Here is a 140,635-nt window from a genome sequence, read left to right on the forward strand (position 1 = left end):
CTAGTAAGTAACGCTTCGCCGCGGCGAGCCGTGCAGCGAGCGGTATATGCCCGACATCTGTAGCGCGAATGGTCAAAATACTGTAATACTCACTCTATGCGAGTGCGTAAAATTTGTGTCGGTTCTCTATACCTATTTGAGTTTCTAAATGGATGGCGAAAGGTGTATTATATACGATCGATTAGCGTGTTCAAGTCGAAGCGTTGAAGCGCGCTCTTGTGGTTGACGGTTGGCATTCATTCGGCAGGTGTGCGGACCTCAAGCAAACCCTCGATAACTACGAAACTCTTTCTTTTCGCCGATTTACAGCTATCTGTTACTGATACGACCTTCATGAATAAATCCATTCTTTGTCTTTTTACAAGCCTATTGAGCGAGATCTGCAGCGGATAGCGAGTACCGTGAGACTTGATGTAGACAACAGACCAAGGGTCTCTTATTAAATTTATATTAAATTGATAAAAATGCCTATACAATTTAATGGCATGAGTACCTTGACTATATACAGCATTTAAAGTCATTTAATAACTTTAGATAGAGTGGAAAAGACGGTATATGACGGCATGAACTTAATTTTAATTCCTCAATCAAGTAGTTTTACCGTTGTCCTTTTAAGAGAGTACAGTAGGGTAAGTCTTTCTCGTTTTATAAAGACGATTTTTCTTACGACGCTTTAAAAAATATGTGGATCCTGTTTTCCTTAAAGCATAACACGCCATATTCATTTGAGGCAGAACCAGCTTGATTAGAAAAAACGTAGCTTAGGTTCTCAATGCAAAGACCGAAAACGAAGCGTACTCTGAGGGCCATAAGAATCTTTTTTATTTACAATAAAGAGATTATATGGTTTGTTGAGCATTGCGACAAGCAGGCTTACTATTTTAATGATTTAATGCGCTTTTATTGTACTTAACACTGTACACACGCCATAATTAGCGCATTTCGCGAAAGACAACACAAGAATATTAAGAATCGAAAAAAGGGCACTTAACGTTTATGGAACTTTTAAATAATGGTAGCCTTGATTAAACAGAAAAATCACATTGGAGCTCCCAACATGTGTTTATATTTCCACTGGCGAATAGTCACAATTTAGTCTAAACCACAGGTCTGGAGCCAGGGTATTTTGCATTCAAAACTTGTTCGTAAAATGAGTTTGCGGAAGGAGGACTACAAAGTGCGTTTTGCTTCAGACTTGAGTTGGCGCTATGATTTGGATATCTTATCCCGGTAATAAAATGGCTAATGGAAAGACATCTGACGCTCCTAACGGACAACACATAACCAACGGTGCACGGCGACCAAGATAACATCGGTTTGGGTTAACTCAAATTAACACAAAGGAAACTGCTAAATGGACCATTGTGTAGCTGCTTCCATGCTTTATCTTTGACACTCCAAAAACAAGTCCAGCTTTTAGAGGTACTTTGATATGCACTTTTCTACGAAAAAATATGACTTTATGACGTTGATAGCGTGCAGAATTTAGTAATTTTTAGACATAAGCGGAATGATCCCATCAATTTTGAGCTTTCAGTACACATTATGCACACTGAGTATATTTTAGACGTAGTAAAACAAAGTGTCATTTTCTGGGGTACTAGTCGATGTATAATATTGATTGATCGTGTTGTCTTATTCGTCACGACAACAAACACTTTACCACCATCGCTTTTTTTCTCACAGAAGCCTTTACATCGGAAGCAACAGACCATTTAAAGGTATGAGAAAGCTTGCAAAGAATTATACTTCTAATATTGCGGAAACTCCTCTTTCTTTACAGTAACATATCAAGGCTAGGCGCAGACTTACAGGAATACTTCCCCTATGTTGTGTTAAACATGACGCAACTCTATAAGGTATTGGTTAAAATCAGTTTGTTCTCGGTTGAGATTCGCGCGTTGCACACTTCTTAGTGCGCAATAAAACCTTGACAATCATGTCACTAAGCATCAATGTGAGTGACTGTCGTGTTTTCAAACCTCTTCAATAAGTCACTAGTCTGAAGAGCGATACAACTCAATCTAACCCTCCAGACGCTCGTTAACACAGCCATCATAATACAATACTAAGCAGAAAGAGTCAAGCGACTTGTTTCCTACCTTCGTCTGACGGGTAAGCTTCGTTAAAGAAGCCATCACAGGCGGTTGGCGCGGGAGCACAAGGTTGCTGAATCGGTAGTGCGTCTGTTAGGTCTTGCGTAGGGTAGAATGCCTGCTCTCCGTAAGGTCCGCTCGGCTGCACAGGGCTGTAGAAGCCACGTGTCGGATCATTGGGATGCGAGAGCGGTGGAGGATACGTGTTGTACTCGGTGCCATTGTACTGCGAGGCTGCAGTAGTTGTTGGAGGGTTGTGATGAAGTGGAGGAACCGTGGAATATAAGCCCGCCGGTTGATATCCATACGGGTTCACTACGGGATGTACGGGGTAAGAACAGGAGTTGTTGTCGAATCCGTACTGTACGGGAGCGGAATACATAGCGTCAGTATTCGCAGTGGTTATTTGCGATTTTGCGCGCTGCTTTCAATATAAACACATTGGTCCCTGATATTCGCCGACTCACACACTGGGGATCGGGGCTGGTTTGGCAAATTTGATCCGAAATCGATACATACCACAAACGCACCGCACTGTCAATCGCGCGACGGAAACAGCGCTGTCACAAGCCGGTCACTACTGTGTGAATATGGCCCGGGCTGGTCTCTCAATCGTATCGATTTATCAGTATTATATGTACTTTTGAGTAAAAGTTTTAGAAAGCCCTTGCCAATGTAGCTAGGATAAGGTGGTTTTATGTCCAGGCGGGTTTATACTGTTGATTGCTTGATGTGCAATTTTGCTCGCGTTATCACACCGTCATGACGGTCGTTACCTTTGTGCTCTCGCCGCCGCTAGCTCTTGCGGCCGCCCTACTGATCCCATCACAGATTATTCTCTATCTTAGGAATAATAGAGCCCTCAACTGTACCAAAAAACTCCCCTTACTTTTCTCGCTCTTTCCAGTGTCTTAAAACGCAGCGAGTGTCTAGGAAATCCTCTCTTCGAATTTCAAAGACAAAGCGAGTGTTAATTTTCACGCTGTACACTTCCTAGTGGGTGTGAACGAGTAGGAAAGGGTGTTGGTTAACAAAGGCAATGCACCGACAGTCTCTTCGCTCGGGGATTTTCTGCCTTTGAATAATTCCTTGTGAAAATCTAGAACAGATGTGAATTTTTGGGTAATCCATCAAGTTTTGACCACTAGTGTATAAAGGTGCTATTGCAGCTTATTGTTAAACGTTTTCTCACGTAAATCAAGTTAAGGTCCTACACTGATGTTGAACCATAATTGCTCGAGATAATATAAATATACCCTAATCGTTTGACTTGTTATAATGCACTGGTAGATGATCTAAGATAGAGCAAGTTCTAGGTTTATCACCCTCGAGTTCTATCGGGTTATTCATTTGACTCTCACCATTACGTCGCTGGTTGGAAGATGTTCGAGGTTCTTGCGAGTCACAGGAAGCTTAGAAAAAGCAAGGAAGTGCAGTTCCTTAAGATATACAGTCCACCTGTTTATGGCAGGTAGATAACATTACTATTCAATAAGTATTTACCTCGTGCCGCAAGAGTCCGTTGGTGTAGGGGATAAGCTTGGATCAAGCCCTATGATACCCTAAGTAACGATCGAGGCACGAGCGCGTTCATCACAACTCATCGCCGCAGAATGCGAGTCCGTTCTCACGCAAAGAGAATCTGCTGTGATTATCCCTGGAAACGCGTCTCCTATGACACAAAGCCATTTATGAAGCTCCCTAAGGGCCGGAACGCTCTTGTCATGTTGCATATCAGCATTTAGTCCTCGACTTTTTTAGCATTCGCCACTTCTAGCCTGCGCTCGTGGTCTGTGCAATTTGGAGTGAACTGAGGCTTCGTGGAAATCTGTAGTTATACCCATAGCTGACCCCAAGTGATTTGATAGCGCGGGGGTTTCGTTTTCACTTGTTTGTCAGTAAGCCTATGAAGTCAAGAAGCCGACATTTAAACAGTTTGACCTCTGCTCCGTTGATGATGCATAGACCAGCGGAGACTGAACTTCGCCTGGTGCGACAATCGGAGATGAGTACAGCTCCTCGCTGCGCTGCTGAAAAAATTACTAAAAAGTGAACATAGCGATCACGCCGTGCTATATACCCCTGTGTTTACCTCATTTAGCGTAATATTTACCCCCTTGGTTCGGCGAGATGTCGTTAGGAGAGTACCGACACAGGCGCACCGATGGACCACTTGCCGTATTCTCCTGCGGTGTTGCTATTTACGTGATTCAAACGTTGCAAATAGTTAGGCGCTATCGTTTCTAACGCGGTGGAATTCGGCACCTCACTAGCATACTAACTTGAAGACTCTGTTGTGAAATAGTAACTAGAAACTACTCGGACCAACTGACGAGCGTGGGATAGGCAAGACAGGAATAGGAGTACGTCATATTGCGCGAAAACAAGGCCAGATTTCTCATGTAACATGAGTACGTCAATGGCGAAATAACCTCAGCAGCTTTGTCGTTTTAACCTGTTAACCAAGAAGACGAATAGCGTTATCCATGCACCCTGTATGACGAAGTCAAAGGTGCAACTTATTTCCAGATAATCAGGCTCTAAATATTTTTATGTACTTAATATTCATACTACATTGGACGTACCCGTATTCAGTATACGGTTAGGAAAGAAAAGGAAAGGAAATTGGGCCGACTTTATCCAGAATTGCGGCCATAAGCTGAATTACTCTTTGTGATGATTTCCATTTCGCGGGGTCTTATTCAGACTGTTATATAGTTCTACTTCTCAAGCAAAGCGAGAAAATCCATCAATATTACAGGATTAATAAAGCCGCAAATTAGCCTCAAAGCTTTAATACAACAAACAATAATCGGCCTCGTGGTTGCGTTTACAGGGGGGGGGGGGGGGTCAGGGATGTATAATCCTTGTTAATTAATAGGGTTTAATTTGAATTTCCCTTCTTATCGAAGGGATCCCGCGTTTTCTTTTCAGGCATGCGCCAATGCCTTTCACCGCTTGCCACCTAGATCAAGACAAATGGCTCAAAGACATAAGTGCGATTCCCGCGATAACTTGCATATCATATGGGTCACGTGACATGGCGTGCAGATGACAAACCCTCTTTTTATTGTTTACATTGAAAAGGTTTATCCTTTTGCAAGAAAATAGCCACATTCAGTTAAATTCTGATACTGACCGATAAATACTGACCGAGGCCGAAGGAAGATTTTCCAACTTTGTTTACCTTACGGGCGTATGGTTGCACGAGGCGAGGTTTCGCACTGACGTCGATGTTCGTGAAGATTTTGTTCGCTCATGATCATTCAATAAAACCCATTTTGTATTTCCGCACAACGCTTTTAATCCTCCAGAAATACAGAACCTCCAAAGAAGGTTTGAGTTTTGACCAACTCAACTCTAATTGATCGTTAAAATGTCTTTTTTTATCCTTAAATCCTCCACAGAAGATAAGATATATTCAATAAAGAACTTCTCTTGAATGTGGATACGTTAAGCTGGTTATGCAGGTAAATTCCTAGAGTGATTTGTTGTTTTTCTTTGTATGAACAGACGATTTGCTGCCGTTTTTATCCCAAATAAACTTTCAGCAAACTTTGTCGTTTATCTTCGTATGAATACGATTTGCTGCCTTTCTTATCCCAAATTTCAGCAAACTCACTATCTCGTCTTTGGAGGTGAGCGGTCCGGTATCGCGGTGTCCGGATCTTAGGATACCGGACCTTACGAGAGCCAATCAGAGCGCGCGATTTGACGGATACCGGACCCCGAAAAAAAAATTAAAAAAGGTAATATAAAGGAAATAAAAATGACATAAGATATTTTTCTCGTAAAGGGCTTAAGGGTCTAATAATGACTCGACGACCCGTACTCGCGTACGGGTTGGAACTGTGGTTGGCTCTACTCGCGTACCTTGGGACTGTGGTTGGTTCCTCGCATAGTGGGACTGTGGTTAGGATCTGGATGGGGTTAACCAACTTAAGCGTCAAACGGCTTAAAAAGTGACTGACTAACGACAAAACATGAAAAAAAAATCTAGTGACTAGCGACAAAAAAATATTTGCCGACTACAGACATCTTATTATTTCCGGTATTTTTTCTCTTTACTTCCATCGTCAATCTACTTAAATTCGGCCATTTCAGAATCTGCACTATGTATTTCCTGTTGCATCAACTTTTCAGTCAATTATTAATCCATAATTAATTAATTATCGATAAGTTATTAATTACTTATCGATCCTAAATAATGTTTAATCTTGTTTATACATGAAATCTGGTACAATAGCGAATACTAGCTTAGACCGATAATTCTTACCGACTACCGACATGTTATGGAAATTTTAACTGACTACCGACATGCAGACCCCCCCATCCAGACCCTGGTGGTTGGCTCAACTCAAGTACCTTGGGACTGTGGTTGGCTCTACTCGCGTACCTCACGAACGCGTCGCTTGTCTCTTACACGCGCATGCGTGATTGTGATTGATGCAAATAGTTTTAAAGCGTTAAACTGGTGAAATTCATTGTAAGAAATAAAAACCAAGGCCATAACTGCTTTTGAAGCGGACATATTATCATTGTTACTATGGGACGGGTCAACAATAACTAAAAACATCTTACAGCGTGTTATAGAAGTAGTAATCACCCTCACTAGAGTTCACATTAACCTAGACGTGCCATCATTTTCAACCAAGACACTAGCCGTTGATTGCATTGCTCGTGTTAGCGTCGATGATGTGTTCTAGAAGCAATAATCGTGCATCGGCCACACATGACCAATAACAAGACACTACATAGTTTGCGGGTATCTAGAGCCACTTGACCTAGTCAACAGTGCTAGTAATAAGGCTCAACAGTTCTAATACGTACTAATGTCTTCAGGAAGCTTTTTGATACTGTGCGAAAAGACATTGAACATACCAGACAGCGCAACCGAAAACTACCTTCAAAAGCGATGACGAATCGCCGTGCAATGGCTTCCCATTCAATGAGACACGCATTTCGCCCGCCCGAGGGACCCGCGGGATCGGGATTGACGGCATATTACTATTCGAGACAAATAGACCAAAATAATATTTATATCTATAGTAGCAGTACGTAGTAGTTAATCCAATAATCAATTTGTAGTAAACTATATCTAACTAATGACTTCAAATCAATTTATGTATTTATTAATTATGATATATTCGTAATATCTTTTTTTAATTGATCTTATTGTAATATTCCTTTTGATTTCTCACATTTGACGGCGTGTGAATGATCATATTTTTTCTTTATAAATTATTGTTCTCTAGGTGGTATAATATTGATAACCCTTTCGCTTGCTAAAATTTCCCATTGTCACCAAATTTTCTTTACCGTTTTCGCGGTAATTTCTATGTCAAGGTTGCGAATTCGCGGCGAGAATACCTCGCCTCTTCCTGTTTACAACTCGAGCTTCCAATACGTGCCTGATGGTTTCTTTTTCTAGAAAGTTATTTTTAAATATGAAGCAAGACGGTTGGCGACGCATTTCCTCCGTCTCTCGCCACAAAAACGTCTGTCTCTCACAATAGTAGACTTGCTTCAAGTCCACCTCGGTGTCAGTAATCGAGCGAAGCGTCCGAGCGAGCGACTTCGAAGTCACTAGGGGTAAAAAAATTCTTCTAAACTTCACTTTTTTTAAACGACTTTGAGAAAGTATTTCACAACTGCAAAGTCTCTTCCTTTAATAATGGTCATTTAGATTTTTTTAGAATTGCAATGTATTATAGTAAAGGGGAACGTTTTATAAAAGAATAACAAGTCAATTTTATCACAAACGTTCTAGCTGCCTTTACATGTTCTCATACTTCTTAGCGGTTTCGCTACTTTTCGGCGAGCTATGTGTAATTTGAGATAATGCAATAACAATTATGATTTCGTTATATGTGCCGTGTGATTGGGAAAGAGTGACGATTGAGGGGGCAAATGTCTTGAAAATAAAAAAAAATATTGGCTCAGACCTTGTGAATTATCTAAACATTGTTCAGATATAGGATTACTAAAGCAGACTCTCTGGCATAAAACGAGGCCTACGAAAAAAGTTCAATCGGCGGTGGATAGGGATGATTCATTTGTGAAAATGCGGCACATCTTAAAACACATCTACAAATCAAAATTTATTTTTAATCAAACTTGGTATCTTCACAGTCATATTTGAAATTTTGAATTTGAAATGTCTTTTTGATAGATTCTCCTATAAAAAGCAATTGCGTTACAATGCATAAAAATAATATCCAAAATATAATATCATCAATAAATAAATAAATATATACAGTGTTAATCTATATATCCCTTGTTTTGGAAAAAACTTAGTGCTTAATAAATCTGATCAGGCAAAAACTTAACGTGTACGTATTTTTTTTTCTTTTTTCTCTCTTAACAAACTGCGCTAGCTTTTGCATATTTCAGTCTTCCGCGCGCTGTTATTAAATCTTGTCCGTACTATTTACATCGTTCGCAAAGTTCACTAGGCCTGCAAAGCAGCAGATTTCTTGACCGGAACACCTCCCCGTCCTCGCTTCCACTTCATTCTCCTGTTTTGAAACCAGACCTTTACTTGTCTTTCTCCCAAATCCAAGCTGACGGCAATCTCATAGCGCCGTAGTCGTGTAAGGTAATTGTTTCGGCAGAATTCGCGTTCTAATTCAGTAAGCTGGTATTTTGAGAACACGGTTCTCTCTTTTCGTTTTCGAGATTTTGCATCCTCATTCCTTTCCATCTCGTTATCTGTTGGGGAAATTTAATGTTAATATGGTCAATATTTGTTCTGAGTCACAAAATATTTAAGTAGATCTTACTCCATCTATTTATCTATAGCGTTCAGTGTTACATTTCACCTTCGAAAATAACTAATTGCTAAGTTATTCTAGACGAAGATAGGTTTGTGGAGTTCTAACATGTAGACTAAAAAGACCTCAAAGTGACAAGCAAATAAACAGATATAGACAGCTGAGGAGTAAACAGTCATTTCGGCGCGCAATTCGGCCAGGTGAGTGGAATCAAACCACAAACGCATTAATTTGTCGAAAGTAATATGTCACTCTGTGGTCTGACTACAAAAAGATATGTATTGCGACTAGGAGAAGCTGGTTATTAGATGCAAGGAAGGTAGCGATTTCTTACCAATTTCTCTTCTATTAGTCTATTGCTAATCTAGATACTGCTTAAAACTGTTTTAAGTTTGTTTCTGTTGTTTTTCAATGGCAGCTTAAACAACGCCATCATACAGCCCTGCCGTGAGGCAATTAAAAATCAATCTTATAGCCGAGTTTGGTTACAAGAATCTTAGGACAATTTTCACCCATATTCTGTCAGACGCAATTTGGTTTTTCGTAAGTCAGGGATGTTCTATCGTGTTTACAAAAAAGCAAAGAATTTTCCTGCCTCGATCGTTCTTCAACATGCTGTATATATACGTACTTTCAGTCCAAAACGTCTTTAAGACATCTTTTAAACTTATCCACCCAGTGACAGAAAACTATAAAGTTTGATAGCCATTCAGTATGAGACTAGGTGTGCGAGCATCTTGACACGGACTTGCGAGGAACAAAGTATAACTACTCAGTTTGTGTATAAGGTCTTACCCCCATTGTCGGACAGTTTGTCACTGCACTCTTCATCGGAGGCTGGGAAAGGCAATGGGGAAATACTATTGGGTGCCCCGTACATGCTCGGCTGTGCGTTCAAGTGTTGTAACGTGCTGTAGCTCTCTTGCATCTGCTGGTACTGCGTCAGGATCGGAGGATGTGAGAGAGGAGGAACACTGTTCATTCCGTACGAAGTCCCGTTCATTCCTGGTCCGTAGGAAGATAGCTGGTTCGCCATGGCGCACGATTGGTAGTTGCTGTTGGAAGGGTAGGAGCCGAAGTTGCTGTACTGTGGTGTTGTATAATTCATCGTATTTGAGTACAAGTCGTACATGTTTGAGCGCTCTAGCTCCTTGCGTTAGCTCGCTTGCTGTAGAGTATGAGATTTCGCTTGGCGGTGCTTCTATAAAATGGCTCCCCCGTGTGCGCTTGTCAAGATATGAAATCGATACCCTAGCTTCGCCGCTCACCGCCTTTTGATGTTCTGTCCCGCCCGCCTTATCCGAGTCGGCGAGGGAAGGGCTTCTCTCCATATCCCATGCACACAGACCTACAAACAATATCGTGCCCCGGTTTTACTGTTCAAAACACGTACCTCATCATTAGACGTTTATAGCTAGCGCCTAGTCCGCCTCGCCACGGGGGTCTTAAGAGCCTCTGAGCAGCCTGGGCGAAGTCCTTGGTTTGCGGTGCTTTCCGATCAGTCACGTACTAAAGTACAGACTCGTACATTTCGAGTGCCTTTTTTTAAACGACGATGCGGACCAGTAAGGATTTTGTTTAGTTTAAGATATTATGTTTTTAATTTGTAGCATTTATATTTAACCAGGCTCTTAACGCTGTGTCGGCAGTTGCAAAGAGATAGTGAACAGGCCACAATCTGTCACAAGCCGAGCTCAAAAGAGCCGCTAGTCTTGTGTGACAGCAACTGGCGCGGACCGGCCCACAGAACGCTCAGCTAGCCTCGGTACGACCACTGATAGATCATCCAGCCAAATGCCATGCACTCCCGAGATGCTAGGGAGCGACGCGACAGGAATTCGTACCATGAAATCAGCGAGTCATGCTGTGAAAATTGGACATTAAATGCAGCCGATTGCGGCAAAAGACGTCGAACAACGTCGGGCCTTGGGAGACAAGCATTGTCTCGACTCGTAGCTTTCCTACAGGGGCGATTAGAATCTAAATGATAAATAAGACCATTAGGACTCCGTAAACAAAATAACAACTACGCGTAGAGCATTGCACAAACATTATAAACAGCAAAGAAAACACGGGCTACGGACGGAAACTGTCCAAGCGAGTGACAAGCACTTGAGTCGAGGTGAACCGGATGTGGGGAACACTCCACATCAAGAGCACGAACTAATAGCGATGAAAAGGGTCCACTAGTAAATACTTTTACAAAGGTTTTACGGGGCTTTTTATTATGCACCATGACCTTTGTTGTTGTTGTAACTGTACAAAACACCCATTTAGAAAAGCTGCTAACACGTCAAATGTGCGTGCGGCTCGGTTCGATTTATTTAGGATACCGTATGAAGTAACAATCAGACAGCGGTGGGGTTTACATTTTAACTACAGGGTTCAACAGTATTCACGGGAATAATCTTACGAGAAGAGTTGAAAAGGAATGGTAAACTTCGTGCGCCCTTGAGCAATTCGTGCGTCCATCAACGCAACACCCGATAAAGTACATTTTAATTTCCTCAAATCATATCTAGCAGTCCAGATAAGCGAGGAATTAGATAGAAACGGAAACGTAAGCAGCATGCGCGAAAAGATGGATTGATGACGTGAACGCTCTCACGTCTATCGTTCACAAACCGGAAGCAACTTCGAATGACATGTAGCTTCCGCTTTATGTTCACGACAGAAATACTGAAGACGCCATGTTTGACCTACAGACCAGTTCATGTCGTTTATTATAAACAATATGGGGTGGCTTTCATAAACTTATTAAAAAAACTATGAGTATAAGAATAATGTGTTTAAGAGTAATGTTAAAAAAACGATAAAAAATAGTGTAATACTTTTTTATCGGCTTAACGGGTTTAATTCTGCGGGCATTTAGGACTTTTTAGTGCAGCTTTTTCGGACCCCGCCTTTGTTTTCCTCTATGAAATAGGAACGGCCTTGACCTTCATTCTTTAAAAATCAAGAAACATAAGCGTTACCTGACACACGGGACATATTTCTTATGTGATGTGACACATTATTGAGTCAGTTGCATCATGCATCGATGACTAGACTTTAATGATATAGATGAAAATGCAGCTAATATATTTGCTTTAATCGACCCCCGATTCGATCAAGGCGTTGTACAATTGTTTTTACTTTTTTTTCAAGGATACTAAAGTTAAAAAGTCCAGAGGTTCTTTAGCTGGTTCTCACCGGTTTGTTACATCGCTTCCCTTACGATAACATTTGAACGGAGCTACCAGCCTGTTTTTGTTTGGTCTCTTGTTCAGGAAACCGATGTCATTCGACCTCTGCATGCGTGAATCCTCCCCGGCAAGTCACGGCTACCTGTGGTTTCATGTCACGCGCGCAATCACTTCCTGTTTTCCCGCCAAAAAATTGAGGCTCTCGAGTGCGCATGTTCTTCATGATCAGGGTGTTCTTGTTAGAATAGTAAATGTGGGAAACACACTTTTAGATATTAGTAAAACAGCATTTCTGCCTTTTGTCTTAAATAGTATTTTAGTTTATCACTGTAAAGATACTTTCCGTTTTGAGAAATAATTCAGGATGACTAGTCTAGGAGTTTTATGCCTGAAATTGTTGGTTAAGAAGAGTGTATTTGTACTTCATCAATTCAAGTTTTGACTAGCTCGAGGAATCACAAGCGAAAATTCGGAATCAGAACGAAAAAATATTATTCAACAAAAGCTGGTAACCAGGAGACACAGTGAATTCCACAATTTCCATTCCACAATTTCCACAAAATGTAATTAGGGAGTTTTCATGATATAATTTATTTACAAAAGCTTTTTATGAAAAACATTCAGGAATTCCAGTTGGAGTAAAAACCCTTACAAGTATAAACTCTCTCACATTATGCAGAAAATAAATGTGTCGACATTCTAGTAATGCTGATTGTATCTGTGTACTGTATACTATAACGTATATCATATATTCATTGTCAAATTTACGAAATAATATCTTCACTATCACTTTTTTCATCTTGATTCGAGTCTTCAGGCGCAGGTTTCTTTTCTGGTCGCTTTCCTTTGACTCGCTTCCACTTCATTCTTCTGTTCTGGAACCACACTTTGACTTGTCTTTCGGTCAGATCCAGGGACACGGCAATCTCGTACCGCCGCAGTCTCGTCAAGTAGTTATTTCTTTGGAATTCATTCTCGAGTTCTTGTATTTGATGTTTTGTGAATGCCGTGCGCTCTTTTCTCTTTTTCCCCAGATTTTTAGTCGATTTTGGATCTGAAACGTAAAGCATCAGGAGTGTAAGGATAGCTAACGTGAACGACATTATATTTTATCGCAAAGGAATGTAGGTGTGAAAAACGTCTATGTATACACTAAATTAGGCTCTTTTTCCAGTCGAGGTGGAAATAGAGCCTAATACTTAAGCGACTTAACTTAGTAGTTGTTTTAATTCTAACTGGAACAAAACAGCAATCCGAACACACGACTGCTTGAATTTTTGCGCTTGTTTTTCATAGATCCTCATTTGTGTTGTGTTTGCGCTTGCGTCCGTGAGAACCAAGAACAAAACAACTAGACATACTCGAAAAGGAAGTACTTTTTATGTTATGACAGATCCCAACTTATTTTAATGTGGAGACGAATTTTAGGGGTTTCTCTAGTCAACAACGACTGCCGAATGGCGGGCAAACAGGCAAGGTCGTATGCTAAGCCTAATCTTACGAAGACATCCGGTTTTTCCTATTTTTAGGCTTAAAATAAACCGCAGATTTTAATATAATGCTGTAAAATCTCGCACGATTAGGTAACCTGAAGGGAGGGAAACATTTGAAACAAAAAAAGTTATAATACACACGACGTTGACTCCTTGTCAAAAAACTAGAGAACACGATGCAGTTTCTTGGGGAAATAAGCTTACTTTAGATAAGTAAAGTTGATTTAGGAATGTGGAAATGCTTTTTTGTCACAAATTTTTCACGTCTCTTGTGCTTTTCGATGTCCACAATGTTGGACCCGATGATTTCTTTTTGAAAGCTCTGATGTGAAAAAAACTCTTGAGAAAGTTTGAAAATATTTCATACCTTGGGAAAAATCGGTAAGTAGAAGGGAATGGTGTGAACAGATAGATTCCCAAATCGACGCCTTCAAAGCCAACCGCCCTCAAAATTGTTTTTCCTTTTGTAAGTGATTTCAAAGCTATTTATTATTAATCTCTAAGTAAAAGTAATACATTGGTGAGTTCCCATTCATTGATGAGAAGGGACGTAGAATTGGCCTAAATATGGGAAATGCCTAAATATAGTTTGTATTGTTGAGCTAGGCGGTTTCCACAAACAAAGTAAGCGTGTTCCTTTGAAGTGAGTCTTTCCTCAGAACCTCTTTTCTACAAATGCTTCCCTCCCTTTATGCGATGAATCAATTAGTGTTATATTTAGAAAACGTAGGGTACAAACAGTTCTAGTTATGCGACCACTTAATGAATTCAGTAGCGGTTAATAAAAATGTGTGGCACAGTATATCATAATATAACTAAAAAAAACTAGAGTGCTAACGAAGTCTCTGCCCTGCGTATGGGACACGGCATGTTTTCCCTTCGATTTTCTGTAAAGCACACATAGAAACATTGTCTCAACTTCTCTTGTAACATTTTTCACCACCATTCAGTGGATATTACTCCAGGTCAGCAAATTCTGCGTATAGTTTTATGTCTAATGCAACTCTAATCCCCCCCCCCCCCCCCAGCTTTTGAGGTTAAGGCTGCTCGCGATCCGCTACTTTGATCGGCAAACTGCGAAAAATTTCTCATGAAACTTTCTCAAAGGATATTTCCAGATTCCCCAAACAAAACAAACCCTCTGACCGCGCAAAATGTCTCATGCAACTTTCTCAAAAGGAATTTCTATAGGCCTCTGACCAAACAAACTATGAAGGATGCTCATGCAACTCTGTCAAAGGGTATTTCTAATCATCCCACTTATTTACCTAACCAGACTGCCATTTCTATAAGAAATTCGTAGGAGCCCCCGTAATAGCACAAGCAGCTCGATCCAGCTTCTAATATCTTTGTACCATAAATCTGTTGGAACGCTAGGCCCCAAATAGTCCCAAATGCCATTCGTGGGGCTTGGCTAGTGTGGTTCCTTCCCGCGGGTTCGTCTATTGACGCCTCAGATAAAAACAAAGGCTTTGTATAACATTGTAGCTCACAAACTATCTATCAGCTCCAATGACTAGACTCCCTCTATTATACTCAGTGTAACCATTATCGCCCTTCTTTTGTTCATTCATCACAGCCAATTTTAAGTAAAGGACGTTAAATAGTCTTGCACAGCTTGTAAGCTTCTCCATTAACTAGTTACTTTTGTTAAAACTAGGATCATAATACTGGATAAGTATAGTAAGTTTCCTCGGTAAAAACCAAAAAAGGAACTTACATGTGCCTAATATCGACATAGTACATAGAGATAGAGAGGTAGACTATTAGATACATAAATACATAGAGAGATATTAGAAATATTAGTAAATAGAGATTGGACCTGGCTAGATCTAGGTGCGCCGCTTGGGTGGTTCTGCCTAGTAATCCATGTTTGATTAGCTAAACGATGGATACTAGACATGCCCTGGCCAGAACACGAAGAGACCGTACCTTTGTAATCATACCCCGCCATGGATGGTCACGAAACCCTTCATTGACCATTTATACAACAACAGCTAGACCTGACAAGGAGAACAGCTTGCCTACTCCAGGAAAGCCAGGCTTTAGCGGCGCATTCCGTATACTATACTTTGTCTATTGGGTCTCCAAGCTTTACGATTGGAGCATGTCTTTATGCCTGAACCACGCGAATACAAATTGTCGGCATATAAGGCATATGAGATGTGTCCTTCCTTTCGTCATTTATTACTAAAATGAGCAACTGCTTTACTAATATGCCGTACATTGGTGAGGAAAAAAATGTTTTAGGCTTTCCCGCAACAACTAAATCTCGAGCTGTTACCATCAATTGTCATTTCGCCACGGTGTTTAAATGCCAATAAGTCGAAATCGTCGACGACACTAGTTTCTGCTGTACCTGTGCAAGATTCGATAGAGTAATACTTGTACCATTGTTGCTATACGTCTTCGCAAAGGACAGGAAAGTATCGATAAAATATAGCCACAATAGCTATGCCATAATTACTCTAGACAGGCTCTTGTGGTCGCGCTTTGGCTTGCGCTAAACCTGAATAAAGCTCAACTTATTAGTGGCCTGTTCAAGAGTACAATTCTAGCGCAATTTGTGATATGATTGCGATTGTGAGGTGCGATGTTATTGCTTTCGCTCAACCGACCAACCGGGCCATCTCCCAGCAAATCAGACAACATTAACACTACATGAGCCCCGTTAAATGTAAATACCGCAAGGCTGGTTAGCGCCCTGATTGCTGAAACTAAGTCATAGGCAAACATGGAAGCGATGGTACTTAAGAAGGTGCGATACATTATAAACAGCAATAAAAGCATTAGCTACCCCATCAAGCGGGTGATAGAGTACCTTGCTCACCAGGCTGGACGAGGGGTAGACACGAGTGATGATCCAAACACTCCTCGAACATGGACTGCGGCGGGAGATGGTGCAGTGCGGGAACCTCGTCCCGCATGCCCGGGTCCATCCCGCGCGAATCCATAGCGTACTGCGACCCATGGGCGTATGGCGGAGCGCCGGGTGGAGGGTAAGGCGATGAAGAAGCACCACCAGGGGTGTACGCAGTGTACGGGTACCTACTTGGAGTCTGATACGTCATGTAGGGCTGGTGGGATAACGGTGGTGGTGTCTGGGGCTCGGGAGGTGCAGAAATGGTATAAGAAGGCAGACCATAGTTGTACCCGCGGTTATACATGCTTGTAGCCCTGTTTACTTCTCTTTCTCGTATCACGCTTGCCAGGCCCACTGTTTAAAACCTACTGTAAGCGTTTTACGGTTGTAAGTGATACTCTAGCGCTTCTATTGTATCGTGATTGATGCAAATCACATTCTGTCGGCGGCACGGTCTCGTTTCAATCGCGTTTTGCGCAGGAGCTGTCCAGTGTGGATACAGCAACGTCAGCTACGCGTGTACGCCTCCACGCCACGCTTGTGGATACGAGTAGATACGACCCTTACTCAAGTTGTTCCTTGTACAGAAATTCTCTCCCACTAAGCGTCGGTGCTCCTATGAGACTTTCCATACAACCAAAGTAAACACGTCTATAATTAGATAATGTCGAGCGCCCAAAGTTGGCGCTTTTTATGTGCCGCGCACATCAGCTGTTTTAAGCATTAAGAGGAGACAGTGCTGCTGTGCTACAATGTTTCTCATTGTGGGTTCTTAAAAACGACGTTTTTAGACTGAAAATACAATTTTTTCTGCCATTTTAAAATAAAAAAGGAATTGCGCCAGTAAGTACCATACATAGATTTATTTTAGGTAAAAGGTAAAAAAAAGGGTAAAAGAAACGTGCGCCAATGTCTCCGCAAAATCAGAATGTTGGAGTCCATATTCACCAATACCAAAAAAAGGAAACTATGATGCTTCGCCGAACTCGAGCTTTTTCTAAATTTTCCAAATTCAGAAGCCATTAGAAAAAAAAGCGCACAGTTTTTCTTTGATGTCAAATTGTAAGGTCTTAAAAGATAGTTCTTCACAGCTGTATATCATTAAATCCCATTTATAGCTGTAGATGAAGCCGATACTTGCTTTAATTGAACCGCAATAAGACAAACCCTTCCAGCTTATAGTCCGTGCTAAAAACATTACATTTCATATACTTTTCTGAAATATATTGGCTTCATTAACATCTATTAACCGTGTACTAAATTAGTCTAGTTCTGGATCGATGAGGGAGGGTAGGGAAAGGCTTAAGTCTCAACAAATGAACGTCTTTTAGATGCTAGGCCTATAGGCCTTTTTGTTGATTTTGGGTCGAATAAACAACACTTCGTTCGTACCTTTCAAGATGGTAGATAAATCTCTACGGGTCTTTTACAAACATAAACCTAGAGTACTTAAAATCTCATGATAAGCGATATACAGAGATTGAGCTGATTGGCGATGGTTGCGCGATGATGTTGAAACCTTCGGGTTTCGCTGCTGATGAAGTTAGGGACGAGTACATGGTGGTCTGTAAGCACGCGTATCCAAGCCAACACTAGCGTGTTTGTTGAGATATCGATCTGGGTTGGCTGCATATCAGCGCACGCCGCACGGAGCGTAGGGTGCGATACCATGTTTAATTGCATGGTAGGCATGGTAATTGCACGGAAAGCCGGCTTGGTAGACCGCGCGGACCATTGATATCTTTACGATGCGCTGCGTAAGAAACGCGGGCGTTAGAGTTAAGTGTTTTGATGATCTAGACCAAAGAGCTCATGTTCAAGGTGTGTGCACTTGTTTAGCACAAAGAACAGAGCGTACCTCAGCTTTCAATTATTCAAATACTTGATTCGATAGGAACTGTGTTTGTCTATTTTACAGAAAACATTTTAAAAAATACTATCAATCATAGATTAGCTAGATCCCTTTAAGATTTCAGGATTCGAAACTTTGTACACTAATTGTGTTACCATTTCACGTTAAGCCAACCTTTTCATAGTCTTCTTCGCAGCCCCCAGCGGTCGGAGTCACACCGAGCGTTGTGTGACTCCGACCGCTTGGGGCTGCGAAGGAGACTAACCTTTTCAAACCATTTCTGTTAAATGAATACCTTGTTGTTCGTATGTCTTCACGTGTAGTGTGCATTGGATTGAGATCTTGAGATTGTTTGTTAAAGGTTGTCCAAAAAAAGAAATCTTAAAAAATGCGAGTAGAATATCAAGTGCTTACAGACTTTTACACGAGACTGCTTGCAAAGTAAATCCAGATATGCAGCAACTTCTTCGCAGAAAGTCAATAAGTGAGGCATGTGACATTTTTACAATTGAAAATGTCTTTTTAGGTGTACAAACTTTTTAAAGTTCAGCCGTTCATGATAGGGGGATCTAAAGATAGCCAGCTCCCTTATAGCAGCAGAAAATACATTACGTGTATAAGACATTATCTAAATACAGAAGAAAATGTCTTGAAAGGGCCTTGTGGGCCCCCTCCTGTTACAAATCCTGACTACGCCGCTGGGTTTCTGTGGAGCTTCAGGCACGTTATGGATGCCCTCGTTAAAAAGGGTCTTTTCGTACTCGAGAATCAACTTCACAACTTTTTACGCAAAAACATATCAAAGGCTAATCCCTGACTATGCTAGCCATGCACTTGGTAAAACGGTGCTAGTATATGCACATTATTAAACTGATTTAATCCTTCTGATAACACAAAAATACCCCGTCCAAATCTAGAAATATTCTGTCTTTGACCTGTAATGAAATTGCTCGTTATTCCATGTTGTTCGGACACGCACTTCATATATTTTGAAGCAACACGTTGAGTGTTTTGGTAAACAAAATAAAAGCTCCCGCGCCTTCTGCCGAGGCATGAGCAATTGGCGGGAAATGAGCAATTGGCGGGAAATGAGCAATTTTCCTGGTTGCTTGAAGAGTATCATATTTACGTTAACACACATTTTATACTTTTGCCTAAGGATCAGAAAAAGAGTTTTGCTTTAAAAATACTAATAATGGTCTGTGCTGAAATGCTCCATCTAACCCATCTAATAATAGAAAGTCCAGCAAAAAGAGTCTCCAAATGCCGATGCAGTTTTTTTTCCAAAATTTTTATTTCCGTTTCCGGTTCACGTTTTCCCATGATGACACTTTTGGGATTATTTTTTTCTCTTTTTTGTCTTTCCGTTTTCTAAAGACGGTCGCAGACCGAAAGCTGTGCTAAATGCTTCCTCGGAAAACCAAGAGAGTGAGAACGAGTTTGGTTAACGCTATGAAGTGCGACTTCCGGTCGTTCTTATTTCCGTCAAATCCGGCCGACTGGGACCACACACATGTCCTTGCGGCAGAAAGAAAGTAATTGTGTTAATTCCATATCTGAGGTGACGGCTTTGCTATCTTTGTGCTGGTTGTTCGGTTCCATGGCCGCACACTCTCTTCGCGATTAATATACACCGATGTAATTGCAGATAATATATTTTCTCACTCCCCTATTGCACGTGTAGGGCCTTGTCCATAGTCTTTTGTTGATCGTATGAAGAGCAATGAACCAAAATCTTGTTGTTCTTTTATATAAATAAAAATATATATGACCCGTACGCGTTGTTAGCTGCGCGCTCGTCTACCTCTTTTCGCGCCCTTCAATGCTTTTATTTTCCATTTACGCAAATTCGATTCTAAAAGCGCGTATATGCTATTATTGTCAGCCTTTCATCTCACTTTAGCCCCCGCTTACATTTTCGAGAATAACAGCCACTGTGTAACCGGTTTGGGTTTCCTGTGTATGTGGCCGCTGACGGCAGAGATCGTGGTCTCCCTTCTCCATGACGACGAGTGAAGGAACAAACATGGCGGCCGAAGATGAGACGTACTACTTAGAACGTATCCTTTTCTTGGGACTAACAAGCCATATTTACAAGAAATTTAATTTGTAGATGAGTATTTTAAAAAGAGTTTGTTATTATAAATCGTGGGTATTTGTAGTTAGAAACAAGCATAAACACACAATTCTCCAAGAAATCTGGGCGATTTGTTATTGTTTTCTTCAATGCTTTCTCATAGGATAATAAGCAACTAGTCCTTTGCTGATGTATAAATGTAACCATAGTTACATGAAATATAGTTCAGGTTCTAACTCTTATCTTTCGCTTTTTTTCTCTTGCTATGTTAATGGAATTCCTTGACTTTGTCCCAGAGCTCACAGTCGCTGATGACAGCGATGATGAATTTCCTTACGAGGAGGTAACCATTTATAATATTATTATTGTTGTTATTAAATTGACAATGGTGCATTTATCCAGTTTTACTTCATAGCCGTAGTTTTCTGAGTCATCATATTGTCGAATTGTAATTGTTCTTGCTTAATTAGGTTCCCATTGAGGATGACTACTCCGTAACCGGTGAGTGGAGTCTTTGTAGATTTTTCTATCAGAAAAGAGCCCTGATCTTTGATTCAGCCAAACGGCTTAGAATATTAAGCTTATAAACTAAAGGCTTTGTTTTCTTGCAGAGGGAGATGAGGATTTAGACACTGCTGTGAAAACAATTAAAGAGAAGTCTGAAGATGCTTCACTGATTGTAAGTTCAAATACATACTCTTAAATGTTATTAACTATGTTATTTATCATCGTTAGGGCTCTGAAAAACAGAATTAGGAAGTGTTTTATTAATATTTTGTGGAAGGAAGAATGCTATGGATTGTTGGCGATACTTTTCGCAAGTTGATTGAGTGAGCTTATCAAATCATGAAATTTATGTATAACTTTTGAAATCCTGTATAATTCTGTTAATGTAGATGTGAATCAAATACCAAAAAAAAACGTTTTTCTCATACACCATGAACATCCATTATCTGTGCGTTTTACTCTTGCAGTGTTTCACTCAAATCATTTCCCATTAGTTACCATCACAAGGTTCGTTGTTACTAAAATTATTACCCTTGCATATAACAAAGCATAGATACATTTAATAGCCTGCCGGTGCTTTTTCAAGCAATAACTGTATGGTACTACAGTAGTTTAGGATGTGAAATAATTGTTTGATTAGCCCTATATTAGCGTTATGTGTGATTGTAACAAAGCTCAAAACAGCACATAGCTCAACCACCAAGTTATGCGTCAAATCTTATTCACTCAAGGACCAATGGTAAAACAATTATTAATGTTGTATTTCTATTGCAGAAATCTGGTCCACTTGTAGCAAGTGTCACAACAGTAAGTGGCTTTTTATACTACTTACTATTTTATACTAAGCTCAGCGACCCTGCCTTCAGGGCACCCTCTCCCCCAGGGGGAGGGGGTTCTGTAACTAAGTGTGATCATCCTATTATTTAGGGTATACAATTGTATCAAATGCTATCCCTTAGAGGTGTTCAAAGATTCTTATGTTTCTGATGTCCCTTGGGAGGTCCCTCACTAATGGTTCATCCAATAACAACAGGACTAGATAACAGCACTCTATCCAATAACAACAGGACTAGGTGAAAGCACTCTAAAAAGTTATCAGAAATGAGAAAGGAATACAATGCTTCTTTAATGGCTTTCTCTTAAAATTAGAAATTTGCTTCAACCACACCTTCTATGCATCTCTTAGGGGTAAGGATTGCTTTTGACCACACCCAAGTGCTAGTGGAAGTCCCAACCTGTCCCTCTTATTACATTACACCCATGGGGCAGGGGTACATCGTTTCCTTTATCATTTTCTTCTTTAAACCTGCAACCCATGTTTTTGCTACTATACAGTTATTCAGGTGTATAGTTGTATAGTTTTATTTGGCTTTTAAAAACTGGTCCTTTTATTAACACTTCCAGAGACCAGAAGTAGTAGAGGACTTTGTGAGAAATTTCCTAGTAAAGATGGGAATGAATAAAACTCTTGACTGCTTCCAGACTGAATGGTAAGACAAACACCAGTGCATCATTACTATCCTGAGTATTTCTAATAACCTCTCTCTTTTGAATTGCCTTCTCCCCCACACCTTCTATACCCACTACTTTTTACACTATTTACCCTACCCCTCACCTTTACTCTCCATCCCCTACCCACCATCCACTTAGCCTATGACTTGCCCTCTACCCCTACCATACATTGTTATCCCAACCATCTACCTCTATTTCCTACCCTCCAATGGTAAGGATACATGGAAATAGTGCATTATCACTTCCCGACTTCATCTCCTGCCCGCAATATCTTCCACCCTCTCTGGCTCTCCCTCATTCCATCCATTGTTTCCTAGATCCTCCTTTCCTACCCCCTTCCCTCCATCCCTGCCCCTCCCAATCCCCTACCCCATTTTGTCCATTTCCTATCCCATTTTGTCTATTCCTTACCCCTTTCCTCTATCCCCTACCCCTTTTTTCCATTCCCTACCCCTTGCCTCCATCCCCTTCCCTCTCTCCCCTACCCCACTTCGTCCATTCCCTACCCCTTCCCTCAATCTCTTACCCTTTCCCTCCATCCCCTAGCCCACCGCTTTGCCATTTCCTCCATTTCCTACCCCATCCCTTTCCTTCAATCCCCTTTCCCATTTTATCCATTCCCTACCCCTTCCCTCCATTTCTTACCCTTCCCTCCATCCCCTACCCTATCCCATACCTCCATCCTCTACTTTATCTCTTTCCCATTCCCTCCATTGCCTACCCCATTCTCTCTTTCCCTTCCCCTTTCATCTACCCCCAACCCCTTTCCTCTACCCACCTAGTACCATCTACCTGACAAATCCGTACGGACAACTTACTAATTTACTTGTCATGCCATAGAAGCTAATAGCCTATCTATCATACATCTATCTGCTTGCCAGGTATGAGCTCATGCAGAAAGGACTATTAAATGAAGAGGAAGTTCGTATTGTTCCAGATCTGTTTGTCAAGTGAGTAAACAGAAGTGAACTACTGTACTTACATTATGTTTTTTGCTTATGGGATATGGATGTTTTTGTTTTGAGGAATCAACAACTTGATGACACAGTGAAGTTGCTGCGCCAAGATGTTACCAAGTACAAGGATGCGGCAGAGTAAGTATGTTTTATGTCAGGCCAATAGCTGGGGTTTAGTAGAATGTCGTACCTAGTACAGCAGAAGTAGGATTAAGTATGTTTTATGTCAGGCCAATAGCTGGGGTTTAGTAGAATGTCGTACAGTACAGCAGAAGTAGGATTAAGTATGTTTTATGTCAGGCCAATAGCTGGGGTTTAGTAGAATGTCGTACTTAGTAACAGCAGAAGTAGGATTAAGTATGTTTTATGTCAAGCCAATACTGTAGTTTAGTAGGATGTCATACTTAGTTCAGCAGAAGCAGGATTAAGCATGTTTTATGTCAGGTTAATAGCTGGGGTTTAGTAGAATATCGTACTTAGTACAGCAGGAGTAGGATAAAGCATGTTTTATGTCAGGTTAATAGTTGGGGTTGCAAGCAGGGAGGGGGAGCTAACAATGTTTTGGAGACTTGTCTTTTGTTACTGTAATCAGACAATTATCACCTAAAAAGTGTTTATTGTTGTCAAGTATACACTTCAAACAACTTTGAATTAATACAAAAAGCCCAAATAGTCATGTTGGTGAGCCAGAAGAATGAATACAATATACCAAAAACTGGAATTCGACTCTGTCAAATTTTTGTCTTTAATAAGAATTCTTCAGGGCAGACTTAAGAAGGTAAATCCTTACAAGCTTATTTACATCAGTGGCGCGAGACACAAAAACATAACAACTGACAAAAACGTGCATATTCTAGAATAGCAGGTTCTATAGACAAAAAAAAAAATTACATCTCTATGTGGGTTCCTACTACAAAAAAGTCATCATTATTAAGACAGACTTAAGCTGATAAGCGCACTGACCTTTCCTTTCCCTAAGCTGAGCCTCAGAGTCAGGGGCCAATGTAGAGTACTTGTACACATTTTATGAACAAAATATGTTTTGTTTATTCTCACACCAATTTTACACTTTTGATCATACTATTTTGTTCACACTATGATCATACCATTTTGTTCACACTATGATCATAATATTTTGTTCACACTATGATCATAGTATTTTGTTCACACTATGGTCATACTATTTTGTTCACACTATGATCATAATATTTTGTTCACACTATGATCATACTATTTTCTTCACACTATGATCATACTATTTTGTTAACACTATAATCCTACCATTTTGTTCATATGTCCACGGTGAATTTTTTTCTCAATTTAGTACCCCTTCCAGCCAAATTGGGTGGTTCTTTTGTACCACTGTATCCTCTGGTACAGTAGCTACCTTTTTTGAAAGAAAAAGAAATACTTCTTTCTACACCCAAGAAAACTATCCTCAAAACCATAATGAGACCTTAATAATAACCACAATATTTTGTGTCTTGACTGCAATGTTTAAGGGTGCATTCAATTGACTCATTCTGGAAAAAGAAAATGTTTCTTTGGAAATCTCAAAATATATAAATCAAGATTTCAAATTTTAGAAAATAGCCTGTATGTTGACAGCAGTTTTCCTAGCCATGCTAAAGAGACAAAAAAAACATGGTATGGATTTACAAGTAAACAAACTTTCTTGTTAGGAAAGCCAGACAGACATTTGTACGGCTGCGCAAAGAGAGGGACTTCCACCGAATGCATCACAAGAGAGTTGTACAAGAGAAAAACCGTCTTATCACGGACATCAAAAGACTGAAGAAGCATTACTCATCATATGAGCCAACACTTGTTACTCTCAAACATAAGTATGAGGTTAGTGTAGGTGGCTGAGTTGGCTAGGTTTCCCATGTACAATATTTGAGCTAATAAAATAAAATACAGTAACTTCCAGCCCTACTTATCAATCTCCACCGCCTACTCTGAAACCTAATGAAACGCTGAAGTACAGCAGGAAGAAAATGCTATGTTTATTATGCCCTTTTTTCTTTAACTTTCAGGTGGCAATGAAAGAGAAGATGCTAACCAAATTGGAGAGGGATAGAGCTGTTGGGCAGGTAAGTCCATCTTAGGGTCTGCTCACCTGTAATGAATTGTAACTGGTCACTGGTCTGTAAAAGAAAACAAATTTCCATCTGTTTAAATCAGGTTCATGGATTACAGTCCACGCTTCATCAAGTTGGGGGAACAAAAGAAGTGATAACAGGTACGCTATACTACCATGGACCATGAACCCTGTGAAGGACATGCTTAAGACAAGGGAACTCCATCAAGGACATCCTTTAGACATGCGCAACCTGCTTCTAAGGACAGTCTGGTTGAAAAAAGATGGATACACATTTTCTGTATCTCCCCTTCCAATAAGAACAAACCTTATTTTCCATCTTTAAGTTGTACTTGCTGATTGTACAAACTGGTATCAATTGATTATGATAAGTTATTTAATTAAGTTGTTTATTTGGCAGAGGGTACTGGTGGTGGACGTACAATAAGAGTTCAACAACCTGCTCCAGCCCAGGCCACAAACGAAGACCTGGCTCTGACCACTAAGCGCCATCCCAAGGTACGTTGGACCCCTGAGTTCACAAGCTACTCAGAACACCCAGTCCTCTAGGGTATTGACTATTTTGGACTTAAAACAGGGGTGTCGTTCATCTCACAGTACCACTTGTGTGTTTTGATTGACATCTCGACAAATCTAACAAATTAATTACCCACACGAACACTCGCTTTTGTTTTTTGTGTGAAATGTATGGAGAGAAAAATCGACTCTGTCTACCAATTCTAAAAGTTTATACAGGCTTAATATCTATCTGAATATCTAGAAGATGAAAGGTAAGAACAATCATCTCTTACATATTTCTGCTTTTCACAAATTCCGGTCGTGCAGTGATAACCATAATGTTTTGGCACCTAAAAGATATGTCACGTCTATCATAGGAATTTCCATATACTTTTAGTATGTTCTAGTTTTAAATATCACTACACCCCTTCGCCCTTTTATCTGTTTTCTAACATACATCTGGCTGTAACTGTATCTGGCTGTAAATGGATAATTTTTGTTTCAGGATTCTGAGTTTCCGGTGGATAACCGTGTTAACCCAATGTTGGCCCATCATAGAGGCCCATCTGCACACTTGACAAGATCTGGTGGGTTCCGCCTGACACACTCCATCAACGCCCACAGTTTGCCTGTTAGTGGGTATGTAACTGGGATCATTATTTTTATTTAATAAAAGTGGTCGTACCTATCGAGGCTAGAGGGCCAAGCTCCAGGGGGTACAGAGGAATTTGACTAAAACCAAGGCTTAAGCATAACATTGATATTATTTGTATCTAATGACAGAGGCCAGTACCAGTTTTGCTTAACCGTATTAAATACTCTGGTTAACGAACTTGACTATATGGTTAGTTTTTTGATTGGTAAAAATTGAAAGACAGTTGTAAACCAAAGTCACACATTTTAGTCCTCAAATACCACATGACCGCTATTATCTGAAAATAATGACCGTTAACTAAATCAATCTTGGCCTGTAAAATTCGTGGCAAAAGGTGGTAAGAAAAATATTTCTTATGGAATCAAAACTCTTAATGTTCTTGTAATAAGGGCCTCCATATATTTTCTCAGTTCATTAATGGAGCTAAAGTTATCAAGAAAAAGAATTTTTATGTTTTATATGTCTATGTGTGCAGTTTGGCCCTTCATCCGAGGAAACAAGTGTTTGCCACTGTTAGCGATGACAACAAATGGAAAATGTGGGCTATCCCAAGGTGAGCAAAGTAGATCATGGTCCCTTACTATTCCAAGGTGAGCAAAATAGATCATGGTCCCTCACTGACCCAAGGTGAGCAAAGTAGATCATGGTCCCTCACTATCTTAAGCTGAGCAAAGTAGATCATGGTCCCTCACTATCTTAAGTTGAGCAAAGTAGATCGTGGTCCCTTACTATCCCAAGTTGATCAAAGTAGATCATGGTCCCTCACTGACCCAAGGTGAGCAAAGTAGATCATGGTCCCTCACTATCTTAAGTTGAGCAAAGTAGATCATGGTCTCTTACTATCCCAAGTTGAGCAAAGTAGATCATGGTCCCTCACTGACCCAAGGTGAGCAAAGTAGATCATGGTCCCTCACTGACCCAAGGTGAGCAAAGTAGATCATGGTCCCTCACTATCTTAAGTTGAGCAAAGTAGATCATGGTCTCTTACTATCCCAAGTTGAGCAAAGTAGATCATGGTCCCTCACTGACCCAAGGTGAGCAAAGTAGATCACGGCCCCTCACTATCACAAGGTTATACGGGCTTAATATCTGTCTGAATATCTAGAAGATGAAAGATCATGGCCCCTTACCATCGCATGGTAAATCTAATCAAAGTCAAGGAGGCACTCATTTTTACCCACAATAAATGAGGACAACCGTTGACGAAGGCTACTCCCAAGCATTCTGTTCTGGAGTCCTGTGTTTAGCCAAGACAAGAGAGTTGATAAAAGGAGGTTTTGGGTGATCAAGGTGTTAACTGGGAACGTAACGTAAAACATTCGGCTTGTTGATAAGTACTACTGCTCGCCTAATTCCAATTACAAAAGGTCGACGAGTAAGGGGATCTGCACATAAATACCATTGTACCATTTTAGTGTTATAATGTATTGGCTAATAAAGACAGTTCCCACAAAGAAACAATAACCCCATTCCATTCTGTTGCTTAGCTGCAGCTTTATAAAGCGCTGTATACATGTAATGTTATGTCTTATGTTATACATTTTATATTGCAATATTTCCCAGTGGTGACATCATTATGACTGGCGAAGGGCACAAGAATTGGATATCTGACTGTGATTTCCATCCAGGGTGAGAAAAATGTCGCTATTTCTTTTTTTTCAAAATTAAATGGTGGTACAATGACTTTCGTCATTATTTTCATTATTTAAGTCTCCATTATTTCCGTCCGTCTCCATTATTCCGTCTACTTTCTACACATTACGATAATTGGCCAGTTTTACTATCCTTTTTTAAATATCGTAAATAGACGTTCCAGATGATGAGGGGCTAGGTCCCCATTGTTGACAGTGACTCTTTTCCCCACCTAACCACCCAAAGCTAACCTGAAGACGGGAACCCTCTGGCTTAAGAAGGATAACCTGTACTACTGGCATACTACAGCGCTAATATTTGGAATCTATCGTAAACTCTATTATTTCACTTCAGGGGTGCACGGCTCGCGACCTCCTCCGGTGATGGAACTGTTAAAATCTGGGACTTCTCTAAAGCGGAGTGTGTGTTGACCTTTGCGGACCACACCCATGCAGTATGGGGCTGTACCTGGCACTCAAAGGGGGACTTTCTGGCATCGTGTTCTATGGACAACACCTCAAAGATATGGGACCTCAACAGGTAAGACTTTCATTAGAATGGCATTGTCATTTAGCAATGTCGTTACACCATGTGCTATCACGCCATCATTCAGAGCAGTCGAACCATCTCACACTTTTAACACCAATTGTTTTGCTGTTTGTAGTAAGCAATGTGGATAAACACCCATGTTTTGACGTCGTTGCACCCTGTGTTGTCATACCATGTCACGCTTTTGACACCCCTTTTGTTGCTTCTAGTGAGCGACCTGTCTGGTCACGCCATGTTTCGGTGCAGCCATGCCTTGCCGCTCTTCTTACACCATGTCTCTCATTTTGTAGCTAGCAATGTCGTAACATCCTGCGTGGCGAAGTTTTTAATACCAATGTTTTCTTGCTTACAGTGAGCGATGTCGTTACACCCTGCACGGTCACGCAGATTCAGTCAACAGTATCGTGTTTCTGCCTTACTCCAACACTTTACTGACCAGCTCTGCCGATAAGACATTGTCGCTTTGGGATGCACGAACGGTGAGTACATACTGCAACCAATAGGTGAGGAAATATGAGAAAAAAATACAAGAGCCAGGTAAGTACATAGTGCAACAAATAGGTGAGGAAATATGAGAAAAGAATACAAGAGCCAGGTAAGTACATAGTGCAACAAATAGTTGAGGAAATGTTAGAAAAGAATATAAGAACCAAAATGTTTCTGGTGTGTTTACTACTATCAGTTGTGATACTATCATCCACTTCAGAAGTCTGTTATTGCAACCATATAGAAAACTCAGCATTGGTAGCCGAAAAACACCCTGAAGTTTTGTAAAGCAGATATTTTGACGAATCGTTATTTCCTTAGGGGAATGAGAGAGGCTGTGTTTCCCTTATAACTGGTATTCATCATTGTCTCCCTAGGGCCTGAGTCTGTCTACTAATGATATTATCTCTAGGGCCTGTGTGCACAGACGTTTTATGGCCACATGAACTCATGCAACCACTGCACGTTCAATCTCAAGGTATGTGTCTGAGAGTGGGGGGAAAGTGTTTGCGGGGGGGGGGGGTGGGGTTGTGTGTTTGTATGGTATTGTGTTTGTATGTGAGAGGGGGGTATGTGCGTGTGCGTTGCGGTGGGGTGGTAAGTTTGGGTGCGGGGAAGTAGATATGTCTTAGGTGTTTTCTGTGTTAGCTGTTTGTGTTTATTTCGGTTTAAAGAGGCCCCCACTCCCCTCTCAAAATGTGTAGAGTGGCCATCCTTTTATCGCTTTAAAGTATTAAAGGATGAAACCAAGCTAGAGCAAATATTTTTTTGCTCTCTTGTCGAAACAGAATTGCTGTATTTTCTCATCTTATGCGTGTCATCTTATGTCCGGATCTTGTAATCATATTGTAATCTGGTGCGCCGTATAGGGCTACGACTAAAAACAACATACACTAAATGCTGAAAAAATGTTTCACGCTCTTTGGCACTAAAAAATCTGGGTATCATTTCCGTTTCCAGGGCGACACCGTGGCGTCATGTGATGCGTATGGAGTCGTAAAACTGTGGGACGTGCGCACAGTCAGCTGCATGGCGACCGCTGACCTGGGCCCTCATCCCGCTAATCGAGTGGCGTTTGATCCTAGCGGAACAGTACTTGCCATCGCAAGTAACGACGGCTCTGTCCAAATGTATGAAGTAGCGTCCGGTAAAGTTAACCAACTAACCGGACATGAAGATGCTGTCCAAAGCGTGTTGTTTGACCGGGCTGGAGAGTTCTTGCTCTCGTCTGGATCGGATGGGACTGTCCGGATTTGGTCCTGAGCTCGCCGTTTGTGCCAGATAGCGCCCTGCCAAGCGTGGCTTTAATGTTACCATTAGATGGTCATTATGATGTAAACCTTGTATATAATATAGGCTCGCTTTGATAGCTTAGATGATTACATTTGTTCACCTTGACGATTTAGTTTGTATGTATCATTGTCAAATATTTAATTACAGATGAATAGTCTTTTTTGATGATTGTTTTTATAATTTTAATTCCAGTTAAACCCATTGACGGGGTGACCCTTCAATTGGCCTGTACCACCCAAACCCAAATTCATCCATCAATTCAATTCATAAATACAAAATAAACACGAGTTTAGATACTCAGACATCAGTCCAGGGGATAAATGTTGTTGAAGATTTGCATCCAATTAAGGTGATATCAACTACAACAATCATTAAAAGCGTTTTGTTTAGTAACTTATTGCTTGTCATATTTATTTCGCTGTTTAGTAACTTATCGCTTGTCATATTTATTTCTGGATTTGGTTCTGAAGGCCATATAAGGTAATGATATGGTCATTCCTCTGATGTTATTGTGATAATGTTATTATAAATTTGTAGCTAATGATTGGGATACAATGAAAATATTGATGATGATAGAAATCATGATGTTGATGGTGAGGCTAGTGTTAGTATATGCACCAGTAGGGGCGTGGCTCTGTCCCTTGTCGCCCCTAGTATGTCGATATGCTTTACGGCCCTGAGATATACTGTAGCATATTATCTGATAGCTGTTGTCCTGTGTATACTTAAGTACCCTTTTCGTTTCCTAGCCTTGCTGTAGTACTACATTTTTCCTCAAGAAAGTAGCGATAAGCGACTCGTTTTTCGGTATAAAGAGCATGGATCCCCTCTACCAACATGACAATGATAACGCCGTCTTTGTTTGTTGTTGTTTTGTTTTCTCATTTGCTCACTTAGAAGCTGAATTAAGAAATCCTTATTTGGTAAATTCATTTTCACCCCTTAATCAGATTAATCGAAGTTTTCGTCTGCCCTACCAAAGCGGTGTTATAATTCTTTTTTAGAGGAACATTCGGACTTTGGAATCCTGGCTACCCTCCAAACAGGGATAGCATAGCAAAAGTTGACCCAACATGGGATATTAAAATAATTATGTGCAAGAGGGTAGTGGTTTCTTTCGGTCATAGTTATAATTGTCTACTTTCCCTCCACTACAATGTGATGCCATTTGTAATCTATTATTCTTTTCTTCTATCTTACATCATCATATATGAATCAAAAGACATTATCTGATCTCCCGAAATTCGAGAGCCTCATAGCGGCAAAATATCAAAAGGACAACTGTATATAAAATCATTACATACAACACAAAAATAAACAGTGAGTAAGTTTTTTTTATCAATGCTTTATTTACTCGTGCTTGTATTTTTAGCAATTTCGCAGGTTCAACTACCCCATCAAGCATGCCCAAATATAGTAAATATCGAACAATTCAAATGAGGCGTACGGGTAATATAAGGGACGTGAAAGACCGGGCTGGTACAGTAAAATTCTCTGCGGATTGCCTTGGCTAGCGGAAAGAAACCTCCCTCACTTCACTTCCAGGCCCTAGATCTTCGCACAGAATGGTGAGTGTCGATTACAAGTGCTGAAAGTTTCCAATATAGGCTCCAAAATAAACCAAAACTCAGCCAATCAGAATATAGTAGTTTAATTCAGGTGACGTCATCTTCAAGTTCAAGTCACTCAGTAAAACCACCGATCACACACACAACCTTTGGTATAAGTTTTACGAGATTGAAAGCGAACCTGAGTAAATTGAGACATAAAATTACAGAAACAAAACTCGCATAGAAATATCCTAAAGACAGTATCAGCTTATTGAGGAGAAGTCGGTACGCTTATTCACTTCGTGTGAGTTACGACGGGTTCGTAAAACCTTGTATTCGATTATATTTTGATAATAGAAACGCTACCACTACTCGTAAAAGTATCTTGGATACAGTATCGTGGATACAGTATCTTGGATCAAACACATTCAACTCAACTTTACAACCGTTAGAGCATAAGTAAATGGTCATAGAAGGCACGAATTCAGAGACGTAAATTCACACGGATTTATCATGGCACTCAATTTATGCAAACTATGCGAAGTCTCATGCATTTTATATTTTCCCCTCATTGATTAAAACCCTTAGCATTTTAGTTAAGTTATTTGTAATATATGATGATGACTAGAATTTGAATTATATTTGTCACGCTATGTTGATGCCTCTGCATATTAACAATCGCATCGGTTTTACTCTGTTTTATCTAGAAGATGCGGTTATAAAGAGATGACTAAAACACACTGATGCTTTGAAAACTCAGTTTTTATTGTGTCACTGCCTTGTATCAAATAAGAAAAAATATATTTATTTCATGATGGAAGAATACTATTTTCCCTGGGCGTAAATGTACCAAAAATCTAGCTAAACAGTATTATTTGTTTGAGAGGCCAATCACAACCACTGATAGAGTATTATATTTTATTCCTTTACAGGCAGGACTCAACATTAAAAGCGACGTTACTGACGGCTGGAATGAAATAAAAATGGTGGCCTCTGGCCTCCGCTACACCATTTTCAAGATGGATGAAAAGAAAGAGAATGTTGTGATGGAGAAGAAAAAGATGATAACTGAGTGTTGCCATGAAGATGTCCTAGATGACCTTCCAACAGATGAACCAAGATACGTCGCTCTTAATCTGGACTATAAAAATGAAGAAGGGGCAGAAAGAAGCAAACTTGTTCTTATATTTTGGTAGGTCTTTGTGTGAAATTATTGTTCTTAGGGGGGGGGGGGGTAATTTTGTCAAAAATCCGCCTCTTTTGACTTTTTTCTGCACCCCCTTCGCTGTTCAACAGCATGTATATTGGCTCAATGTAAACAAGTCAATCGCAGTAGAAACAATACTATCAACGGTCAAAACAGGAATCCAAACTTTGACACTTTCAAATAGATATTGTTGTTTGGCCGCAGTACGAAAAATGACATACGATCTCCTTAAGAACGTGCTATCTCAATAAAAACCAGTCTTCTGACAATCATTCTACAACTGCATCATCATTTGCTTCGATAAAGTTCAAATCGATTTTGAGCCCGGTGATGGTCCTTCCGTACATTACCCAGCTATAACCCGGTCCACCATTGACATTTGACATTTATTTAATTATATTATTTTTATTGTACTTATTTTTTTACCTTAATCCTATGGCTATGCCTTTCTGGAGTAATCATTAATCGTAAAACGTACCAGAACCGTATTACATCTATGGTTGTTACTACATTTTCACAGTTGTGTGGTTGTTCTGATTTATGAGTAAACTTGCATCCATATAGATATGGATGCAAGTTTACTGTCTCTAAATTAGTTGTATTTCAATCGTAGGTGTCCCGATAACTGTGGCATCAAAAACAAGATGGTGTCTGCGGCTACTTTCAAAGATGTCAGGAAGAAATGTCCTGGTGGTGCTAAATGCCTAGAGATCCAGGACAGATTCGACTTGTCATTTGAAGCACTAAAAGAAAAACTGAAGAATGTCAAGTGACTTTTTAATTTCATTTTTTAAGTATCCATTTAAAACTGGATAGCAAACTTTGTTAGAATGTCGTAATTTCAACACCTTGCACTTGGAAATCAACATAGTGTGATATATGTATAAATGGTAAATAATGACATCAACTATTGATTTAGCTCAGAATCTCATGTCTTTTTTCTAGTGAACACCACCAAAACATAATAAAGTGATTGGTTAAGTATTATGGTGCTTGTTTTGATGGTCGTGTTTTCAAATGATTTGTGCCTATTTTAATATGTAATTACTTAGAAATTATGGCAACAAGCAAAAGTCATCAGGGGCTTGATCTAGGGGGGGGGGGGGGGGCGGAGCTCCGGCCCCCTCTATTATTAGACTTAAAAATAACAAGAAATATAAGGAAACATACGGAAAAAAATAAGTCCGACCCCCCTTTCTTGAAACTTTTGCTTCGCCCCTCCCCCCTTTTTAAAACTTCTTAATTTAAATTATTTACTGTATAGGTTGAAATAGGTGTTACAGAACGGGTTTTCAAATTGTTTAGGTTATAGTTAGGTGCACCGTGGACCCTTCGCTTTGATGACCTTTTGTGAGGCCAGGGTGTGTTCAGTTTCTCATACGTAGCAGAATCGTGGTTTCTTCTTTTCGTTTCGGACCTTTTACTTGGAAAGTTCATCTCTTGAATTTTCTTTGAAACCATATGTCATTTTCACCCCTTGGGTGGACTTGTTGTGTAAAAGTTCCCTTGAATTATTTGATGACTTAATACGCTTGCACAAGAGGCCAATTCTGTGATTTCCCACGCCCTTGGTATTTGTTTCATGATTTGTCCAATTTGCTAAACGTATCCAATTCTATTATCCATTCCCTCTTGGATTGATTTGCATTCGTTTTCTTTTATGTGAGACCACCATATGGATTGCTGTCTAGCTCTGTAATTTGTAGTGTGCTGGCCTTCGGGAAATACGATTAAGTAATGCTCCGTGTAAGAACTACGGTGAATCGATAGGTCCTGCGGCAATAGGGGTTCGTTATCTTTTTAACTAATCTAATTAATATTGCTATGCTTATTGGTTCAAGACGCTCTGCCCGCCAAATTTGAACTTTGGAGTCACATTTCTCTGAAATGAGTGCTCTTGCACTCATATTTATTAGGGGGCTTAGGTTCGAAGTAAGAAAGCTTTCAACCTTTGCATTTTTGTTAAAATCGTATGTTCGGAGCATAATAATAATAATAATAATAATAATAATAATCTTTATTGCCTTAGATAAATCAACATGTCTAAGTTTACAAAATGTAGGAGAAACCGATTATAAGTAAATGCGCTACATCAATTATATGTCACTATATTTAAAGACAAGCCTATTGACAAAAGTATTTTTGAATCGCTCTGAGTGAACCCTAGGATAAATCACATTTCTTTTTCTGAGGTTGTATTTTTGGTCTTTTTTCTTAGGCAGGATTTTGCTCAGAGGATATTCAGGTTGATCTAAGCGAGCATGGAGAAAGCAAGCGAGAAGCAAGGAGGCGCAAGCGAGGAGCAAGCAAGCAAGGAGGCGCAAGCGAGGAGCAAGCGAGCATGGAGAAATCCCTTTCGGATATCTGCTAATAACTTTTTATACTTCACTTATTACAATTTTGCGCTTTGTCTCTTGCCAAAGCAAACATTCCGCTGGCTAAACGTGTGAAAATACGGTCTCACATTTCCAAAAGCCTGTTAGTGTGGTAGAATTTAGCTTTCCAAAGAAAGTCACTTTTTCTTTCAAAGATTTTTGACAACGATTTTCATGTTAAGATTGACAACTAAAACGATTCACGCCTTTAAATAAAGTTACCAATTTTGCTTTATTCGATCCTCAATACAACTATTATCGCATACAAGCCACAGCAATAAAGTTTAATGGAATTTACAGTAGTAACAGTCCTCTATTATTTTATCGACACAGACAGAACGCACAATATTTTCTTAAAACAAGCCGCAAGCAAGGTTTATTCCATAAGCTCATTGATGAAGTCGAGAGTGTCCAGCTTATAATCGGGGTCTCCGTCTTCGATACATAGTAGGCCATGAGGACTCACGGAAAATTTCTGCGAAGAAATTGTAATTCTTCTGGCTCCAGACGGGCTGCATTTATATTCACTATTTCTTTCAGCTTTTTGCATCCGCATAAGCATTCCACTGCTCTTACTGACAATTGCGGGTTATTGCTGATATTTATATTTTACAATTTTCTAAAAAAAAAATATCTTCGCTTCACCAAACGCCGTATCTTCTACTTCAATGCATCGTTTTATGTCCTTTAGTTCTATGTCCCTTAGTTTAGTTGATGCTTTCATGAGTCGTACAGCATCAACTGATGACGGCAAAATTTGCCCTAGTGCAGAGGTTTCCTCAATGTCCTGTTAAAAAAGTACACACAAACTTAAGATTCCTTCTCAACTTCATTTCTTGAATATCAGAACTTATAAAAAATACAAGGCAACTACAGTCAACTCCCTCAGAAGCAGACACGTCAGGAACTAAAAACAGTGTTACAAGGGCTGTCAGCTAATGAAAATGAAGAAAGACATCGTTTGAATGGAAAGGAATACAAAACCCTGCATTTTGTTAAGTTATCCGCTTACAATTTTTTCACTTAGACGGGAGTTTGCTGTACCTCAATTTCAGGGTGTCAAACCCCAGGATGTTTCGCTACATTCAAGGAATACATTCGGGCTTATTGGTATTTACATTTCACCCAGCTTATAAATCAGGCTCACATAACTTATATTTACATATTCACATCGTAAACTCAAATGACAACTTCCCGTAATAAAACTCTTTTAGTAAAATAGAACGAGTAAAATATTTCGTTCCCTTCTGAACCAATTATTTGTCTCTCAAGTACTTATTGACCTATGAAAATTTTACCTGGAATGGTTCTAACGCGGCTTCAGCGGCGGCGCTGGTCTCAGAGGTTTCCGGTTGGAAAAACACGCTGGAACTTGAGGCAGTTTCATCTCTACAGCTCTGCAATTTTGATTTTCGAAATAAATAACAAATTGAAAAGGAGGATCAAGACTGGTCAAGACAGTACAGAAACAGCAGAATCTATACGGCAAGCGACAGAACATTGACTTTGAGAAAGATCATTTTTCTTACCTCGTGTGAAGTTTTCATGCGTCTGTTTCCAAGCTCCAAATCGACTCGCTGTCGACAGTATGTACAAATGCTTCTAGACCAGCCCTTTTTGCCTTTGTCATCTAGCTCCAAGAAAACTTTCTCTACTCTGTTCGCCTTTCTCAGGGACCTCTGTTCCACATCTGAAGGCTTACTGCCACACCAAGCCTCGTGGTTTGGGCAGCAACATGCCTGCCTTTTGAACACCATGACAAGCTTTTCCAACTTCTCGGACAAAGTTTGCAAGCAAACAGAACTCAGAAGCGTTTCTTTAAAGTATATACAATAGATTTTCAAACTATTTTCGAAGAGATAATGAATAGCGAGAGACTTGTCTTAATATATCGAGGAGGAAGCATGTAGAATTCAAAATGGCGACGTGAGCGCTATGTCGGAAATCTAACTTCCGAACATACGATTCGGACAAAACTCGCGGATAAGTTGTAACAATGCAACCTTTGTTTTATTCTTAATTTAAATGTTTGTCAATCAATGGATAAGATACGGAAAACACCCGAAGATGTATTTTAGCCAATCAGAGGGCAGAATTTTACTGAAGTTTTATAGCTACTTCTGCGCATGCGTTGCCGCAGGGTACCGTAGTTCTTACACGAACCATTACTTAAATCAGCCTAGTCCCAGGCGTTCTTACCGGGTTTCCTGTGCTCAGTTATAAACCGTGAGGTAGCGTGGGGGCTGGGACGAGCTCACCCACAGAACGCCTAGTGAAATTCGCCAAAAAAGTCCCTGATTTCTCAAAACGGTCCCTGATTTCTCAAAACGGTCCCTGATTTTACCTTGCCTATGCATCGACCTCACGGCTTAGATATTTGTCATTTCACGACTTAGGGCTTGTTTCCCGAGAAAGGAGGGTATCCTCTACACATTTAGAGGTTTTTTTGCTTCTATTTCCATCGTAAAAGCTTGCACGAAGCTACGAATTTTGGAGAAAATTGAATCGAGACTCGTTTTGATCGTCGCTGGAATCTACTCCGCATTTGTAAAAATCTTCCCCATGCCACTTTCCTCTTGTTACAGCTAAGTTGTTCTCATTTGTATTTCTTTTTATTTCTTCCGCTAGTTATGTTTCCATGTATAACTAAAGTTATTTTAATAAATGTGGAGAAGTCAAGAATCGATATCCATGTGTTTACCTTTGCTTTTATGCAGCCAGCAAAAAATATTTTGATTTAAACTCTTGATGGCAATAGTTTTTCTCTTAGCTATAAATAGGAATAACCCTGCTATCTGTGCTATACAGTATGTGTTATTGAATAAATACAGTATGTGTTATTGAATTAATTATTTCATATTTTTGAATATCTTGGTTGTTTGTTATAGAATCCTTTTATAAATCCTGTAGAATACTAAACGAATGTGTCTAATGAGTTTTTTGTTAGGTCTCTGAAGCAACTTGAGCATTATTTTATTCACTACAGTGACGTTTGCATGATGGATGTTTTTTATTTATTTTTTATTTGGGGGGGGGGGGGGGGGGCTCATTGTTTTACAATGGTAGCTGTTGAAAAACATTAGCCTGGTGGGATGTATTTTGAAATTCATGGGCCAGTATAGCCATAATTTTTTTAGGGGTTAAGTTAAGCTTTTCAGCAAACCATTTTCTCTCAGGTTTCTTCTGTTGCTGTGGTACTACCTAGGTATCCCAGTTCCCCTTAGCCTACAGTGATACTAATTTATCTTTCATTTGAACACAACTTCCAGTAAAGTGGGTTAGTTTGACCAAATTCCTCTTCTTCACCTAGCTACAGCCCTGCTTACTTGCTTGATAACATTATTCTCTAGTAAAGCTTTCAACTCTCGCATAACATAAATTAATTGAAATTTAATCATTGTGTCCCATCTATTCCTACCAGAAACTACAGTCTAATATTTTGGCCATTAACTATTTCTTTTTTATTGCTACCAGCACATGCAGCTCTCTGTGAGATTATAGGAGTGACACAAAAATGGTCTGATAAAAGCTTTTATACAATCACCTGATCTGTTAAAGCTAAGGGCAAAGACAAGGGCAACTTGGGATATACTGTGATTTCTAAGGGTAAATTTAGTGGCAACAATGAAAGTAAAATACAAATTCAGTGATTAGTTGATGCTAGCCTCATGTAGTGCATCATGCATTGATCACCCTCGCATACCCAGGTGTTGGTTGAGTGGGAAGCATTCGTCCCCTACCCTCACCCCTAGCCATGTGCCAGACTTGGGAACAATCATAAGCTCAAACATTGGTTTATATCAAAAGTAAAATGGTTTAAATTTCCAGATCAAGAACTTGGACTTTTTGTGTCCCCTTTAGAAGACTTATCCAAACTTTTTGAGTAAAAACATATCAAATAGTTTTATTTTTTTCAGACCAAAGGTTGTTCCCTTTGAAGAAGCTGGGCTTCCATTTAAAAGGCTTCAAATACTAACACTTCATTGCTAAAACAACACCCGGATAAGATTATCAACTAGCTATTGAGGACAAAGGTGGAATATGAGAACAAAGGTGAAACATGAGGGCAAGGTGGAACAGAACATTCCGAAAAACAATTACAGTTAAGAACAAAACAAAAGCTGCACTGTTTCTATTTGCTTATTTCTTTCATGGAAAAATTTTTCATCGCCAACAAACTAAAAGAGTTTAGCATAAAATTGGAAACTAAATTTGACATTGAAACAGCTAAAATAAGTCATTACCAAGAGTGTCAGTTCGTTCTGAACACCGCTGAGAAATTATAAAAGATGACCAATATGAGCATGTCTGCTCATATGCGTCGAATAAACTCCTCCAAACATCTCATCGAATCTTCGAGGCAAAGCAGCCAAGCCAACCCATAAAATCCAAGCGTCTTTGAACGTATTCCTCCGTTTGCTACTTTTGTATAAGGAAACCCAACCACAGGAAACCCGATAAGAACGCCTGGGACTAGGCTGCGAATAAATATTCGAAATATTAGCTTTCGCCTTCGCCTGATCCCGGCTAGTCCCTAACATGGGTGCCGCGCTCCGATTGTTTTTGTTTTTATAGCGGAACTTAAGGGATGAAAGCCAAATGAGCCATCAAGGCTGGTCTCGAAGTCCTGTTTGCTCCGAATCACGAGTTAGTTGTTTGGTTAGGTCAAGTACAAAAAAAAATTTCCCGTCTGGATTTCTAGAAGAAAAAAAACCAGCGGGCGGGCGACTTTTTATTATATTTCCTGCATTTTTATTGTCTTTCAAAGGACCTTTCACAATGGAGTGTTTTATTAACTGACAAATACGAAGCAAATGTCGATAAAATTGCGAAATAAGAGACTTAAAGGGTTTAAGCGAGCCCTAAAAATGACGCGGGTGGGGACGGAAAACATTTGCATTTTTTTTTTTTACTAGGCCTTATGCTTGCTCCAGCACGACGATGCGAGATACGAGTTGGAACCGCAAAGCACTGTTGGAAAGCTTATACCGCTGACTAGGTACGGCGGTGTTTCATTTTGATAGGCTGTAAAAAAATACAAAATGGGGGAAGGCATCTTTTTTTCGATTCTGTTTTTTTTTTTTTTTTTTTTTGGGGGGGGGGGGATTCAGAAATTACCAGCAGCACCAGAATAAATTCAAAGTTTTATTATCAACTCAAAAAGATTCTCGCTTGTGTGCGGAAGTTGTGTCAAACTGAGGCCACCACTGTATGTATCAGCTTAGTCGCCGGTACACTGGAATTCAACTAAGCTATTCTCATCCCTTTAGTCCTTATTGGCTTATTTCGGATCTCCGTTGTTGCATCACAGACTTGAGTCGTGGGGTGTTGGTGTCCCGTGGACAAGTTACCAGGTTACGCACGTCAACAGGGCCGCCAGAATCTGTGTACAACCATTGAAAAATACTCGTCAGTCTGAGCCTATTTTTGGGGCGTGTAACCGGTGATTCTAACGCAAAAATAGTCTACTGGTAGGCGTTTTTAAACTCACTAGCTAAAATTAAAATTTAAATCACCAGCTAAACGCAAACAAGTAGGCTACTTTTATTAACGTTAAAATCACCGGTTAAACGCTCTAGTCGACTTCTTTTGCGTTAATATCACTGGCTAAACGCCTACAAGCGAATCACTGGTTCTAACACACAAACATGAGGACGGAAAGAGGGTGTGGGTGTGGCTGGAGAGTGGGTATGGGGTGAAAAGGACAACTGTTGCTGGAAACCTATCAGCCAAGTAGAGAGAGAGAGTATCATAGGCCAACTAACAGATAGCAAAACGAGAATAAACAACTTATATTTGCTCATAAAATAAAAACCTGTCTAGTAAACGTTTGGATGCGGTGTTTCATAGAGTTATTACCTTAGAGTTGCAATGACCACTTGTACTCCTTAGTTTTGCAGTCTTGGAAACATCATGTCTCATCTGAGCAATAATTAACGATGTATTATATTATTGGTAACACAAATTCGAAACAATGATTTGAAAGAATGAATTACCTCTTTTCAAACGTTTCTGTTGGTGGATGAGGTTATATTGGAAGGAGTAGAAATATAGCAGATTATCATACTGCCCTTCGTATGGACTGCAAAACAAAACCTCAACTAGTTTGTTATGGTTTATTGTGATTGGTAACAAATTCTATCAAAAGCACTTTGGCATTGTCTACTCAACAGAGATTTCTAATACAACAACAAAATACCAGTGACCAAAATAATGAAGCATAGTTATCCAGTAGTACGAGTGGTGAAGCAGAGTTATCCAGTGGTTGAAGCAGTTATTGAGTGGTACGAGTCGTGGAACATTGGCTAACCATGGTTTACAAGTGGTACGAGTCGTGGAACATTGGCTAACCATGGTTTACAAGTGGTACGAGTCGTGGAACATTGGCTAACCATGGTTTACAAGTGGTACGAGTCGTGGAACATTGGCTAACCATGGTTTACAAGTGGTACGAGTCGTGGAACATTGGCTAACCATGGTTTACAAGTGCTACGAGTCGTGGAACCTTGGCTAACCATGGTTTACAAGTGGTACGAGTCGTGGAACATTGGCTAACCATGGTTTACAAGTGGTACGAGTCGTGGAACATTGGCTAACCATGGTTTACAAGTGGTACGAGTCGTGGAACATTGGCTAACCATGGTTTACAAGTGGTACGAGTCGTGGAACATTGGCTAACCATGGTTTACAAGTGGTACGAGTCGTGGAACATTGGCTAACCATGGTTTACAAGTGGTACGAGTCGTGGAACATTGGCTAACCATGGTTTACAAGTGGTACGAGTCGTGGAACATTGGCTAACCATGGTTTACAAGTGGTACGAGTCGTGGAACATTGGCTAACCATGGTTTACAAGTGCTACGAGTCGTGGAACCTTGGCTAACCATGGTTTACAAGTGGTACGAGTCGTGGAACATTGGCTAACCATGGTTTACAAGTGGTACGAGTCGTGGAACATTGGCTAACCATGGTTTACAAGTGGTACGAGTCGTGGAACATTGGCTAACCATGGTTTACAAGTGGTATTTTGCCTGTCATTAAGTTCACTTGGTTGTGATTGGTAAAATTATGCCAGAACAGTGTGGTAACCGAACCGAACGATCTAGGTTAGTAAGCTGTTTATTATATGTTATGAGCTAATTGTACTCCCACCTTTGCAAGATGTGTTGCTCATACTCTTTAAAAAAGAAGTAGATGGCCTCTATGGTGGCAAGACATGTGTTGGGTTTCTGTTGCGGTCTGTAGCCAAAGATAAAGTGAGGGAAATGCCGAAAAACAAAAAACAAAAAAAGAATTTGTTTTGAGCAATTTTACATTCATTAATTGTGTATCTTTTACAGTCTAATTTTGCAGTTTGGCTTAATGTTTTAGGCCAATACAAGCAAATAGTTAAAATTCAGCTATAAAATATTGCGACAGAATCTCTTGCATCTCTTACTCTTATTTCATCATTTACTTCTATAGTGCAGCTGTATTTCAATGCATTTATTAAAAATCCTTTACTATTAGGTTGAGTTTTGTATTGTTTTTGTCATAACTGCTCAATGTGCAGCAAATGGTGGGGAGAGGATTGTTAAATACTTAGCAAAATAACATATTACACCAGTAGTTCCACTTACCTCCAGAAATAGGTCTTTGCGTTTTCAATCTGCACTTTTCGTATCCCAGATAGTCTTCCATCCTATGAAGCAATAAGACGAGACTACTGAATTTGACTTATTATAGATGTTTGACATTTACAAGTCATAAATCAGTTAGGAACTTATTAGGTAAAATAGGAATCAATGGGTGGTAAAGCTTTAGAAATTGTTATCAAATGTTGTACAAATTTATAAGCTTTAAGGCTGATTATTTATTTATTTATTTGATTATTATTTATTTATTCATTCAGCTTTTAAAGTGAGCATATACTCACTGTGATGATCTTATGAGATTGCTGCCAGGTACTGTCAATAAATATAACTCTGTTGAATTCTGTTTTTGCCATATCATCATGTTTACACCATTGTTGCAATGTTAGCGCTTCCTGAAATTAAAAAAACAGTTTGTCACTTACAGTGACTATAATTTCTAGTTTTGTGACAGTCCAGAATCCTGTACAACCAGTAAAGCAATGGATAAAAAACACATGCTTCTAAACAGGATCCATTACCCCACCCTTTCTTGTAGCACCAAAGGGAGTGACCAGGTACAGTGAAATACACAAGAACAGTTAGGTAATGTACCTTTGGTGTGTAAATTATTTTGTACTTATGAGCATACCTCTGATGGAAAAACAGCCACAACCTGAAAACAAGTATTTCTGTTAGTCAGTTTTCATCAATTATTGGTTTCTATGTTTTTTGCTATTGTAAGGTGATGAATGTTATCAATTTATTTGTAATGTATCATAGATTCTTCTCTATGGCTTAAACCTTTAATATCACTGTTCGTAAATCCCAAAAATTCTGCTGTAACCTATAGCTCTCCATTTTCAAAAGTTTATTTTCAACTTTACATTTACAGTGTGAACTTGTGTCAAAATCAATCCATATTTAGTATTATATTAAACCTTAACTCTCTTCATATTGATTAAGCCACAATAAAGCATAACAACACAGATATAACATCGATTATGATTGGCTCACAGAAGTCAAGGGAATTCAAGCCAGTTACGTAAGTGAGCCATATGGCTCACTTTGGGCATAAAGGCTTAGCTTTTTCTGACAAGTTGGTCCTTGAAATAATAGATAGAGATTGGATAAGAGCATTTTCAGATTTTGTGCTCATATTCTATTGCAGACAAAAAGAATCAATTAAAAAGACCCAAAGGTTATAACAATAGTATTCGGGATAAATAGAATGTTGCAAATACCAGTATATAATGAAATATAATAAACATTAATATTATGATTGTATCCACATATACATTATTCGCTCACCTTCTGTTTATCTACAATTTCAGGAAAGTCCTACAAGACATAGAAGTCATCAAATTATTCAAAATTGTTCAAAAGGACAGAATCTCAGAAATATAAATCAATCATATCACCTTTGCTATGTGTACTGTAAAAGTCATAACTGTGGAGCTGACATTCAATTCATTCGAGTTTTGGCAAAGGGGCAGTTAGTAATAGTGACAGTAACAGCTTACTTACAGGGTAGTTATAAATAGTGACTTGAACAGGAGCTAAGATGGCAGCATGTGTTGCTGTACTTTTACCTGCTAGCTCCCCTCGATGTTTCACTCTGAAGTAAATACAACAAATGAAAATTCACCAGATTTATTTCACACTACATTGTAATGACTTCTTGTTGCTTTTACTGGATCGAGACAAAGGAAATATCTAGGATCAGGGAGCATTGTTTTTAGCAAAATTGTGGGACTGAAAAATCACTGTGTTTGGGAAAGCTCCTCTGCGGAGATTTTGGCATTTTTTTTTTGTTATACCTTTATGGAAAATAGCATCATTAAATCATCTCCACCCAAATTCTTCCATATTTCACCTATTCTCATTCATGAAAGAATTAGAGAGAATTGATGAATTACTGAACCAATCACTGATTCTTTTATTATATGTTTGATGTGGAAATAAAATATTGAACATACTCACATATCAACTGTAATGGGTAAGGTCACTGAAGGGACCAAAGACCGCTCAATGCCTACTGTAGTGTAACACTCATAACAGTAGTATTTCCGTGAAGTTTGGCACTTAGGACATGGCGCCCGCTCTGCACCCCTGAATAAGGAAAAGTTCATTTATTATCCCAAGGGGGGGGGGGGGTGTGAGGATTTTGATAAAAGGAAGGGATAAAATTTAGTTGACCCCCCCCAAAAGGAACAAAATTTCCCATGCCCCCCTTACGCTTCCCCAAAATTTTTGGTGCCCCCCCCTCCTGTAAACCGAAGAAAGAAAGAGAGCAAAGAAAGGAAAAGCAATGGCCATGTCAAAGGAAAGCGAGCAAGAGATTAGCTGCAAGCTGGACAGAAAGTGGAGGGGAGGGATAAAAAAACCTAAAGACCATACCTAGATCCCACTTGATTAACATAAAATTTTCAATTCCCTTCATGCTGATCTACTCCATTACAATTGTCTTTAACGCTGCATTGTCACCAGTTTACTTCCGGTCGAGTATGTAACAATCACCAATGATTTTTAACCGAAAGCAATAAAATATTTCAAAATATTAAAAGCAGTGTGTCTATTGGAAGTTTCTTTGAGGATGTGATTGATAAATTAGAGCGGATTCTTTTGTCTTTTAACGGTTGAGGTTTCCGTCGGACCTCCGGATGTGAACTGGTGATAATGCGGCTTTAAACAATTTGTTGACATGAACTAATTATATCTTGTGTACTTCTTAAACCAGGCTGTGTAAAATTAACTTTTTTGCAAATTTGTAAAAATAAAAATATCTAATAAATATTCGATTTCTTTTCCAAGTGTAATTCAACCGCCAAAGCCTTTGATATTATCAAATAAGTAATACTTACTTAATTTAAGTTATATTTCTCAACTTACTTATATCGCGATAGATATTGCGTCTTGTTGAGAAAAAAAAAACTAAATAACTATTTCATATAAAAGAAAAACATCTAGCAAGAATACCTTAGTGGTTCGTGAGAGGCAATTTCAAGATCACTAAACGGATCAAAGTCACTGTCATTATTATCCTCGATCGCGCGTTTCACTTCTTTCTTCAATTCGTCCGCCATCTTGGATTCCGTTCGGTTACCCAGTGAATCCTCGTTCCCAGGGTCTTCCCCTCATATCAAGACTAGTTCCAGTACCGCGCGGTTAATCCAGCCTTTTTGTTTTGAAATGGCGGCGTTTTACCGGCGAACTGTCACATTTTGGCGAATGCTAAGAAAACTAGACCAAACCTAAGGCTTTAATTTTCTTTATGATTTCCTCATTATCACACAAACCTGTCATCTTTTGTACAGTATGGTTTTAATGCTGTACAATAAGTGAAAACAGCGACCGAAGTCAGCCGTTCGTACCTTTACTCGAACGATTCAACACTGAGATTTTGTTTGTTTTCGCCAGAACACGCGCATGCGCATACGTTATTCAGCACGGTCGGCCAGGGGAGGGTGGGACTTAGGGTGGGACCCTGGGAACGAGGATGGTACCCAGTGCTGCCTGTGCTGCCAGTCTACGGAACAGATGCTCATTTGCATAAGCCACAGTCCGGCGTCCTCGATTCCATGCGACGCCATTTTAAGTCATCGTTTCACAGGGATGAGTTAACTTATCAAGCTTTCTACCTAGCTCAATGATAATAAACCCAAGCCTGTTCTTGAGCACAACTTTGAAACATTTCAAAATTAAGGGTGAGCGATTTTTCTACACGAATTTTTTCGAATTTTTTTCAGGAAACGCACTAAAAATATTGATATGGTGGAAGAGAGCTTCTGAGGAGAAATGCAGTCTCAGTCGAGAGATCTTGTCTGTAGGATGCTCAGGAAGAGGAGCGTCTGATGAGCAATGTGTTAGTAACTGACCAATTGCCGCTTTCTCCTCCGCCTAGGAACGAATGGGAGGTTGCTGACGGGCCTGAAGTTCTTAAAATATAGCATCCAGGGGCCGTTTCCTGAAAGGCTGGATAAAGTTACCCATGGACAAAAGTTGTCCTGTTGTCCTGTTGTATAGGATTTGTTCAGGATTTATACGTTGGATAAGCATTTATCTACAGATAACTCTTAACTGGCTTTCTAGGAACCGGCCCTAAACTCCAGAACAATTCCCAGATAGATAACTTTTGTCCGTGGATAACTCTATCCAGCCTTTCAGGAACCGGCCCCTGGTTTCTACAACGGATCTTTACGTAATAAAATTCTCGTAAACGTGTAATAAACGGAGTTTTCAAACATTTTTATTGACATTATTTCACAACATCACAACCAATTGAGCTTCAAAATCATTACCTGGGCTTCCTGTGGATCAACATCTTTTCGGCTAGATCTAGCACAGTCTACGTACACTACGGTACAGAGTCTGAACATGCAAAAAAAAGGATCCTAATGGAGCTCTTGGTAATTTTGCACTTTTTTCTACTTATTTTCGCAAAAGTGAAAAAAACAAATATGCTTTTGTTTAATGAGGGTCAATCTTCAATAATCAGATAATCGTTTGAAGATTCGTTTGAATCATAAATTTTGTGATTAAACATATATACAATATAAAACACTTTGAACAATCACAGCCATCAGCTTACCTAAAAATCACCAAAGCGAATTAGAATTAGTAAACCACCAGAGAACAATAAAATTACGAAAACTCTGGTTATTTTGATTATTTTGATTTTTTTAGAGTCTTAACCCTCTTACAAAGAATGCAGTATGCATAGTCCTATAAAGCCTATGATAAAAATAGGGCTTCCTGTGGTTTCCGTCTGACATGTGCACTCCCCGACCAAAATCCTGGATCCTCCCTTCCTAACCTTGCCTTGGTTAAACTAACCAAGGATTTACTCCTTGATATATTAGTTTGATATTTGAGCTTTCTCTATATAAAAAAAACACCCTATGTTTGATCACGTGAACTGCATATTTCTTTGTTTGCTCTTAGCTCAAGCTTGAAGGAATAGTGACGCTCCAATCAAAGCGAAATACTATAATCGATTTGACTCAGATGGCCTTTTTAAAATGCCAAAGGGAAAAAACCTGAACAACTAGCCCACGAGCTACAAAACTGTTTACAACAGTTGAATGAACAATCAGAGAATAAGGTAACCCCATTCCCAGGCCCTATTATTGAGAGGGGTGGTGGTTACTAAAAATAGCCAGATTTGGAATCGACATGGCGCGCGGGTAATAACAAAGTGTTCCTCTCTTATCTTATGCTCTTTTGGAAGCGACAATAATTAGACGCGGGACTTACACAATCTTTACAAAGACGTTGTGCAAAGTGTTAATTAACAACGGTGACTTTGCATTAGCTTAACAAATTACTAATTGCAGAGCCGCAGCCTTTTAGGTTTGGGGGGGATCACATCAAGAAAATATTGGGGGGGGGGGGGGGTTGTACCGGCACGCCCTTACTGGTCATTTCTTTGTATATTTTTAATATTGGGGGGGAGGGCACATGTCCCCAAGTGTCCCACCTCCTGCTACGGCCCTGAATTGTCAGTGCATTGACTTTTTAAGTGGCCAAAATATGAATATCTTGCATGCTGTATATGTCCTTCAGTTTAGCCCATGGGGGGGGGGGGGGGGAATCAACACAGCAGTCAAACACTGCGCATGCTCAAGATGGCGGACGTTCTTCCACATGGAAGCATAAACAAGAGAGGAAAATAGGAGAAAGATGCACTTAGTTTCTTCTATTGAATAATGTTCACAATCGAAAGAAAGAGAGAAGATTCCTTTCGAATCATATATTTTTCCGATCTATGCTCCAGCGACTTATAATCGTGCTGGGTGCCTGCGAACATGGCACCACCACGCATTTTATTAAATGTCAAACTTGAAAAAAAACTATTACAATAAAAAAATGTAGAAGCATTCTAAGCTTGTAACTTATAAATTTAGTTATAAATTAAGTGCAAGTGCAGTTACGCAATAGAAATTGAATCCTAGAAAAATGCAACTTCATAATCACACGCACGGTACGAAAAACCGGGATAAAACCCTGTAGGAAAAAAACCGGGAACGTATTCCTCGATCGAATGCGTGGATTTATAGCCTCAAGGATAAAGGCCTTAATCTAAAATGTCATGAAGTTTGGTTACACAGTTGTACTCGGTGTCTAACAGCCGAGATAAGGAAATTATCATCTTTCAATTGTTGTTATTATTAAAACAAGAGATCACGGAATGTGATGACACATATGCTAAGATGCACGAAGTTACGTTGGAAAGAATTTATTTCTGCCGTCTAGAGGGAAAAAAAAATAGAGAAATTAGTTTCACTTAGGAAAGCTGATACATGACTACATTACATATTTATCGGTGCAACAAAACCATGAACCCAAATCATAAAATCCATCTAGGTTTGCTATTTCGGCCTTATTGGGTCTCATAGCGGAAAATGTTAAAAATAACTAATTTATAACAAAAATAAAATAGATTATCTGCTATGACGTAGCTATTAGACTTCATGCCAGTCACAAATCCAGGCATTTATATTTTCAAACACCCACTCCCCTCATCCCCCTTTCCTTTACCCCGTTTCCTCTATCTCCTCTTCTCTCCTAATGCTCGACAAATAATGCCTGGTCTCCCGAATGTTGAAATAACAACCAGATGGGATAAATTTCGATTATCACGTTAAAAAAAAGCGAAGGTGCAGACGATCAGGTTGTTGTCATGATAAGATTGCTAAGCAACAAAGGGCGATTTTGACAGTTTTTATGGCAATTTCTTTAGATCCACGGCAGTTTCCAAACGTATAAATGTTTTATGAACAAAGACTGTTTGCAGGAAATTGTTTGGAATTCAATATATGTAAAAGTAATGCCAATTCGATAAGTAAAACATTCAACCTAAGAACCGCGTGCAAGCACGGCCTGATCTTCTGATTACGGATCGTCCGCAAGTAAGACTAGAACATTAAATCGAATGATATAAAAACTGAGTTCTAGTAAAACTCGACTTTTTAAAGGGCGAAGGCTGCCACTTAGGTACTAAACATGGCGTCAACTTGATTCCCATCTGGAAGTTAGTGGGCAACCGTGGACATCTGTTACAGACATACTTACCAGCATCATAGTGCAGCTTTAAAAATCCTCATCCGCGCACGAGTCTGTGTTCTGTTCCTAAAGCAATAGCATGATGTTAACATAGCATTATAACACTCAGAAGATAATGTAAAATTGAAACAATTTAATTTTGCTACAAAAGCGTAATTCTAGGGTGTTATAACTCGGAGTAAGTACGCAGCTGCTTTGTCTCCTATTATCTTTGTTCTACAAAGGAGTTCTTTTGTCTCTATTCTTCTCATTCTTTGTGTCGAGGTGCGGATATTGTTCATTTGCCCAATCAAATTGCAGCTTGTAAGAGCTGCGTACTGACCCTCCAAAGCTCCTCGCTCAGATTAGAACTACGCACTCACACTGCACACTCTCATTGGCTAAATCAAAGCTATATGGTGAAGTTCAAATCAAATGTTCCCCAGTTGGTCAATATTTCAAAATAATGTTGTTATTCATCTTTTTTGTGACTTGTTCTTGTATTTTCTGCTAATATTATACCAGTAAGATGAGTATTTTTGGATTTGTTTGGGATGCTCATGATAAAAATGCTAAAAAAAAAACTAGACAATGTTATTGGTATTTTTCCCGATGTGAGTACCCTCAATTTAGCCAAAGTAAAAGCTGAAACCGGCGAAAGACCCTATGTAGGGAGTTTAGATATATTGCCAGAGGCAATACGGAGGCACTAGTCATTTGGCATGTGACCAATAAGGTGATTCTAGGGGAATGTACAACATGATACACATTATTTGCAACGAGAGATTCTCTATCGATGTAATGTTGTTATTTCTAATAAATAATAGTCTTGCGGCTCGAGTCTTCCTGCTTGAGTCTTCCTGCTTGAGTCTTGCGGCTTGAGTCTTGCGGCTTGAGTCTTACGGCTTGAGTCTTGCGGCTTGAGTCTTACGGCTTGAGTCTTCCTGCTTGAGTCTTCCTGCTTGAGTCTTCCTGCTTGAGTCTTGCTGCTTGAGTCTTGCGGCTTGAGTCTTGCGGCTTGTGTCTTGCGGCTTGAGTCTTGCTGCTTGAGTCTTGCTGCTTGAGTCTTGCGGCTTGTGTCTTGCGGCTTGAGTCTTGCGGCTTGAGTCTTCCTGCTTGAGTCTTCCTTCTTGATTCCCTTTATTTTCTCTTGATTCCCTTCATTCTCGTATCTCTCTCGGCTCTTCTATTTTCCGTCCCGCCCCTCCTTTTTTTCTCTTCTCTTGTTTTCATTCCAGCTTTTCGTTCAGCCTCTTTCTTATCTCCTCTTGTTTTCCTTTCCGCCAGTCGAGAGTATGCCTTCTTGATCTCGCCTTCGTCTAAGGCCCTGAAGAAAATGTCACAGTGTCTAAAAACAGCTAAACTAGAGTTATTATACTGCAAGGGATCAAGGAAGCAAGACAGGGTCTCTTTCACCCTCGGAGTGGATCACGATAATGGAACAGGTTTTACCATACCCTGGGGATCCTATTTTAGTTTTAGCTTCCATAGGCTTCGTCGATGGACATAGTTGACGGCTTTTTCCCAACATGCGAATCTAGAAAATCAAACAAAAAAATCTTTAAAAAGGATTTAAAGCTCTGTGCTTATAACGCTGGTACCTGGTCAAAACAATCAGTTTGTCAACATTTTCTTTTTCTGTGGTGGACTAAGTATTGTCTTTCTAGCAATGCTGAGCGTTGTTGGTGCTGTTTCCAACATTCTTAAAAACTAGTTCAAGCAAAAAGAAGTTGAGCAAGTCGAGAAACTTTTCCATGGATAAAACTCTCCAACACACATAATGCTGTTTTGGTGGCATCGAGCAACGCGTTTATGTATTATGCACACAAAGCTTTTTCGAGTGCATAATAAGGCAATGACTCAAGTTGACATTTTGTTGTTTGGCTTCGTAAGGGCTATGAAGGAGAAAGACCTATGCTAAATCACTAAGCGCAAGTAGGCTTTAGTTAGAAGGATGTTATGCGGATGATAACAGAATGGCCATTCAGCATGTCACTTTGTAGGAATGCATTTGCAGTGTAATACACATGTGCGTTACAATTGACCAGGAAGCATTATCAGTCAGTATGGGACTCGGTAGCAATAAATTTGTTGTCATACACATGCTTCGTGGTCAGAATACATATTTATCAGTCAGTATGGGACTTTGTAGCAATAAATTTCTTGGCATACACTTGCATGCTTCCTGTAGCATAGCAAGTATGGGAATGACTGGATGATCCCACAAAAATAAGAGGCTCGCATGCTTGCTATTTATATGCTCGCATGCTTGACTTTTTTTTACTATTATCTTGTCGCATGGCCACAAAAGCTTGCTTACAGGGTCACGTATTGGCCAGTCTGGGAACTTCAGGTGCCACAGCTCGTTCTCTTGTGGGTCCGGGAATTGGGCAATACCAAACAAAACAAGCATGTTAGGAATTCACTGATCATTCACCATCTAGTTATTAAAAACAATCTCACCTGGTATAGTACACGGGTTTTGCTGTGCAGGTGAGGTGTGAAATCAGCTAGATGAGTTGCTATTCTCTCATTATCACCCGAGACGAGAGAATTGATAAAGTTTGCTATTATCAATAGGTATACCAAATTTGTCCTTAGAACGAGGAGGGCGAAAATTGCTATGTTTGATAAAGTTGTTGTTGATTATGGTACTGTTTTCGTTGTTGATGGTGACAATGATCTCATCATCATCATCATCATCACAAATATATCAACACCATAATCCTACGATTTTAAGCTCTCTTCCTCGAATGTTTGGATTTAAAAAAAATTCGTTGTCCATGAGCAGAAAATCAAGAACACATAAAAAACATATGTACGTTTATGCCTATATATAAGAAAAAGGTTTCTCTAGCTTGGCCAAGACATAAATGATTGGTTTAAAAGAGCTAGCTATCAAACCGGCTAGGAAGTTGACGGGAACAAACAGAGGCACAAGAAAAGTGGGATCAGAAAAGTGCCTTATCCATTTAAAGCATAAGCTTTAAAAAATACATGTAAAAAAGGTTGCTTGATCTTTTCAATTCCCACACCCAGATGAGGCTTACCATTTTATCTTCAAAGCGTTCATACCTGTACCACATGTAGTAGACAAGGGGTTTCCGACAACATTCGCTGGAAGGGGGACAACAATAGCACCATCAGAGTCCCTGCAAGAGAAAAATAACATAAACAACATACAACCCCATAATGACAAAAGCCGGAAGAACCCCGCTCATAGGAAATCTGCTTATCACGGACACCTCGTTATCAAGGACCAGTCTTCAAAGTCCCGATAAAAGAAGAACAGTCTTGAAAGTCCTTGTCAAAGGTTCCATATCTAATAACAAGGGGGGGTGCATCTAATAACAAGGGAGGGTGTATCTAATCACAAGGGGGGGTGTATCTAATAACAAGGGGGGGGGTGCATCTAATAACAAGGGAGGGGTATATAATAACAAGGAAGGGTGTATCTAATAACAAGGGAGGGTGTATTTAATGACAAGGGAGGGTGTATCTAATAACAAGAGAGGGTGTATCTAATAACAAGGGAGGGTGCATTTAATGACAAGGGAGGGTGTATCTAATAACAAGAGAGGGTGTATCCAATAACAAGGGAGGGTGTATTTAATAACAAGGGAGGATGTATCTAATAACAAGGAAGGGTGTATTTAATAACAAGGGGGATGTATCTAATAACAATGGAGGATGTATCTAATAACAAGGGGGTGTATCTAATAACAAGGGAGGGAGCATCTAATAACAAGGGCTGTGCATCTAATAACAAGGGAGGGTATATCTAATAACAAGGGGGGTGTGTATCTAATAACAAGGGGGATGTATCTAATAAAAAGGGAGGATGTATCTAATAACAAGGGAGGGTGTATCTAATAACAAGGCAGGGCGTATCTAATAACAAGGGAGGATGTATCTAATAACAAGGGAGGATGTTCTAATGAAAGGGAGGGTGTATCTAATAATAAGGGAGGATGTATCTTATAACAAGGGGGATGTATCTAATAACAAGGGAGGAAGTATCTAATAACAAGGGAGGCTGTATCTGATAACAAGGGAGGCTGTATCTAATAACAAGGGAGGATGTATGGAATAACAAGGGTGGTGTATCTAATAACAAGGGAGGGCGTATCAATAATAAGGGAGGATGTATCTAATAAAAATGGAGGATGTATCTAATAACAAGGATGGTGTATCTAATAACAAGGGAGGATGTATTTAATAACAAGGGAGGGTGTATCTAATAACAAGGGGAGGGTGTATCTAATAATAAATGCAGTGAATCCTATCTGGTTTTTGATCAGCGCATTGACAAAGTACAGCAAGCGATCTCTCTCTAACTTGTCAATTAACGACAAAAGAAAACAAAGTTGATTTAAACAAATGTTCCAGAGTCTCGACTTGCTCCAGCTCAAGTCACACAATCCAGAGTCACTGAAGGGTAACAAGGGACCAACCTAAGCGTGCGAGGTAATCTTTTTAGTTAGTATTAAAGATCAACAACGATGACAATTGATGATAATTCGGAACTTTCTTCCAATGTACAAACATTTACTATTGAAAAATGGGTCTGACGTGAGCGGTCTACCTTGTCTAAATATATTTTCATTAATTGTCACCTTCTTGATAATGAGCCTTAATAGATACCTTTCCTAGCATGTTAACAATGTGTCGAGTGTCGTTGAAGGCCTCAATCTCCTAAAAGCACTTGCTATATAACTTTGTCATCGCCTGAGACAGAGAGAAACTTATTTCAGATGCGATGAGAAAGTGCAACGGTAGCACGAGCGATTTTACCCCCTGCTATAGTCTTCCCTAGATCGTAGAGCCTATAAGGCTTTAAAACCTACGGGTTCTCCACCTACGTTGGGCTATTGCTATAGTTGTACCTCGTGGCTATCGTCACCAAACTTTGTACAGAAGCGTCAATGTTAATGCGATTGCTCTAGATTTTTTTACCAAAGAGGACTCAATGTATGGAGAGTGCACACATTTAAAAATTGTATTTGTATTAACACGCAATAATGTAGTAGCACATAAAAAGTAAACAACATGTTTTGCACTTATTTGAGACTGACGCAAAATTGAGCTATCTAAAAAAATGTGCTTCATTTTAACAAGGTACAGTATTCTATTTATTCAATTGGCCAGTTTAATATCATGCCCAAAATATTGCACTCGTCACTTGTAATAAAAGAATACCGCCCGTTTTAAACTGAAAACACAGATATTTTTGTAACTAAAAGGAAGCGCACGTTGATACTCACGAGCTCTTACGGTGTTGTATTTAAAACAGTTCAGGCTTGACCCTCGTCTTTGCTCCCCTCTGACTGATGTGTACATTTCCAACACGCTCTCGATTTGCATACCGCTGAGTGGCGTGGAATTGACAACCCCCGCCACCACGAAAACACAACCCGAGATAGTCCCTCACTTTAAAAAATTCCCCTGCCCCAAAAAGCGCTTGTATGTAGTCTAGTCGATCATAGAAGCTGTCTAAAGGACCGAATTTTATCATTGACGAATATCTCTAAAATTCCACGGTTTATTGTTGAAATATTGCGGAAAATGTGTTTTTATCAGTTTTGCGGAAAGATATTCTAAAATGATAGTGTTATTCAAAATGTTACAACTTTCTTTAGCCAAACCAAATTTGGTATCGTACACAATTGGCGGTTGTATTTGTAAAAATACTCGGGTAGTAAAGGCTAACATGAACGCTTTTCGAACGGACTGAACTTCGCCGTCAATTTTTCGGGTAGAAATTCTAAATATATATATATATATATATATATATATATATATATATATATATATATACTTTTTTTCTCTTTCACAGATGGTTTCACAGGCTGTATCAGCACATATTGAACTGATTCTGGTAGTTTCGTCTAAAAGCTAACACTCAATTTTGCGTCTCAAATTAGGTGCAAAGGGGGGGGGGGGGGTGAATAGGGGTATGTAAATCCGCCGATCCGCAACATTTTCGGGGCAAATCCGTGGATCCGCAGATATTTTTTAGATCCGCATGGTTTGACAGATAAACAATAGCATCGATTAAAATTCATTTAAAATCCGAAATTTGACCGTCAAAGCAGTCAAAATCCGAAATCCGTGCCCAAATTGTCAACAGATCCGTGATCCGCCGTATTTCCAAAATCTGCCAATCCGCTGAAATAATCATCAAAATCCGTAATCCGTGAGCATTTCGGGGCTGAATCCGCCGATCCGCGAACCTATTCCCCCCCCCCTGCAAAACATGTTGTATACTTTTTATGTGCTACTACGTTATTGCGTGTTAATATAATACAATTTCTGGATCTTTGATAAAAAATGTAGAGCAATCGCATGAACATTGACGGTTCTGTCGAAGTTTAAAACTAATAACGCCCTCTGTTTATGATCTGTTGATTAACGCGCGAGCGACCTTAAGCAATGTTGGATGTAGCCGCCTCTAAACGACTACTATTCTATAACTTATTGTGAAGTCTGGATTCAAACTGGACAAATAAACAAGCGAAAAATGAAAGAACAATCAAATAAACAATGAAGCAAAACTTAAAAATACCCTGGGACCCCGAGGCTTTCGCATGGAATTCTGGCACATCAAACTGGAACAACATCCCAACCATCAGCCGTCTCTTCAGAAGCTCTGAAGAATTCTTTTTGCTGAGGACAATCGGCGCGGCAATACCAAGAGGATCGTAAATGGTTGACCCAGTTGATGGCTCCGATGAAAAGTTTGAGCTTCTCGATGGATTCCTCCGCCATCTCAAGCTTGAAAACAGCAAAACTACGGCCCAGGCACTGTCTTTGGTAAGTACTATATGTAGCTACCATAAGTGACGCGTTTATCTACAAAACGGTACTGGAACAAACAAAATACATACAATTTGACTAAAACATGTAGAAATCGAGCAAAGAAAAATTACAAGAAAAATAAAACCAATACTACCTTAACGGTGGCGTGCTGTGCTGAGCGCTGGCCAAAACTGAAGAGATTTACTTAAAACGCAAGGTAATACGATGGAAGCACGATTAAGTCGAGGGAGGTGCAAAATGAAGTGCATGGAGTCAAGAGAGGTGCAAAACTGTGGTCACGTGATTTTTGACGTCATCGATGATGTCACTTAAAAGCAAAAAACATGATTAAAAGCAAAAAAATCATATCTTTCCTTTCACAACGAAACTTGGCAGGTGTCATGTTTGTGTCAAGTGGGGTGCAAAAATATGGTCACGCGATTTGTGACGTCATCGATGACGTCACTTAAAGCAAAACTATTCCGATTTCATTGAGAACAAAAATATCCATATCTCATGAACATAATATCATATGACAACCAATCTTGGTATGTGTCATTTATGTTTCAAGTGGGGTGCAATTAGATGGTCACGCGACGCCATCGAAGACGTCACTAAAAGTAAAACTACCATACGCCGAAACATCATATGACAACTAAACTTGTTAGGTGTCATGTAGATGTCAAGTGTGGGGGAAGGGGGTATAACAAGTTGGTCGCGTGATCTGTGAAATCGTTGACGTCGTCAAAAACAGAAATAAAATATAACATTTAATATTTCTTAAATTATTAAGCGAAGTTAAGCAAAGATTTGTTCGTTTGGAGCTCCGCTTTTAGGCCATGCCTAAATCTATATATTATGGATTCAGAAGTGCGATAAGCAGGGGCGGACCCAGAAGTTTCAAAAAGAGGAGGGGCAAAGCAAGAGAAAGAGGGGTCCGGATTAATTGTTCTTCTGTGGATTTCCTTTTATTTCTTGCTATTTTTATATCTGATAAAAGGGAAGAGGGGGGAGGGGGGTGCCCCCCTCTAGATCCGCCCTTAATAAGAGATGTGTTGTAGAATCTTTTTTTTTCGGAAAGACGAGAGATTCACAGTACCCAATGTATAAGGACAGGTTTTTGCCCCTCTGGACAGCTTAGGATTTTGCAATTCTTCCATAAGAGGGTACGTCTGCCCCTGTGACCACCCCACCCCTCTCCCTCAAGCTACGCGCCTGTACTCTCAAACCATCCTCACATGCTTTTTCCCTGCTTGGCAATTCCCCCCACCCCCCCCCCCCCCCCTTATTAGAAAATTACCACTGCCACTCGACCTCCATTTCAACCCCCTAAATCTCAAAGTAATAAAGGTGTCAAGCGGCGAGGGCATTGAACATAGGGAATTAGTGGGGAACGTAGCTAGTAATTAGTGGTTATCTACTTAGTGATTAGTATTCCCTGAGTTGCACCTTTATTTTGATTGTATTCCAGGAGGAAAACAAGTGTCTGCAAAGCGTACTTTTTCGTGTTTTGACGGGGGATTCATTCCCGCTTTCTCTTTTCTTACTTTTTTTCTCCGAATGGTTTTTAAAGCCGCGCGCTTTCTTTCTCGAGGAGGGAAAAATCGAGTGCTCCGACATCGAGTCTTGCAACGATGACTAGAATTTCAACAGACCAAGAAATCTAGTTTTATTCGCACACAATTGACCTGTCAGTATTGCCTAATGATGCTGATAACTTGTTGACAAACATACAATGGCCTTCGACAGTAAGATATTATTTAAATTGTTTTACATTTAATGATGTTGATTTGCCAGTGGCATCTCGTATAAAAGCATCTCGTATAAAAACACTGCGTGGCAGTGTTAATTTTCTAAGAAAGTTAGATAATGACCGCTCGTGTTCTATGGAATTTGGGGCACTCATTAACAAAAATCTGCTCGCGCTAAAGCACTCGCCAGATTTGTGTTAATTCGTGCCCTAAATCCCATAGAACACTAACCCTTACATAATCCTCACATGGTTTTCCTTGCCTGGCACTACCCCAGCCCCCCTAATCACACGACCCTCACATGCTTTTCCTTGCCTAAAACTCCTATCTAATGTTCTCTTTTAGCAGTTTCATTTTGGACAAAAGAATGTCCCAATCGAAATAAGCTTGTTGCAACCATCGTTGAGAGTTGAATTCATTGACTTCGAACCCATTTCGCCCGTGCAACATGCGGTCATTATCAATAGCACAAATCTCCCCAGGGGATAGCTTGTGCTGAATAAAGAACTTCGGATCGGATAGCATTCGTGCAAGTTCGTGATATGCTTCGTAGATCTTCGGGAGTTGCTCGGGTGTTGTGTCTGGGAAATCCTCTCTGTGCGAATCGTTAAAATTGATTCTTCTAATTCTTCCCGCCATGTCAAGCCTGGAAAAAGTATAAGATAAAAACGTGTGATTTCACCAACTCCGATGGATGGAATTTGAAAATCCGATGAGTGAGGGGTGGGGCCTTTCAACATTCCGATATACAGGGGTTACCCTCGCGATTTTGTATACCAATAATGTATTTCGCCGACCTCTAGGTTGCAAATTCCGTGGGGTTGGGGTAGTTGTGACTTTTCTTGAAATCAGACTGTATATAGGATAGACAAAAGAAAGAATGTATGGGACAAAGTCACAAAAGGTGCCTCCAGTAGTTTGAGCATATCACCCTAGCATATCACCCTTAGTTTCTTACTTTTTGATTGGTCTTGCTTACTCTTTGATGGGACTTGCTTACTCTATGATGGGCCTTGCTTACTCTATGATGGGACTTGCTTACTCTATGATGGGCCTTGCTTACTCTATGATGGGTCTTGCTTACTCTGTGATGGGTCTTGCTTACTCTATGATGGGCCTTGCTTACTCTATGTTGGGTCTTGCTTACTCTATGATGGGCCTTGCTTACTCTATGATGGGCCTTGCTTACTCTATGATGGGACTTCCTTACTCTATGATGGGACTTCCTTACTCTATGATGGGACTTGCTTACTCTATGATGGGTCTTGCTAACTCTATGTTGAGACTTGCTTACTCTATGATGGGTCTTGCTTACTCTATGTTGGATCTTGCTTACTCTAAGATGGGACTTGCTTACTCTATGTTGGATCTTGCTTATTCTAAGATGGGACTTGCTTACTCTATGATGGGACTTGCTTACTCTAAGATGGGACTTGCTTACTCTATGATGGGACTTGCTTACTCTATGATGGGCCTTGCTTACTCTATGTTGGATCTTGCTTACTCTAAGATGGGACTTGCTTACTCTATGATGGGACTTGCTTACTCTTTGATGGGACTTGCTAACTCTATGATGGGACTTGCTTACTCTATGATGGGACTTGTTTACTCTTAGATGGGACTTGCTTACTCTATGATGGGACTTGTTTACTCTATGATGGGTCTTGCTTACTCTTTGATGGGACTTGCTTACTCTATGATGGGTCTTGCTTACTCTATGATGGGTCTTCCTTACTCTATGATGGGCCTTGCTTACTCTATGATGGGCCTTGCTTACTCTATGATGGGTCTTGCTTACTCTATGATGGGTCTTGCTTACTCTATGTTGGGCCTTGCTTACGCTATGATGGGTCTTGCTTACTCTATGTTGGATCTTGCTTACTCTATGTTGGTTCTTGCTTACTCTATGTTGGGACTTGCTTACTCTATGATGGGCCTTGCTTACTCTATGATGGGCCTTGCTTACTCTATGATGGGTCTTGCTTACTCTATGATGGGACTTGCTTACTTTATGTTGGGTCTTGCTTACTCTATGATGGGTCTTGCTTACTCTATGATGGGTCTTGCTTACTCTATGTTGGTTCTTGCTTACTCTATGATGGGTCTTGCTTACTCTATGATGGGACTTGCTTACTCTATGTTGGGTCTTGCTTACTCTATGTTGGGTCTTGCTTACTCTATTTTGGGTCTTGCTTACTCTATGTTGGGTCTTGCTTACTCTATGATGGGTCTTGCTTACTCTATGATGGTTCTTGCTTACTCTATGATGGGTCTTGCTTACTCTATGATGGGCCTTGCTTACTCTATGATGGGACTTGCTTACTCTATGATGGGTCTCGCTTACTCTATAATGGGTCTTGCATACGACTGATCGAACCCTTCGCCATTCGGCTGAACACCCGTAGCGCGGTGCAGGACGGGAGTTGAAGTCATCAGCGCAAAGGCTTCTGGGTTCGCCTCACGAAATGCCTCAGCGACTCGATAGCCATCAACGAAAATGCTTTCACCTCCGGTCTTCACTTGTTCGATGCAGTGCAATATAAAAACCTGAAAATTATGAAGTTTAACCGAGATCAACAATCAACATTCCGAATGGCATGTGCTAAGGATGCTTGAAATGATAAAACTGGGCGCCAATATATCAAGGTGGGCACAAACAAGAATCAGATGATATCGGCAGTAAGTTATCGATGATCCATCGATGATCAGCCTTTACGAGCATTCACAGTGTAACCTCGTCAGGGACTTGTCAGAAATTAGCAGGGGGGGGGAGGGAGGTGGAATCAGGGGGAGGGTCATGTTTTTTTCAGCTATCAAAAAGGGGAGGGTCAGAAAAAAAACACCCTTTAAAGTGGGGGTCAGAGAAAAAATGGACCAGATCTTTCTATATAACTCTGTATAACCGTTATAACAACCCTAGGGCACGTTTGAGGGCATTGCACAAAGAAAAGGCGATTGATGTTAACTAAGCTGCAAGTATTGAGACTTTCAGTAAGAAATATATGGTTGAAGAAAGTTTTGTAAAGGATTACCTAACTCATCTAAATCATATAGAAATGATGAGTGAGACACATGAAAATCAAACGAAAAAAATAAACAAAAAGACAGAATGTCTTGCGATGACTTTGATTGGTACAAGATGCTTGACGATGGAACATTAGAAAAACAGCGTGCAGTACGCAGCCTTGCAGTCACTGGACTGCTAAACCATCCGGCGATCTTATTTGCATAACGAGGGGAAAAACAAATGTTTACTCATTCATTTTTATGTACGTAGTTTTATAAATATGATGAGGATAAAAACAGATGATTCCAAACATTGTTATGTCGTTCAGTGCCACGCGACGACTGGAATCCTATTTCAGATCGAGGATGACAGAGGATCGTGTAGTAATATTCTCAAAGTCTGACGCATTGATGCCAATTTCAAACCCAAAAGCGGGAGCTATGAAATCTTCACAGGGATGCGGGGTAAGGGGCCACACCCTTATTCAGCTTCTGAATGCTTTCACTGCAACTTATTAAAACCTGAGTAAGCTCCTGGCGTGTAGCTATACTAGATAAATACATTGACCACTATCAATTGCTGTCAGTACAGAACAAAAACAAACCAGAGAAATCGAAGGCTATCATCAAACTTCTTACAGAACAGAGGAACAATGAGGACGGAAGTGATGATGATGAAGTCCTAAATGAAATTGGAGAATCAAGTGACGATTTTTCGGACTCATCGTCTGACTTGGACACAGATTAGAAAGACAATTTATTACTGTCTGATTTGTGATTGCATTGTAAAATGATGTATCTGACACAGAAACGATATGAAAATTAAACAATTGAGCTTTTTGAAGTAAATTTAATTGTTTTTTTTTAAGGGGTCATAATATTTCGGGAAGAAACCTGGGGGAGGGTCAAGAAATTACAACCCTTTTGCTAGGGGAGGGTCATTAAATTTCCATCACTGCATTCAAAATTTGCACCCCCCTTCCCCCTGCTAATTTCTGACAAGTCCCTCAGTAAGGACACCTTTGGGACCCAAAAAACCTTTATCAAAAGAGACGTCCATATTCAGCCAGAAAATCGAAAATGAGCAGGAAATGTTGAGTCTTGTTATATTAGGTCTGCAACTAAAAAGAGACCTACTTAACAAGCGGGTTTCCTTAGAGCCTTGTTTAACTGTATGCATTCAGGCAAACAGGTTCTACATTACCGAGGGTTTCAGCTCGTAGTAAATCAGATCCGAGTGTGGCCTCAATCCGAGGTTTGTGTAACCAAGGTTTGTTGCGTGCGGGTTAAGTCGCAACGGTACTGTTACCCTGGAAGACAAAATCAAATTTAATAAATCACTTGCAGATATCAAAATACATCTAAATGCAATTTTGCGTTTTATTTGGCTTAAGACATTGAAACAATCTTCGACCTTTGGATAACAGAGCATGGAGAAAGGTAAATCTGTGATACACAGGGGCACCCTCTTCCTCCCCCGTAGCCCCCCCACCCTCGACACTTACCCATACAATGTCGGTCTAATAAATCCCACAGCTTTCCCAATCCTCTCAAGTTGTCCAAGTTCTAATGGAGCGCCGGTCATCAGCACCAGTCCATGGTCACGTAAAGCTTGCAGCCAATCCAGCAGAACGCGTTTGTAGTTTAACACGGACATGAAATCGAGGCTTGGTATTCCTTGCTTGCCATCCCATAGCACCACGTCTTCGTGGGCGAACTTGTATTTTCTCGCGCTCTGATTCGTTAACTTCCGAGAAATCAGCCTTTTTAAGTCAAACTCGCTAACATGTCTGTCAGTCCACGTAATCGACAACAATCCTTCCTGGATGTGCACTTTACTTGGTTTGATGTTCAGGTCGAGGTTTGTTATATAGTTAAGTCTTTGCTGGGAGGTCTGATGATAGCATGAAGCGCATGCGCAGTGGTCTCGGAGGTACATATACGGAAAATAATGGGTCACGTTTTCCTTACATGTGATCTCAAGTCCGTTATCTGCTGGTGACGGTTCTTTGACGTGGATTGCCGTATGATTGCGAGAAGGCAGTGTTTTGGGGAGCATGGCTTTGAGCGTCGGATATTGCATAATGTTTCGCCTCATTGCAGCAATGAACATCCTGAATTGAACACTGGTACCTGGAACACACAAAAAGAAATGAATGTATTTGATGATGGAGCGAGTGGGAATTGCCCCCTCTCTTCCTCTGGGTTTCATGGCCCGTCTTGTTAGCCAGGGGGTTGTTTCTCAAAACGCCGATTATCTCGGAAACCCGGCAAGTCACCCGGTAAGCCCCCGCTATCTCTCGAAAACCCGGCAAGTCACCCGGTAAGCCCCCGCTATCTCTCGGAAACCCGGCAAGTCACCCGGTAAGCCCCCGCTATCTCTCGGAAACCCGGCAAGTCACCCGGTAAGCCCCCGCTATCTCTCGGAAACCCGGCAAGCCCCCGCTATCTCTCGGGCACGAAAAAAAACCCGGTATGTTGCCCGCTAACTTATTCTGGAAATCACTTGGGGAAGGGTCATTATTTATCGGGGGGAGGACTGGAAATCACTTGGGGAAGGGTCATTATTTATCGGGGGGAGGACTGGAAATCACTTGGGGAAGGGTCATTATTTATCGGGGGGAGGACTGGAAATCACTTGGCGGAGAGTCATTATTTATCGGGGGGAGGACTGGAAATCACTTGGGGAAGGGTCATTATTTATCGGGGGGAGGACTGGAAATCACTTGGGGAAGGGTCATTATTTATCGGGGGGAGGGCTGGAAATCACTTGGGGAAGGGTCATTATTTATCGGGGGGAGGACTGGAAATCACTTGGGGAAGGGTCATTATTTATCGGGGGGAGGACTGGAAATCACTTGGGGAAGGGTCATTATTTATCGGGGGGGGGGGGGAGGACTGGAAATCACTTGGGGAAGGGTCATTATTTATCGGGGGGGGGAGGACTGGAAATCACTTGGGGAAAAGTCATTATTTATCGGGGGGAGGACTGGAAATCATTTGGGGAAGGGTCATTTTTTATCGGGGGGAGGACTATAAAATAAATTGGGGAAGGGTCATTATTTATCGGGGGGGGAGGACTGGAAATCACTTGGGGAAGGGTCATTATTTATCGGGGGGGGGGAGGACTGGAAATCACTTGGGGTAGGGTCATTATTTATCTGGGGGAGGACTGGAAATCACTTGGGGAAGAGTCATTATTTATCGGGGGGAGGACTGGAAATCACTTGGGGAAGAGTCATTATTTATCGGGGGGAGGACTGCTATTTTTTTAACCAATACCTGTTTAAAAAATAAGGCTCATCCGTGAACCCTGTGTAAAGGTTTACGCCCTCCCCCAAATCGGCGCTCAAAAATTTGAAACCCTCCCTCAAACATAACAGCCCTCCCCCCGTTAAATAATGACCCCTCCCTTATAATGCAAAAAATGATACTCAAAAACGAGCTGAATTTATAGATCAACTATTCATCTTTAATTAGCCAAGTTTTAAATATTCAATTCGTTTTTTTAACGGTACCACTGAAAAATTGTTAAAAAACTTACGAAATCATTGGAAGTTTTTTATACAAATTTTTTGTTTTGTTTTTGTTTTTAGTCTTTTTCTTGAGAATTGCCGATGCCATAGGAATGTTTGGGGTGCCAGTTGTCTACAGACATCTACACAATACGGTTTTTATTGAAATTCAATAATAATTTAGCATATCTAAAATTATAATTTGCTTAACGGGGACCCGTAAAAAAAAACGCTCTTCCTCACCCGGAAAAGTATCCCGAAAACTCTCCCCGGAGAAAATCAAAACAAATCAATACAAAAGGCCCAAATAGTCGTAATCGTAAACCAGATAGAATAAATACAATACACTAAAAACTGGTATTCGACTCTGCCAAATTTTCGGACTCTTCAGTCTACCCAGGAGAGGTCAGGTAAAAAGATTTACCACAATCGCGCCATGCATTTTTCATGTTCTTTCTTTGTTGTTGTTGTTTTGTTTTTGTTGTTTTCTATCAGTTTGAATGTACTTTTTGGCGTAGCGGAGCTCCCTTCCCATACCTAAGAAAAAGTGGTATATAAAACAAATATGGTAACAAATATTGGTAACCTATCGACTCGAGTTTTTGTGATGCGATGTCCGTCCGTCCGTCCATTAAAAGCATCCTATGACAACCAAACTTGGCAGGTGTCATGTATGTGTCAAGGAAAGTGCAAATATGTTGTAACGTGATTTGTGACGTCATCGATGATGTCACTAGAAGCAAAAATATGCTGACGTCATCAAAACAAAAAATATTTATATTTTACGAAGAAAAAATCATATGGAAACCAAACTCGGTAGGTGTCATAAGGGATGCAACAATATGGTCACGTGTGGTATGACGTTATCGATGACGTCACTTTCATCATCACTTCATATCTTTATTCATATCCCCTAACGAAACATCATATGACAACCATGTGACACCCGACTACCGGGTTCCCTGTGGTATAAACACGTGACAATGCGCGTTTCGCTGCGCGCACGCTAGGGGCGAAGCAAGATGGCAGCGAAGGGTTTTGGAGTTAAACAGATCGGTAAGAGTTGTTTGTTTTCCTTTATATTATTGTAAGAGCCCATTGTTAAGTCTTGTTAATTATTATTAAATATCGTTTAGTCTTATTGTTGTGTTCTTGCTCTAGGAAACCGCTTTCAAGTGAGTTTAAAGCTGAAATAAATACGAATCCCTACTCCTGGATCTCGTTGTTTACCCTCCACGCGCTCGCAAGTCGGACCAACATGGTCACGTGATTATGACGTCATCAATGACGTCCCTAGAATAAAAAATATGCTGACGTCATCAAAATAAACAAGTATATATATCTCATTAAAGAAACATCGTGTGACAACAAAACTCGGTAGGTGTGATGTATGTTTCAAGTGGGGTGCAAGGAGATGGTCAGGTGACGTCATTCGATGACGTCAATAAATTAAAACTACCCTGACGCCGAAGACACCGCGGCAGAACGACTGCGCATGCGCGAGACAAGAGTCATTCAAAATGGCGAACGAAACACGAGTTTCCCAAAGCTGTTACAATAAACACAAACGTTTGGCTCAAAATGGACTTAACGAGAGCAAAAAAATACACATACGCCAAGAAAATGTACTCGTGTTAAGGTTCCAGGAAGATTTTTTGCTGGATCGAGGGTAAAATCCTCAAGTTTGACGGCGTTTGTGGGATTTGCTGGCACGCGAAACTCAAAAGTTCTACTGCTGCCGTGAAAACGAGACAAATGTCAGGGAGCAAACATCAAATGTGGGCGAGATTAGTTTCTTTATATTCCTGAGGAATTCTTCCAAGTCAGCCTTGGGACTCATTCCGATCATCGCTCCAAAGTTATGGCCGTGTGCATAGTGTAGATGGCTATCTAGAACATAGATCTTTGAATCGTGTCCGACGAGAGATATTGTCATTCCATTAGCTATGACTATTGCTGCTAAGTTCTGTTCGCGATCAAGCCTTTGCAGATAAAATGCAAGTGAACTTTGAGGAACCTGTGGATTAGCTGATGTAATTGACAGATCGAGAGTGTCTTCAAGAGAAACAGTCCCAATGACTGAATCTAGATGTGGTTTTGCCTCAACAACACTAAAGAATGGAGACCCGCAACCATTTGTCACAGTGTCATATATGCTGTTGCCACGAACAATTGCAGATAACATCATTGAAAGCCAATGAGGGTTTATGGGAGGACCACAGCTGAGCTGTATACTGGTTCGGTTTGCAGAAGTGATATATGAATGGGCCAAAATTAGTGAGATAAAAGTACATGCATTAGATCCATTTCTTCCAAGTAGAGTTGACTGAGATATGTAAGGAGGAAAGAACCAAAATGTAGATGAACCAACTGGATGAGTGGTAACTTGGATGTCAATTGCCTGTAAAGGTGCAGCCTGGTGATTGGGAACATTGTGTCGCAGTTGTGGTTGTGCAACAACAAATGAATTTAACTCCCTGTCAATGTGGGATTCCCATTGTGCAGAGTCATAGTATTCAGGGTCACAATTTCTTTTGACATTAATGCTGTCATTCTCATCATTACTACCAGGTTCTTGATTGCTTTGTGGGGTTCTAGTAGATTTTGCTGTTGGTTTCAACAAGCTTTCATTAAATGCTGAACAGATTTCTGCAATTTTTTCAGCAAGGTGAGGGGAACAGATTGGACACTGGTCTCCAGCTTCTTCTAAACAAAAATTGTGAAATGTGTGAAAACAGTTAAGGCGATTGACATTGGTTGTTGATAATTGCGTGCAGTTTTTGTAGTCACAGATTAATTTAGGATCAGGTATTGTGGAAGGGTCTTCTTTTACAAATGAGTAGCCAAGGGGCATTGCTTTTGAAGTAATGGTGGTGTCAAAGGTAGGAAGAAAAAATTTCATGTCTCCTTTAGGCTGCCCTCTTGCATTTGTTTCTTGTGGAACCTTAAATGTAAAAAAAATAGACACAATTGTTAGTCATGAAAAAGAAAATAAGTTGAGGCTATGATCAAGTGCTCGACTAATCATTATTATTACTTCCCTGCATAAAAAAACATTGTTCAGGCACTGCACTGCACCAAGGTAATAAAAAATTACTTATGGATGGATGGATGTCTGCTATACCTGCTTTGCTTTTCCCAGATTTTGACCAACTTGCTTGATGATTTTCAGTAATGCATCAGCAGCTGTACCAGTCACCAAACTTAGGTCTTTTTCAGAATAACCTCTACTGTATGGTGTTGTTAAATAGTTATGAAAGAGCTGTTCTGTCTTTGATGCAGCAAATGACAGGGCTTTGTCCCTAATTTGACTAGCACTGTCATAACTTGAAATGAAGCTGCGTAGCACACTATGCCAGATTTCAACTTTCTTTTCAGTTATTAGAGCCATCCATTTCTTTTTAAGTTCATGGTACTGTGAAAAATGTTGTTTGTGAAAAGAAAAGTCACTAAGCATCGAGAGTGTTGATCTGTCATAATGATGCCTTTTCCAGATTATAAACAGTAGAGATAACTTTAACATCATTGTTATATATGATTCCATGTCTCCAGACCTGAATGTAACAGGATAGTGGAAGAATGATATGGGAACCACCTCATCTAAAAGAAACAGAATGGAAGCATACTCTATGTCTTTGCAGAGCTTGAATTTTAGTAGAACTTTATCACGTAATTTGCCCCACGCCAGAAAAACAGCAGTTATTACCAGGCTGACGCGAAAAGGCTTTGGCTTGTTGGGTAAGTCAGATCCAAATGTCTCTTTGTACACTTTTTTAAATAAGAAGTCATAAATTGTTACAACATCTTCTTGTAGATTCAGGAAAACATGAAATGGGCCCTGCTCTGGGATGACTGATAGGAAACTGGCATCTGCATTGACTTCTTGAGCAATGAGTTTCTTTTGATAAAACCAAGTTGGCCAGTCCCCGGGTGCTGGTACTACAAATTTTTTCAAGTAATGTTCCAGTTGTGGACAGCACAGGAATATGTGATCAATGGCTGATTTATAGTCCTCCATACTTTTCAAAGATTGCTCAAACTCATCTATTAAATTAGTAGACTCAAGGGTACAGAGCTCATCATGCGACAACCCAGAATAGACCCTACAAAAAAAGAAAAAAATGATAATTTGGCATATTTAATGTTCCATATTTGTTTTTGTTTTTATTTTACTCTACTCCTTTTTTTGTAATAGCACTCACTAAACAAAAGTAAAATTGATATTAATCATTATGTATATGGCTTTCACAAACTAATGTAAGAGGTACATATTTATTGGGTGGTAGGTCCATATAGGGGAATAAAGTATTGTTCCTGGAAAAATATTTAGGAAGTGTCAATATTAAAACATTTTTTAAGAAGAGAAAACAGTATTTTTCTTATATGGATTGCTGACCTTTAAATAACTACATTAAAATCCATAGAATACCTCAATTCCTTTAGTTGTTGTTGGATGTATTTTGGTGAAATGCATTGGTGATTTGTTTCCAAGTACATTCTTGATAACACTGGTCTTTGAAACAACTCTTTATATGTAGTCTAGAACAATTCCTCCTCTGCAAATTTTATTTTCATTCCCTATCTTCACAATCACTCGGCTGTGTCTTGTATCTCTTGTAGGAATAGGAACAGCAGGAATTGAAGGATGGATGTCCAGTAGGCCACTAGCCATGTGCGTAGCTAATGATAGCTTCAGATTTGTTGGTAGTCTAACAGTCAAAATATTATGGAAGTCATCCAACAGTTGTACAATTAGGAATCCTTTCTGAAAATTTTAAAGAAAGTTAAGCATCAGTTATCCCACTGGCTTGTTTAAATTGAAATGGTTCTTGCTTATTCTCAAGTATTGTTCTTATTATTCTCTTATTCACTATTTACTAAAATAAAAATTTGTACCACACTAATCTCACCTCTGTTGCCAGGATAACCTTTCTCATCAGTATGTCTGGATATTTTGTTATTAGTGCTTTCTTGTGAGAATCAATATTTCTAGGACTTGTACTGAAACCAAGTATCCTTCCTGAATTGATTGCTATCCTAGAAGCACCATGATGTTGTAGGAATAGCCCTTCATCCTTTTGTAGGGTGGAAGTTTTCTGAGACCTGGTAAAATAAATTTGTGTCATTTAAAAAAGAACAAAACACTAGTGTTCTGGTGCAGCTTGTATACATTGAATTATAGTATAAAGCATGATATTGAACATACCTAGGCCCAATTATGAAATTGGAGCAGATAGAAAGGGGGAGCTTATTACAAAATTTAGCCTCTAGAGGGATTTTAGAAAGGAAAGTAATTGGAGGTTAGGGAGGTGGGTCTTAATGGAGCATTTAGGGTACCTGAAATATGCCAGTGTGTGAAGGAGAACAACAGTTCTTTGCTCCTGTACAGCTTGATGTTCATCTGAGAGTCTGGAGTCCTCCCTTGTTATTGAACTTAAAAGCATTTCAAACAGACCTGGAGAGTGTTTTTGTGTGAACGCTTTCATTGCTGCTGGCTCATATAATGGAGCTTCACTACTGAGGGCATGATGGTATAGAGCCATCTGAAATTGTTGCACTAGTTGGCCCAGTGAATTACCTGTTGATAGCAATGACAATAAATTATTGAATAAATTATTCGCAGTTTTAGTTGGGCTTGATCCATCACTGGGGTTGAACACTGATCAGCCACATCGGTGCTGATCGATAAAGCTATTATAAATATTAGAGCATGCAGATATATTCGATCATACAGCTGTACCTTCATCCAATTCTTTGATTGTTGTCTTTATTTGGTCCCATACTTGACTATCCATTAACACGTTGCCATTTGGGGCAATTTTGATGGTACCTAGGGGAGTTTGCAGCTCTTTCCATGTTTCCAGGAGATGAATGTCACATATGTCTGCTAGAGCTTCAAGTCTTGAAAACAGCCTTCCAAATTGTTGCTTTGTTTGATCCAGTTGGGATATGGTAGGTGCTGACATAGATATATCTTGCATACTTTCATGGAGGTGTAGAATAGGGGATCCCGTAAACTGAAATATCTGAAATATACAAAACAGTCAAAATGGAAAACAAAATAAGAATAAACAAACTATCTAAAATAAATAACAATAATTAGCAAAATGTATCATCTTTTGGGGTGCAGGTTTTCTGTTGTGGGTGGGTCAAATGGGGAGGGGTCATACCTGTTTTCTAAATTATTGTTAAGGGGGAGTCAAAGGTTTTCTATTAGATATTAGGGGAGGGTCCAAAGATATTTCTGAAAAATTGCCTTAAATATCCCAGCCCACCCTAGCTCCTCAATAATAAAATGTTTCTTGTCTTATTCTATTCCACATATTCTAAATTAAGGAATTCCTTTCATTCTCTCATAGAAAATTAATATTTTTATATGAATTGGCTTGGTGGAAAAAAACTTGTCAAAAAGCTTATTTGTCAGAATTTTTACAAATTGTAAAAAAAAAATATTTCTTTTTCAACAAATGCAAAAATATTGTTTGCACTACTACTTCTCAATAATTGATAAAGTATTTTTTCCCACAAAAACAAAAAAAAGACTGAATTTTATAGATAATTTGTGTGTTTCTTCAGAATGTAAAAAAATAAACAAACCTTTTGTAGTTGTTGTTCTGTGCTGATGGCGGATGTACTACTATTTGCTTTTTCCTAATAAAAAGAACGAAAGAATGTTCAAGCCTTTTCTATGTACTCGTTTTTATATTTTGTTAAACAGATTGAAAATACAGGAAGAAATACATAGCAATTTACAGCGAAGAGGCACTGCAGAGGAGTGGTTGTTTTCCCGAATAAAAATATACACTTACCTCGACTGGTTTTCTACTTGTTTGAGGACGGCTTTCAAATTTCTTATAGGCGAGCAACTTGCACCGGTAACACCACCGAGTACCAGGCTGGTATCCTGCCACTGTTAGCCCAATCTCGTCAAATACCGGATAAAAACGACTTGGAATAGGTTGCTTGTTCAGACGTGAGGGCTGTTGTTTATCGTGCATGGGACATGAGCAGCGCAAGTTGCTTCTTCGTAACATATCCCAATGTCGCCGGCAAACATGCGAACCTACCGGCAACTTAGCGACACGACTAAGCTCCTCGGAAAGCTGGTAAAGTCGACCAATGCATCCTTTTCCGTTTCTAGTTTTGCAACTCATCATACAGTGTTGTGCATCGTCGTTTGCATGAACGAAACCCAGCGAGGCTACAACCAAAACAACTATAATGGCGACCACGAAGGTCTGCCGGTACGACATCCGATGCTTATCCATTATTTTCGACTTTGGTGCAGGCCGTAAAGTAGGTGGTGCAAAATTTCAGAGATAGAAAATTTCAATATCTTGGTGATGTAAACTTTTCAGGCTTATTTTTTTTGTGTACTTCTTATTTTTTTTAAATTTCGCGGCCGGAAACTGGTTTGTTTTGTTTTGCTAAACAATTTTAATAGGGGCGGGCGCCCGGCAATTTCCCGCCGGAAATAAGAGGCTGCGCGTGCGCACTACGTTCTGCAGCGGTGTTGACGCCGAAACATCGTATGACAAATAAACTTGTTGTGTCATGTAGATGTGGGGGAAAGGGGAATAACAAGTTGGTCGCGTAATCTGTGAAATCGTTGACATATAATCATTGAAATAATCGTTGAAATATAATCATATTTAACATTATTAATAATATTTATTATTAAGCGAAAATTAGCAAAGATTTGGTAGTTTGGAGCTCCGCTTTTAGGCAATACCTTAATCTATTCTCCTTCTTGTAATGTTTGAAGCGTAAAAACTTTGTTATTTGGATAGTGCATGTTACAGAAGCCACAACACACTCCATCTTTGATTTATCTTGTTCTTTTTAGTAACCAGGGAGGAGGTTTATAAAAAAAACCTGCGAAAAGGATTCTCAGACACATCATCATGCAACTTGCTTTTCGCATTGCTGACGCAGATCTACAAAGCGATAAGTACGAGAGCAGGACTCGGCTAAACGGGAGAGACAGGACATGAAGGTGGAAACACTCGATCAAACTCGAAAATTACGACCGGGGTCCGTAGCGCTACCTGACATATAGGGACGCGTAACATATAGGGACGTTCGTCAAAATTACCTATACGGACGCTCATGACAAGCAACTGAGCGCCTGACATTTAGGGACGTTACGAGTACGAGTCCGTGGGAAACAAGGGGGAACGCAGTGACCAATTTAGCCTTTGTGGGAGGGGAGATTGGGTGACAAAAGTACACATGACCTATACGGACGCTCATAACAAGCAACTGAGCGCCTTGCATATAATCATTAAATTTCCATCGCTGCATGCAAAACGTGCCCCTGCTAATTTCTGACAAGTCCTCAACTGAAGAGTACCGGGATGTTGGAGGTTAACCCCACTAGGTTTTTGCTATACTGTATTGGTAAAAATCCATTTACAAACTATCACGAATCTCGCAATTTGATTGAATCCCCTACTCACCATCTATTGAGCCATAGTGATTAATCACAGTGATTGAAATAGCGGCTACAAAAGCGGTTATTTATTGCTGATAATTATTAAAATCGTCATTTCTTTGAAGGTAGTATGTGAGTGGATTTATACTAAAACAACTGAACTACCCGTTCTCGTTTTCTACGCGCCTCGTAAACTATCTATTGGCTCAAAGAAAACTCGAACTCGTAGTCTTTGTCAGATAAATATACGAAATTCCGGGGCAATTGTAGAATATTAGCTTGTGCGTTTGCTTACCTTACAAAATCTAGAACAATGCAAGTTTGATCAGCACTATACCTTGGTTATACGTAAGATCAGGTTTAGGCTTTGCAATGCCAGCCGTTGGTCAGAGCGAATATGGTAATTGTGTAGCTTAACGGTGTAATGGTCATTCTTGACAGGCAGATGAAAAAGCACCGATCATGCATACAATTGTTCATGTCGACACCCTCTCGAGCTATATATTCTGGACGTGAATCAGAATCTTATATCCCCTTTCACTGAGTTCAGCCGAATAGTAAATATTTATTGTCTATATTATAAAACTAGAAGTTCTCACAGAGAAGTGCAGTGCTCGAGCTCAGTGCAAGGGTAAAATCTAAGATCCCCTCTTCTTTGCAGCCTGGCTGATCACCAACCCTTTGTTTCGCTATTTGTTTTATAAGAGAAAAGGAACAAAAACAAATTGCTTGTAGTATTATTTTATTAAATAAAAGAAATTATTAAATTGAATTGGTTTAAAATCAAGTAGCAATGAATTTTGTCTTATTTCTGGTGCAATGATTTGCATTTATAGGATATCTGGACATTGCTGTGGAAAAATAAACCCCAAATATAAAAATACTGCAAACCAGGTATCGAATTAAAAAAATATGTCTGATATGTGCGGGGCAGGCAAATGAGATTGTTCAGAGTGATTTTACATTTCCCTGTATAAACTCATCTCATCAAATAAAACAGAGATCTATTAAATGCTCATTGTTTACCCGCCATTTTAGGAATTTCGTTGGCTTGTCTGCCTTTAATAAAAGGTTAGTCTATTTCGCTCAGCAGTAATTGTAAACAAAGCCTTTTTACATCAGGCGGCGATTGGGTTTGGGCTGTTTGAGGGGCTAGTGGACTATCAGCTTCAAGTTAATCGCTTATTATTTTAGTTGTTTTATCATCGTATTCGCGGTATAAATCGAAGGAGCTTTCAACATCTATGTTTCAACATTATCGTAGGGGCATGTGCGAAAACTCATGGCCGCTTTTGTATCGCTGGCTGCCAAAGGGGGCCCAAATCTTGGTACAGACACCGTCCAAATCGGGAGGGGGAGCGAGCGACCCCGGCCTAAAAACGTCTGCCAGGTAGGCTACTTTTCTGATGGCTACTGGCAGCTAAATTAGACATGTAATGTAGGAGGATGGCCATTCAGCTGGTTTAACATGGAATATAATTAGCGAAAATATATCACCGATCTAAGGAGAGAACTATATTCGGAAGAGCTGGGAGGCGTCGGGTGAATAACGCGTCATAAAGTTATGAGACCGGGAAGAGAACATCAACAATCTCATTAACACCGATAATAAATTCATTTCAGTACTCTAGTACGGAAAAGGTGTATCGCTGCGCAGTCATCTACATAGGCCCTTAGAAATACAGTGGATTGACAAAACGTTGTCGTCAACCGGCCCGCATGTAGGCATGGGTAAAAACCATTGAAGCGCCTAGATGCATATATTAGCCACCGCGTCTCGTAGACTATCTATTGGCTCATAGAAAACTCGAACTCGTAGTCTAATTCTTCAATAAATATACGAAATTCCGTAGCAATTGTAGAATATTAGGTTGTGCGTTTGCTTACCTTACAAAATGTAGAACAATGCAAGTTTGATCAGAACTATACCTTGGTTATACGTAAGATCAGGTTTAGGCTTTGCAATGCCAGCCTTTGGTCAGAGCGAATATGGTAATTGTGTAGCTTAACGGTATAATGGTCATTCTTGATAGGCAGATGAAAAGCACCGATCATGCATACAATTGTTCATGTCGACACCCTCTCGAGCTATACACCTGGGGCTCGCTTGCATATAACAAGGTGCCCAGTACTGAGCAACAACAACAAAACCCTGGGAGTGCTCCACAGTTATCTATTTCAAATGAAGGGAGTAGTAAAAACCGTTCATTTTAAGAACCACGAACAGGCTGTAGACAATAAATACCAGTGAAATATTTTACACACGGCCTTGTCTACCAACCTCGTTGTGAAATTCATATCTATTAGATAATCCCGCGTACATACAATACCATACAAAGCCTTGCCTAGCTCTATATTTTCCTACACAGTGGTAAAAATCCAGCTCTTTATCCAGATAATGCGGATGTATGAGGCATATTAAAGTGTGACAAGTTTGAAGGAAGTTATCGCGGAAGGTCGATATAATCGATGGACCTTCAAGGATGGACGACAGGGATCGAGTTCTGAGTTGTCTTAGGAAAGCTTCTGAGCTTTGGTGTAAAGGGCATCCACCGCCATGCCCATCTCCTGCACGAGCTCCAACGTGTTCTCGTACGTCTTGTCGGGGAAAGCGTCATCAAATACGATTAAAACACCCGAACCTTGGTCCAAGATACCTGACAAGGGAAACAAACAGAGGTGTGACTTTGTTCTTACCAGGGTGATAAATCATCATAGGGTTGAAGTGGTGTGTTGTAGGCCTACGCAAACCACCTAGTCTTTCTACAGCTTGTCTGTCGTCTTTCTAGTTATACGAATGTTCTCACCAGTAAGCAAGCGCGCAGCACGAAATTTTCCGAGTGTTTCTGGAACGCGAGAGCAAGGCAAGAGAAAATAAAACTTTTTTTTGCGCTTGCACTTGTACTGTAAGTACTGTGTGTTTCACCGATTCTCAATAGTGTGAAGCCTGATCTTGAGTACCAGTGAAAACTCGTCTTGACTACAAAAAAACATCTTTAAATGAAATATTTTACCATGCAGTTTTTTGTCCAAAATCATCTGAGATAGTTTCTTCTCGACAAGATCCTGAAATTTAAAAAGCAACAAAATCATCTAAGATTGCACTTCCATCCCCATGACAATTCCCAAACGGCGAGAGATCTCTGTTAGCAGTGACAATACACTCACCAGGGGAAGGTGGATTAGTCCTGCCACCCGCTCAATCTAGAGAAACAAACACACAGATAAGGCAACATTAATGTCTTGTCAGAAATCATACATCTACAGTGAAGTCCCGATATAACATTGTGGCAGAGGAAAGACAAAATCCATCGTTAAGTTGTTAAGATCAGAAAGCAAGTTGTCATATTTGATATTATTGTTGAGATTAGACAACAAATTGTCACATTTGATATTATTGTTGTGATCAGACAGCAAATTGTCATATTTGTTATTATTATTGAGATCAAACAGCAAGTTGTCAAATTTGATATTATTGTTGAGATCAGACATCAAGTTGAAATATTTGATATTAATGTTGAGATCAGAGAGCAAGTTGTCATATTTGATATTATTGTTGAGATCATACAGCAAATTGTCATATTTGATATTGTTGAAATCAGACAGCAAGTTGTCATGTTTGATATACAGTCTACCGTTTATCCGTATATTCCTGAGATCTGATCGAACCGGGCCTCGTTTGCATGCACTGAAATCGAAAGCCATCGAGCCTCAATAAAATATGTATTTATATGATATTATTAATCGAAAAATATTCTGGAAACAAGACAAATTAACCAGTGTAAATTCCACGAATACAAGGGATGGCGCCGAAAAGCTTCTTTTATAAATTCTTTTATAACATTCTTTCATATTCTCCGAGCCTCATTTTAAGACCAATTTTGTTAATGTTTTTCGATTTTTTAACACTTTTCTTAAACGTTTTGAGTACAGTACGTCAGCGCTAGCTATTAAAGCCGCAAATAACCAGTTTACTTCCGGAGGGCCCGACGGAAACCTCATCCGCTCTAAATTATCAGTCACATCCTCGAAGAAACTCTCAAAAAACACACTGCTTTTCAATTTTGAAATATTTTTCGCGTTTTCTGTTAAAAAAATCATCGGAGATTGTTACGTAATCGACCGGAAGTAAACTGGTGACAATGAGGCTTTAAATCACAAATGTTTGTGTCTGTCTGGGTCTAGTCCTGTATTTTTTATAGTTCCTTGGTCCTATAGCAAAGCAAAGGCGAACTAGAAACACATATTTTCAGCTTTAACATTTCAAAACTTTGATATGACTGTCTTCAGAAAACTGTTTCTCAGAAAACTTAAAACTTGAAATGGTGAATATATTGTCTTATTTTTCAAGACCACGTCCTACTTGTTTGTCCTCTATGACAAGAAGTTGGAACTTTTTATTCGGCCTACTGACCTCACATTTGCGCTCTTGTAGTCCTTGGTTTTATAGGTTTCCGAAAACACAGCAATCGTGCAAAGATAGTTAACATATTGTAATAACGCGGCCTTTTTAAATCGAGATAGTTTCATCTTAATACAACTAACCGAATTCAACTCTAACTCCAGGTTGGATACAACTAATTTAAAACTACATTTAACTATATACATAACTAAGTGAAGCAAGCGCACGTGCAAATATCTGAAGAATGTCCCTCGATGTTAGTATAATAGACAATGTCTCATACAATACTCATAACAACATTATTTTATCCGCGTACAATATGAGGTTTTGGGATGCATAGTTGGTTGATAGAAGATTAATCAGTAAGATCGCGACTTTCCTGGCTTATGACGGCTTGAACAAAATAGTATTTATACCCGAATCAAGGAGTTAAATCTTCGTACTTCTTATGAAATTATCTCATTCAATAAAGTAGTAAAGCCGTCCTACTTAGTGTGCATAGTAATGTGCACGTGATCCGTGGCTGTGAGCCTGCGGCCAACGGGTACCCGAGTCACCTTAATCTGTTAAGCGACGGTGCGAAGGTGGAACGTACAATAGCGGGAAGCAAGTGAGTTTCACACGCAACGACGATCATGGGTGTGGGGCTGACAGAAGCTGGGCTTGGGAGACTCGTTTGGTCCAGGCAGGTGGCTGGTGATTCGGCCATGGAGGCCCAGGCAGAGTTCCTGAAGCTTCTTGAAGACGCGACCGTACAAAACGGCATTACTCAAAGGGTGCAAAGGTACCAGTTAGCCGTGCAGGAGGCCAAGGTGAGACTGAGTCTTGCAGTCGCACCAGGAGTGGGGCTGATGCCGAGCGATCTGGTGATAAACACGCAAAGTGCCGTAGGCTAAAACAATAAGCTGCTGAAAGCCACGGACTGTAGGACCAGCCAGTTGGTGCTTTTAACACGGCCGACTGGGCGACCTAGGGTGTAACACGTTGCTAAGGACCACGATGTTCCAAGCAAAGACAAGGTGTCAAAAAAATTTGAGGGAGCACCCTCCTCGTAGCATCGCTCACAAAGAGGAAGAAAGAAAAGTGACCACACTGCTCTCAAGGCTGGGTTGTCGGCACTTTTTGTAGTACGGAATGGACCCAAACAATATCCCATTCAACGCGGGCCCTAGGTCAAACGGGAAAAGCTGATTCTTTCTAGACATTCTGCACGGCCCTTTCCAGGGCAAGTTTGACTACATCGTCCTAGTGTGTCCTACTGTTTACAACAAAACATGGACAGGGTCAGATCGGTCGAAATGTGGAATGTGAAAATGCCAAAAGACAGTGTGGATGATCTTCGAATTGACCTCATGTCTGAGTACATCATCATCAGCGAGCTTTGCACATTGTGTGGAAGCCTCTCTCTACGCTGCAGCCGTTTTATGGATATAGCCGTTTGGGCATTACATGTAGCACGTCATGTGAACATGCCAGCATCTAAAGACGCATCTAAAGGCGCATCCAAGTTTGGGGTATACCAACGTTTCATGTCTGTCTTAATGGAGTGAAGGTATACCATATGTCTCGCATCTGTCTAAATGGAATGAGAGCTAGGGCTATCGAAGTGAATCGTCAGTCGGAGCCCCCCACCTGTCTTCTCGGCACACACTTCAAATCGTCAGTCGGAGCTCCCCACCTGTCTTCTCGGCACACACTTCAAATCGTCAATCGGAGCCCCCCACCTGTCTTCTCGGCACACACTTCAAATCGTCAGTCGGAGCCCCCCACCTGTCTTCTCGGCACACACTTCAAATCGTCAATCGGAGCCCCCCATCTGTCTTCTCGGCACACACTTCAAATCGTCAATCGGAGCCTCCCAGGTACCACGTAGGCAAATGCCCTAGGAAGGCATGGAGAGGCCGCCTGACAGCCTCAGGCCGTTCCTCCCCCCAACCAACCACCCCCCCCCCCCCCCCCCCCCCGAGTTAGCTAGCTCGTTGAAATGTAGAAAACAAATTCTGTTTATAAAGGCTTGAACAAAAAGAAACAGCGCAAAATATTTTTTTGTTAAAACATTCTTTCTGTGGATATTTATTTACTCATTTATCATTTATTCTCCCATCGCTTCAGTGTGCCTATTTGATGCGGCTGTTCTAGAAATGCTGCTTTGTGGTACTTTAGGTGGTCATAAAAATCAATGTTTCGAACAGTGCTATTTTTGTGAGTTCACCGCTTCAATCGTGTTTAAGCGCTGGTTGTTGTCTAAATAGACTTCATGCAAACGAGGCCCGGTCCGATCAGATCTCATGAATATACGGATAAACGGTAGACTGATATCACTCACCTCCACCCTAGAGTATGGCTCAATGATCCTGAGTAGATTCTGGGACAACAAGTTGTCATAAAGTGCATCTAGATGAGTCTAAAGACAAAGGACACAGACAATAAGAAACGGAGCACATTAAACAACCATTTTAAGCGGCTATCTATTAAGAACAGTGTTTTTAATTTATCTATTAAGCGACCATCTATTAATAACACAACAGACTGTATTAATTATATCTGGAGTCTCAGGGCAGATCAATATGGAGATTAAGATAAACTTCATCTGAGTGACATGGCAGTATAATATTCAGTGCAATCCTATAGTTTTCACTTACCCTTATGATGGGGTCTTCTGTCAGCTCCTTTTTGTATGTTGCCAGTGCCTGGAAAATTCAACTTGCTATTTCAAATAGTCTCACTATGTTATTGATTATACAAGACAATACAAGGATCTATTTGCAAAACAACCTTAAAATATTCATCCATTATTAATTGAAGTCTAATACAAAAGGGTGGGTTGGCATGATTAAAGGAATGCCTAATACCTAATATGAGCTTTCATTGGAAAACAGAAATCACAGATAAATTTTCATTATTTTTTTGGACCTCTGCTTTATAAATTCAAACAATTAATTAAAAGTCAATTAATAGTTTCAACCCTCTCTGTGGCCATAGCCATACTGTAGCTTTGAGATTTTTCATGGGTGAGGGGAATGCTTCAGATTCCTTGTATTCCCTGGGGAAAGGTCACCATTGTTTTCGCTGTCCTGCTCTGGACTTACTAACATACATTTATTCCAATAAAGGTTGTCAGTGCAAATGGCAATTGGCAAGTGGCAGTTCTACGACCGAAAGTATCCATGCGTCTCAAAGGCTACCAATGCTTGACTCTGACATTGCTGGACTTTTTTTAACACCTTTAATTTTACGAATAATTAGTACCCAAAGTCATTTACCATTCGCCATTTGCACTGACAACCTTTTGTGAATTATCTGTACATATTCATGCCCGACTAGATGTCAATGTTATTAGGTTAAAAAAGAAATACTGTAGCTCCAAAACCAATAAAAATAAAAACATACCTGCTGGAATTCAGACAAGGATCGGTTGTGGCTTGCATTAGCTATGGTACGCATGGCAACCAACTGAAAGCCAAAATTAACAGACTCAGAACCAAATACAATGTCCAAGGACTAAACTTCATTCTCAGACTCAGTAATAAAGGAAGTACAAAAAAATTACAAAATATTTTTTTTAAGCTACAACTTTGCAATGTTTAAATCTTGCCATATTTTTTAAGCTCCAACTTTGCAATGTTTAAATCTTGCCATATTACACAAGCTATTTGTACAGTTGTACAGATTATCTAATCAAACTAATGTACTGTCACCACATACACAGACCCGTATGTGGATGGGCGATGACAAACGATAACCAATTTAACGCAACGACTTTAGTTCCGACTCTGACAAATCTTGATTGTGGCATTTTCAAGCTGTCGGCCATTACACTTAGAACCAAAGAATGCGTTTAGTCATGTGACCTACCACAGGTATACCACGTGTCGGTAGCCACAACGGCCCCTAAATGATAATACTTAAAGGATTTCGTTTAAAACTAGAATCATTCTGCAAGTTGTATACTGTATTGACTACATTAAAGTTCCAGTCAGTTCAATGTGTCCATGTCTTGTCCTTGAACATCCTAGTAATCTAGCTCAAGACGACACAAACTTGTAACAGGACAAGTAACGAACGTACTACTTGTCTTGATGTCTCCGCCCGCTGTCTCTTCGCATAGATGCCACAGTCCAAACGGTCTTCACATTCATGGTATGTACTAACCCATCACTGTTGACAAGCAACACCAAGTCCCTGACCATGAGATTCTCTTTCAGGGTCAACCACTTCTTTCTCTCCGTAAGTGTTGGGAGATATTCTCTTATCCAGCTCTTCCAGAACATGTTTGACATATGTTCTGCTTGCCTCCATTCATGACGTTAGTACAGGTCTTCTTTCCCGAACACGCCAGGTGGTAAAGTTGGAGTAGGTCGCAGGTGAAGTAGGTAATTCTGTGTTAACGCTTTTTGATCTGTGACATCATCACTACTCTTCGTGAACGGACGACTATTAATAATGTTAACAGCTTCCACGATCACAGTTCTAAGAACTTCGTCTGCCACCAATTGCTTCTTAAGTAACAACTTCACCACAGTTTTCTACATCTGCACCATTGGCTTCCAATCTCCGCCAAAGTGACTGGCTGCGACTCTGCACGCAAAAGTTGTGAATCTTCTGATTACTTGACTCGCTTATAGCCTCCTTTAACTCCTTCTCGGCACTCGTCAGGTTCCAACCATTGTCACAATAAATCTCTGCTGGACAACCGTGTATACTGGTAAATCTACACAAGGCATTTATCATTTAGTCAGTGTTCAATGAATGCATCACTTCGATGTGTAACGCTCTTGAATTGAAGCAGGTAAAGAGACATCCATACCTCTTGACAGTGAAACGTCCTTGTTTTACCTCCATAGGACCGAAAAAATCAATTCCCGTACCAGTAAATGGTGCGTCTTCAGGAATTACTCTACCTTCCAGGAGATTGGCCATAAATTGTTCTCTTGGCTTGGCACTTCCCTTATGGCAGTGCAAACTCACAACAAACTGCAGCTCTTACTTGGGCGATCCAGTATGTCTGTCTCAATGACGACAAAACACTTTCCTGTCCTAAGTGACCAACTTTCTCATGGCACTCCCTTATTATCAGACTGGTCTCTTGCTCGGTACTATCACTGGGTGCTGCATCTTGAAACTCAAGGGTGCCTTGTGGATACGACCTACAACATGCAGTACTCCATCTACCATTGCTGGGTGCAACTTACTTAACATTGATCCAGCTTTGTCTATTCTTCTTGCGAATAGCCTCTCTTCACTCTTTGACGCTGTGGTAGGCGTAGCATCTAACACCTCTGGGAACTCTGGTTGGACCTGTTTCCAACATCATTCTGATTGATATGGGTGTCATTATCAATATTTCTTCTAAATTATTCATCATAAAAAATCTGAGCATCAGCTTTTACTTCTTCTTCTTCTAATACCAACATGAAAACACACGAACTTGATGCATGTGTCGTCATAGCATTGTTTACATTTTGGAATTAACTCAGTTTTATTCGCAGTTCCCTGGCAAATCTCCTCATGGCTCCAAGGCAACCAGCTCTCGACCTATTTAAATGGGTAATTTTCAATTCTTCTTCGTTTACTGGTGGGATGGGAGCTCCAACTTCTTCCAAATCTTCTCTGTGCGTTTGACACAACACTGAAACCTTGAGTGAAAACTGCCACCATGTACGCAGACCATGTACGCATGACAAACGCTCCCAATTTAACACAACGACTTTAATTCTAATGTTGACCAGCACACTGACTCACAAAGGTACACTTAAAAATTAATTGCAGCATTTTCAAGCTGTCGGCCATTACACTTAGAACCAAAGAACATTTTATTTACAAACAACAACTAAATTGCAACCACCTTCAAAATGATCATGACACAGATTTTTAAAGATAAAGCTTGGAGTGTTTTCAAATCATCCTTGGTACAAAACCACAGCAAGGTTTAGAATCAAAAGCAGCAAGTAAAAAGGATATTTACAGTACCTGTGGTCCTGAGTATCGTAGGGCAAGCTTGCGACTTATGATGGACTGAACATCATCAGGACTGAGAAAATACATACAGTATAAGAGTTTTAGAGGAAACTGTAGTCAGATTAATAAATATAAGAGTTTTAGAGGATACTGTAGTCAGAATCATAAATATAAGAGTTTTAGAGGATACTGTAGTCAGAATCATAAATATAAGAGTTTTAGAGGATACTGTAGTCAGAATAAAAAATATAAGAGTGTTAGAGGACACTGTAGTCAAAATAATAAATATAAGAGTGTTAGAGGATACTGTAGTCAAAATAAATATAAGAATGTTAGAGGATACTGAAAGGCATGAACAATTACGATGCATTTCAAGCGTTAGCTCTCAGGGCAAAAGATATTACAACTAGTGTGTTTGGTTTTATAGTATAGTATGCAAAATAGTGGGTTGACAGATACTGCACATTTAAGCCATCAAAGCGACAATAGGCTATTAATTGTGTACAGTATTAGAATAAATAACTCATTTTAGAGGTCTTATGTTTACCCTTTAAAAAAACGCTGCCCCTCTCCCTCGTTTCTACAATTTTGGATTTGCCCTTATTGGCCCCTATGGTGTAATTACCTGTTTAGCATAATTTTACACAGCAGCATATACTTGAGGGCGGCCATTGCCTTGGGGCTGTCGATGGAATCCATTCCCTACAAAACAAATCCATCATTAAGAGTACACCTCTTAAAGAGAACGTGACACGAAATTCTCCTTTGCTTATTTTGACAAATTGACTAGTTAGTATAGTAGCATAATATCCCAACAATAATTCCTCCAATTTTGGATACTTGGTTTAAACAGAAACCTGATTTATGATCCTTCTAAAATGAGCAATTTTGGTAAATTTCGCATGAAACCGGCGACATCCAAATATCTAATTTGCATATCACTTGTGACACCAAGAGTTGTACAAGTGGGTGATAAACATTAGATGAAAGGCTTGTTTTTTTTTTTTTGGAAATTATACATTTATCATGGATAACCTGTTCTCCTAAATGATCAATATACAGTACTAACTATGTAGCACTTCATTAATTACCTCAAAAGCTTCATAAAAGTAAGAGTAAGCAGTCTTGAAGTCCTTCTCCTCAGCATGTAGTATGCCAGATTGCAAGTCTAATGCTGCTTGGAGTTTAGGTGGACAATAAATGCCATTAGCGGTGGTTCTTGCTGATGTCAGCGCTGCCCTAAATACCAAAGAGACAATATAACAATAAGATGGTATGACTTGTAAAACTACAGACAAGCTGTAGATAACTAGGTGGTCTGTGTAGGCGTGGTGGGATCAAGGATCAGCTCTTTTGCTCTGACAAAAGACTCATGCCCAAAACATCAGCAAAACTAATCTGTACAACAGACATTTCAATCTTGTGTTGATTTTTTACACTGTATTACATATGTAAGACTGATCCACACATTAACGAACACAAATACAGAACACAAATACAAATACAAGCCCTTTTTTCTACCTTAATAAAGGTTATTCAAGTGTGGTAAAGAGAGATGCCTGGTCCCCAATGTAGAGAGGTTTATCGCTAGTTTGCACCTCTGAAGGAAATCCCAAGTTGATCTGATCAGATTGAATCAACCTTGAGAATTGAAACCTGTACCACTAGAATATTGTCCCAGTGTTATATTACTTACATGCATGGACAAGAAGTTAATCTGGCTATTTATTTCCTATGTCACAAATTCCTTTTTCTCATTTTTTTTGTACTGACTGAGGGAATGCCCACCTTGACTTGGGAATGTTAGAGAGCTCATGGTACACTTTACTCTCCAACAACTGAACTTCAACGAGTAGCACTTTGTCATCAAGCTTTTTTAACTCCTTCAAAAGTTTAGATCCTACAAACATACAAGTCATTTTATAAAGCACAAAAAACTTTAAGGTTGTCTCTTTTCATCTCCCAGTTTTTAGTACTATTCTCAATACATATTAATATGAGACATTAAAACTACAATATAGTATCTATTTTAAGTGCCCCTTTAAGCCAAGCAAAAATTACAATATTCTGACAACTCTAATTTCAATACTTGTAGTTGACTATGTCAAATCTCAAATACATATGTTGAGGATTATATGTAAAAGCATGACATACCTGTATGGAGGGCTTCTGTGTATTGCTTGGTATCCAAATACAGCCCTACTAGCCTAGCCTGGGAGAAAGCAAAGCAATAGTGTCAAGGTAATACTGGAAAGACTACAGGCAGGATTAAGATAGTTAAGATAGGTTACGGGTTTGTGTGGCACTGTGTTAAGAAAAATTAACAAAAAAACAAGGATGAAATTTTACATTGTATTCTCTTCACTAATAAGAAGTTATTTAACACATTTTTTTTACTTGGACATGACTGGACTCATTGATAGGGATGATATGCATAGCTTTTTTAGAAAAAAATGCCCAAGAAAACATCAGATTCAGGCAAGGTTTTGTGATAAGATTACTTTGATGGTGAATATACAGGAAAAGTACCAAAAGTGGGTTTGACACTGCTGCTTTGAATTTATAAAGGCAAATATTTTTATAGAATTTGGGCTCCCTGTGGTTTCCCTAATAATTTTAACATAAGAATTATCTGTTAGAATATCAGCCATAACTTAAAGGAGGCTTGTTTGTATATCAAGCAGAATTTGCCTACACTGTTGTATGCACCTAAGCTTGCAAAAAATGCATTGTTCTCAGGCAGTGAGGCAAGCATGATTTTTAGGGTGTGTTGGTTAACACATTGACCCCTGAACCGGCCTGTACCAGCTTTGGGAAGTACCCACAACCCAAAAAATTCATAAATTCAAAATAAACACAACAAGATGAAGATACTCAGGCATCAGTCTAAGGGATAAATGGTCTTGCAGATATGCATCCAACCAAGGTGTTGGCATCTACTCTTAAGCCAAATAATAGCACAGGTTCTTTGACAAATCTCAAATCGAACAAGGAGAGAAAAGCAGAATCACCCCTCTCAATAAAACGCTCAAAATACCACACAAGGGAGAGAGATCAGCAAACACAGCTCAAGACACAAATAGATACCTTTATTCTGATCCTCCAGGTACATTTCCTTGGCCTCAAAACACAATGCCCATTCCTTGAAGGATTGTACAACCACGAAAATATGTTTACGTATTGCAAAGCATTCTGGGAGATACAGGGGAAAATTCACGAGGGGAGGGCCAGTCAACACTCCTCTCCCCAAAGTCAGATGGTTTTTTATAAGTCTTTTCACCCCGAAGCCAAACGAATCAATTCCAGGTCATACAGACCCAGAATAGCAGTGTAAACAATTTTGCAATCAATTTGGTTTCAGAAAAGACACCATTTAGGAGAGCTGTGGTGATTCATTAGAAAATTATTTTCTCATCCGGGCAAAGCCAAACAAGAAAAAATCATCATGAATCCACCTTTGCTTGCAAATATCCATAAGCAAGGCACTCAATTATGCCCCAAAAGACTTCATGATGTCCTGAGACACTCTCCTAATATGCTCATAGCTGTATTTTTGATGAAAAATACAAGCAACCATCAACTTGTGCTGGCTTCAGCACATCGACGAGGGATTAAAAGTGGGGACCGCAAAGCACTGTTGGAAAGCTTGGATACCGCTGACTAGGTGCAGCTGTGTTTGACTTTGACGGGCTGTATAAAACTCAGAATAGGGGGGGAGGTATCTGTTTTCAGTCTGTTTTTTGTAAATTCAGCTCCAAAAAAGCCAGGAGTCAATGGGTTAAGATCGGTATTGTGAACTCGCCCGTCTGTTCTTTTTGCGAGGCTGAAGACGAGACTCTAGAACATCTTTTTTGCCATTTGTGCGCCTTTCTTGAAGTCATAAAATGGATGGAACAGTGTCATTTATGCTCTGATGATTTCTTGTTAGCAGATCAGTATATTCTTTTTGGTCTCTGGGATTCTGGTATAAATGATTTCATGATCATTAACCATCTAATACTTATAGCAAAGCAATGCATATACTTTTGTAGAAAAAAGAAAATACTTCCAATGTTCAATTTTTCAGATCACCAGTTTATAGAGTGCACAAAATTGAAAGTCATATCAGTAAACAGAAAAATAATGTAATAACCCACTTGAAAAAGTGGGAGAAACTGGCCTCTTGTGAAAGGGAAGAAGAAAGTGTAATGTATCTGTAAAGTAATGATACTGTAAGTTGTAATGTTTAATGTGAATTGTAAATGGAATGTTAAAAAGAGAAATACAGAGTGATATAAAAGAAGAAAAAAGGATGAAATTTTATGTTGAACACCTTCCTTGTTTTGCTAATCTTTTGGGAATGAGTGCTTTGTCACAGCAAAAAGGCTTAAACACGAACGTGCACTATAAAAGGGACTTGACTTAGGCAAGCTGTCACTAGTCACTTCACTGAGTGCAGAGCTCCGTAGAGAAAAGCCAGAAAGCTGTCATAGAGTTCAAAATTGTCCAAAAACGCACCACTGAAGTTAACACAGTCTACTCAAAAACCTTTTCTTGTAACAGATTGAAAAATAGTGGGGATAAGATAGGTTTTGAAGTGATGAATTTTCAAATACGTTGGCGCACCTGAATGATGCCATTTCAAATGAGCAAGTGTGCTGTGTTTTTTAATTTAATTTTTCAATTCAAACGAGTGCGTGCTGTGTTTGATTTCTCAATGACAATTTTTGTTCTTGTTTTTGTAGAGAATTGACTCCAAACACTTTCCCGGATATGTCTTAAAGTTCTTTAACATTCTCTTGTACTTTGAAGTTGTCGTAGTTTGTCGTAACCCTTTTTACTTTTTCCTATGTTTTCTTCTGGCCGTTTCAGAGGTCCACACTAAATGAAGTCTTGTTGTGAATGACGACGACCTGCGTGAGAGCTTGCGAAAAAGAGGGTGGAGCTATCCCTTTTATAGCGTGCGTTCGTGTTTAATGCCAGAAAAGCCACGGAAGCTCCTAATTTTTTACCAGCGACCCATTGGGCACTGTTCAACAAAAGGCTTTTACAATAGTATCAGAAATGGCAAATCGCTTATATTAACAACTATTAGCTTATGCCCACCTCAAGAGCTTGTCTAAGGAATGTCCTTTTTTCTTGTTTTGACCAATTAATACACTCTTTGCATAGATCGACCTGAAACAGCATTCAAAACACACTGTGAGGCACACATCTAAAACAGACCTCAAAAACTTAACAGATGTTGTAGGGTTCCACAGTAACCAATACTGAATATAGAAGACATAAACAGAAAAAAGTCCACCTCCATGCCAGTTGTTGACTCCATATCCAGAAAGAGATCTACCAGGGTACGGACAAGTTTGGCAGCTTTTGCCTTTGACACCATCTGGAGAAATGGCCTGATGAATTTGATAAGTCCCCCAAGCTCTGAAGTAATAAGAAGTTATCACACATAGAACAGGCTCATTATTACAGTATAGAAAGAGTTACATCACGGAAATAACTTCTTTAGTAGTAAGGACGATATTTTTCTTTTAAAAAATTTAAGATCATTTCAATCATTTATACTTAACACAATAGCAGGCTATCAAGTCTTACCTTCCGCTTCTCCTTTCCTCGACAAGAGAGAGGCAAGCGCAAGTATGGACTGTTCTTTTGACTTAATTCCCTCTTCGTCTTCGGGACCTACATCTCGCTTTACTGTCAGGGAAAACAAGAAAAGCCGGCAAGACAGACAATCAAACACGCTAGTGTATTAGGCTAGCGTGACAGCATGAAAGAAAGGCAAATACATATTTAAAATAGTAGAGGATAATAAAGAAAGCGACCCAGGCAATAGTTTAGATGTAGAACTATAGATAAATACATACCAATAGCGTGTAAAAGTCCTATCGCCTCGTCTGGGGAGGATGATTGTATTTCTAGCGCTCTCTCTAGTTCGGTCGCCATCTTGAATCTGCTAAAGTTCCCATGAGCCTTCTGTGGTAAAAGTGCAAGTCATCTCGTGCCTAGTCTCTCTCGTAAAAGAAATCCTCCGGCTGGTCAAATCTGTATGACAAGCACGGAAAATGTTCTATACACATGTGGTGAGGTGTGTAGTGTGAACTTGTTCTGAAAGGGTATTGGGATTTTTTTTTTTTTTTTTGCAAATAAATGTTCGACAGCTTTAAAAAAAAAAAAAAATTACAAAAAATCTTTCTTTCCATAGAATCGCCAGATTCCACGATATACTTTCGCCTCCCCGCCCTCCCTTAAGTTCCTAAATCTTTCTACATCTACATCTACATCTACATCTACATCTACATCTACATCTACATCTACATCTACATTTATTTAGTCGGTAAAAAATCTTGCGATATCACACCAACCTTAAATAAAAGTATTTACATATAAATAAATAAATAAGGAGATAAGTAAATAAAAATATATACATATATACATGGATAGGTACTAAGTTCTGTAAATGTTCCTTTCATTTTTTTTTTGTCACCAGCAAATACAGCCTGAAATTTCACCAAATTCTAAGAAATTGCTTAGAACATGTATGGGCTCAAATAGAAGAGAAATATTGTTTTGTTAGGACTGGTAAGCGTTCTTTAACCAAATAAAATGCATAATCAAATTTGTTCACATTTCGTGCAATTATCTTCTGATCTCTTCCATATTTCATCGAGATTTCTGTACATAATCTGTCTCGCATCAGTGTTGACGAGAAAACGCCGCCCTTCGGCGGTCGAAGGGGGAAAACCCGCTGCACCGGTCACGCGTCGTTAAAAGCGGCGTCTAGCAGACTATCCGCACAGCTGAAAAATACTGAGTAATCGCAAAAGCATGAGTTAATAACAGCGTTTCGCCAGAATGTTTGTTGGTTTCCCGCGGTGTCCTCGTATTTTATCAAACAACCCACTCATACTTCCATGTGGGTTATTGCAATAGAAAAATACGTAATTTTTAATAAAGGTGTGCAATTGACAAAATTTTTGTTAGGATTTCTCCCGCTCAAAGACGCAAGAGAGTCCTATTACATCTCATACTTTAGCAGCTTGGCAAGGATATTGTGACGAAATAATTCTTTTTTCCAGTAAATAATGAATGTTTTTGTCTTATTTTATTCTACTTTAACCTTTTATTATTGATTAAAATAAATGTAAGTCACAAATGCGTGGGTGAACATGGGAACATAAGGCAACCAGGGACGTCAAACGGATGTGCTTCCACAGTTAAAAGTCTATACTTTCCTTGGATGAGAACAATCTCTTAGAACAACTAATCGCTTATTTATTAAAAGACATTTACTGAAAAAGTACATATATCAGAGTGGTAGGATAGCAGTGTAAGATCATTCAGCTATAGCCACCAAGGGGTTCTGTGTGATTTGAGCGTCACTTGCAAAGCTTGAAAGCAGCCAAAATCCCTATTTTTAAATCTAGCCTAAACGGTTTCCTGGGCTTTGTGGAGTTTTAGGCTACGCAGGTTCTTGAATTGGTTTTTATTTAATGAGAAATATATTTTACACCTGTCAATGATAGAAAGGTGGCATGTATATTTATTTAATGCCAAAACTTATCCCTTATGCAATAAAAATTTAAAAGGAAAAATATTATTTAAACCAAATCTAGTATGTAAATATGTTCCTGTTCACTGCTTTTGAGTCTGTTTTATGTTAATTTCTATAAGAACCTTTCTGTAAGAATCTTGTTCCAAGTTTTAGGCTGAAAAAGTTCTCATCTAAATGGGGTCTTTATTGTTCTTATAAAACAGTTAGAACCGTAAGAAAAACCCCACCTAATTTATAAGAAATGCATTGAAAAAAGTACTTTAGGGTTTTGTCTTCTTTACTCAAAGGGGAAAAAACGGGGTTTGATTTTTTTCATGAAGTACTCAAGTACCCTGGACTATCACATAATCTCTTTCTTCTCTAGAAATGATCTTTGAACTGCTCTTTTATTTGAAAAGTCCATTTGGCTTAAAACCTTTGCTCATTATTACTTTTCCCCCAACCATCACCTCCACCACCATCCCTACACCGCCGCCACCACCACCATCCCTACCCCGCCACCACCACCACCACCATCCTTATACCGCAACCACCACCACCATCCCTACACCGCAACCACCACCACCATCTCTATACCGCCACCACCACCATTCCTACACCGCCACCACCACCATCCCTACACCGCCACCACCACCACCATCTCTATACCGCCACCACCACCATTCCTACACCGCCACCACCACCATCCCTACACCGCCACCACCACCACCACCACCATCTCTATACCGCCACCACCACCACCACCATTCCTACACCGCCACCACCACCTCCATTCCTACACCGCCACCACCACCTCCATTCCTACACCGCCACCACCACCTCCATTCCTACACCGCCACCACCACCATCCATAGACCGCCACCACCACCTTCCCTTAACCGCAACCACCATCTTCCATAGACCGAAGTAAAGTAAACTTTTTTCTCTAAATTTAAAGCCCTCTGAAGATAAATTTTTATTTTATATGAGAACATGGCGAGAGAGGCATACTGATAGAGGGGTGCCGGCCAAGCTTAAGCTCTTTAAAGTAAAGCAAATGCGCGTTTTGCTAAATTATGTTATGGTCAGTTGTTCAGCGGCTCATAAGAAAAGACAAACAACTTCCCTACATTCTGGTAATGCATTAGTGTCTCGGCGTTAGTAAGCGCAGTTTCAAACAAAATAATTTTGTTCTTTTCGGCACTTTCGCTCTTTTCTTCTTCAATCTCACATCTTTACCTACCTTTTCAAGTTCTAGCATGCAACATTTTTTTTTAAATAAAATAAGAATACAGGCGGAAAATTGCGGGTGGATAGTTTGATTGTAGAAAACGCCGATAACCCAATATAATTTATATGATTGCACCTTTGGTCCAATTTATATTGATTAGAGCTTGTCTTGTATACTATTATCAAAACATTCTGAAAAAAAAAATGTCAGGTGAACAATTAGCTGACAGACACATCTATAAGCGGACATCCATACTTCAGTTAAACCAACCCCTGTTTTGCCATTCTGTTGAGCTCTTTATTATTAGCTCTTTTTGTTAGTGTACGCGGTGTCATTTGAAGTCACAAAATGTGCAATAAGTTAGATCAAGAAATCATAATTATGGATGCTCTCTTGGCGAGATCGATCAAGGCTGACGGCACATGAAAAACTCTTCCCACGACAAATAACCCTTTATTTTTATTATTCTAGTTTATGCTTACAAGATAACAGCCATCCCGTAGCGTATGTAATACGGCATTTGACCGTCAAGAGCATATATAATAGGGCATTTGTCCGTCAGTTGAAATTGAGCGGAAACTCGAGCAACTCTGGAACAAGGTGAGCGTTACTAAGATTACAGGTTTCTAAACAATCTTGCACCAATAAGAGATCAGATTACAACCATTCTCAACTCTCCTCGCAGAAGTTTCAGGTTTCGATCGTTTCTACTATGGGTAGGGAAGGACGAATGGACAGAGAAAGAAAAAAAAAGTTGTAACCATTGTTTGAGCTATTAGTCCAGGCTATCCTACGGATTCGTTTTTTTTTTTTAACGTGGAATTCGAAACGCTCAACATTGTAATACGGTAAATTTTAATTGGTAAACATTTGAAAAGAAAAATTTCACTTTTCTTTTTCGATCACAAGACTACACTGGGGAACCGACTGGAATCCTAGCGTATCGGAGCTGATTGTTTTGGGGGGTGAACATGTCGTCCCCCCACCTACCCCTGCGCCATTTGCGCTCATTAGCTTACACCAAGAGATATCATGGTCTCTTGCTTACACACGATAATGGTTCATGCTAGAAAGCCATCGAAATAGGTGGTATGGATTACTTCTTTTGTCCCACTTTTGAAAATAAATAACATAGACGTTTCTTGCTAGAAAAGAATTATTATGCCATTCATTATTGAATCTGTTTAGATTGTGGTCGGGTTTCTCAATTTGAAAATTAGTCGGTCTTCACGTGGGGGTTTCGTTGCCTCTTCAGTGTACTTTGGACTCGTGTGATAGGCTCATTCATTAGCTATGCTCTTGTGTATCAGTTTATTCGTTCAGATGATCAATTCCTAAGATGACTCCTCAAAAACATTATTGAAATTCGCCTTGCTAGATAAAATGTCATGGCTTAAGCCGGGGTACGAGCAGCAAAACCGTACAGCTTTTCTGGCAGCATTTGCAAAAAAAATTTGGAAGGCGATGTTGCGCGTTTTACTACCGGCAAACCAACTTTTTTTCGCAGCAAAGGATAGACTGGTTCTTGCTGTTGATCCGCCATCTTTTTTTTTTCTTCCGTGAGACTGATGTGCGACTTTCGTTCAACCAGTCACATCGTTCAACTAATGCAACTGCTTTCGTATGCCTGACGCCACTTTGCTGCGAGCAAAGTTTGGTTGATGTAGTAATACGGGCTACATCTCGGAATTTTGTTGCAAAAAGTTGAACCATCTTCTACTTTCTGCAGCAAACTTTTTCAACTTGCAACAACAAATTTACTGCGACAAAAAATGGTTCGCCGGTAGTAAAACGAGCAACGTGACTTACAAACTTTTTTGGCAGCAATGCTGCCACGGGTTTGCTGCTCGTATTTCCCCGACTTTACAGATGGCGTTGAGGCGGCGAAAGGGTAAATATTTTACTTATTTTTAAAAAAAATTAGAGTGGCAAATTTCCAAGTTGGATAATCTGAATAACAATTTAATTGCGGAACAAAGTGGGACGATTCTCTCAAATTTGTAACCCATAAACACGGCAAGCAACATTACAGCTATGAACAAAAGCGAGGAATTCAGGAGGTATATACTTCAATTATTTTTAACCGAATTCAAGTTAGCAGAATGTGACTAAGTATCTTGCTTATGTATTACATTGCCTTGTTTTGTGATTCTTTCCAAAAATGATATTAGATGAATGCGGCAATTTTCTCACGAGAGTGAAGTCAAGCAAAATAGGAAGGCCTCTTCTGGCGTTTCAAGGTAGAAGCTGCGAGCGTTTATTTGCCACAAGCAGGCGTTCCCCTAGAAAACCCTTGGATAATCCTTTCCATATCGAGACCAGCGAGACTGAACAAGAGAGCAGATTCAAATCACTGGAAGACATAATAGGTGTCAAAGGGCTAAACATATCATGTTAAAAAGCTAATAAAGGCAATATAGTCGCCCGACTCGAGTGCTTCTCCGTCGTTGCTTTAAGTGGTGGCTCTTAACGTCTCGCAGTGTCATGCTCTTGACATAGAATAGCGCTTCGTATCTTTATACACACGGTCTTGAATAGATTTGAAGATTGAAAAGAGGTTTTGTATGAAATTTTAAAACAGCGCAATGATCATGGAAGGAGAAGATTCCAAAATCGTCGCGATTGTACAAAACCCATGGACTATAGTACCGACCCGGTATACCAAACAAAGGGCAAACTAGGCTCTCTTGGCATTCAAATGAAAACCGCGCTCGATCTCTAGGAATTTGTAAACAGGTATCCGGCATTTCGAGAGACACATCCCACGAGTGTTGAATTCCATTCTCCGCCGTTGAACAAATACGAGGCTATACGCGTGCGTTATTCGTGCTGCGCCCCCCGTGTGCAGCATTGATTCGTTTTTTGTTGTTGTGACAAAGGTTGTTAAAGAACTCCATTAGAAAGCATCAAAGCATATCTAAGCATGGATGAAGAGAACGAATTGAGGGTTAAATTTTCTGCCACCCCCGTATTAATCAACTGAATAGCGTGTCTACATAATGAGTTATATAAATACAAGCGGTACACTGTCATGCTATATACAGCTGGCGTCAACCTTGGAGTAAGGCATCACGCGTCGCACACGAAAACAACAAGACTTCAGTACTCAACTTGAGTTTATTTATTGCACGATGAGGGTCATTGCTAATACAAGTCATCAGGCAAGCGTTTTGTGTGAATAATGTGCTGTGATGATGGTTCAGAATGTCGCCATATGTGACAATAAGAGCCACGTATCGTCCGTTGTATAATTGCTGTTAATACTCAAAACCCATCAGCCCTGATAACTGCGCTATGATATGGCAATTAGTATTTTCTCTCTCAACCATAGTCCGAACAGTAAAATATTTAAAGAACTATCAGTCCGGCTTCTCTTCAACCGCATAAATCTCTGTTATTGTTTCTTAAAATCAGGCTAGATAGTTGTTAATCCACATTTATACTTTCTATTACTTAGCCGATCTTTTATCTTGTTTAAAATTTAAAATAACATTGTGTTCTTTAGTAAATAAAAACGTACATTTGTGTTACTTTCCTTCCTCAGCGCCACAAATTTCGCGCGTTGTGCGTGGTGACGCAATTGCATTAGGATAATGGTATTGCGTCTAGGGCCATGAACTGGAGTATTATTTGTCAAATTCGTGATTTATCAGCAACTCTCTAACAAAGTGACGTTGTTTTACGTCGCCATCTTGCTACAGGCTTAACTCATGTTCTCTTCATTTCAGATGTTATGGATATACATAATAGCTTGCAATATTTTCGTCACTACTATTGAAGCGAGAGGAGTGAGTAAACTCGATGATCTTTCTCTGGAAGACTGGTATCCGTTTGACTTGGACGAAAAATCCAGAACTTCGGGACACTTCGATAATAGGTTAGTGTGTGTATTACTGCTATGGTAACCTGAAGGCTTACAACTGATTTCTGAAAACTATCTAAGAAACTACCCGAAATAGCCGTACTTATTGCATATGTTGAGATAATGACGACATGAGGACTAAATCATTGCTGTTTCACCGATTTACCTACACGGAATGTAAAGCTTAGAATGAATTGGATTCCTGCGCTGGGCCGAGTTGAGAGTGCGCGAAGCTGTCATCACCCAGGGCGTGCTCGCTCCTTGTATGTCAAATATACATCATCGCCAAAATCACGATTATAAAGACACGAGAAAACATTACCCTCGTCACAGAGCGAATTTTACAGAGTAGCGCTCCTTCTAACCTAGACTATATAAATTTAGTAAGAAGATGTGATGATTTAAAAAACGTTCAACATATATATGACAATGTCTTTGTACTCGCCATCAGGTGTCCCGATCCGTTTTTTGTTTAAACCCTCAACATAATTTCATTATCGCCAGCATGTTCTGATCTAATGCGTGAAGTATGCTATACCCTTCTGTCAAAGATCTACCGATGCATTGTCTCAGAAGGTTGCTTGTACAAGAAACAAAACCCCGGATGCGCGAAGCAGCGTGGGTGAAGGCGATGCAGAACCCCACGTTATGATGTTATGCACACGAATAAACCACATATAGAGACCCAAAAACAAGCGCCCTGCAAAACCCACTAATTTTCTATCGATGGGAAATCGATGAATTATTCTTTTTCTACACCGGACATCGACACATAATGTGAACTCATTAAGCAATAAAACGGTGATAAACTGAACGTGATAGGGTTGAGAGATCGGGGTCGGTGGGGTGCCCAACTAACTTCTTTTATATTTTAAAAACAAACGCGATGAAAACTACTTGTAGTGGCTTTTATTTTCTAGACATTTGACGGTTTGATGCCGTTTGACCCATGCAGTGAGTTAACCCCAATTACCAAGAAGCACCCAGATCTTCCCATTGGATTAACAGCTTCTGTCTGACTTATAGATGTAGAATTGACGTAAAAAAAAAACCCTGCTAATTATCGCCCCTTTTTTATTATAATGAAGTTTAAATGGATGATGTACAGTAACGTCAAAGCGGTCATCTTTTTGTTTGGCTACTTTTTTTTATTTTGATTACAAACTATTATATATACCTTTTCAAGAAGATGGTCACCCAGACTAGGTTCACTTAGTAATAGCCGCCGTAATTTTTACAAGGGACTTAGAAAAGTTTGATTTAATGTTTAGTTATAGCAGTGTTATCGAAGGTTTTTATCGCCCATTGTTCTGTGTCCTCGAAGTCAGTCCTTGGTTAGCCTGCGTAGCAAGCGTTTCTGTGGAGTTTCAGCAGGAAAGAGAGCGAGCGAGGAATATGACCGCGCGAAAAATGGGGCGAGCGCAAAAAAAGAAAAGGGGGAGGGGGAAGGGGAAAAAGGAAACCCATTCTTCGCGAGGCCACATCCTTCGCTCGAAACTCCACTCGCGAGGCAAATGTGTGAATTTTATACATTTCTTTTAAAATTTCTTTCCGAAGGGGGGTCGGGGTGGGGATGGTGTACCACGCCATCAATTATCAAATCACCACTGGGAACCTAGTATGAACTTGTTCAGGCGTTACGGCTTTTAAACTATTTAGTTTTGTGACGTTTCTATCGTACGTAACAGTATTTCTCTTCTTTGTTGTATTCTATTGTATTATAATCTTATATACACTAGCTAGGCCCTAGGCCCTAGGCCCGCAGGCGAGTGCAACTTGAGAATATATCCTTCGTGGAAACACGCCTTCTTTTGAGTACAGTTTATATTTGTTCTTCTTTGATGGGGAACTTTTAGAAACTCTCCCCACTAAATTCAACCTACGCGACCGTAACTCAATTCAAGAACATCTATCAAAACAACATTTATAACGAAACCTTATTAACGCAGACATTTTTAAAGCCCCCAATTATGAAATTTGCGTTTTTTTTATGAATTAAAATATTTCAAAGCCTGTCAAATTAAAATTGATAGAACGCAAATTTAATAATATCCGTTGCTGTTGCTCAGATAACATCAATACAAGCAGAATTAAATGTCACAAAATTCTCTCTTGAGTATTACTATAAGTATTTGTTGGCGCGTGCTGAGTCAAACCTGACTTTTTTTTACAGAAATGTCCGCCCCCCAAACCACGTGATTCAGACAAAACGCGGTTATCAAGGTGGCAACCCTTGTCAGTCCGTCCTTGTCAATTACAAGGATACGCGCGATTACGAAACCAGCGAGCTCAAACGAATCGAACTCAGCCACGACGTGTATCCAAATCTTGAACAATTCAAGGTGACGATGTGTCGATCACCCCGTGGTGTGGGCGTGGCGAAGGCTGTTGCCGGCTGCCTCATGATCATGGATTGCATTACCCATAATGCGCCAGTGACGTTCTTCTATAAATCGCGAGGCGCGGGATGCTCAGAGTGGATTCCGCTTACAATAGAAGTCCCGGTTGGCTGTCAATGCTGGAAAACAGTAGAATAAACCACCGTGTTTACATTCAAGCAACAAGTCGACCTGCCCATGGTGTAGATATGCAGTGCAAGTAGATCCTCCAGGGCTAAATTAGGATTTCTCTAGAGGTAAATTCACTTAATTTCCAACATCTTATCTAGGGTTTTACACCCGATTTTTTGTCTATTTGTGCAGTTTGCGCCTTTATAAATGTTACAGTGAATCCCGTTAAACTCGAACATCTAAATAACAGTTCCAGTTAGTCGGGAGTCCCAATTCGAGTAGTCGGGATCCAACAGGATTACGGTCAGCCGCTATTTTTTCATCATTTTGTCTTTTAAAAACTATAAACAGCTCAGGCGAAAGAGCAAAAACCCAGAGATCATTGAATCTTTGTGGGGCCCTGTTTTATTTCCCTTTCATATTCGTAACACAAGTCGATTGCCAAAATATATCTGGCTTTTTCATCAATGCTCTCATTGCAATAAGTTTATGTCAGCGAAGCGGAATACGAAATTCACTAGTAAACCTGTGGGAAACCTCCTAGCTATATAAAGGCTGTGTCAATCAATTCTATTTATTCTGATAGGCGAATTGCACTAAGGGAAGTCACATGACTTTCTGAGTGGAGAACTCAGGCTAACATAAGTTAGACAGTAAATAGATCGCGTCATAGGGTCGCTGATTCACAAGCGCTTAATAATTTGTAATTTTTTCCACCAAAAGCCGAAGCGTGCGCGATTTTACCACCCAAGAAGTCACATGATTTCTTATTTCAAGTCTTCTATTGACTACAAAAGTGATCGTATAAACAACTGTATTAGTAAAAGTTTATTTTGTTTACCCAGTGTGTGTGGTTTTTCATGCATTGTTTCGTGCGTTTAGCTTAACCATGGCTTAGTTTGTCAGTGGGTTGTATAGTGGCCCATCACTGGGAGCGTACAACACAGGGAGCCCATGCTAACGGCGAGTGTAGAAGATCTATAGAGTGTAGAAGATTTTAAAAAATGGTTTGCATGAGCGAAATCTGGTTAAAAAATTTGTTGTAAAATATAAAAAGCATTTAGACCGTGTACTAAGTTACTAAACTGCTGCTCAACCCCCAGGAAATTGAGAAAGTTCACGAGAGTGTAATGATTCGACGGAAGGACTTCTTATGACTGGGATCGTACCTTTATTCTGATAAGTCAGGGGTACAACTGAGAGTAGGAAGTGTGTGTCGAGGGTTTACAATGTGGTTCTATTTGTAGCAAAACAAGTAGTACGTTTGATTGACAAGCACTGACCACGTGTGCGGAGGGCAGTGATTGGACGGTACCTGACAATGCAAAGAGTTACATCAGATATCATTAGCTGTCGGCAAAATTAGCGATAACAAAAGAAAGCTTTGAAAAGAATTTAAGGATACAAAACGAATGTTCTTTGCCATGAAACTAAGGGAGTCGGTAGGAAAGGTAAAAAGGTAACATTGGAGAAACAAATATTTAACTTGTAATCGAAAGTTACTGAACGAAGGGGGAAAGAAGTGGTCGCTCAAGTAGCGTAGGTGTGGTGTTTGCTGACTTACATTAGCATAGATAATCGGATTGCCAACACAGCAGAGCTAAGCACCTCCTACTTGAGTGTGGGCGATCCTACGTGCTGTGCTAATGATATCTATAATTGACGTCCGAAATCTAAAGGAAACTATATAAACAGAAGACTTGTAAGTTTACCAACTTAATGAAAAGTTGAAGACAGATAAGTCCCAAAACATTGTACGACCCGATAAAAGTCATTATTTCACTAATTCTTATAATTAAACGAACATCTTCCTATTCAAGTTAAATCAATAAAAACTAATAATGCCTCAAGAATGCTTTTAACCTTGAACAATATCTTTAGCTAGAGCAAATATCTTAACTTTGTCTATCTGCTTACTACAATTAGTAAAATACGAATTCATTCTAACAAAATCTAACATAACAAGAGGCTGCTGGAGAAGCACTCGGGCATGTACTTGCATCTCCATAATAATCTGATGATTCTAATTGGCTCGTCCGTCTGTGAAAAGGCTTATTCATAGTACTTCTTTTCTAGTTGTACGCTCCTAGAGATGGGCCCCGTATACCTCCTGTATGCACCTAGTATATTAGGTGGGATTTTCATTTTGTGCTTTGAAAGGAGCACGAGTGGCAATTCTAATCCGAAAGACAAAACCTCATAACAGAGCCGCAGATAGATCAGTCTAGACAATTTTCCTAGAAAGTGTGGAAGTGAATAAGGATGGCGGCAGTTAATCTTTCCTCCCTTATAATTTTGTTTGGGAATCCTGTAGTTCGATGCAAAACAAAAAAGTGCCTTGCAAGAACCGTCCTTGGGAAGTTCCCGATTTTTGGGCGGGAAGCTTGGGTCCAAGAGCACCGCAGAACAGATATTCATGCTCTCTTGCTAATAGGATGCTCATCGGGGAATTTGAGAAGTACCCCCCAAAATACCAGATATTCATGCTCTCTTGCTAATAGGATGCTCATCCGGGAATTCGAGAAGTACCCCCCAAAATACCTGCACACCATAAATCGCTACCGTAAAAGAAGCCCAAAACCAAAAATTTTCCCTAAAACTATAGACAAATTGTCAAAGTGTTTTGTTTAGAAGTCGGTAGTTTTAATTATTAAAATAATCTAGAAAACGTTGCCTCGCAACGCCGCTTTCTGCAAACCCCTAAAAATACAGTTCATTATAGAAAAGCCTATTTATTCCTCAGACAACGCTTTAAAATAGCTTGGGGGGGGGGGGGGGGGGGGGGTGGAGAGAGAGAGAGAGATGAGAGAGATAGACTTTATTTAAGACACGCTTGCCCCGTCAACAACAGCTGATTTCCACAAGGGGCGTGTGGAAAAAAAAAAATATATATATATCTATAATAATTAGAAATATAACTATAAGTAAAAGTATTTAAATAAATAACGAAAGAAAAAAAAACTTGATCTATGTGGGTATATAATACTATAAATACGCTAAACTAATTATTTGTTTAGATAAAAGTGTGAGCCTCTAATTCTCTGACAAATGATGATAAACTTGTACAATCTCGACTAGCCTCTGGGAGGGAATTCCATAATTTAGCTCCATCATAGCTGAAACTTTTTTTCATAAATTCAGTTTTTGGGAGTGGCAGCTGTAGCGAGGTGGAGGAGCCTCTGAGATTGTAATTTGTAATATTTTTCTTTAAGCTGAAAAGGTCCGTGAGACAGTTTGGAGCCATATCATGCAAAACTTTAAACATTTGTTTGGCTTTTGTCTTTGCTCGCTGGGTCTCTAAATTTTGCCAGCCCAATTCAGCTAGAGCCTCTGTGGCAGGGGTGTCATTTGACCTGTTTGTGATCACCCTTGCCGCCCTATTTTGCAATTTTTGAAGACGGATTGTGTTACATTGCCCAAGAGTATCCCACACCTCGCTACAGTAGTTAAGGTGTGGTTGGATGATTGCATTATAAATAGAGACTAATGTATTTTGATTAGCAAATTCAGAAATTCGTTTCATGGCTCCTATACCAGAACTGACTTTTTTAGCAAGAGAATCAATGTGCTGATCCCAATTTAGGTGTTCGTCAATTTCCACACCAAGAACCCTACTTTGCTGAACTTGTTTTAGTTCCTTGTTATCAATAGAAATAGAAGGTTTGCAAGGAAGGGTTCTTAGCTTGTGGTGGGATCCTATTAATAAGAATTCTGTTTTTGCTAGATCGATTGTGGAGTCACAAACCAGGCAGAGTTCCCTGCTAGCAGAGGACTCTTTTCTCTGTATTTCGCTGGGCTGGAGTTTGCGAGGCCAGCCCAGCGAAATACAGAGAAAAGAGGCCTCTGCTAGCATGGAACAGGCAGAGATGTGTACTAGAAAAAAACTTCACATGGGTTACCTGTGCCCAAGATGGCCTGGGTCGGACAGGCACTTGAAGTACCCAAAAGTTCACATACGCCTTTCGGTGGGTGAAGATAGAAAAAAAGGTGTTAAACGGTGAGCTACTTCGTCTTTATTCCAGCCGAAATATAAGATTCCTCAGCATTGGTAAACAAAAAAGGGGAAAGATAGAAGCCTAGAGTAACTTGAAGCTTTTAATTGGCGAAGAGGGAGCTGAATTGTACTAAAAAGATCCCAAGAAGAGGACGAGACTTGTGGTATGTCTTCGCTTAGCTCAGGTCAGTCGATGCGGGTCTACAAAAAGCATCAATTCGCTTAAAACTTATTTCGATATTATTAAGTGCATAAGTTTTTCGTTGATTTTGTTAGTCAAATCTATCGTTCTCAAAGAAGCAAAGTAACATGCAAAATATTCGACTTAATCCATCTAAAAAACCCTTTGTGGCATCCTTGTTACCTAGCAGATGTTATGTGATCCAGTAAAGGTTATTTTTGTACCATTTTGACCTCCTGAAATGAAGTATTTTGAGATGAGACTAACCATGTAAATTCACACGTGGTCAAATGTTTGAATTCACCCCTGCCTTATTTAGCTAAAATAAATATCATTATACAGATCTTTTCATGAAAATAATAAGCCTTTATCCATACAGCAGAATTTAGATCGGTAGATAATTCATTCTCACAAGACTAGAGGCAGTGTACTTCTCGAAACATGGCAAAATCTCCACTGTGAGACTCCAAAATTTAGATCTCGCTGTCAGAATCCTGTGTGAATTCTGTGTCTTTACGCACTGTTTCCTGTCATTTTTTAACAAAACGATCCTCTCATGGGCTGTGATTATCCTATCTAGAGCTATCATGTCAGGTTTTCTAATTATCTTTCCTTACCAAGCCTTAAAAGTGAGGAAATAATGGAAATATTGCGATTTTTAATCGCTATCGGGTCTTCAAGAATTCAACATGGCGATCACGTGAGACAAATCATTTCACTACAAGGCACTGTTCTATTGTTTGGTTGCTAGGAGATGTGCAAAAGAGCTCATTTGATTGGTCAATTCTTTGTCATGCTACAGCTGAATTTTCAAAAGCTTTACTCGCCGGGGAGGGGAGCTAGAGGGGTTGTTCTCGCGCTCGCAAAAGCTGGGCGGTGCAGGGCGGTATAGGGAAATATGAAAGTTTTTCCGCCGGGCGTTTCAGGGCGGTATGGGAGCGAATGGGTTAGGAAGTTATTCAAAGATTTTTTTATAATGGGTTAAAAATACCCTGTTGCTTTCAATATGTCAATTGTCTCGTAAATAATTTCGAAAGGGTGATCAAAATCTTCCTTTGATACATTGGTAGTCTGCCGCCATGGTTTGGGGCAAGACTTAATAAAGATCTTGGATGTTTTCCTTGCTCTGTGCACACATATTTCAATGATAAGCACTGCCCACTTGGATTGTTTGAAGGTACGAAACGCTACTGCCTATCCTTGTGTCAGTAGGATTACAATTTTGACATCAGTGGTGCTTGGTTGGCTTACTACAGGGTCGCATGCAGCCCTTGTAATTGTTGTTATTATAAAATTACGGAATTATAAATTTGAGTCTAAACGAAAACTCTCTATACCGGCGGCCGGAATCAAAACAAATCGTGCAATGTCGCTTGTTTAATACTCATAACGAGTGGGTACAATTCTGTTATAGGGTTTTTGCTTAAAACCATTTCGTTAGACGTAGTTAGAAGCAATAGGGACCTAGCAAAATGTTTTTATTATAATGGTTAGCGAATTTAAGTTTATGCGCGTAATCAAAACAAATACTCTTTCTTTGGTAAATTTGACTGATTTGTAAGCCGTGCGAATGTCGCTTGTTTAATAGTAATAACAAGTCCAATTTGGTTATAAGATTTCAAATCATTATAGCTGTTTCGATATAAATAAAGATAGAGGCGATTGCAATTTAGCGAAATGTTGTTATTATAATAATTTGGGATTATAAATTTGAGTCAAAACAAAACTTTATACCGGCGGCGGGGATAAAAATAACTGGCATATCCGCGCTATGTCGCTTGTTTAATACTTATATCAAGTGGGTACAATTCTGTTGTAGGGTTTTCGCTTATAATCATTTTAGTTAGACGTAGTTAGAAGTGATTGCTGTTTAGCGAAATGGTGTTATTATGACGGCTACCGAATTTAAATTTATGCACATAATCAAAACAAACACACTTTCTTCGGTATAGTTCACTAATCTTGTAAGCCGTGCGAATGTCGCTTGCTTAATAGTTATAACAAAACCAATTTTCCTGTAAGCTTTCCCTATTTCAAATCATTGTAGCTGTTTTGGTATCAACAAAGATAGAAGCAACTGCAATTTAGCGAAATGTTGTTATTATAATAATTACGGAATTATAAATTTGAGTCAAAACGAAAACTGTTTATACCGGCTGTGGGTGCTATCATATAATCAAAACAAACCCATGTTTGATGACTAATTTGTAGTATTGTTGTATGCATTCCTCCAAATTTAAGAAATGCCCTCTTTAAAAACAAATTTATCAGCATAGCTGTTATTATTTAGCCTGTCTATTGTAAACATATGTTGTACAGAATTGAAAAAACTGTTTCACTAGTTTCTGACTTATGCTAAACTATATGTATGTGGTTCTTTAGCTGATCACAATAGAACCAGTTCAAGAATATATGACTTTCACAATTGCGTCAAATGAAAACATAAACAGTTACATTAGAGAAACTACTACCGTGAACACCGGTTAAACCAAATTTGTTTACATACATTGTTTTCATTTATTTTCTGTTATTTCAATGAGCAAGCACTAACCAATGTCTACCGTAAACATATGTTGTACAGAATATTTGGCTTTTAATTCTGTTTAACTAGTTTCTGACTGATGCTAAACTATATGTATGTGGTTCTTTAGCTTATCACAATAGAAGCAGATCAAGAATATATGAATTTCACAATTGCGTCAAATGAAAACATAAACAGTTACATTAGAGAAACAGTACTACCGTGAACACCGGTCAAACCATATTTGTTTACATACTTTGTTTTCATTTATTTTCTGTTATTTTAGTGAGCAAGCACTAACCAATGTCTATCGTAAACACATGTTGTACAGAATATTTGTGTACACACATTATTTTTATTGATTTCTCAGAAATATCAGTCAACAAGTACTATCATACAAATCTCATTTTTAAGATTTTTTTAAAATGACATGACTTTCTGAAAATGAAGAAGTGGGGTTATCCCTGTAATGTTGATGTCTTGTCTTAAGCATGGTTACTAATTTGACATAGATAAAATAAATGCACTATAGTATATCTTAATAATGACATTGCATTATTAGGAAAAAAATCGTGATAACATGTAAAAATAAACACATCGTTTATCAGAATTTTGGAGTTTATACCAATTTCATGTACATTGTGTACAATATTCAGTTAGGCTCATACACAGGAATTTGCAATTAATGCCTATTTTTACTTCTAACTAGAATTGGATCTAATATGTTTGCTATTGTTGTCACAACATTATTTTCTCAATTCTCTTGACCAAATGTTTAACATATATTGCATTATGTAAAGACATATTTTACATTTTAATTTTGGAAAATTTTATTTTTATTTATAATTCCATCAGAGAGTACTTTTGGTAGCTATTTAGCCCAAACATGTGTTTACTTACATATTTTTCTGATTTTCAACAGATTACAGAAAAACTATCCAATAAAGGATTTCCTTAAGTGAGTATAAATACTATTTATAACAAACCACAGTTATATAATAACATAAATCTCTTTTTTTCTGGGTACAGAAAGAAACCAGTACTTTGACATATCAAGTTAAGTAAGTATAATACTATTCATTACATAGCACTGTTATAACATGTTTGTTGGACCACAGACTCTTTGCAAAGTACAAATGGATTGTGATAAAAAAACAATGTCTATCATTAAGGATACCAGAATTTAATTAACAGAGAATTTGTTCACTAACAGTAATTTCTTTTTTTTTTTATAGAGTACAGCAACCAAGAAACCCAACACTAAAAAACAATTAGGTATGATACTATTCTATAACAATTAATGTTATAACATTATGCATCTTCAATTACTGGACTCTTTGCAAATTAAGACAATTGTCTGGTGTCATGCAAAAATACTATTTTGCTATCGTAATTTGCCTAGCTTTTATAAATGTCATGTGCCAATTGTACATTGTGTACAGTGTTTTAGTTAGGCCTGAAACAAGAATGGCAATTTTTATGCCCAATTTCATTATTTAACATGTACACAATAAAAACAGGCTTCATATCTCTGCTATTCTTGTCCCAATACTATTTTCCAAGTTGACTTGTATACAAGCATTAACTTTGAATAGGGCAAAACCTATTTTACGAAACAATTGGTTACCATGGTAACAACCTCATATTTGTCACGTATTATCCTATTGAACACGTAACGAAACGTATTTCAATAATACAATGTTCAGATGGAGCCGTATTTATAAACAGTGATTTTTAGTATTGCACTGCTCTGATTTCCTTTGTCAAAGAACTTCGCAAGGGTTAGCCTATGAGTCAGCATACCCTTCGGGGATGATGTAGAATGCCCATAGAAGCTACTCTGGAGTGTGTACCGCCAAGATGCGTTTGGTGGCTGGGTTGACTAGCCATAAAACGTGTTTCACGGTATACATTTCAAAGTCGCTTCTTTGGCCAGGCTATGAATGATGTAGACAGGTGAAGTTTTTCGACATTGACCTATATCGGTTAACACGAATTGCGGCGACGGAAAACGACTCCTTAGTTGACTATTCGTGAAGGGTGTTTGAGCAGTGTTAGGCTAAACTTCGTTGCTTATGTTGCGGGGCAATGGTTTCACGGCACATTGTTGCATTTATGTCATTTAAATAAATGAGATATACAAGCTTCTATAACTTACTATTACGAAAGTCATAACTGAAACATTGCATTAGTGCTTTTTATGACCAAAAATACATCCGTATGGCATAGGATGAAAACCATTATAAACAGCATAGTGCGCTTATTCACGTTATTAATTTTGCTTTTACAGCAACTTCCAACGAACTCCTACATACCTCTAACTGTAAGTACACCATTTTATCTTTTTATACATATATGAATGGCGCTTATTTCTTTTTTCTGTGTAGATGGATAACTGCTCCCATTGCAATTTAATTGCTAATAACACGCTGCCTTGCTGTGGCCGTCGTGTAAATGAGCAATGCATAGAAAAATTTTGGGCTAGGTTACCGCCTACAGTACCGTACCATTGTCCATACTGTAGAGCGAGAATTAAACCCTATAATGTTGATGAACCATTAATGTTAGCGAGTAGAGGTATGGAGTTCGCGTTTTATACGCTAACTGCTTGGCTTCCCCCTAAATACTAGGTAAGACATGTTTTACAGATACTTACGTTAACCACATATGTAATCTTTGGTAAATACACTTTGCTTTTAGATGTCATCATTATGAATCAGAACTAAGACATTAATGGTCACTTCTATTTTCCTCTAGATGGCTTACGTTACACCGTCAAAGTCGCCCAAGCGAGTTAACTATTTCTCTCACTTCCCTCACTATTTTTTGCGCCCATACAAGGGGCAACCTAGGGTCACATTGGGCGAGTTCAGCAAAGCGCTGAATACAAGAAATTGTGAATGGCTGTTAAGGCAAGCCGTGGCGCTTTCTGAACTGGCCCAAAATGTCAACGAAAATCTAGAGACTATAACGAACACTGACATTTTACGAAACATAGACCCAATTACGGAAAAAACTACTGCCTTTACAACAAACATTAAAGAACCTGGACACTACGGACAAGCAGTCATCGGCGACTGCAAATGATATATATGACATCACGTCATTTGCAGTCTCCGATGATGACGAACTTGACAACATTCTAGAAGTGGCCATGCAGGCCTCTTCCGGACTTTATGCAGTCACTTGCCAGCTAATGGCTCTGCGGTCGCTTTTCCGCGACCCAGAGTCATTCGCGGATAGGCTGCATAGCGAGGAAAAGGCTTGCATGGCCTTTAAGACATCAAAGAATGTTGCCTCCTTGCAAGGGATGCTTCAAAGCCTCTCTTGCAAGGACGCAACTAACACGATGACTACAACTGGACGACGGAATTTAATGGACCAACTCGCTAACCCTAATGCACCTGTTGCTGCAACCCCTCGGCCAGCAAGTGATGTTGTTGCCAATCAAAGACCAGGTACAAGTGCGGCAACAGCACCACTTGCTGGCATGGACCCCCAACTAGCTAATTTAATACTGGGGTTGCAGCAAAAGGTGGAGGACCTTACGAGACTAAACAGACAACAAGACCTTGACAAACAACACGGTGACAACGACGACGCCCCTGTGGGAGCGGAAAATAGTGAGGGAACGGAAGAAATACCACAACGACCAAAAAAGAAAAGGAAGAAGGCAAAGGCGTTAGATTAACACATTATTACTACATTATGCACACATTATTTAGCTATTTTAAATACTTCTAACAATCTCCAATTTTTTCATTCATTATAATAAAAGAAACAAAAAAACAAACAAAAAATATAACATTCATGCTCAAATTACTATATCAGTCGAATAACAAGGCACAATTCATGAAAGAAAGAAATATGTTTTCAATGTTTCAAAATTTTTACTATCATGTACATATACAGTTAATTATACAATCTTTACAATTTGTACAAATTACATTCACTTTTTACAATTACAAGAATAACATTATCAATAGCGATATGACTGGATAGAACTATAAAACAAATGTACATCTTATTTATAACAAAATTATAGCATTTTTCTTAATTACAATAATAACAACTATGAATACATATATGACTGTGGAGAGAACTATATAATCGAATAACAAATGTATATCTTATGTTAAATACATGGTTAAACGTATTATGTGTCTGTCTTGTTAAAGTAAGACATAGCCACCATGGACAATCACCATTGTTTTGCACATTAATCGAATTTTAAAGACTACTAGTCAGTTGGGGGGCTGTAACAACAATGGCTTTTTACGGTTTACTGATATCATACGGCAACATAGTATCATAAACGAAAGCATTCACGGCACTGCTTGGCTTTTATAATGCCAATATGCCTTACAAGTCTGATAGATCAATTTGTGACAGGCTTTCGTTAAGCATTTCTTGGGAAAGCGGTACGCGTTTATCTTTTAACGAATTTGAAACTATCAAAACTAGCCAAAACAGAATATAAAAGTATTCACGACTTATTTAGGGAGCGAAGCGACCCGTCTCTACTTTCTGCTCAGATGGTAGTAAATGCAATTTGGGAGGTCTGCGGGTGGGTAAAGCTCCTTGCAAAGTCGGAGGTCATCCCTGTGGTAACTTCTCTGACACCTCTAGCTTAAAACTCCTAAAGACTAAAGGATCGATAGGCCATGCTTTCACAGTTTGTATTCATACTGAAAATCAAAATCAAGTGAGCTTTTACCCTTTTGTTCTACATGAGATTTCTGTTCTCATTGAGCTCACCTTAGGACACCTGCGTTATCGTATGACAGATGTGCCGCCCCAGCCAAACTCCCAACCTGACAGTGTCTTCGACACGGATCGGTCTGCAAAAGAGAGACCTTAAATCCAGAACGTGAACCTTGCGGTTCGCTTCCGCTTCATCGAATAAGTAAAAAAACAATAAGAGTAGTGGTATTTCACCGACGTATTGCTACTCCCACTTATTCTACACCTCTCATGTCTTTTCACAGAGTCAGACTAGAGTCAAGCTCAACAGGGTCTTCTTTCCCTGCTGATTCTGCCAAGCCCGTTCCCTTGGCTGTGGTTTCGCTAGATAGTACATAGGGACAGTGGGAATCTCGTTAATCCATTCATGCGCGTCACTAATTAGATGACGGGGCATTTGGCTACCTTGTGTTCTACGTTTTTAAAAACAAAATAAGGATTTTTAAATATTATTACCAGGGCCTAGGCCTTTATTTAACTACCTTAGCTAAAAACTAATTCTAATAATACTAAATATAAAATTACGTAGAAATTAGGCCCTTAGGCTGGCCGACGCCTTTCAATGAGCTAAGTAATTACTAAAATGAATAGTGAAATAGAAAAATAAAAAGGATCCAATATTGGCTAATTACTAGTATGAATGAGAAAAGTTCCAACTGAGCAAGCAATTAGATGAAAGTGGTGCTGTTATAAAATTTGTGAACCTTAGCTGACCCAGTGACTGCTTTCAGGGCGCACACTGGTATTACCCCTTTAGGCAACCTCAACTTCTTGACCAGAAAGTCTGCACTCAAACCACTGAACACACCCCGCCATGAGACTGCACAAGCACCAAAGACGACTTCCCTACAACCAGTCTTCTTCTTAACCCACTCCACGACACCCTCCGTGTTATAGTATAAGCACTTCTGCCGATGTGCCGCATCTGGATCTATGTTTTCAGAGCAGACAGTAACATCAATAACAAAGGCCTGTTGTTCCCCAGCAGCAACGAGGTCGGGTTTTCGCAGACCGTACATAGGGTCTGAGATCAAGGGTTCACATTGAACCGTGAGACCCTTTCGAGTTGCAGCCTTAGCTAGAAATTCGACAATGCCGTCGTGACGGCGAATTCTGGCACCATGCGACTTGGGACAAATTTGAACCATGTGCTGTGCGGATTGGGGGCGAAGGCAGGATTCACAGTTAACATTAGCCACCTGCCGCCCCCTCGCCGCCCGGGTCTTAGAGAAAAGAAGTCCCCCGCGTGCACGGATGGCCCCGACAAACTCCGCACCTCCCATTCTAGGGGGGGGGGGGATTTTGAGGAATCGGTCTCGTTTAAGAAGTGGCACCAGATAACGTAGGGACGGTATACCCATACCGCCGTCCAATATAGCAGCGTGAAAGAAAGCCATGCACGTGTCGTGTGGCAATTTCAGCCAAGAGCGACAGGCCGCTCGCACACAGTTGTCAAACCACCGAAGGAAACCATCATTAACTGGGGCGAGTACCAGCTGGTGCATAAAGCGCGGTAAAAAGTAGGTTTTAAGTAAAATAAGCCGTTGGTGTGGTTTCAGGGGTGCTCTAGTGATGTTTTTGAACCCCTCCGTGAGAATCTCTCTACAGTCTGTCCGCACCCTAGCACCTCCGGCAGATTCAGGATCCCGAGGTACCTGTAGTCACTAGTGGGCCCAATAGAAGGGACTACCTTGCCTGCAACAGTAAGAAAGGGCTCGTCAACAACCATTCACTTCTTTGCGTTCCCATCCACGGCGATAGATAGTGTCGCGGATTTACCCTTCGGTCCAGAGCTAATTGTTAGACTACCCAGTGCTAGGTTTCTTTCAAAGGCTGACACGATTTTAGACAACCCAGCCCTTGTTTCGGCTAATAGCACCACATCGTCTGCGTAGGCCAGTGCATTCACCATAATTCCTCCAAATTTAACTCCAATCAGCGGATCTAGTTCTGATAGGGCCCAGTCAATTACCGCGTTGAAGATGAACGGAGACAGGGGTCACCTTGTTTCACCCCCTGCCTAACGCTTAGCGGCTGGCTCCCACGTCCACCGTGCTGTAAGATCGTAGTCGATCTACTATACAGGTCAAACACGTACGACAGTAACGGCGGCGGTATTCCAAGTCGCTTCAGGGCTAGGAGAATGGTCTTATGGCTGACGGAGTCAAATGCTTTGCTGACATCCACAAACACCAGGTTGAGCGGCTTTAGGTCACGTTTTGCCGAATAGATAATCGCAGAAAGATTGTTCGGCCTGAGCAGAGCTGCTCCGGTTGTGTACCGGACAACAGCCAGAGATTGAACTGGCTTCTAAGTTTCCCAAAAACCCAGCTTCCACACGTCACCAAATGATAAACCGTCTAAACCGGCAGCCGATTTTGTGCCCTTCTTAATTATCCCTTCTAACTCCGCTACGGAAACTGGTGCAAGGGTATCCCATGCTATGGGGTTAACAACCTCCACCACCCGAACATCTTCAACCGGCTTCTTCTCAAATATGGGTGCCCAGCTCTTTTGCATTTTTAAGAGAGTCATAGTTACTCCCGCCGTTTACCCGCGCTTGGTCGAATTTCTTCACTTTGACATTCAGAGCACTGGGCAGAAATCACATTGCGTCAACACCGTTTCCGGCCATCGCAATGCTTTGTTTTAATTAAACAGTCGGATTCCCCTAGTCACTGCCAGTTCTAAGTTATACTTTATACCGGCGGCGGGGATAAAAATAACTGGCATATCCGCGCTATGTCGCTTGTTTAATACTTATATCAAGTGGGTACAATTCTGTTGTAGGGTTTTCGCTTATAATCATTTTAGTTAGACGTAGTTAGAAGCGATTGCTGTTTAGCGAAATGGTGTTATTGAAGGGACTACCTCTGACCGATCCGATGGCTCAAGAAGACCGCTGACAGGTCTTCCCGGTCGGCCATCTTGGATCACGGTCATTCGTTATGCTCCGAGATACAGAGACACACTGACTCTTATTCGTAAGTTTGTTACCTTAGATGATTAGCCAATTGTTTGTATTAGGTATTCATACGTTTGTATATCGATTTGTATTGTAGAATCGTATCATCGTTTGTGATTAAAGACCATAGACAATCTACAATCGAGTTTTCTTCATGATACGATCGATTCGCCGCCATGGTTGTCATCGAATGCACTGTACCCGACTGTGAGTTCAAGACCACCGACGCGTCCGAGGCTGTGGCAATTGCCCTATTGGCCAACCACAACCTGGTCCACAGAAATGAGGCTCAACCCGGGCGCCTACCAGCCAACACAGCTCCCAAAGGGCCAAAACTAGACCGGCCGAAGATTGACGTCGGTGTAACAATGGAAGAGTGGGACATCTTTACACGAAGATGGGAAGTGTTCCGAGCAGGCTCTGGGATTGACGAAAACTCAGCCCCATCACAGCTTTTCCAGTGCGCTGGTACTGAGCTAGGAGACAGCATCCTCAAGGCTAACCCCAATGCTGCAAACGAGTCACTAACCCAACTGATGGAAGCCATGCGATCCCTCGCCATTATCCCCATTGCTACCTGTGTGCTCCGCACTGAACTCCTCCAGATGCGACAAGAGCGAGACGAGTCATTCAGGTCCTTCACGGCCAAAGTAAGAGGCAAAGCCGAAACCTGCGCCTACAACGCGAAGTGTTCATGTAATCGTCCCGTCGACTACACAGACCACGTAATCCGTGACGTCATCATTAACGGACTATACGATAACGAGATTCGGAGGGAAGTCCTGGGCATTGACGGTATCCTGGAGAAGCCGATAAATCAAGTCGTCGCCGTAGTAGAGAGTAAGGAAATGGCACGCAACGCCCTGCCCCCTTCCCCCTCATTATCCGGCGTCTCATCCTTCCAGAGACAGAAAACAAACCCACCGCACCCTGCCCCAAGCCCCCCTCAAGCGGATCAGGCGAAAGAAGCAACATGCCCCGGATGTCAAAAGACATTCAAGTTGTTTACCGAAGGAGCTCGCGGATGGAACAAAAAACCGCACCAGCTGTGCATCGACTGCCATAGGGTGAACCGGCGATCAAGACGCCCACAGCGACAGCCTCAACAACGCTTGCCCCAGGCCCCGACGGTCCATGCCACCCAAGAAGAGCCGATTGCTCAGATATCATCCCTCCACGGTGAGACGAAACAAGATACCCGCCCCACCACACACGCCACCACGGCCAAGCGGCCCGTACGTCTAGACCACCACATCTTCTCCAAGGGAGAATGGAAGCGAGCCCGCTTCAGGGATCACCCCAGGGTACCAATCACAATCTCGCTCGCACGAAAGGGCAGACATCGGAAGGAAACCGCCGACACCACCCCCGACATACACGCCGCCGTGTCTGCCATAGCAGACACCGGAGCACAATCCGACCTATGGTCCCTGGCGGACTTCTTAGCATGTGGCTTCTCGAGAGAAGAGCTCCAACCCATCAGACCTAGCCTAACGGCGGCTAATACTCGCCCATATCCATAGAAGGGGCGTTCTTCGCCAAACTTAGCGCAACATCCTACAGTGGACAATCCACGACGTCATTCTCCATGGTGTACGTAAGCAGCTCGGTACGAGATATGTACCTTTCCTACGACTCGCTTCTGAACCTAGACCTCCTGCCGCACTGTTTCCCACGCCCTGATGACGTCACAGAGGCCTCTAACGAGCGACGACCCGCCTCACAAAATAAAACCCGCCCCAACTACACCTCGCCAACCACCAATGCCGCTCGCATCGTCAACGAAGGATGTACCAAACCTGCCTCTGAACATGACGTCACATGTTCGTGCCCCCAGCGTGAGACAACCCCACCACGCCCTTCAGAGCTGCCGTTCCCCTGCACACCAGCGAACAACACTAAGATAAAAGCCTGGCTCCTGAACAGATACGCCTCCTCCACGTTTAATACCTGCCCTCATCGACCACTCCCTTGCATGGAGGGCCCGCCCGTAGAGATCCACGTGGACCCCACCTCCAAACCCACTGCCTGCCACACACCGGCCAATATACCCCTCCACTGGCAAAAACGCGTGTACGAAGACCTCCTCCGTGATGAAGCCCTTGGCGTGGTAGAGCGAGTCCCCTATGGCGAACCAGTCACGTGGTGCCACAGAATGGTAGTCACACGGAAGCACGATGGATCACCTCGCCGCACAGTGGACCTCTCACCACTCAACAAGTACTGCCAACGCGAGACGTATGCGACGGAATCACCGTTTCAACTCGCGCGGCGCATTCCCAACGACACATGGAAGACCGTGACCGACGCATGGAACGGTTACCACAGCGTACGCTTACGCTCATCAGACCGCCACTTGACCACCTTTATCACTCCATTTGGCCGCTGGCGCTACACACGGGCACCCCAAGGCTTCCTCTCCTCGGGGGATGGATACAATCGGAGGTTCGACGCCATCCTAGCTGAATTTGATGCGTTGACGACACGGTGCACTACGACCATGACCTGGAACAACACTGGTGGAGGACCATCGAATTCCTCACTCGCGTCGGACAGGCTGGGATAGTCCTCAATCCCGACAAATTTCAGTTCGCCGGGAGGAGCGTGAACTTCGCGGGATGCCACGTCTCAGACCACACCATTGAGCCACTCCCGAAATACCTCGACGCCATCAGAGAATTTCCCACCCCAACTAGCACGACAGACATCAGAAGCTGGTTTGGCCTGGTGAACCAAGTGTCCAATTACGCGCAACTCCGCGATCTGATGGCACCCTTTAAGCCATTCCTGAGTCCCCGCCACAAGTTCTTATGGTCATCCGAGCTCGAAAAAGCATTTCAAGCCTCCAAAGAAAAATATGTCAAAGCCATCCGCGAGGGAGTGGAGATTTTTGATATACATAAGCGCACCTGCCTACGCCCCGATTGGTCCAAGCGAGGGATCGGATACTTTTTACTACAGGAGCACTGCAGTTGCTCCTCCGGCATGCCCGACTGCTGTCCCGGGGGATGGGGAATCACCCTCGCCGGCTCCCGCTTCCTGTCGCCCGCCGAACAACGCTACGCTGCCATCGAGGGAGAGGCCCACGCCGTCTTGGGGCCTGGAACAGACCCGCTACTTTACACAAGGGTGCGACAACCTTGTGATGATCACCGACCACAAACCCCTGGTAAAGATCTTCGGCGATCGCACCCTGGATGAAATCTCGAACTCGCGACTCTTCCGCCTCAAGCAGCGCACCCTACCATGGCGTTTCGAGATACACCACCTGCCCGGAAAAAGCAACTACGCAGCAGATGCCACATCTAGACACCCATCCCAGTCAAACACGGAAGAGAAAGCCCCCCTATGCTCGGCGAGTCCCCCTGACGCCGCAGAGATGCGCTAATGACCGCCATACGGGACAGTGCCCAAGAGCTAGGCGCCATCTCCTGGACCCTCCTCGCGCAGGAAACAGCCGCAGACGCTCGCATGGGCAATCTTCTCCACTCTCTCGAGCAATGAACCCAACTTAACAAAGATGACCTCACCCTTGCAAACCTTGGACCCATTTACGAATCCATTTACCAGGAGGAGGGCGTCCTCATGTACCAATATCGAGTGGTGATCCCCCCATCCCTACGTCAGCGGGTACTCCAGAGCCTGCACGCCGCTCACCAAGGAACCTCATCGATGGAACAGCGGGCCCGGTCCATCGTATACTGGCCTGGCATGTCGAATGACATACGTGTCACCAGGGAGGAATGCCACGACTGTAACAGGAACGCGCCGTCACAGGCCAGAACCCCCCCTCTTCCCACTGCGCCACCATCAACCCCGTTCGAAGCAGTGTTCGCCGACTTCTTCGACTACAAAGGTTACCATTAACTCGTCGTAGGAGACCGCCTCTCTGGCTGGGTAGAAGTCTTAAGTTCCCCAGCCACGACCAACCTTGCAGGAAGCACAGGATTAATTCGCCACCTCCGCACCTTCTTCGCCACGTTCGGCGTACCCGAGGAGCTCTCGAGTGACGGAGGCCCAGAGTTCACCGCCAAGTCTACGGAGGACTTTCTACGAACCTGGGACGTCAAACAACGTCTGTCTTCAGTCAGCTTCCCACAGTCCAACGGCAGGGCCGAGGTGGCAGTTAAAACTGCAAAGCGTCTGCTGCTATTCAACACTGGTCCCACGGGAAGCCTTGACCAGGACCGATTCCTGAGAGCCATCCTACAGCTGCGGAACACACCCGACCCGGACTGCAGTTTATCACCGGCCCAGATCATTTTTGGGCGCCCCCTGAGGGACACACTGGCATTTGTCAACCGCCTGGAGAAGTTCTCCAACCCCCACATACGACCCCTCTGGCGTCAGGCATGGGCGGCGAAAGAGGACGCACTCCGAACGCGGATCTCCCGCACAACAGAGTCCCTCAGAGAGCACGCGCGACCCCTCCGCCCCCTCGCCATCGGCACAAGAGTCTTCCTGCAGAACCAGCAGGGCCCTAACCCGAACAAGTGGGACAGATCAGGGGTAGTCGTCGAAGCAGCAGGACACGATCAATACCGTGTGAAGGTAGATGGCTCCGAACGCGTAACACTACGAAACCGCCGCTTCCTACGTGCGTACACACCAGCCTTACCAACCATACCACAGGCGCCGTCAGGGGCCCCAGCAAAGACGCCATCAGTGGCTCCAGCCGCCCCATCCCCGCCCTCTCAAACATGTCACCATACTAATAGGACGGCGACACCAGCCACCACACCAGGTGTTCCCACCCCTGACCTCGCCACAGCCGCCCTAGCACTACAAGTATCGCCTGAAGAACCTGACGCTGCTGAAGAGAAGCAAGGACCCTCAACACCTGAAGCGATGACTCTGCCATCCCCACCCAACGCAGCGGCATGCCCCCGTCGCACCATACGACGACCCAAACAGTTTAAACCTGAGACAGGGACATGGACCAAATGAGTCCTCACCCCTATGCCCCACTATCATTGTGACATTGGTCCTCGGACTGGGGGGGATGAAGGGACTACCTCTGACCGATCCGATGGCTCAAGAAGACCGCTGACAGGTCTCCCCGGCCGGCCATCTTGGATCACGGTCATTCGTTATGCTCCGAGATACAGAGACACACTGACTCTTATTCGTAAGTTTGTTACCTTAGATGATTAGCCAATTGTTTGTATTAGGTATTCATACGTTTGTATATCGATTTGTATTGTAGAATCGTATCATCGTTTGTGATTAAAGACCATAGACAATCTACAACCGAGGAGTTTTCTTCAGTTATTATGACGGCTACCGAATTTAAATTTATGCGCATAATCAAAACAAACACACTTTCTTCGGTATAGTTCACTAATCTTGTAAGCCGTGCGAATGTCGCTTGCTTAATAGTTATAACAAAACCAATTTTCCTGTAAGCTTTCCCTATTTCAAATCATTGTAGCTGTTTTGGTATAAACAAAGATAGAAGCAACTGCAATTTAGCGAAATGTTGTTCATATAAAATTACCGAATTATAATTTGAGTCAAAACGAAAACTGTTTATACCGGCGGTCGGTGCTATCATATAATTAAAACAAACCCATGTTTGATGAATAATTTGTAGTCACTTGTTGTATGCATTTTTCCAAATTTAAGAAATGCCCTCTTTAAAAACAAATTTATCAGCATTGCTGTTATTATTTAGCATGTCTATTGTAAACATATGTTGTACAGAATTGAAAAACTGTTTAACTAGTTTCTGACTTGTGCTAAACTATATGTATGTGGTTCTTTAGCTGATAACAATAGAAGCAGTTCAAGAATATGTGACTTTCAAAATTGCGTCAAATGAAAACATAAACAGTTACATTAGAGAAAACCGTGAACACCGGTTAAACCATATTTGTTTACATACATTGTTTTTATTTATTTTCAGTAATTTCAATGAGCAAGCACTAACCAATGTCTACCGTAAACATATGTTGTACAGAATATTAGGCTTGAAAATCTGTTTAACCAGTTTCTGACTTGTGCTAAACTATATGTATGTGGTTCTTTAGCTGATAACAATAGAAGCAGACCAAGATAATATGACTTTCACATTTGCGTCAAATGAAAACATAAACAGTTACATTAGAGAAACAGTACTATCGTGAACACCGGTTAAACCAAATTTGTTTACATACATTGTTTTCATTTATTTTCTGTTATTTCAATGAGCAAGCACTAACCATTGTCTATCGTAAACATTTGTTGTACAGAATATTAGGCTTTGTTTTTTCATTGATTTTCTGTATTTCCAATAAGCAAGTACTAACCAATGTCTATCGTAAAGATATGTTGTACAGAATATATGTTTAGACACATTATTTTTATTGATTTCTCGGGAATATCAGTAAACAAGTACTATCCTACAAATCTCATTTTTTAACATTTTGTTAAAATGACATGACTTTCTGTAAATGAAGAAGTGCAGTTATCCCTGTAATGTTGATGTCTTGTCTTAAGCATGGTTACTAATTTGCCATAGATAAAATAAATGCACTATAGTATATCTTAATGACATTGAATTATTAGGAAAAACATGGTGATAACATGTAAAAATAAACACATCGTTTATCAGAATTTTCTAGTTTATACCAATTTCATGTACATTGTGTACAATATTCTCATACACACGAATTTGCAATTAATGCTTATTTTTACCTACAATACTATACTATACAATACTATACTACAATACTATAGGCATTTTTTTAGACTTGTCAAAGGCATTTAACACCATAAACCACAATATCCTTCTTCAAAAACTGCAATTTTATGGTATAAGAGGAATTCCACTGCTTTGGTTCCAAAATTATCTTTCAAACCGAAAACAATGCGTTAATTATAAAGATACAAAGTCAGAAGAATATAATATAACCTGTGGTGTTCCTCAAGTTCCATTTTTGGGCCCTTACTATTTCTAATATACATTACTGATGTCCCTAATGCCACGGAACTGTTTTCATTTACTCTTTTTGCTGATGACACAAACTTAATTTTCAAATCGAAATCTGCTGAGGACATGGATGAAATTTTAAACTCCGAGCTATTTAAACTAACAGAATGGTTTAAGACAAAAAAAAATTATCACTTAACACTAAAAAAACAAACTATATTATATTCAGAAACAGCAAAAGAAAAACGAAAAATACAACAAACAACGATAAACAACGAACCAATCCAGATGGTAAATGAAACTAAATTCTTAGGACTCATCATTGATAGTCAATTAAATTGGAAGTCGCATATTAACCATGTCAGAACTAAAATCACTAAAAATGTTGGAATAATGAATAAACTTCGCTTTTATTTGCTGAAGGGACTACCTCTGACCGATCCGATGGCTCAAGAAGACCGCTGACAGGTCTCCCCGGTCGGCCATCTTGGATCACGGTCATTCGTTATGTTCCGAGATACAGAGACACATTGACTCTTATTCGTAAGTTTGTTACCTTAGATGATTAGCCAATTGTTTGTATTAGGTATTCATACGTTTGTACATCGATTTGTATTGTAGAATCGTATCATCGTTTGTGATTAAAGACCATAAACAATCTACAATCGAGGAGTTTTCTTCATGATACGATCGTTTCGCCGCCATGGTTGTCATCGAATGCACTGTACCCGACTGCGAGTTCAAGACCACCGACGCGTCCGAGGCTGTGGCAATTGCCCTATTGGCCAACCACAACCTGGTCCACAGAAATGAGGCTCAACCCGGGCGCCTACCAGCCAACACAGCTCCCAAAGGGCCAAAACTAGACCGGCCGAAGATTGACGTCGGCGTAACAATGGAAGAGTGGAACATCTTTACACGAAGATGGGAAGTGTTCCGAGCAGGCTCTGGGATTGACGAAAATTCAGCCCCATCACAGCTTTTCCAGTGCGCTGGCACTGAGCTGGGAGACAGCATCCTCAAGGCTAACCCCAATGCTGCAAACGAGTCACTAACCCAACTGATGGAAGCCATGCGATCCCTCGCCATTATCCCCATTGCTACCTGTGTGCTCCGCACTGAACTCCTCCAGATGCGACAAGAGCGAGACGAGTCATTCAGGTCCTTCACGGCCAAAGTAAGAGGCAAAGCCGAAACCTGCGCCTACAACGCGAAGTGCTCATGTAATCGTCCCGTCGACTACACAGACCATGTAATCCGTGACGTCATCATTAACGGACTATACGATAACGAGATTCGGAGGGAAGTCCTGGGCATTGACGGTATCCTGGAGAAGCCGATAAATCAAGTCATCGCCGTAGTAGAGAGTAAAGAAATGGCACGCAACGCCCTGCCCCCTTCCCCCTCATTATCCGCCCTCTCATCCTTCCAGAGACAGAAAACAAACTCACCGCACCCTGCCCCAAGCCCCCCTCAAGCGGATCAGGCGAAAGAAGCAACATGCCCCGGATGTCAAAAGACATTCAAGCTGTTTACCGAAGGAGCTCGCGGATGGAACAAAAAACCGCACCAGCTGTGCATCGACTGTCATAGGGTGAACCGGCGATCAAGACGCCCACAGCGACAGCCTCAACAACGCTCGCCCCAGGCCCCGACGGTCCATGTCAACCAAGCAGAGCCGATTGCTCAGATATCATCCCTCCACGGTGAGACGAAACAAGATACCCGCCCCACCACACACGCCACCACGGCCAAGCGGCCCGTACGTCTAGACCACCACATCTTCTCCAAGGGAGAATGGAAGCGAGCCCGCTTCAGGGATCACCCCAGGGTACCAATCACAATCTCGCTCGCACGAAAGGGCAGACATCGGAAGGAAACCGCCGACACCACCCCCGACATACACGCCGCCGTGTCTGCCATAGCAGACACCGGAGCACAATCCGACCTATGGTCCCTGGCGGACTTCTTAGCATGTGGCTTCTCGAGAGAAGAGCTCCAACCCATCAGACCTAGCCTAACGGCGGCTAATAACTCGCCCATATCCATAGAAGGGGCGTTCTTCGCCAAACTTAGCGCAACATCCTACAGTGGACAATCCACGACGTCATTCTCCATGGTGTACGTGAGCAGCTCGGTACGAGATATGTACCTTTCTTACGACTCGCTTCTGAACCTAGACCTCCTGCCGCACTGTTTCCCACGCCCTGATGACGTCACAGAGGCCTCTAACGAGCGACGACCCGCCTCACAAAATAAAACCCGCCCCAACTACACCTCGCCAACCACCAATGCCGCTCGCATCGTCAACGAAGGATGTACCAAACCTGCCTCTGAACATGACGTCACATGTTCGTGCCCCCAGCGTGAGACAACCCCACCACGCCCTTCAGAGCTGCCGTTCCCCTGCACACCAGCGAACAACACTAAGATGAAAGCCTGGCTCCTGAACAGATACGCCTCCTCCACGTTTAATACCTGCCCTCACCGAGCACTCCCTTGCATGGAGGGCCCGCCCGTAGAGATCCACGTGGACCCCACCTCCAAACCCACTGCCTGCCACACACCGGCCAATATACCCCTCCACTGGCAAAAACGCGTGTACGAAGACCTCCTCCGTGATGAAGCCCTTGGCGTGGTAGAGCGAGTCCCATATGGCGAACCAGTCACGTGGTGCCACAGAATGGTAGTCACACGGAAGCACGATGGATCACCTCGCCGCACAGTGGACCTCTCACCACTCAACAAGTACTGCCAACGCGAGACGTATGCGACGGAATCACCGTTTCAACTCGCGCGGCGCATTCCCAACGACACATGGAAGACCGTGACCGACGCATGGAACGGTTACCACAGCGTACCCTTACGCTTATCAGACCGCCACCTGACCACCTTTATCACTCCATTTGGCCGCTGGCGCTACACACGGGCACCCCAAGGCTTCCTCTCCTCGGGGGATGGATACAATCGGAGGTTCGACGCCATCCTAGCTGAATTTGAGCGCAAAGAACGATGCGTCGACGACACGGTGCACTACGACCATGACCTCACTCGCGTCGGACAGGCTGGGATAGTCCTCAATCCCGACAAATTTCAGTTCGCCGGGAGGAGCGTGGACTTCTCGGGATTCCACGTCTCAGACCACACCATTGAGCCACTCCCGAAATACCTCGACGCCATCAGAGAATTTCCCACCCCAACTAGCACGACAGGCATCAGAAGCTGGTTTGGCCTGGTGAACCAAGTGTCCAATTACGCGCAACTCCGCGATCTGATGGCACCCTTTAAGCCATTCCTGAGTCCCCGCCACAAGTTCTTATGGTCATCCGAGCTCGAAGGAGCATTTCAAGCCTCCAAAGAACAAATTGTCAAAGCCATCCGCGAGGGAGTGGAGATTTTTGATATACATAAGCGCACCTGCCTACGCCCCGATTGGTCCAAGCGAGGGATCGGATACTTTTTACTACAGCAGCACTGCAGTTGCTTCTCCGGCATGCCCGACTGCTGTCCCGGGGGATGGGGAATCACCCTCGCCGGCTCCCGCTTCCTGTCGCCCGCCGAACAACGCTACGCTGCCATCGAGGGAGAGGCCCTCGCCGTTGCTTGGGGCCTGGAACAGACCCGCTACTTTACACAAGGGTGCGACAACCTTGTGATCATCACCGACCACAAACCCCTGGTAAAGATCTTCGGCGATCGCACCCTGGATGAAATCTCGAACTCGCGACTCTTCCGCCTCAAGCAGCGCACCCTACCATGGCGTTTCGAGATACACCACCTGCCCGGAAAAAGCAACTACGCAGCAGATGCCACATCTAGACACCCATCCCAGTCAAACACGGAAGAGAAAGCCCCCCTATGCTCGGCGAGTCCCCCTGACGCCGCAGAGATTGCGCTAATGACCGCCATACGGGACACTGCCCAAGAGCTAGGCGCCATCTCCTGGACCCTCCTCGCGCAGGAAACAGCCGCAGACGCTCGCATGGGCAATCTTCTCCACTCTCTCGAGCAAGGAACCCAACTTAACAAAGATGACCCCACCCTGGCAAACCTTGGACCCATTTACGAATCCATTTACCAGGAGGAGGGCGTCCTCATGTACCAAGATCGAGTGGTGATCCCCCCATCCCTACGTCAGCGGGTACTCCAGAGCCTGCACGCCGCTCACCAAGGAACCTCATCGATGGAACAGCGGGCCCGGTCCATCGTATACTGGCCTGGCATGTCGAATGACATACGTGTCACCAGGGAGAAATGCCACGACTGTAACAGGAACGCGCCGTCACAGGCCAGAACCCCCCCTCTTCCCACTGCGCCACCATCAACCCCGTTCGAAGCAGTGTTCGCCGACTTCTTCGACTACAAAGGTTACCATTACCTCGTCGTAGGAGACCGCCTCTCTGGCTGGGTAGAAGTCTTAAGTTCCCCAGCCACGACCAACCTTGCAGGAAGCACAGGATTAATTCGCCACCTCCGCACCTTCTTCGCCACGTTCGGCGTACCCGAGGAGCTCTCGAGTGACGGAGGCCCAGAGTTCACCGCCAAGTCTACGGAGGACTTCCTACGAACCTGGGACGTCAAACAACGTCTGTCTTCAGTCAGCTTCCCACAGTCCAACGGCAGGGCCGAGGTGGCAGTTAAAACTGCAAAGCGTCTGCTGCTATCCAACACTGGTCCCACGGGAAGCCTTGACCAGGACCGATTCCTGAGAGCCATCCTACAGCTGCGGAACACACCCGACCCGGACTGCAGTTTATCACCGGCCCAGATCATTTTTGGGCGCCCCCTGAGGGACACACTCGCATTTGTCAACCGCCTGGAGAAGTTCTCCAACCCCCACATACGACCCCTCTGGCGTCAGGCATGGGCGGCGAAGGAGGACGCACTCCGAACGCGGATCTCCCGCACAACAGAGTCCCTCAGAGAGCACGCGCGACCCCTCCGCCCCCTCGCCATCGGCACAAGAGTCTTCCTGCAGAACCAGCAGGGCCCTAACCCGAACAAGTGGGACAGATCAGGGGTAGTCGTCGAAGCAGCAGGACACGATCAATACCGTGTGAAGGTAGATGGCTCCGGACGCGTAACACTACGAAACCGCCGCTTCCTACGTGCGTACACACCAGCCTTACCAACCATACCTAAGGCGCCGTCAGGGGCCCCAGCAAAGACACCATCAATGGCTCCAGCCGCCCCATCCCCGCCCTCTCAAACATGTCACCATACTAATAGGACGGCGACACCAGCCACCACACCAGGTGTTCCCACCCCTGACCTCGCCACAGCCGCCCTAGCACTACAAGTATCGCCTGAAGAACCTGACGCTGCTGAAGAGAAGCAAGGACCCTCAACACCTGAAGCGATGACCCTGCCGTCCCCACCCAACGCAGCGGCACGCCCCCGTCGCACCATACGACAAACAGTTTGAACCTGAGACAGGGACATGGACCGAATGAGTCCTCACCCCTATGCCCCACCATCATTGTGACATTGGTCCTCGGACTGGGGGGGATGAAGGAACTACCTCTGACCGATCCGATGGCTCAAGCAGACCGCTGACAGGTCTCCCCGGTCGGCCATCTTGGATCACGGTCATTCGTTATGCTCCGAGATACAGAGACACACTGACTCTTATTCGTAAGTTTGTTACCTTAGATGATTAGCCAATTGTTTGTATTAGGTATTCATACGTTTGTACATCGATTTGTATTGTAGAATCGTATCATCGTTTGTGATTAAAGACCATAAACAATCTACAATCGAGGAGTTTTCTTCATTTGCCTAAATTTAGCCTAAAAACTTTATATTTTACATTTGTTCATCCGTACATACACTATGGAAACATCAACTGGGCAAGTAATTATGACACAAGTTTAAAACGAATATTCCTTTTGCAAAAAAGGTGTGTTAGAATAATAACAAATTCTCATTACCTCAGTCACACTGAGCCCTTATCCAAAGAAGAAAGGCTTCTTACGTTCTATCTATGACATTAACACCCTTGAAACTGCATTATTCATGTATAAATTCGACAATAATCAATTACCGGGGACTTTTGATAACTTTTTTAAAACAAATAATACAATCCACAGCTATAACATGAGAAATTCATGCGACTATCGCACAACTCTTAGAAAATTTTCAATTTCGTACAGGGGTCCAAAAATCTGGAGCAACCTCACTTGTCAAGCAAAACAATGCAGATCAGTAAATATGTTCAAAAAGATTGTAAAAGACAATATCCTCTCTCAAAAAGCAGCTATTGATTTATAGATATGATTCTACTTTATTTCATCAAATCAGCCACATGTAAATTTAATAATAAGGATTCCTTAGTCAAATCAAGAACATTCATATACATTTTAGTAGAGACGCTACTTAGTCTGCGACAGGGATCTACACCTCATAAGCATTGTGCTTTTAGTAGACTCCTCATCATCACTATTTTTTGCATTATTATCATTATACTATTATTTGGTGAAATAAACTTGACTGATTGATACCTCTCACTAGAATTGGATCTAATATTTTTGCTATTATTGTCACAATATTATTTTCTCAAGTTGTCTTTACCAAATGTTTAACATATGTTGCATTAGCTAAAGACATATTTTACATTGTAAGTTTTTAAAATTTTATTCAGATTTCCATTAGAGAGTACTTTTGGTAGCTATTTAGCTCAAACATGTGTTTATTTACATCTATTTCTGTTTTTCAACAGATTAAAGCAAAAACATTATCCGATAAAGGACATTCATTCAGTGAGTATAAATACTGTTCATTACAAACCACAGTTATATACTTACATAAATCTCATTTTTTTTCTGGTTACAGAAAGCAACCAGTACTTTGACGTATCCAGTTAAGTAAGTATAATACTATTCATTACATAGCACTGTTATAACATTATGTTTGTTGGACCACAGACTCTTTGCAAAGTACAGTTGGATTGTGATAAAAAAAAATGTCTATTATTAAGGATGCCCTGTAGTAGAAGGAATGCCTCTAAACTGAGGCTTTAATCAACATAAATCTACAGCTTGTAAAACTAAACCGAAAACTAAGCAAGATGGCTGCCCCTAGAGATTCTATGGGGTAAATCCGCTGTACAACAATAAACATAACACAGGCAGCCCAACACGTAATGTTCAAGGTTCTTAACATACATAAATACTACATTCACCCCTCGGTTAGAGGTTAAGTCTGTTCACTGGACGTCGGGTCCTCTCCGAACGTCGCAAGGGAGGCTGCCCATCAAGGCCTGTACTGACCTGTGGCACTTCTTCACCCACACCTATCTCCACTTCTATCTCCGAGGAAGGTGGGGAACTACCAGTAGCAGGGTGATGCTCACCTGGAACAGTAGGCTTAACTTGAGGGAGTGGGTACATTGTTGGTACTTCACCTTTGGGGGCAAGATGCTTGGTAGAGACTGTTGTTTCTCGGCCGTCTGGATAGCGCACATGGGCGTAGTGAGGATTCGCCTGAAGCAATTCCACCTCATCAACTAACGGATCTGTCTTGCTTGCACGGACGTGACGCTTGAGTAGGACCGGTCCAGGCTCACTCATCCATGTTGGGATGGAAGATCCGGAAGAGGATCGCCTGGGAAAACCGAAGAATCGCTCATGGGGTGTCTCATTGGTAGTCGTGCACAACAGAGAACGAATGGAGTGTAGAACATCAGGGAGGACTTCTTGCCAGCGCTTTACTGGCAGATTCTTAGACTTCAGGGATGCTGAAATTGCCTTCCATACCACTCCATTATACCTCTCCACTTGCCCATTGCCTTCGGGATTGTAAGCAGTTGTCCTGCTTGTGGCTACCCCTTTTTCATTCAGGAAGTCTCGCAGTTCCTGGCTGATCAAGGAGGAGCCCCTGTCCGAATGTACATAGGCTGGCATACCGAACATCGTAAACAAGGAGGTAAGACACTTGATCACTGTTGGTGTAGACACATCAGGACAAGGGAAGACAAAAGGGAATCTTGAATATTCATCAACCACATTGAGGAAGAACTTGTTGCCATTGTTACTTGGCAAGGGGCCCTTGAAATCAATGTTTATCCTCTCGAAAGGTTGAGTAGCCTTAATGAGAGGAACTTTGGGAGGTTGATGAAACTGTGGTTTGCATTCACAACAAACTGGACACTTACTTGTCATGCTCTTGATCTCCTCAAGGGAATAAGGGAGGTTCTTGGTGCGTACGAAGTGGTTGAGTCGGGTGACCCCTGGATGACAGAGTGACTCGTGGAGCTGGTAGAGGGGATCTTCACTCAACGTGGCGCAAGTAGCTCTGGACAGAGTGTCGGGTGGAATGTTCTCTTTACCAGGACGGTAAATGATATCGAAACTATAGCAGGAGAGTTCGATCTTCCACCGCATGATCTTATCATTCTTGATCTTCCCTTTGTGGCACTGGTCAAACATGTAAGATACTGATTTCTGGTCTGTTTTAAGAGTGAAGTGCCTCCCTGTTAGGAAGTGCCTCCAGTGTCGGACAGCTTCTACAATCGCTTGTGCCTCTTTCTCAACTGAGGCGTGCTTGAGCTCGCTGCCCTGTAAGGCTCTTGAGAAGAATGCAACTGGCCTCCCATTTTGGCTGAGAGTGGCAGCTAATGCCACCTCTGAAGCATCCGTCTCAACTTCAAATGGAATGCTTTCATCGATTGCACTAACAAAAGCTTCCTCCACCGTCTTCTTGATACTCTCAAAGGCCGCGACAGCGGGCTCGGGTAATGGAAAAACCTTGCAGGAGGTTATTGGCTTGATTCGATCCGAGTATGCGGGTATCCATTGTGAGTAGTAGGAAAACAATCCGAGGCATCTGTTCAGAGACTTTGAGTCACTTGGAACGGGTAGCTCTCGCAAAGGGCGTAGACGTTCTGGGTCTGGACTGATATTCCCTTCCTCAACCACATATCCAAGGATAGGAAGACGCCTGGTGGAGAAGATGCTCTTGTCGTTGTTATAGCAGATGTTCTTGCGCTTAGCAGCTTCAAGGAAACTCTGAAGGTTGGAATCATGCTCTTCTTGGTCTTTCCCACAGATTGTGATGTTGTCGAGATAAGGGAAGACCGCCTTGAGATTGTTTTCTTCCACAAACTTAGTCATCTCTCTCTGGAAGCAGGCCACCCCGTTGGTGACGCCGAATGGGAGTCGGCTAAACTGATACAGGTTACCTCTAGCTTCGAATGCTGTGTACGGTTTATCCTCATCTTTGAGAGGGATCTGATGATAAGCACTGCGTAGATCAATAGTGCTGAAGACTTTGTACTGGGCGATCTGGTTAACCAAGTCGGTTATTCGTGGTAATGGGAATGCGTCGAGGAGGGTAAACCTGTTGATGGTCTGTGAGTAATCAATTACTAGCCTCTTCTTGTGATTCTCATCCTTGGTTACTACAACTTGTGCTCGCCATGGAGAGCGACTGGGCTCAATGATTCCTTCATTAAGTAGCCTCTTAACTTCTTCATCAATGAACGTGGAATCTTCTTGGCTGTAGCGGCGTGACTTTGTGGCAATAGGATGACAGTCTGCTGTCAGGTTTGCAAATGGCTCAGGCGGGTCTACATTCAGAGTGCTGAAGCTACAGACGGAGAGGGGCGGTTCGGAGCCCTTGTACTGGAAGATGACACTTTCGTGCTTTGACTGAAAGTCTACTCCTAATATGAGGTCTGCACATAGCCCAGGGAGTACAGAAAACTTGAGGCCTTCATATCTCCGTCCTTGGTAGGTAAGATCAACTGTGCAAGTACCACTAACCTAAATGGCGACTGTCGAGGAGGTTGCCATGGATACGGTACTAGATGAGGGCTGGACTGTCAGACTTGCTTGCTCTACTAGACTGGGATGGATATAGCTTTCACTACTCCCACTGTCAAACAGGGCCTTAACTTGCAATCCTTGGATATTGGCGACACCACATGATTTAGAGAGGGATTTTGGTGGGTTAGCTGTCAATGTGGCGAGTATCGGGGACCAAGTTGCTGCCGAAACTCTTTCTTTTGGAACCGCCTTTCCTTTACAAACTTTAGCAAAATGGCCTTTCTTTTGACACTTGTTGCAAATAGCCTCCAGGGCAGGACACTTCGGTCGAGGGTGTTTCTTGTTTCCACAGAAAAAGCAAGTAGCTTTATCGGGTTTCATTGTAGCTACAGTAGACTCGTCAGGCTGTTCTGCTGACAATGAGGTGCTGTTACAAGGTAGTGCTGCATTTATAGGTATCTGTGGTGCTCCATATGATTCTGAACTCCTCATAGCTGACTCCAGAGCTCGAGCCTGGTCAAACATGGTCTTTAGATCAAGTGTTTTGTTCTCCAACAATCGTTGCCTGATTGTGTTGGATTGCAGACCTGTAATAAACGCATCCCGTATGCTCTCTTCGCTGTACTGCGCTGCGGTTACACTCTTAAAATCACAGTCCTTACTCAGTGTTTTCAGAGCTTGCAAGTACTCATCTAAGCTTTCCGATGGTTGCTGGCGTCTCGTTGCAAGTAGATGGCGAGCGAAGATCTCATTCCGTGGTCTAACATAAAGGGCTTGTAGCGCCTCAATTGCTGCATCGTATTCCGTACAATCTTCGATGTGTTGGAAGAGTGTTGGAGAAACAAAGTTAGTTAAAACGGTCAACTTGTCCAGGCCCGTCTGAGGTAGAACTTGTACGAAATTCTCGAAGGTCCTTTTCCAATGGAGCCATTCCTTCTGGGCCGTGCTGCTATTTGGATCGGTTTCTAGGCGTTCAGGACGCAGTACTTTATCCATGGGACTTCAGAAAATATGTTGATTAAATTGTAGTAGAAGGAATGCCTCTAAACTGAGGCTTTAATCAACATAAATCTACAGCTTGTAAAACTAAACCGAAAACTAAGCAAGATGGCTGCCCCTAGAGATTCTATGGGGTAAATCCGCTGTACAACAATAAACATAACACAGGCAGCCCAACACGTAATGTTCAAGGTTCTTAACATACATAAATACTACATGCCCGAATGTAATTAACAGAGAATTTGTTTAATAACAGTAATTTCGATTTTTTTAATAGAGTACACTAACCAAGCAACAAAACAACCAAACACTAAAAAACAATTTAGTAAGTATGATACTATTCTATACTATTTTGCTATCGTAATTTGCCTAGCTTTTATAAATTTCATGTGTTAATTGTACATTGTGTACAGTGTTTTAGTTAGGCCTAAAACAAGAATGGCAATTTTTATGCCCAACTTTATTATTTAACATGTACACAATAAAAACAGGCTTAATATCTCTGCTATTCTTGTCCCAATACTATTTTCCAAGTTGACTTGTATACAAGCATTAACTGTAAATCGGGCAATACCTAGTTTATGAAACAATTGGTTACCATGGTAACAACCTCATATCATATTTGTCACATATTAACCTATTGAACACGTAACGAAACGTATTTCAATAATACAATGTTCAGATGGAGCCGTATTTATATACAGTGGTTTTTAGAATTGCACTGCTCTGATTTCCTTTGTCAAAGAACTCCGCAAGGGTTAGCCCATGGGTCAGCATACCCTTCGGGGATGGTCTAGAATGCCCATAGAAGGTACTCGGGAGTGTGTATCGTCAAGATGCATTTGGTGGCTGGGTTGACTAGCCATAAAAAGGGTTTCACAGTATACATTTCAAAGTCGCTTCTCTGGCCAGGCTAAGAATGATGTAGACAGGTGAAGTTTTTCGACATTAACCTATATCGGTTAACACGAATTGCGGCGACCGAGAACGACTCCTTAGTTGACTATTCGTGAAGGGTGTTTGAGCAGTGTTAGGCTAAACTTCGTTGCTTATGTTGCGGGGCCATAGTTTCACGGCATATTGTTATCCTTCAAGAAAACCGAAACAAATGACATGACACTCCAAGTGATAACAAAATGTCTATCATTAAAACTGTACTTCAAATTCAAAAGGCCATTCACCAAGCATGTGTTTACTTACATAAATCTAAATTTTTTCTGGTTACAGAAAGCAACCACTACCTTGACGTATCCAGTTAAGTAAGTATAATACTATTCATTACATAGCACTGTTATAACATTATGTTTGTTGGACCACAGACTCTTTGCAAAGTACAAATGGATTGTGATAACAAAAATGTCTATCATTAAGGATACCCGAATTTAATTAACAGAGAATTTGTTTACTAACAGTAATTTCGATTTTTTTTATAGAGTACATCAACCAAGCAACATAACAACCAAACACTAAAAAACAATTTAGTAAGTATGATACTATTCTATAACAATTAATGTTATAACATTATGCATCTTCAATTACTGGACTCTTTGCAAATTAAGAAAATTGTCTGGTGTCATGCAAAAATACTATTTTGCTATCGTAATTTGCCTAGCTTTTATAAATGTCATGTGTTAATTGTACATTGTGTACAGTGTTTTAGTTAGGCCTGAAACAAGAATGGCAATTTTTATGCCCAATTTCATTATTTAACATGTAAAACAGGCTTAATATCTCTGCTATTCTTGTCACTATAGTATTTACCAAGTCGACTTGTATACAAGCATTAACTTTGAATCGGGCAATACCTAGTTTATGAAACAATTGGTTACCATGGTAACCACCTCATATCATATTTGTCACGTATTAACCTATTGAACACGTAACGAAACGTATTTCAATAATACAATGTTGAGAGGGAGCCGTATTTATATACAGTGATTTTTAGTATTGCACTGCTCTGATTTCCTTTGTCAAAGAACTCCGCAAGGGTTAGCCTATGAGTCAGCATACCCTTTCGGGATGGTCTAGAATGCCCATAGAAGGTACTCGGGAGTGTGTATCGTCAAGATGCGTTTGGTGGCTGGGTTGACTAGCCATAAAACAGGTTTCACGGTATACATTTCAAAGTCGCTTCTCTGGCCAGGCTAAGAATAATGTAGACAGGTGAAGTTTTTAGACATTAACCTATATCGGTTAACACGAATTGCGGCGAAGGAGAACGACTCCTTAGTTGACTATTCGTGAAGGGTGTTTGAGCAGTGTTAGGCTAAACTTCGTTGCTTATGTTGCGGGGCCATATTTTCACGGCATATTGTTATCCTTCAAGAAAACCGAAACAAATGACATGACACTCCAAGTGATAACAAAATGTCTATCATTAAAACTGTACTTCAAATTCAAAAGGCCATTCACCAAGCATGTGTTTACTTACATAAATCTAAATTTTTTCTGGTTACAGAAAGCAACCACTACTTTGACGTATCCAGTTAAGTAAGTATAATACTATTCATTACATAGCACTGTTTAGTTGACTATTCGTGAAGGGTGTTTGAGCAGTGTTAGTCTAAACTTTGTTGCTTATGTTGCGGGGCCATGGTTTCACGGCACATAGTTGCATTTATGTCATTGAAATAAATGAGATATACAAGCTTGTATAACTTACTATTACGAAAGTCATAACTGAAACATTGCATTAGTGGTCTTTAGAAGACCAAAAATACATCCGTATGGCATAGAATGAAAACCATTATATACAGCATAGTGCGCTTATTCACGTTATTTATTTTGCTTTCACAGGAACTTTCAACGAACTTTTTAAGTAATCAAACTGTAAGTACACCATTTTATCTTTTTATACATATATGAATGGCACTTATTTCTTTTTTCTGTGTAGATGGATAACTGCTCCCATTGCACTTTAATTGCTAACAACACGCTGCCTTGCTGTGGCCGTCGTGTCAATGAGCAATGCATAGAAACATTTTGGGCTAGGTTACCGCCTACAGTACCGTACCATTGTCCATACTGTAGAGCGAGAATTAAACCCTATAGCGGATGAGCCATTCATGTTAGCAACTAGAGGTTACGAGTTCGCGTTTTATACGCTAACTGCTTGGCTGCCCCCTAAACACTAGGTAAGACATGTTATTATGTTTTACAGATGCTACGTTTCTGGCAAAACAGGGAAATTCATTTTGTAGGAAATTTTACACTCCAACAGTGGCGTAACCAATCTGTTATTGACAAAAACCAACGACTACAACGCCAACAGCAAAAACGTTTAACATTTTTTAATGAAAATAACATCACTAATAACATGATTCATAATTACGACTTTTTGGAGGTTTCTCGTAAGTTGAGCGATTGGGCGACATTTTGTTCGTGGTCGTATTGTGACCGTTGTAAACTGTTGGCTAAAATTAACATGTTGCCTAGTTTTAAAAGGTGCAACGTACCCAAACTAATCAATCCCGAAAAATGCCCTTGTACTAAAGATCGTTACATAGTTCCGACAGTCGACAAAATTCCTATATGTTTAAAAAATATGACAAAATCAGAAAAATTTTGCGGCCATTTGATCTCCATACTGGAGACTTAAAGAGACACCAGCACGGCTACCGCCAAAAACATGGTTTTTGCAGGGTCTCTTGGAGTCTTTACAGCGTGTTAGAGAAAATAGAAAAAATGGACGATTTGGCAAGCAAGTTTCGATGCATATTGGCATACCATTACTTCATGAATTCAACCGAGTCTAAATATAAGCATTTTGTCGAACTGAGAGCCACATATTTGACTGAAAATCGCCAGTTAAATATGTACGATTACCGCGAGAATGATGGAATAGAATGTGCAGTGTGGCCACACTTGTAATCCTATCATTCCTGGTGTGAATCGAGACTCAGTGGCAATACTAGCCGCCAAAGCTCCAAGACATCGTTCATCACCTAAGGTTCTCTCCTCCATTCTAGACTACTCTTTGGAATTCGATCTTTTACAATTTGTTGTATGACCGGTGGCTATTCAACACTGTGTCAGGCGCAATTTCCTCTTCTGCTAGGTCAAGGCGCTCAGCCGCAATTTCTTTAGATACAAAGACTTTCTCTATAGAATAGTGGCGTTGGCACCATCGTTTTTTATTGGACGCACTGCAACAATATGGATATCCTACGTTGTTCATCACTATAAGCCCTTTCGAGTGGACCTTTCCATGGGCACAGTGGTTACGCCAATCTAGAGATCTTTCTGGCAAAGGACCCACGGGACTTGCCATCCTTGAAACTCTCAACATTATCCACATCTTAGAACAAACAGTTCGAGGATATCTCTGTGGATCCAACACCAATCGGTGGACGGACAACGTGTTCACTTATAACCACATAAGAAACCGTTGTAATGTTGAGAACTTTTTCTATCGGATCGAATTCCGAGGCAGGGGTACAGCACACGTGCATCTTTTGGTTTGTCTGGAGAGTCTTAAGCAAGCAGACTACCGTCTAATCAGGGGAGACATTCCTTGGTTAGATGCGGAAACTGCTTACGTAGTCAATGACCTTCAGCCAAGCCAAAAAGATGCCTTCCCAGAATGCAATGAGAGAACCTCAGTTAAAACTGATCAGAACGGAGAGGAAATGCTGTCGTTGTACCACCCTAATGACGCATTTTCTCAAAACCTTCGAGCTTATATAAGCACAATACTTCCGTTCCTGAAATGCAAAATGGATGTCCAAGTTTCTGATAAGAAATCTATGGTTCTAAGGTACGTTACTTCCTACATCTCAAAATTCCATGACCAACAAACTTCAGAATCCTTGTATTCTAGATACGTTACTCCTGCCATGGCTGGCTTCCGTCATGTGTCAGATTTAAAGCCACTCGAACCAGAGATGGTTGTCACTCTCCCATCTTTTAAGCCAGCCTGGACCAACAACCCCACAAAACGTTACGTCCCTCCGCGTCCAAGTAACGTTGAAGAAAGTGTTCTTGTCACAAAATATATTAACAGGGGCCAGGATATCCAGGACTATAGTTTGCTCCAATGGCTAAGGACGCACGACACTAACAAAAGTGTTCCCACTCCTTACAAAAGGCAAACTGCCCTTGTCGGGGTTAAGTACGTGTCAGTTTTCAATCCTTGCTTCTTTTTCCAATACTTATTATTGAACGTACCTTTCAAGAATATCAGTGAACTTAGGCATCCATACCATGACACCATTCCAGAACAGTTCAAGTATTATGCAGCGGCCCTAGCATTGCAACCGGAACTATGGAACGATGATGTTGCAATTGCCAATTTATTCCGAAAACAGGGCAATAAAGAGTATTATGTAGACAATGTCTTGTCGTTTCTACATAGTACGAGGCAAATGTACCATCTCTGGCAGGTACAAGTTCTCCGTAATGAGGATTCGTAAATAGACCAACTGATAATGACTTCACGCTTAATGTAGAGCAACAACGTGTGCTACATAAGCTGAAGTCATTTCTTCGTTTACGATCTCGCCATTACGGAACAGTTTTTGCAACTGTACAGCCACAATTCCAAGCAAACTATGATGACGATGATGAGGAAGAAATTGCCGACGACGATCCACAACCCCCACCCAGAGCACCACCTATCATTGAACAGCAGTATGACGAAGATCATTCCTTGAATGATTGGACCAAACTGCTGTCAATCATTTGGTGAGCCTGGTACTGGCAAAACACATTGCATTTATGGATGCATAGACTACTTAGTTCGAGAAGACAAAAAAGTACTTGTTGCGACGCCAAAAGGCTTTTTGGCTTCAAGTTACCGAGCTTAATTCGATGCATCCATAGACTGCAACACAATCCATTCTGCCTTTTTAATTCCAGTAGGAAATTCTGCGCCTACTGTGAATCATTCTCTCTCTTTCTATGATGTCATAATTCTAGACGAGGTGTCTATGGTGCCAATTTTCATTTTTAAACACATTCTCAGAACACTTCAGGATCTGTCTTGTAGACCAGTTGTTCTAATAAGCGGTGATAAATACTAACAACATCCCATAGAAACAGTGAACAATCGTATCGTTACTGCATGCAATGCTTACACGGATATAAACATCTATAGAATGTGCCATACCATTCATTTATTTCAACAGCAACGCTGTGTGGACGACCAATACAAGAACATTCTAGACCACCTTCGGTACTGGAAACCTACACCGCAAATACTTAGCACTCTGAATCATAGAGTCATTTACAGGCACAAAAATGTTCTTGATGTTGACATCAAGGAAGCATTAAAAATGCATCCACAATCCATTGTCGTTACTGTTTCTAAACGCGCAACAGCACGCGTTAACAAAATAGTCTTCGAGAATTTCTTTCTATTGAGTCAATCTTTGGGTACAATGCAGCTGGATAATAATGACCCGCCTATGCATATTTCTAAAAATATGAGGGTCATTATTACCCAGAACCTTGACAAGTCTAGAGGGGTTGTAAATGGACAAACAGCAATTGTACATTTCCGCAGTCAGAACAAGTACAACCCTTGTTACCGAACAAGACAATCTAGGCAACAATGTTACTTTTAAGCGAACCGTTTTACCTGTGGTCTTGGGCTATGCAATAACCATTTGCAAAGCCCAAGGCCAAACCTTGCACAAGTGCATCGTATGGATGGATTCTGATTTTGTCCCAGCAGCATCAGGCTATGTGGCGCTATCCAGGGTGAGAAAATTAGAATCCATCCATTTCATGACAACTTTATCCGACGTTCACTTTACGCCTGTTAACTGCGAGCAGTGACCTTGCTCGATCGAACAACTTACGTTAACCCACATATGCAATCTTTTTTAAATGTACTTTGCTTTTAGATGTCATTATTATGAATCACAACTAACACATTAATGGTCAATTCTCTTTTACTCTAGATGGCTTACGTTACCCCATCCAAATCTACAAAGCGCGTAAACTACCTGTTGCACTTCCCTCACTATTTTCTGCGGCCATACAAGGGACATGGCTGTTAAGGCCAGGCGTGGCGCTTTCAGAACTGGCCCAATGTGTCAACGAAAATATCGACATTATTAACAATACGGACATTTTACGAAACATAGAACCGATTACTGACAAACTACAGCCTTTACGACAGTTGACGTTTGAGCTAACTCAAACAATGGCCTACCTTCCTACACCACACATTGAGATCAGCACATCATGTGGCACAACACACACGTTGATCCAGCTCAATATATATATACTACCAGGAGTTTATAGCTAGTCTTGATTTCTGAGGACTTCTGTTGAGCTGGCTCAAACTATGGCCTAACTCCGTACACCACATATTGACTCATCATGTGGCAGAGCTCGGGTGGGCCACATGTTGAGCAGGCTCAAAATATGGCTTACTTTTCGAATGGGTTAGCCTTGATGTCTGAGGACACATGTTGAGCTGGCTCAAACTATGGCATACCTTCCTATTGAGTTCAACTTATCATGTGACCACATTTTGAGCCAAAGGAACATACTCTTTCTAATACTATTATATGCCTTTAAGAAGCCAAACTAAAATCATCATCTCCATTTATTTTTTTATAAATTTTTCTTTTTTTTTTCTTTTTATCTTATTTGTATTGTTTTTAATTTCAATTTGGAATATATTGGAAAGCGCTACTGGATTTTAAAGAAATAGCTCTAAACAAATGTGTATTATTATAACAAGCAAACTTTCTGCATTTTTACAACCCATTTACTTATTTGTATGTGTTCCAAGAAGTATATGTCATATTTCCAAAATATCTTCTTTTCAACACCCTTCTCACACATGATTCTACAAAAGAGGAGAGATGAAGCATCTATTAAATTTCTATTAAAAAGTGGTCAAAATTGACATCTATGATAAAGGCACCACAATATCACTTTTATTGGTCAGTTTCTCACGAAACTTGGTACAAACATTCTCACATGTGTTGTTGACATGTTAGTGAGCTGACATGTAAATATTAATTTATTTCTAGTTAAATATTAACTCTCAAAGAGAATGACCAGGATTTCTATATCAAACCTGCCCTCCGTATTTTTTTCAGTTTCTTTTTACAATAATGGCTTCTAATTGGTCATACTTATCAGTCACATAGGGGAAGACAATCCTATGGGGCAGTTTGTTGATTACCCAAATCTGGTAACCATAGCAACCAGCTGGTTCTTGTAAAGATTCAAACCAGCATAACATTGATTCAAATATATTTCTCACAAAATGCCTCCATAGGTTTGTAGTATGGACCATACACTAACAGCCTGCCAAATTTGAGTTCAAACGGATAAATCTATGGCTAGTTATTTAAGGGGGGCAACATAGAAATACCTAAATTAGCTAATTTGAGAAAACCTCAAGTAAACATTGATCAATAGCACAATCGAAGGGTACAAAAAAAATAAAACTTCACTTAATTTGCCCTTTATTAACAGGAATACATTTATTTTGCTTACTAACATTGATACATCATCAAATTTAATCATCCAGAATGAAAATACCATTAATTTGCACAAAATATTAATTACCCAAAATGCAATGCGGGTGTGGCCATTCATAGAATATTCTTTGTACATTGGAATTATTGCAACAACGTGATGTAAAAATATAAAAAAAAAACTAAAGTTATCATAAAAGGCCATTATATCTTCATGCTGTTGTGGTGAGAGCTGGTAAATTGTATGCTTTCTCTTTTTCTTCTGCTTTAGGTCACCACAAATGGTCCTCACGGTCTTGGCATACACAACTGCCTCTTTGTTGTCTAGTTTATACGTCATGTCTATGAGGTTATCACGAAGAAAAAAGTTGAAAACTAAGGCCCTTTTGATAAGCAGCATTGTAATCATCTAAAACATGTTCATTGAGAACAATTGCACCATCACTAGAAACTTTGAACAAATAATAATCATATGCATTGTCGTCTTCTGCTGCGATTGCGACAACACTCCCGGCTTTCACAATGCTAGCCATTCCATTGACAGACATGTCAATTTCTCCTGACTCCTGATTTTGCCTTGTTGTTGCAACAGCTTCTTCTCTGGTTAAGATGATCTCTTTCCACTCGTCTACAAACTCCCGGTTTTCACACTCTTCTCCTTCGATGCATCCAAAGCACAGACAACTTCTTAGCCTTGTGGAGATCTTACATTGAACAGGTGTTGTCTTCACTGAGTGTAGTTTCCTGATTCCCTTCAATTCTTTGAATGTGCGATCACTGCGTCGAGCTACTGCACCTTCCCCCTTTACAGGTATGT

The 140,635-nt window shown here is 40.8% G+C and overlaps 13 protein-coding genes, 4 long non-coding RNA genes and 2 pseudogenes across 36 annotated transcripts in view; 8 read left to right on the forward strand and 11 right to left on the reverse strand.

The window, feature by feature from the left end:
• The window catches only part of LOC5505086 (homeobox protein MOX-2), a 6,215-nt gene extending 1,626 nt beyond the window's left edge, over positions 1-4,589 (reverse strand). The window contains exons 1-3 of one of the 3 annotated variants that reach the window (XM_048724229.1): positions 3,600-4,589; positions 3,458-3,508; positions 2,103-2,457 (exon numbers count right to left, since the gene is read on the reverse strand). In XM_048724229.1, the coding sequence (XP_048580186.1) occupies positions 2,103-2,457; positions 3,458-3,460 (358 nt within the window). In that variant the 5' untranslated portion in view covers positions 3,461-3,508; positions 3,600-4,589. The other 2 variants (XM_032373498.2, XM_032373497.2) reach the window with 2 other exon arrangements.
• Positions 4,590-8,184: 3,595 nt separating this feature from the next.
• Positions 8,185-10,235, reverse strand: LOC5505087 (homeobox protein MOX-2). The gene is made up of 2 exons (XM_001625898.3): positions 9,665-10,235; positions 8,185-8,807 (listed from the first exon to the last, which is right to left on the reverse strand). Exons 1-2 carry the CDS (start codon positions 9,999-10,001, stop codon positions 8,548-8,550), a joined length of 597 nt encoding a protein of 198 aa, XP_001625948.3. The 5' UTR covers positions 10,002-10,235; the 3' UTR covers positions 8,185-8,547.
• Positions 10,236-12,600: 2,365 nt separating this feature from the next.
• Positions 12,601-17,112, reverse strand: LOC5505088 (homeobox protein Hox-A4). Of its 2 annotated transcripts, none has more exons than XM_032373486.2 (2): positions 16,378-17,112; positions 12,601-13,108 (listed from the first exon to the last, which is right to left on the reverse strand). In XM_032373486.2, the coding sequence occupies exons 1-2, from the start codon at positions 16,712-16,714 to the stop codon at positions 12,819-12,821; spliced, it is 627 nt and encodes a 208-aa protein (XP_032229377.2). In that variant the 5' UTR covers positions 16,715-17,112; the 3' UTR covers positions 12,601-12,818. The 2 variants fall into 2 exon arrangements, with proteins under 2 accessions (XP_032229377.2, XP_001625949.3); XM_001625899.3 differs by having other exon boundaries at positions 16,369-17,098.
• Positions 17,113-20,180: 3,068 nt separating this feature from the next.
• On the forward strand, positions 20,181-30,921 carry LOC5505089 (sperm-associated antigen 16 protein). The gene is made up of 19 exons (XM_048723692.1): positions 20,181-20,322; positions 20,636-20,682; positions 20,810-20,840; positions 20,951-21,018; positions 21,621-21,653; positions 22,251-22,336; positions 23,240-23,308; positions 23,384-23,452; positions 24,997-25,165; positions 25,351-25,407; positions 25,499-25,556; positions 25,816-25,913; positions 26,419-26,552; positions 27,044-27,121; positions 28,132-28,197; positions 28,555-28,740; positions 29,102-29,228; positions 29,648-29,713; positions 30,196-30,921. Exons 1-19 carry the CDS (start codon positions 20,265-20,267, stop codon positions 30,496-30,498), a joined length of 1,803 nt encoding a protein of 600 aa, XP_048579649.1. The 5' UTR covers positions 20,181-20,264; the 3' UTR covers positions 30,499-30,921.
• Positions 30,922-31,940: 1,019 nt separating this feature from the next.
• On the forward strand, positions 31,941-34,269 carry LOC5505077 (actin-depolymerizing factor 4). Of its 4 annotated transcripts, none has more exons than XM_001625888.3 (3): positions 31,941-32,096; positions 33,011-33,270; positions 33,899-34,269. In XM_001625888.3, the coding sequence occupies exons 1-3, from the start codon at positions 32,094-32,096 to the stop codon at positions 34,056-34,058; spliced, it is 423 nt and encodes a 140-aa protein (XP_001625938.2). In that variant the 5' UTR covers positions 31,941-32,093; the 3' UTR covers positions 34,059-34,269. The 4 variants fall into 4 exon arrangements, with proteins under 4 accessions (XP_001625938.2, XP_032229379.2, XP_032229378.2 ...); XM_032373488.2 differs by lacking the exon at positions 31,941-32,096 and adding an exon at positions 32,209-32,396; XM_032373487.2 differs by lacking the exon at positions 31,941-32,096 and adding an exon at positions 32,209-32,382.
• Positions 34,270-35,822: 1,553 nt separating this feature from the next.
• On the reverse strand, positions 35,823-37,627 carry LOC125560979. The gene is made up of 3 exons (XM_048723695.1): positions 37,190-37,627; positions 36,959-37,057; positions 35,823-36,447 (listed from the first exon to the last, which is right to left on the reverse strand). Exons 1-3 carry the CDS (start codon positions 37,415-37,417, stop codon positions 36,280-36,282), a joined length of 495 nt encoding a protein of 164 aa, XP_048579652.1. The 5' UTR covers positions 37,418-37,627; the 3' UTR covers positions 35,823-36,279.
• A 24-nt stretch (positions 37,628-37,651) lies between these two features.
• LOC5505078 (tRNA-uridine aminocarboxypropyltransferase 1) lies at positions 37,652-46,462 on the reverse strand. 2 transcript variants are annotated; one of them, XM_032373490.2, is made up of 11 exons: positions 46,250-46,456; positions 45,254-45,382; positions 44,798-44,888; positions 44,582-44,611; positions 43,923-43,946; positions 43,576-43,686; positions 43,280-43,341; positions 42,813-42,899; positions 41,657-41,742; positions 41,520-41,582; positions 40,793-41,043 (listed from the first exon to the last, which is right to left on the reverse strand). In XM_032373490.2, exons 1-10 carry the CDS (start codon positions 46,354-46,356, stop codon positions 41,572-41,574), a joined length of 738 nt encoding a protein of 245 aa, XP_032229381.2. In that variant the 5' UTR covers positions 46,357-46,456; the 3' UTR covers positions 40,793-41,043; positions 41,520-41,571. The 2 variants fall into 2 exon arrangements, with proteins under 2 accessions (XP_048579651.1, XP_032229381.2); XM_048723694.1 differs by lacking the exons at positions 40,793-41,043; positions 41,520-41,582; positions 41,657-41,742 and adding an exon at positions 37,652-37,833 and having other exon boundaries at positions 42,702-42,899; positions 46,250-46,462.
• Positions 41,935-45,254, forward strand: LOC116612875. Its single transcript, XR_004294024.2, has 4 exons — positions 41,935-42,766; positions 43,552-43,603; positions 43,830-43,876; positions 44,605-45,254. It is a non-coding gene; the product is annotated as an uncharacterized LOC116612875 (long non-coding RNA).
• A 3,991-nt stretch (positions 46,463-50,453) lies between the features above and the next one.
• On the reverse strand, positions 50,454-51,852 carry LOC125556671. The gene is made up of 2 exons (XR_007307030.1): positions 51,772-51,852; positions 50,454-51,641 (listed from the first exon to the last, which is right to left on the reverse strand). It is a non-coding gene; the product is annotated as an uncharacterized LOC125556671 (long non-coding RNA).
• Positions 51,853-52,635: 783 nt separating this feature from the next.
• LOC116612873 lies at positions 52,636-57,395 on the reverse strand. Its single transcript, XR_007307031.1, has 4 exons — positions 57,267-57,395; positions 54,959-55,042; positions 53,390-53,466; positions 52,636-52,684 (listed from the first exon to the last, which is right to left on the reverse strand). It is a non-coding gene; the product is annotated as an uncharacterized LOC116612873 (long non-coding RNA).
• Positions 57,396-58,756: 1,361 nt separating this feature from the next.
• On the reverse strand, positions 58,757-75,822 carry LOC5502526 (gamma-butyrobetaine dioxygenase). 7 transcript variants are annotated; one of them, XM_048723413.1, is made up of 7 exons: positions 74,114-74,417; positions 66,595-66,677; positions 65,809-65,921; positions 63,375-64,002; positions 63,074-63,179; positions 61,208-61,410; positions 58,757-59,509 (listed from the first exon to the last, which is right to left on the reverse strand). In XM_048723413.1, the coding sequence occupies exons 3-7, from the start codon at positions 65,831-65,833 to the stop codon at positions 59,188-59,190; spliced, it is 1,284 nt and encodes a 427-aa protein (XP_048579370.1). In that variant the 5' UTR covers positions 65,834-65,921; positions 66,595-66,677; positions 74,114-74,417; the 3' UTR covers positions 58,757-59,187. The 7 variants fall into 7 exon arrangements, with proteins under 7 accessions (XP_048579370.1, XP_048579367.1, XP_048579371.1 ...); XM_048723410.1 differs by having other exon boundaries at positions 73,117-74,417; XM_048723414.1 differs by lacking the exon at positions 66,595-66,677 and having other exon boundaries at positions 74,156-74,417.
• On the forward strand, positions 66,300-68,492 carry LOC116609993. Its single transcript, XR_004293208.2, has 2 exons — positions 66,300-66,440; positions 66,546-68,492. It is a non-coding gene; the product is annotated as an uncharacterized LOC116609993 (long non-coding RNA).
• LOC116609987 lies at positions 67,000-73,095 on the reverse strand. Of its 3 annotated transcripts, XR_007306964.1 has the most exons (7): positions 72,194-73,095; positions 71,982-72,035; positions 71,125-71,410; positions 70,722-70,962; positions 70,295-70,487; positions 69,814-70,149; positions 69,284-69,487 (listed from the first exon to the last, which is right to left on the reverse strand). XR_007306964.1 is itself a non-coding variant. In XM_048723409.1 (6 exons), exons 1-6 carry the CDS (start codon positions 72,650-72,652, stop codon positions 69,913-69,915), a joined length of 1,470 nt encoding a protein of 489 aa, XP_048579366.1. In that variant the 5' UTR covers positions 72,653-73,095; the 3' UTR covers positions 69,338-69,912. The 3 variants fall into 3 exon arrangements, 2 of the variants coding, with proteins under 2 accessions (XP_048579365.1, XP_048579366.1); XM_048723409.1 differs by having other exon boundaries at positions 69,338-70,149; XM_048723408.1 differs by lacking the exons at positions 70,295-70,487; positions 70,722-70,962; positions 71,125-71,410; positions 71,982-72,035; positions 72,194-73,095 and adding an exon at positions 67,000-68,328 and having other exon boundaries at positions 68,509-69,487; positions 69,814-69,989.
• A 277-nt stretch (positions 75,823-76,099) lies between the features above and the next one.
• On the reverse strand, positions 76,100-90,191 carry LOC5502529 (26S proteasome non-ATPase regulatory subunit 11A). The gene is made up of 15 exons (XM_032370790.2): positions 90,031-90,191; positions 89,759-89,860; positions 89,463-89,587; positions 89,264-89,335; positions 86,333-86,390; positions 85,967-86,078; positions 85,270-85,417; positions 84,804-84,880; positions 84,191-84,251; positions 81,611-81,673; positions 80,863-80,910; positions 80,547-80,624; positions 76,987-77,022; positions 76,833-76,884; positions 76,100-76,475 (listed from the first exon to the last, which is right to left on the reverse strand). The coding sequence occupies exons 1-15, from the start codon at positions 90,107-90,109 to the stop codon at positions 76,333-76,335; spliced, it is 1,254 nt and encodes a 417-aa protein (XP_032226681.1). The 5' UTR covers positions 90,110-90,191; the 3' UTR covers positions 76,100-76,332.
• Positions 90,192-95,447: 5,256 nt separating this feature from the next.
• On the forward strand, positions 95,448-100,140 carry LOC116609995. Its single transcript, XM_032370796.2, has 3 exons — positions 95,448-96,089; positions 96,657-96,805; positions 98,964-100,140. The coding sequence occupies exons 1-3, from the start codon at positions 96,060-96,062 to the stop codon at positions 99,325-99,327; spliced, it is 543 nt and encodes a 180-aa protein (XP_032226687.2). The 5' UTR covers positions 95,448-96,059; the 3' UTR covers positions 99,328-100,140.
• Positions 100,141-103,220: 3,080 nt separating this feature from the next.
• LOC116609994 lies at positions 103,221-110,152 on the forward strand. 3 transcript variants are annotated; one of them, XR_004293209.2, is made up of 6 exons: positions 103,221-103,479; positions 106,919-106,954; positions 107,026-107,057; positions 107,232-107,271; positions 108,287-108,319; positions 108,754-110,152. XR_004293209.2 is itself a non-coding variant. In XM_048724069.1 (2 exons), exon 2 carries the CDS (start codon positions 109,151-109,153, stop codon positions 109,685-109,687), a length of 537 nt encoding a protein of 178 aa, XP_048580026.1. In that variant the 5' UTR covers positions 107,300-108,319; positions 108,754-109,150; the 3' UTR covers positions 109,688-110,152. The 3 variants fall into 3 exon arrangements, 1 of the variants encoding a protein (XP_048580026.1); XR_007307067.1 differs by lacking the exon at positions 103,221-103,479 and adding an exon at positions 103,489-104,652; XM_048724069.1 differs by lacking the exons at positions 103,221-103,479; positions 106,919-106,954; positions 107,026-107,057; positions 107,232-107,271 and having other exon boundaries at positions 107,300-108,319.
• A 3,498-nt stretch (positions 110,153-113,650) lies between these two features.
• The window catches only part of LOC125560701, a 32,938-nt gene continuing 5,953 nt past the window's right edge, over positions 113,651-140,635 (forward strand). The window contains exons 1-12 of one of the 3 annotated variants that reach the window (XR_007306807.1): positions 113,651-113,723; positions 118,713-118,832; positions 121,038-121,157; positions 121,236-126,248; positions 127,333-127,372; positions 127,446-127,477; positions 131,655-131,702; positions 132,605-132,636; positions 132,811-132,858; positions 133,836-133,867; positions 134,174-134,206; positions 138,280-140,635. The exon at positions 138,280-140,635 is cut by the window's right edge and continues 5,953 nt beyond it. Coding sequence is in view for 1 of the 3 variants with exons in the window: in XM_048722972.1 (XP_048578929.1) it covers positions 121,318-126,039 (4,722 nt within the window). In the remaining 2 variants the exon portion in view is untranslated. Of the gene's footprint in view, positions 113,724-118,712; positions 118,833-121,037; positions 121,158-121,235; positions 126,320-127,332; positions 127,373-127,445; positions 127,508-131,654; positions 131,703-132,604; positions 132,637-132,810; positions 132,859-133,835; positions 133,868-134,173; positions 134,207-138,279 lie in introns of those variants that run through there. The other 2 variants (XR_007306809.1, XM_048722972.1) reach the window with 2 other exon arrangements.
• Positions 131,486-137,836, forward strand: LOC125560948 (annotated as a pseudogene).
• The window catches only part of LOC125560949, a 1,451-nt pseudogene continuing 987 nt past the window's right edge, over positions 140,172-140,635 (reverse strand).

The sequence above is a fragment of the Nematostella vectensis genome, chromosome 2 (assembly GCF_932526225.1).
Source record: "Nematostella vectensis chromosome 2, jaNemVect1.1, whole genome shotgun sequence".
NCBI classification, from domain to species: Eukaryota; Metazoa; Cnidaria; class Anthozoa; order Actiniaria; family Edwardsiidae; genus Nematostella; species Nematostella vectensis.

Coding starts and splice junctions, on each gene's coding strand:
- LOC5505087 (XM_001625898.3), bottom strand. CDS start 10,001: ATGTACGACTTGTACTCAAATACGATGAATTATACAACACCACAGTAC. Junction 8,808..9,664: donor CAAACTGTCCGACAATGGGG/GTAAGACCTTAT, acceptor TTTCCCCAACAG/ATAACGAGATGGAAAGGAAT.
- LOC5505088 (XM_001625899.3), bottom strand. CDS start 16,714: ATGTATAACCGCGGGTACAACTATGGTCTGCCTTCTTATACCATTTCT. Junction 13,109..16,368: donor CGTCCAGCCTGGTGAGCAAG/GTACTCTATCAC, acceptor TTTACGTTTCAG/ATCCAAAATCGACTAAAAAT.
- LOC5505089 (XM_048723692.1), top strand. CDS start 20,265: ATGACGACGAGTGAAGGAACAAACATGGCGGCCGAAGATGAGACGTAC. Junction 23,453..24,996: donor AAGTACAAGGATGCGGCAGA/GTAAGTATGTTT, acceptor CTTTCTTGTTAG/GAAAGCCAGACAGACATTTG. Junction 29,714..30,195: donor ACTGCACGTTCAATCTCAAG/GTATGTGTCTGA, acceptor TTCCGTTTCCAG/GGCGACACCGTGGCGTCATG.
- LOC5505077 (XM_001625888.3), top strand. Junction 33,271..33,898: donor AAACTTGTTCTTATATTTTG/GTAGGTCTTTGT, acceptor TTTCAATCGTAG/GTGTCCCGATAACTGTGGCA.
- LOC125560979 (XM_048723695.1), bottom strand. CDS start 37,417: ATGGTGTTCAAAAGGCAGGCATGTTGCTGCCCAAACCACGAGGCTTGG. Junction 37,058..37,189: donor GCATGAAAACTTCACACGAG/GTAAGAAAAATG, acceptor TCAAAATTGCAG/AGCTGTAGAGATGAAACTGC. Junction 36,448..36,958: donor CCGCGTTAGAACCATTCCAG/GTAAAATTTTCA, acceptor CTTTTTTAACAG/GACATTGAGGAAACCTCTGC.
- LOC5505078 (XM_032373490.2), bottom strand. CDS start 46,356: ATGGCGGACGAATTGAAGAAAGAAGTGAAACGCGCGATCGAGGATAAT. Junction 45,383..46,249: donor GCCTCTCACGAACCACTAAG/GTATTCTTGCTA, acceptor TTCCTTATTCAG/GGGTGCAGAGCGGGCGCCAT. Junction 43,687..43,922: donor TGGCTGTTTTTCCATCAGAG/GTATGCTCATAA, acceptor TTTTAATTTCAG/GAAGCGCTAACATTGCAACA.
- LOC5502526 (XM_048723414.1), bottom strand. CDS start 65,833: ATGAAAAATGCATGGCGCGATTGTG. Junction 64,003..65,808: donor AAATGCATGGCGCGATTGTG/GTAAATCTTTTT, acceptor TGTGTGTTCCAG/GTACCAGTGTTCAATTCAGG. Junction 59,510..61,207: donor TATGCAAGACCCATTATAGA/GTAAGCGAGACC, acceptor TACTTTTTCCAG/GCTTGACATGGCGGGAAGAA.
- LOC116609987 (XM_048723408.1), bottom strand. CDS start 69,881: ATGTACTTGGAAACAAATCACCAATGCATTTCACCAAAATACATCCAA. Junction 69,488..69,813: donor CAACAACTAAAGGAATTGAG/GTATTCTATGGA, acceptor CTTTTTTTGTAG/GGTCTATTCTGGGTTGTCGC. Junction 68,329..68,508: donor ATCTGGGAAAAGCAAAGCAG/GTATAGCAGACA, acceptor TTTACATTTAAG/GTTCCACAAGAAACAAATGC.
- LOC5502529 (XM_032370790.2), bottom strand. CDS start 90,109: ATGGCGACCGAACTAGAGAGAGCGCTAGAAATACAATCATCCTCCCCA. Junction 80,911..81,610: donor CCTTGTCTGAATTCCAGCAG/GTATGTTTTTAT, acceptor TGAATTTTCCAG/GCACTGGCAACATACAAAAA. Junction 76,476..76,832: donor TTTGGACAAAAAACTGCATG/GTAAAATATTTC, acceptor TTCCCTTGTCAG/GTATCTTGGACCAAGGTTCG.
- LOC116609995 (XM_032370796.2), top strand. CDS start 96,060: ATGAGGGTCATTGCTAATACAAGTCATCAG. Junction 96,090..96,656: donor TTGCTAATACAAGTCATCAG/GCAAGCGTTTTG, acceptor TCTTCATTTCAG/ATGTTATGGATATACATAAT. Junction 96,806..98,963: donor TCGGGACACTTCGATAATAG/GTTAGTGTGTGT, acceptor TTTTTTTTACAG/AAATGTCCGCCCCCCAAACC.
- LOC116609994 (XM_048724069.1), top strand. CDS start 109,151: ATGCAGGCCTCTTCCGGACTTTATGCAGTCACTTGCCAGCTAATGGCT.